The sequence below is a fragment of the Lemur catta genome, chromosome 7 (assembly GCF_020740605.2).
Source record: "Lemur catta isolate mLemCat1 chromosome 7, mLemCat1.pri, whole genome shotgun sequence".
In the NCBI taxonomy this organism is placed as follows: Eukaryota; Metazoa; Chordata; class Mammalia; order Primates; family Lemuridae; genus Lemur; species Lemur catta.
In genome coordinates, this window is record NC_059134.1 from 107,436,775 (window position 1) to 107,543,733 (window position 106,959).

Here is a 106,959-nt window from a genome sequence, read left to right on the forward strand (position 1 = left end):
TCGCCCAGCTCAGAGGCTGCAGGGGCCTTTGGCCGGCGCTTAAGGCCTGGGGCGGGGGTGGTCCGGCAGTACCGGGTCCTGGCTGGGGGAGGATTTCCTCACTGGAGCCAGGGACAGCCCAAAGGTCGCCCCGGCTTCCTCCCGGCGCGCCCTGCGCGTGGCTGGGTGGCCTGGGCCGCCTCCAGGACGCGAACCTGCGGCCTCGGCGCGACCCAGGCGCGGCCCCGCCTTCGCGCCCGCGCCGCCGCCAGGGGGCGCCCGCGCCCTGCCCTCGACGTGCTCGCCCCCGCGCGGCCGCCCCAGCCGCCGGCGGTCGCCGCGCGCGAGCGTGCGCGTGCCCGCCGGTGCGGGCGTCGTGCGTGCGCGCGCGCGGCGGCGCAGAAAGCGGCGCTCGGAGGCTGAGGCGGCTGCGCGGCGGCGTCTTGGCGGCTCCGGCTCCGGCTCCCCGCGCTCCTCCGCCCGGGCCCGCCAGCCGGGCCGCTCCCGGAGCCCGGAGATGCCGGCCGTGTCCAAGGGGGACGGGATGCGGGGCCTGGCGGTCTTCATCTCGGACATCCGCAACTGTGAGTGGCCCGCGCCGCTCGGGCCTGCGGGCGGGGGGCGGCCCGGCGGGGCGGGCGCGGGGCTGCGGGGTCTGGGGCTGGGTGCGGGTTTGGCGCGCGGGGGTGCGGAGCGCGGGGTCTGGGGCGGGGGGCGGGTTTGGCGCGCGGGGGTGCGGAGCGCGGGGTCTAGGGCGGGGGTGCGGAGCGCGGGTGCGGGGTCTAGGGCGGGGGACGCGGAGAGCGGGGTCCAGGGTGCGGCGCGCGGGTGCGTGTCTAGGGCGCGGGGCGCGGGCGGGCGCGGGGCCTGCGGAGCGGGCGGGCGGCGTCGACCCCCCGCGCCCCACCCTGGTCGCTGGCCCGCGCGGGTGCGGGGTACTGTGGCCCCGCCGAGGGGGTTCCAGCCAAGACGCCCCTCCCCAGCATGATGTCATCCCGGTCTTTCTAGTAGCGGAGCATTTAACCCCGCGTCTTCCAAAACAGCGTGGCTTTGCGCTGCGGGAGCGGAAATCCGCAAATCCGCATCTTCCTGGGGAACATCTATCCCCGACCTGGGTCGGTGGCTTATTGCGCCCTGATTAGATCTCACCCGCTGCGATTAGAATGACTCATCCCCCCGGGGGGCCGGACCGGAGCGGGCCGCTGTGGGTGGCCTCGGACTGCGTGGCCCGCGGCTCCGGGCAGCCCTCTCGGCCGCACGCGTGTCCCGGGGCAGGAGTCCGCGCGGGGACCGAAGCCGGCGCCTGGCCTGTTAGAGGGACGTGCAGGGTGGGTGCACGGCCCACCGATTATTTTGGCTTTGGTGTGCGGAGACGATCCCCTTATCCAATTTAAGGGGGGGAAAAAAGTCAGTTTCCTGTCTGGTATGTTTATTTTTTCCTTGTTATCCAGCCAATAGTTAGTTGACTTGGTGATTTTTGTTACCTTAGGTTTAATGTATGTTTTTGTGACCTCATCTAGTGATCACCTTCCCTTTGCACTCTCAGCTCCTTACCCGGGCGGAGGATCAGGAGGACAGTCTGGTTCTGCCACAGACTCTGTGGAAGGGTAGAAGACTTCCTGTCCCTTCCCTACTCTGCAAGAAAAGGCTAGAAACACACTCCCAGATCAGCACCTTTCCTTTTCCTTTGCTACATAATGAAATTTCCAAGACTACAGTGTTCGTAATCGAAATGCCTTTTGTAAAACTAAGTGTGCATATTACTTGCTAACGGACCTCTTGGGCAAAGGCTTAGCAGCCTTAAATTAGGCATAGCGTCTGTTCTTCCATTTTTGAAGAAAATTGCATTGGGCAGGACATTGGGATTGAAAACCATTTTCTCAGATAGTCACCCACTTATTGGATGCACATTCTGTGCCGGGTCCTCCATTTGACAAGACAGTGCCTGCCACAGAGTACAGCAGTCCTCCCTTTTTTCAGGTTTCAGTTACCCACGGTCAACTGGGGTCTGAAAATAGGTGAGTATAGTACAGTATGATATTCTGAGAGAGAGAGAGACCACATTCACGTAACTTATTTATAGGTTTTTTTTGTTTTGTTTTGTTTTTGTTTTTTTGAGACAGGGTCTCACTCTGTCACCCCAGGCTAGAGTGTCGTGGCATCAGCCTAGCTCACAGCAATTGCAAACACCTGGGCTCAAGCGGTTCTCCTGCCTCAGCCTCCCCGGTAGCTGGGACTACAGGCATGCACTACCTTGCCCGGCTAATGTTTTCTATTTTTAGTATAGACAGAGTCTCGCTCTTGCTCAGGCTGGTCTCGAATTCCTGAGCTCAGGTGATCCTCCTGCCTCAGCCTCCGAGAGTGCTGGGATTACAGGTGCGAGCGAGCCCCTGCGTCCGACCTTACAGTATATTGTTACAGTTGTTTTGTTGTTAGTTATTGTTAATCTGTTACTGAGAGATTTTTTTAAATAAAGCCTAGTTTGTAAATTTAACTTCATGATCGGTATGCATGGGTAGGGAAAAACATAGTTCGTATAGGGTTTGGTACTATCTGAGGTTTCAGGCATCCGCTGGGGGTCTTGGAACATACCCTCTGTGGAAAAGGGGGAACCACTATACTCTGTAAGTACCTATTGACTGTCTGTGTAGACCAGACTTTTCCCACCTTGGCACAGCTGACATTTGGGGCTGGATCATCCTTTGTTGTGGGGGACTGTCCTGTGCCTTGTAGGGTGTTCAGCAGCACTAGATGCCTCAGTTGTGACAACCCAAAATGTCTCCAGACATTGACCAATGTCCTCTGAGGGTCAAAGTTGTCCCTCTTGAGAACCACTGGTGTAGACCAATGAATAAGACCATTCTTCCTGTGAAGGAGCTGTTAGAAGAAGAGGGCACCTAGTCCTTCCTGGGGGAGCGGGGTTTCTGTCTAATGTGGCCGTTCCTCAGAAACAGCCTTCCAGCCTTGTTGTCGCGGTAGCTCTCGTCAGCCACGGCGCTGTTCCTCCAAGCAGTGTCTTCAGTCTGTGGTGCCGTTCCTCAGCGTGGCTCGGTGTCCCCTGCAGCACCGTAGGCTCCACGAGGTGGGGACCGTGTCTTGCTCGTCACATCACGTTCCACCCACAGCATCTGGCACGTGATGTGTACCCAGTGAGCGGACAGAAGAGTGAGCCGGGGAAGACCTCCCCCAGGATGTGATTCTTGGGCCGGTTTTGTCCAAAGGGCACATCGGGCAGAAGACTGCGGTGTTGGAGCAGCAGCAGGGAATTAATGTTGTAGAGTGTGGGCTGGTGCCCGGAGATGGGATTGGAGAGCCGGCCGGCCCGAGCTGGTCTGAGCCGGGCCCCTGTGTTGCAGGGACAGGAGTCACTGCTCCCCCCTCCCCCGGCCGGCTGGCCGGCTCTGGTTTTGGTGCTTGTGGTGTTGCCATTGGCGAGTGGCAGGAGCAGCCAGGCTTGTGGGGAGGTCACTGGGCAGGCGGCCAAGGCACTTGACCCTGCTCCGTCTCTTACCAGCTCCGTGGCTGGAAACCAACTGCCAGATGAAGGGGTAGATTTTGAGCTCAAGTATCGTTGAAGTCTGTTTCAACTCTACATTGCAGCTCCCTTTTACTTCTCTGACCAGTTTCTTAAGTTTCCCGTCTGAGACCCTGTGGTGAGAATCCGAGGGCGGTGGTGAGGGGCATGTGGAAGCCGGCTGAGCGGCCCTGCGTCTGTGTGCGGCCAGGGTGGCCTTCTGCTCCTGCCCGGCTGGCAGCCTGGCTTCTCCTGGGCAGGAATGAATAGGCTCCGAGATGTGGAAAGGTTTCCTGTGTCATGCCCTGCCACTCAAAGCTGTGGCTTTTGTGGCTCAGGTAGTGAACTAATTAGTGTCTCAGGAAATTCACCCTTTCTGAGGAACTTTAACCCAGGTGCCACTGAATTTGGCTAATATGAATTCAGCGTATGGGAGTTAATAAACTGTTTCTCTCTTTTTAATTGTCATTAAAAACAATTTTAGACTTTTTATTTAGTCTCAGTGTTTTAAATAATTATTTTGAAATAATTACAGATTTACAGGAGGTTGCAAAGAAATGGACAGGGGCGGGGAGTTCCCTGGCATTCTCCTCCCCGCCTTTCCGAATGCGGACGTCTGGCGTAACTGCAGGACGTTTTCAACATTAGGAAGCTGACGTTGGTACAACTCCTCGGGCATATTCAGATGTCATTAGTTTTGCATGTGCCCACGTGTGTGTGTGTTTGTGTGTGGGTGTTCTGTGTGGTTTTAGCACCCACAGCTTTGTGTAGCCTCCACCTCAGTCGAGATGTAGAACTGTCCTGTCATCACAGGGCACCTCCATGCTGCCCCGTGTAGCCATGCCACTGCTCCCTTCTGAAGCCACTGGTCTATTCTCTGTCTCTGTGATTTTGTGATCTCGGGGGTGCAGTTTCGGTGGACTGGTACACTGTGTGACCTTCTGAGATTTTTCACTCAGTACAATCCCGGCGAGGTCTGTCCGGGCTGTTGCGTTGATTGGTGTTACAGTGAAGGAAAAGATTCCAAGAAAACAAAAGAACTGCTGAGATTGGGGAAACGAGAAAAGTATTATTTGCTGTTTGCTCAGTTATTTTGGAACTTTCATGTGCTTTTCCGTAAGTGAAACGTCCTTGAAGAGGAAGGAGTCCTGTCTGAGGTAATCATCACATCTGTATGCGTTGCTGTTGACGTGCCAAAGCCAGGCTCTGAGAATTGCCTGCAGGATCATCAGGAGAGGTGACAGGTTCTTGTGAGACCGGTCATGTTGCCAGGAACGTGACTTGGGGCAGGAAATGGCCACTTATTCCCTGCCTGTGGTGCTGGGCTGTGCAGATGCATCTGTTACACACACTTCCATCCGTGGCGTTTGTTTAACCCTCCAGGTACTCCCAGGAAGGGAAGCAGTGTCAGCCAGTTGGCAGTGATGAATCTCCGTGTTTTTGAAGACGGGTGCAGTTTCTGTGCAGGTGCGGTGTTAAACTGGAGAATAATTATCAGCGCTCTGCTCACTGAGGTTGGCGTAAAACTTGGTCTCTTCCATTTCTGTTAACTTTATTGGTATGTGACTAAATTAAAAAAATTTGTTCATAAAATTCCCTTGCTATGGAGTCATACATTAGACATGGAGAAACTGAACATAAAAGTTTAAATTCTGCTTTAAACTTCAGTGTAAAAATTGGACATAAAGTTGTACTTGATTTTCCTGCATAGTAATAAAGATCGGAATCCGAGTTGGTCAGTCTGCTTTTAAATTTTTTAAAGAACCTTAAAAGTTAGAAGTTCGTTTTGTCTTTTTGACTGTACATTTAAAAAATGCTGACTTTTAGAAAAAGAATGCTCTTCTTGCATATCTTCTTTTGCACTGTTATGCATAATTTATATTCCTTAGAAACCAATTCAGGAAGTGTGGTGGGAGGGTTAGCGGAGGGTTGGGCCGCTGGGCCAGAGGGGGAAGCAGGTCTTTGCTGCAGGTTGAATTTTTCTGCCAAGTGGTAGTTGCTGCGTCTAGAAATACGTGGGTGGTCTCCACAGTCTTTCCCTCTGGCTCCTCTGAAGGGCAGGGTCACTGCTGCTTGTATGGCAAGTTGACCTGTCCCAGCGATAAGCGTATTCTGTGCCAGATACTTAGCATTACTTCTCTTTCCTCTTAAAATGATTTTCACTCTATTGCTTTTGGCAATAGTCTGTGTCAGGATTTTGTAGTCGAGGAGTTATTGGAAAGGCTGTCTTTGTGGGATTAGATGGCATTTCCTTGGCTCTTAAAAAAATCAAACAGGGTCAGGTCAGAGGGGAAAACTGGGTTCTGATGTAGAAAGTGATATTCCAGGCTGGGCGCGGTGGCTCACGCCTGTAATCCTAGCAGTCTGGGAGGCCGAGGCAGGAGGATTGCTCGAAGTCAGGAGTTCGAGACCAGCCTGAGCAAGAGCGAGACCCTGTCTCTACTAAAAATAGAAAGAAATTATCTGGACAGCTAAAAATATATATACAAAAAAATTAGCCGGGCATGGTGGCGCATGCCTGTAGTCCCAGCTACTCGGGAGGCTGAGGCAGGAGGATCGCTTGAGCCCAGGAGTTTGAGGTTGCTGTGAGCTAGGCTGACGCCACGGTACTCACTCTAGCCCGGGCAACAGACTGAGAATCTGTCTCAAAAAAAAAAAAAAAGAAAGAAAGTGATATTCCAGGGAGATTTTGCACTGATGCGAATGCAGAGTTTGGATGCGTGGCTTGGCTCCTGGGCAGGAGAGGCGGGGAGCCCCTCCATGAGCCCCTCCGAGCCTCCCGTCTGCTTTGCGTCACCTTCAGCCTGGGGCCACCCTCCCTTAGCTCAAATCTCAAAAAACATTATATGGTTCTAAAAACCAGAAGTCTTTCTGTAAGTCTGTAGTAAACTTGTTTGGGAAAAGCGCGGGACCCTTGCTGCCAGGAGGCTGTGTGTGGCCTCCTTCCCGCGGGGGGGTTCTGGAGTCTCCCACTCTGGTGCTTGCAGGCCCCGCCCCTCTGTGACGGCCCGTGTGATGTGCACGTGGGACACACCGTGCTCCCCAGCGTCTGAGCAGTGCTGAATTCTGGAACAAATTTGGCCTCAGAGTTTGGATAAGAGATGAGGACCTGCTGAGTTGAGACGATGTGGGGTTCAGAGAAGCAGAACCCATCCCTGCTGCCCGGAGGAGCTCGCAGACAAATGGGAGCCGAGTTCTCAGAGCGTGTTGCTGCATTCAGGACTGTCTGTGTAGGACCAGGAGGACATCGGATGGACAGGCGGGTCCTGGCCCTGCAGGCGCTCTCCGTGTGGCGGCAGGGAGGTCACAGAGGGAGGCCGAGGGACGTGATGGGGCACACAGGTGCTTGGGCATCTGCAGAGGCCAATTCCAAGCTGGACTTTGGAACACTTCACGTGTGTGGCCTTGTCAAGCAAGTGTTCTTTTTTCTGTCAAATATGACTGGTCCAGTCTCGCTTCTCCCCATCCAGTGTCACAAGGTGACAACGTGAGTGTAGCATGAATGGGAGTGTCCCCTCCCAGGCCACCCTCTCACATCGTTGGTCTGCACAGAGTCTGGCCTGATTTAAGCAGCGCTGAGGTTTGATACTGAAACTGCAAGTTTGGGAGTTAGAAAGTTGGATGGCTTCAGGTGGCTTCCAATGCTGTTTGGAGTAAGTTTTACCCCAGCTAAGAAAAAATTGAATGACACTCACTTAAACAGAAGTGAACAGTTTCCACCAGGCCACGTGTCTCAAGACTTAGGTTATAAAACCATATTTGCTGACTGTGGCAGCGTGTTGCTTCTCAGAGTCTTCCTGACTTTGGTGCCAAAGCTGAGAAGGTTGAAATGTCTTAGAGAGTCGTATGTGCGGGTTTATCTTGGGGAAATGTCAGGGTGGGTAGGACGGGCTCCAGTGGGCCTTCTGAGGCCGTGTGGTGAGGACAGGGCTGCGAGGGTCTGGCTGGGGGGCAGCCTGCTTTGCACTGGTACCCTGGGCACTAGAGTTGGGAAGACCCCCAAGAAGAGCGGGGGCAGCGAGGCACACGGTGCCAGGCGAGAGAGGCGGGTTGGATGGTGTGTCTGTGCTGCGGGCGCTGGACGGCCTGTAAGATACGCTGTGAGCTTGTGACCACGCTCTGGCCCCTGCCTGCATTTCGGACGTGACTTCCTGCCAGCTGCTCACACTTCTTCCTTCCACATCGTTGGCAGAGAGGAGCAGGACGGGCCCAGGCTCAGCTGGTGATCGGCCTGTGGGCAGTGGGGTTGTACAGACTTCTGGGGGGTGGCGAGGTGGGAGGAGCCCAGGGTGAGGGGGGCCCGGGGTGCTGGGCAGTGATGTGCCTGCCTCTGCCCCGGCCCCGAGGGAGGGGTCCTTCTGTCCTGCCCTGCTGAGGTCTCACTCAGCTTCTGAAACTGAGCTGTGGCTCAGGAGGACGGGTTTGTTCGTTTAGGAAAAAACCAGCCAGGGTTGGGGTCAGGTCCTGTCCTGCTTGCCTTCCCGCCTTTGCAGAGTGTGGTCCTGTTGAGAGCCTGGACTCTTAATTTTTGCCTGCAATTTAGATTCAGGGTTGTGGTGGTCCTGCATTCACACTTGTCCTTGTATTTAAGGTATTTCTCATTTACCTTTCTTCCTGCCCACCCGAAGATTGGTATTTGTCTACAGGATTGCTTACACATGGAGAGGCCACATCCGAGTTGGATTGCCTGGTTTTGTCCTGCATTGTGGGGTTTTTCTTACCTTTAAAATCCCTTCCCAGCCTGAGCAAGAGTGAGACCCCACCTCTACTAAAAACAGAAAAAAGTAACTGGGCATGGTGGCCTGTGTCTGTAGTCCCAGCTACTCGGGAGGCCGAGGCAGGAGGATCGCTTGAGCCCAGGAGTTTGAGGTTGCTGTGAGCGAGGCTGACGCTACTGCACTCCAGCCTGGGCAACAGAGTGAGACTCTGTCAAAAAAAAAAAAAAAAAAAAAAAAACCCTTCCAATGGCAATGCAGAGTGCAGTGAGGATCAGTGTACCTGAAGCGCTCTGAGCTCCTTAGGGCGGCGGTGCTGTCTTAGGGTCTCCGGATTTGTGTTTTGCTTTTTCTGTGGATAACCTGCCTTCGTGTGGTGTAGCCGAGATGGCAAGTGTGTGTTTCTGTTGCAGTTGAGAAATGTAGAAAAAAGGGCACTAAAGTGACGTTGAATATTGAATAGTCTTTTAAAATGGTCAAAGAAAATGTATCAGCATTTCAGAATACTTTTGGATTGCATTTATTGCTATTGAAAAATACGGTTTTGTAGCCGTTTTTTGGTCACGTATAGTACAGCCAAACCAGAGCCTTATCTTGAACCCCATTTGCCGGTCAGAATTAGAAAGTCTGGTGACGGGGTCTGTGCTGGTCGTTCGGGGCAGGGGCGGGACACCCACCCCCGGTAATCTTCCTCTTCCTTCCCTGGGTAGAGTCCTCACAGTCTGTTACTTTTAATTAACTTGTATCTTCTCAGTTAATTCTTTAAACTTTTGTTGCCTTATGATTTGTGATCTGAGTTGTTCTTGCATAGAGTAGCACACGTAGCTGAGAATGTGGAGGAGGAGGAGTGAGGTGAGGTCTGTGGGTCAGTCGGTGCTAAGCGGTTCCGTCCCTGAGGTTCTGCCTCCTTGCGATTGTCCACAGAACGTGGCTGTGGGTCCCTGAGCGTGGACGCTGGGTGCTCCTGAGTGTGGAGGTTTGTTGATGTGCACTGTTTTTTTCTTAATCAGTCTACGTTGGGCTTTGATTGATGTGTATTTTTTTTTTTTGAGACAGAGTCTCACTTTGTTGCCTGGGCTAGAGTGAGTACCGTGGTGTCAGCCTAGCTCACAGCAACCTCAAACTCCTGGGCTTAAGCAATCCTCCGGCCTCAGCCTCCTGAGTAGCTGGGACTACAGGCATGCGCCACCATGCCCGGGTAATTTTTTCTATATATATTTTTAGTTGTCCAGATAATTTATTTCTATTTTTAGTAGAGACGGGGTCTCGCTCAGGCTGGTCTCGAACTCCTGACCTCGAGCGATCCACCCGCCTCGGCCTCCCAGAGTGCTAGGATTACAGGCGTGAGCCACCACGCCCAGCCTGATGTGTATTCTTTGAGACGGAGTCTGGCTCTGTCGCCCGGGCTAGAGTGCCGTGGCGTCAGCTTAGCTCACAGCAACCTCAAACTCCTGGGCTCAAGCGATCCTCCTGCCTCAGCCTCCCAAGTAGCTGGGACTACAGGCATGCGCCACCACATCTGGCTAATTTTTTTCTATATATATTTTTAGCTGTCCAAATCATTTCTTTCTATTTTTAGTAGAGACAAGGTCTCTCTCTTGCTCAGGCTGGCCTCGAACTCCTGACCTTGAGCGATCCTCCTGCCTCAGCCTCCCAGAATGCTGGGATTACACGCGTGAGCCACCACGCCTGGCCTCAATCTGTTTTTTTTTAAGTACCCAAGGAAATACAATTCCTCATCTGACGTTCTCATTGGTTTGCTGTGATTTTGCCGCACCTGGAGAGTGTGCACGGTGTTTTGAAGGTGACGCGTTTCAAAGGTGGTTCTTCACTTCTCCAGGCTCTGTCTCCTGACACAGTTGTGCCGTTCGCTCGTCCGTGCGGCAGGCCTGCCGGTGCCAGTCACTCCTGTGGGCGCTCGGGTTGCTTCCGTGCTCAGCCACGTGGGCAGAGTCGTGTGTGTCTGTTTACGTCTGTCTGTATGTCTGTCCCTCATGCAGAAAGGTACAGTGGGCAGGGGGCTTGCAGTTTTGAGGAAGTGGTCAGGTTGGCCAGAGAAGGTGGGTTTCAGGAAGCGTGCAGGCGTTACGGAAGGGGGCCGTGGCGTGGGCCGCAGAGGCCGCAGGTGGGAGTGCGGGCGTGTGAGGCAGAGGCCGTCCGTGAGCGTGGCGAGTAGCAGTGAGGGCAGGTCACGTGTGGCCTGTGGGAATTCCTTCAGCGCAGGAGTGGTCTGATCCCAGTTACTGTTTTTAACAAGCTCATTCTGGCTTCTCTCTTGCGAATGAACAGTAGGGGCGCCGTGGCCGGTTGTTGCCACGAGCAGTTGGAGGGAGATGAGGGGTCTGGCCTCCGGCGCCTCCCTGGACCTCGACCCTGTCTCCTCCACGCGGGGAGACCTCCAGGCTGTCCGGGTCCCTCTCCCCGGCAGTGGGCTGGAGTGGTTGTGAGGCTCCGTGACCACTGTTCTCCGTGGTCTGTTGTCCAGTGTCTAAAAACTAGTGTTTCGTATGTTTTTGCTCAGATTTTTAGTTGTTTCAGGTGAGAGGGTGAATCTGGTCCCTGTTTGTGGCCAGCAGGTTTTGAGGAGAGATGGTGAGTTTGGAGCTGGACAGGTAGGACGGGTTCAGAGAGGAGGTCTGGGCTGGAGGGAGCGCGATGGGGCAGAGGGTGGGTGGTGGCTGAGGCCTCACGGCAGCCACTGAGGGGGAGGGAAGCCATCAGAACGCACGCGGCACTCCCTTCCCCTCGGTCGCTGGCTGCCCTGGGGCTGTCTGGTCTTCACAGCAGTCCTTTACATAGGTGCTGTGATGCTCCGTATGTTACAGGTGAGGAAACTGAGGCACAGCTGCCAGGAGCACACGCCTGCCTGTGGAGAGGTCGGGCGGGCTGTGCAGCCCCAGGCTGCTGAAGCGCAGGCCACGGGTCGGTGAGTGGGCAGGCGGGGAGGAGTGCTGGATTCTTTTCTCAACAACACCGTTGTCATCTCACAGGTCCCCAGTATTGGGTCTCACGGGCCCCTTTCTGGAGCCTCTGGGGCTGAATTCAGCTCCTGCACCAGTGACTGGGGTCCCCACTCCTCGCTGGCAGTCGGCTCTGGGCAGTCCTTGGTCCTGGACCCTGATTCCTGCTCCCTTCTCCCACCTCCAGGCAGAGACAGCTTTCTGCCTATCAGGGCTGCTGTGATGCCAGCAGCGTCCCCTGCCTCCTTCTGGCCGCAGCGTCCGGTGCCTGCAGGACCCTGGAGCTGGCTGTGGGCATTCTGCCCACCACGGTGGGGTCAGGACAGTTCCTGTTTTTTTAAGGTTAATTTGTTTGTTCAACAAATTGAACACCTATTTTGTGTGGTAAATAAGAGGTGAGGGTACCTGCTCTCCGGGCTTGCTTTATAGCCAGATGACGTGAGGCCTAGTACGTTACTACTGTGCTAACGGAAGAATAAAGCAGGAAAGGAGTAAGACGTGTTGGTGGGGGTTGCAGTCTGGAAAGTATGGCTGGGGTCACCGGGAGGCCAGCGTGGCTGGAGTGGAAGGAGGTGGGCAGAGAGTTGGGGACATCAGAGCTGTGGGGGGCGAGGCAGGCGGGGGGCTCGCAGGCCGTTATGAGAACTCTGCTCCTGCCCTGTGGGCACGGGAGCCAGGGGAGGGCTAGCAGAGAAGGGCCTCACGTTTTGACAGGGGTGGGGAAGTGGCCAGGCCAGGTGAGCAGTGAGGACGAGGCCTGGGAGGTGGAGGAGTGGGAGCATGTTGTCTCCTGGCAGGAAGACCAAGAAGGGCCAGGAGGTTGGGGCTCAGAGAGGCAGAACCCAGGGCAGAGGTGCAGGTGGCTGGTGACTGTCCCCGTGGTCTCCGGAGGCGAGGTGGGGCTGGGGGTCCACGAGGCTGGGCAGTAAAGCTGCAGGGCTGGGCGTGTGGGCTCACTGCACAGGCCGCTCTGCGGGCTCAGCTGCCAGTTGGTCAAGAATTGGATCTCAGCGGGGAGGGTTTTGCCCAGTGAGCAGTGCCCCAGTGGGGGGTGGGGCTCGAGGATGTGCGTGACGGGCATCGTGGGGATGGTTTAGGTGACGGCTGAAGCTGGCTTGCGGGGATGGCCTGGAGTGGGAGGGGGCCGTGGTCCTGCGGGGCCAAAGGCTGTTGAGTGTTTGCTTTCTCCTGCCTGGAGCTGAGGTTGGGGCAGGGGGCGGCTGCAGCAGAGTGCAAGGAGGTCGTCGCACCACCAGGGTGTCACCAAGAGCTGGACGCTTCACGGGTGAGGAGTGTCGCAGGGAGGAGCGAGGGACGGGGAAGGACAACACGGGGAAGTGGCAGTGGGGAGCGGCAAGGACCTCTTCCCCGCTCCAGACTGAAGACGGGCTTTGCCGAAGCCTGGCAGGACCTTTCGGAGACCATGCTGGAGGGGAAGGCTGTCATCACGATCACGGCCACTACCGTCCGCCGTCCATGGTACAGCGGTGGGATCGTGGCTCCCCGTGGCTGTGGAGCTGGGGTAGAGTTTAAGGTGCAGCCCCTTTCTTCAGGAAGTAGGGGTAGCTGGAGTGAGGAGGCTGCCAGGCATGGAAAAATGGAATATTTAAGTTCACGATGGGACCTGGAAGGCCTCGAAGTCAGGGCGCAGAGTAGCAGGGCTTGGAGGGCTCATTCAGGGGGCGGGGGCCTGCTGGGGTCGCGGAGTGCATGCTGGGAGTGGGGTGGGGGCCTGCTGGGGTCGCGGAGTGCATGCTGGGAGTGGGGTGGGGGCCTGCTGGGGTCGCGGAGTGCATGCAGGGAGTGGGGTGGGGGCCTGCTGGGGTCGCGGAGTGCATGCGGGGAGTGGGTGGGGGCCTGCTGGGGTCATGGAGTGCATGCGGGGAGTGGGGTGGGGGCCTGCTGGGGTCGCGGGGTGCATGCGGGGAGTGGGGCCTAAGCTCTGCACCACCCCACACACACCCATGACCTACACCACCCACCAACACCTGCCCCCAAGCCCCGTTCGTCTGTGGAAAACCGGTCCCTGGGGCCAGAAAGGTTGAGGACTGCTGCTGCACTGCATTCTTCAGGTTTTGTGTTTTACAGACTGTTTCTGTGCTTTCTAGTCTGTTCCATGAAACTGTTGATTTATTTTTAGTTTTATAGTGAGTAATTGGTGAGGTCTTCCCAGTAGCATTCTGTTTTCTTTTTGCAGACAGTCTTGCTGTCACCTGGGCTAGAGCACAGTGTCGTCATCATAGCCACAGCAACCTCACGCTCCCGGGCTCAGGCGATCCTCCTGCCTCAGCCTCCCTAGGAGCTGGGAGTACAGGTGTGTGACACCATGCCCGGATAATTGTTTCTATTTTTAGTAGAGAGGGGGTCTCGCTCTTGCTCAGGCTGGTCTCGAACTCCTGAGCTCAAGAGAGCCTCCCGCCTCGGCCTCCCAGAGTGCTGGGATCACAGGCGTGAGCCACCGAGCCCGGCCAGCATTCACTTTTGTTTGCTTGTTTAGTCTTGTCCTTCCTTAAATGTTCTTAAAAAATTTACAAAAAAATCAAAGAATGTAGTTTGAAAAGTTAATTCTAAGACACTGGCCACTGCCTTCCTCCCATTCCTAAACCTGAGTCAGTTATTTTCATTTTATAGCTGTTTCTTCTCATATTTACGTAAACAAGGTTACTTATTAAGTCTAAATTACACGTGTATACTTACTGGTGTTTCCCCACAGTTAGTCATTACTTACTGACTTCTTATCGTGCAAGGTGAAGATTAACCCCTGCCCAAGTTCCTCTTCTCTCATTCTCTACCATGTCTAATATTTTATCAGATAATGTCTGAAAATATTGTTCTCAGCTGAGAATAATGGTTCAACTTTTAGTTCAACTTTTAATTTCTGGCCGGGCGCAGTGGCTCACGCCTGTAATCCCAGCACTCTGGGAGGCCGAGGCGGGCGGATCATTTGAGCTCAGGAGTTCGAGACCAGCCTGAGCAAGAGCGAGACCCCGTCTCTACTAAGCATAGAAAGAAATTATACACACAGCTAAAAATATATATAGAAAAATTAGCTGGGCGTGGTGGCGCATGCCTGTAGTCCCAGCTACTCAGGAGGCTGAGGCAGGAGGATTGCCTGAGCCCAGGAGTTTGAGGTTGCTGTGAGCGAGGCTGACGCCACGGCACTCTAGCCCGGGCAACAGAGTAAGACTCTGTCTCAAAAAAAAAAAAAAAAATTTTTTTTTTAAATTTCTTTGGAGTTAATATTGCCCTTTTGCTTACTTTCTGATGTGTCTGTTGCTCTTTAGCCACAGACTTTTGGACCTTGCTGTGAAACCCCTTGGATGTGGTCATACCCCCGTGGCCTCTCAGCCCCTTCCCTATTGGAGATGCCCTCTGTGGAGAGTCTGCCCGGCTCCCACCCTGGCAGGCGCCCCCCGCCCTGGGGCCTTGCCTTCGCCAGGGTCCTCCTCGCAGATCAGCGCCAGCCCTCGCTGCTCACCCTGCTCTGGGGCCACAAGTCCGTCCTCCCTGTGCCCGTCTGCACCCGGTTAGCTGGCGCATTGCGGCACACCTGAGAAAGGGTAGACAGGAGATAAAAATGTCTTGGGATTTTGCATTCTTAAAAAATTGTATTTTTTACATTCATATTGATTTAGAATTTAGCTCAGGTAAAACTCTAGACTGGAAGTGATTTTTTCGTCAAGTTTGCAGGCAGGGTTTTCCTCTCAGTTTCCAGTGGTCTGAAATTTTAAGGCGGTATGCCCACGTGTGGTATTTGGTGGCCTGATTCAGTCTCGAAACTTGTGTCTTTCGGATTTGGGGAAAATGTTGTTATTTTATTTCTTTGATAGTTTTCTTTGTTTCATTTCATTTTCTCTTTTCTCAGTGTTCTTTCTTTCTTTTTATTTTTATTTTCTTTCTTTTTTTTCTTTTTTCTTTTTTCTTTTTTTCTTCTCATATTTAGAGGGACCAAAAGAGAAGTATTCTTCTAATAATAGTTGAAATTTCTACCTCCTGGCTTAAATTTTCTTACCTTTGTGTCTCCACTTGCATTTCCTTGTTTCTGCGGTGTTCTGTTTTCTCAGGCTCTGAAGTTTGTCCTCTAGCCCTTTTGTTGAGTTTTTGGTCTCCGCTGTCACTCATAATTTGAGAGCTTTCTGACGACCTGCCTGTTCCTTTTCGGTGGCATCTGTTTCTTCAAGCTGTATCTCGTCTGTGTAAAAATGTTTATTGTTTTGGAGTTGCCTTCTCTGCATGGTCTCTCTGCTTTGTCTCTCTGTGGGTCAGTTTTGGTCTCTGGCTTGTGCTGTGAGACCTCCCGCCATGCCTGGCCTGGTGACTGTCCTGACAGCCTGGGGCAGGGCTTCGGCAGGGGACTCGTTGCAGGGTGGCGGGTGAGGGAACCTGCGTGCTGGTCATCGTCCCGGAGCCGTTCAGTTCTGGGAACTCCAGTCTCTTCTCTTGCTCTGTGGGCGGGCGGCTGTTGTAAACCTGGCCTTCATCATGCTGGGCTGGAATGTCTCCCGTTCTTTGAGTCTGTCTCACCGTGGCCTCTTGCCCCCGACTTGGTGGCGCTTAGAGGTCCTACATTCCCACGTTCAGAGAGGAGCTCTTGTCTTCCGCTGGGTGAGGGGAGAGGGGCTGCCTGGCTGCAGGGTCACGTGGAGAGTCTGCTGTGCCTTCGTACAGACTCCAGCCCGTCCTCCTGACATCCGTCTCCACGGCTCCCGGCACCTGTCATTCCTGAGCCTTTGCAGGTTCTCTATTTTGAGAAGGTGTTTTTCTTTTTGGTCTCCTTCTATTGCTTGGAGTAGAGTGCAGTGGTGTCATTGCAGCTCACTGAAACCTCAAACTCCTGGGCTCAAGCAATGCTCGTGCCTCAGCCTCCCAAAGTGCTGGGACTGCAGGCGCTGCCCCCATACCCAGCCTTGGCCTGTTTTCCCTGTCCCCCCTCCTGCACGCAGTCGGGCCCAGCTTGCTCTTCTAGGCTGGGCCAGTCACCCTGTGACCATTGCTTTGGGCTGCCCACAGCTGGCTGTCAGTCGTTCTGTGATTATTTGTGTGCACAGAGACACGCCCGCGGTGACTGCTGTTTGTGCTTCTGACGGGTCCCTCCTTGAGAGGAGGCCTCAGGAAGAGCACACCCCCTTCAGCACTTCCAGCTTCTCGTTCTTAAATGAAGTAGTAACATCAGTCCTTTCATTGCGCAACGAGGCTCTCGCCAGCAAGCTTGTCTGGTGTTGTAAGTGGAACGTGGACCTCTGTGGCATTTGTCTCTCGCTGGAGTCAGCTGGGAGGACCTGGTTCTGCCTTAAACAGCGTGGCACGTCCTTCGCCTTGGACTTCTCAGGGCTTTCGGCTGCCGTGCTCCGAACCCAGAACCCAGGAGTCGGCGCGGGGGAGGCTGGAGGCCGGCAGGCCTTTGTGTCAGAGCCACGGTCCGGGCAGCGGAGGCCGTTTCTTGCCAGTAACGGAACACAGCAAGTGGAAGTTTCTCTTTGTAGTTCAGTCAGTAGGTTCTGTTATCGGTTACGATGAATCAATCCAGAAGATGTGAATACCTGAGTTTTCCAGACATTTATTTAAGCCCTGAACTCAAACTTTTAAACATAGGAATATTTTTTAGAATATCCTTTACCGTGGGGGAAGATACGAGGGAGACTCCCTTAGGTCAAGTGTTCATAAAAGACGTCTCTGAGGAGGTTTGGCGTTTAGGTGGGTCCTGAAGCTGCCTGGGGCCTGGAGGAGGGAAGGGCTGAGGGCCAGAGCGCTGGCGGCTGCCTGCGGGGCCTAAAGGCGGCGTGGCTGGGGCCAAGCCGGGCACAGCCAGTCACTGGGTGGGGCCAGAGCGAGCTGGGCTGGGAAGGGCTGGCAGTGGGTCCGAGTCCATCCTCGGAGCCGGGGGAGCTGCTGGAGAGCCGCGCGTGGCGACAGGTCTGGCTGTGTGGGAGATCGCCTGGCTCCCACGGAGGGCGTGCTGGGGAGGCCGGGAGTGGGCCGTGGGGGTCCAGACGAGGGATGATGGTGCCAGTGGACACGTGAGGACAGAGCATTCGTTTAGGGGAGAAGTGGGCAGAGTCACGGATAGGATGAGTTCTGTCGGAGGTAAAAACACGGCTTCACCTGCATTGGAGGGGATTCCACTGCCCAGTAAAAGCGTTTCTCAGCTCTGTCACCAGAAGCTCTTGGAACAGTTTTTAGCACACTATAAGCACTCAGGCATATGCCGTTGTTATTGAGCACCCACTGTATGCCGGGCATTCACCCTCACCAAACACTGGTGGAGGCGGAGCCTCCTGTCGTGCCCGGCACTGCTCTGGCTCTGGGACCGTAGCAGTGAATAAAACAGACAGAACTGCGTGCACCCATGAAGCTTGCATTCTAGTGGGCGGAAATAGAAAATACAAGGAAAATTTTGTGGTAGGTTAAAAGATAAGCACAACAGAGAAAATTTTTATTTTTTATTTTTTTAGAGACAGGATCTTGCTCTGTTGCCCAGGCTGGAGTGCAGTGGTGCCATCATAGCTCACTGCAGCCTCGGACTCCTGGGCTCAGGCGATTCTCCTGCCTCAGCCTCCCGAGTAGCTGGGATTATAGGCGCCACCACTCCCGGCCCACAGAGAAATACTGAGGAGGGAAGGTGACTGGGTCAGTGAGGATGCGGGTGTTCAATGTTCAGTGGAGGGACCAGGGTTGGCCCTGCTGTGAAGGTGGCCGTCGGGCAAAGACGTGAAGTGAGCGTAGCTGTGGGCCCCAGAGAGGTGGGGGGTGTCTCGGACACAGGGAACAGCAAGTGCGGTGAGTGGAGAGGCCTTGAGGGGCACGTGGGAGAAACAGCAGGAGGCCCGGGCGGCTGTCACAGAAGGTGGCAGGGGATTAGGTCAGGGGGGTAACAGAGCAGGGGGACAGGTGGCATAGGGCCACCTATAGAGCATCATGAAGATGGTGACTTTTTCCTCGAGTGCTGAACACTGCCTGAGTGTCCTCGAGCAGCTCAAGCCTGTGTACGGCTGAGTGCAAATGGTGCGAGATGAGTCGTGGGGTGTGTGATGACAGCTTTGGGGAGGTAGAGTGGCAGCAGGACACGCCCCAGGAGTTGGAGTGACTCCTACTGTGCGTAGGGCCCAGGAGTGCTGGAGGGCAAGGTAGGGGCGGCCAGGGCCAGACCAGGGAGCCGCCCCTCTGAGGCAGGTGGGCCACCTGGGAATTCCCAGCAGGGGGATGCCACTGGGCGGTTTCCTTTGTGCTAGTAGAATCGTCATTACGGGTTTGTAGAGGGGGCTCAAGCCTAGGCTGGGAGGCGGGAGAGCCAGTCAGGAGAAGCTCGATCTCTGTGATCCAGAGGACAGGGTCTGAACCAAGGCGGCAGGAAGGGAGTGGCAGGAGTGAATTTTAGGGGTTTAGAAAATGGGATCAGCGAGAGGTGTGATGCCGAAATACTCTCAGTGGCTGTGCGTCTACGCCAGAAATGCCGTTTGGCTGGAATGGTGGGGTGAGGGCCTCTGTAAACCCAGGCCTCCATGAGAACAGTGAAACACTGGTGTAAAAATGGTCAAAGTCAACTTTGCCAGAACTCTGGACATTAACCAAAGATTGCAGCAATCACAGGAGCGTTTATCTGTGAAAAACTGCTGAACCTCTGAGTTGGCCTCCTCCCATTGTCCTCTCGCCAGCTGCGAGGGAACCTTGGAAACCAGCGGCCTTGACTCCACTGGAGGGGACAGATCCAGCGTGGAGCCCCTCAGAGCATCCCGTCTGCAGAGCATCGTCACTGTCCTTGTTGCTCATTTGGAGACAGGGTCCCACCCGGCCTCCCAGGCTGGAGTGCAGTGGCTCAGTCGTACCTCACTGCAGCCTTGATTCCTGGGCTCAAGTCATCCTCCTGCTTTGGCCTCCCAAGTAGCTGGGACTACAGATATGTGTCACCAGGCCTGGCTAATTTTTAAATTTTTTTTGTAAAGGCAGGGTGTTGCTATGTTACCTAGGCTGGTCTCAAACTCCTGGCCTGAAACAGTCCTCCTGCCTCATCCTCCCAAAGTGCTGGGATTACTGGTGTGAGCCAGCCCTGTTACTGTCGACCTGTCTTGTGGCTCTCTGGAAAAGCCCCACGTACCGAGCTTGTCATCGTTTGATTGTACCCAGAGCCAGCTCAGTGGGAAAAGCCCTGTCCTTAGGGCATTTGTGGAGAACAACCAGTGGCAGTTGCTTAATATGACAGCTGCTTGAGTCTGTGATACCAGCTGGGGCAGTCAGGAGTCTGGCCAGAGCTCAAAAGGAAGTTGTGAAGGATGAGATGCCATTAGAGGGCTCTGGAAAGCTCTGGCAGATTTCCCGGGGATCTGGAGGGCTGTACACGTGCACTACTGTACGTGCGTAAGAATGGCTTGAGCGGGCCCCATTTCTCACCTCCGGCCCACCTGGAGACCCTGTGCCCATCAGAAGCGAAGGCCAAGGCAGAGTTGTGACGGCCTGAGTGCTGAAGCTGCCTTCAGTACTCTCTTGGCAAAGTCTGAGAGAATTATGGGTTCACGGTGTTTAAGGAAATCCCGGACCAGTCGTTAGTTGACCACTCAGCTAATTGAGCAAAGACTTTTGTGGCTGAATCCTACAGGGAGTACGGAATTTACAGAACTAGTCCAGGAAAGTCACGGAACAACCACCAGCAGCAGCAGCATCCTTGGGGAGGGACAGGCTGATTTCCAGAGTGGCCGTGTCATATGATCTGAAATATCCAGGCTCCAACAGGCAGTCGGGACACACAAACATGAAAATGTGCTCCGTACACAGGGAAGGGTTCAGACTTCTGGCTTACTAGACCAGGCCTTTAAATTGGCTGTTACAAATACGCTCCAAGAACTAAAGGAAACCGTATCTAAACAATTAAAGGAAAGCATGAGAATGATGTCTCGTCAAATAGAGAATACTAAAAGAGGTAGAAATTATAAAAAGGATCCAAATGGAAATTGTAGAGTTGAAAAATACAATAACTGAAATGAAACATTCACTAGACAGGCTCACAGCATATTTGAACTGGCAGAAGAAAGAATCAGTGAGAATAATTGACCTCAGTTAAAAGTATCCAGGCTGAGGAACAGAAAGAAGAAGAATGAAGAAAAGTGAACAGACCCGAGAGACCTGTGTGAGTCCGTCAAGGATACAGATACGTGTATAACTGGCATTCTGTAAGCAGAGGAGGGAAAGAGGCAGCAAGAATATTTGAAGACATAAACTTCCCAGATCTGGTGACAAACATCAGTCTACACATCCAAGCTCGGTGACCTCCAAGTAGGATCAAATTCAAGATCGACACCCAGACCATCGAGGTCAGACTGTCAGAGGGCAGGGACAGAGGGAGCATCTTCAGAGCACCCGGAGGAAAACGACTCATCCAGAACCACAGGGGCCTGAAAGCGGTGGCCTGACGCACACGGTGCTGAAAGACTGTCAGTTGAGAATTCTGTGTCCAGCACACTGTCCTTCAAAATGGAGAAATTAAGACGCTGCCAGATAAACAGAAACGGAGGGAATTTGTTGCTGTGGCAGACCTGCTTGCTGTCTAAGGCAGTGCTCGGGCCGGGTGAGGGGACTCCAGGTGGGGGGTGCAGGAGGAGGGGAGAGCAGTGGTGGGGACAGTCACACAGGTCAGTATGGGGACTCCAGGTGGGGGTGCAGGAGGAGGGGAGAGCAGTGGTGGGGACAGTCACACAGGTCAGTAGGGGGGACTCCAGGTGGGGGTGCAGGACGAGGGGAGAGCAGTGGTGGGGACAGTCACACAGGTCAGTATGGGGACTCCAGGTGGGGGTGCAGGAGGAGGGGAGAGCAGTGGTGGGGACAGTCACACAGGTCAGTAGGGGGACTCCAGGTGGGGGTGCAGGAGGAGGGGAGAGCAGTGGTGGGGACAGTCACACAGGTCAGTACGGGGGACTCCAGGTGGGGGGTGCAGGAGGAGGGGAGAGCAGTGGTGGGGACAGTCGCACAGGTCAGTATGGGGACTCCAGGTGGGGGTGCAGGAGGAGGGGAGAGCAGTGGTGGGGACAGTCACACAGGTCAGTATGGGGACTCCAGGTGGGGGGTGCAGGAGGAGGGGAGAGCAGTGGTGGGGACAGTCACACAGGTCAGTACGGGGGACTCCAGGTGGGGGGTGCAGGAGGAGGGGAGAGCAGTGGTGGGGACAGTCACACAAGTCAGTACGGGGGACTCCAGGTGGGGGTGCAGGAGGAGGGGAGAGCAGTGGTGGGGACAGTCACACAGGTCAGTAGGGGGGACTCCAGGTGGCGGTGCTGGAGGAGGGGAGAGCAGTGGTGGGGACAGTCACACAGGTCAGTACGGGGGACTCCAGGTGGGGGTGCAGGAGGAGGGGAGAGCAGTGGTGGGGACAGTCAACACAGGTCAGTACGGGGGACTCCAGGTGGGGGTGCAGGAGGAGGGGAGAGCAGTGGTGGGGACAGTCACACAGGTCAGTAGGGGGACTCCAGGTGGGGGGTGCAGGAGGAGGGGAGAGCAGTGGTGGGGACAGTCACACAGGTCAGTACGGGGGACTCCAGGTGGGGGTGCAGGAGGAGGGGAGAGCAGTGGTGGGGACAGTCACACAAGTCAGTACGGGGGACTCCAGGTGGGGGTGCAGGAGGAGGGGAGAGCAGTGGTGGGGACAGTCACACAGGTCAGTAGGGGGGACTCCAGGTGGCGGTGCTGGAGGAGGGGAGAGCAGTGGTGGGGACAGTCACACAGGTCAGTACGGGGGACTCCAGGTGGGGGTGCAGGAGGAGGGGAGAGCAGTGGTGGGGACAGTCAACACAGGTCAGTACGGGGGACTCCAGGTGGGGGTGCAGGAGGAGGGGAGAGCAGTGGTGGGGACAGTCACACAGGTCAGTAGGGGGACTCCAGGTGGGGGGTGCAGGAGGAGGGGAGAGCAGTGGTGGGGACAGTCACACAGGTCAGTACGGGGGACTCCAGGTGGGGGTGCAGGAGGAGGGGGAGAGCAGTGGTGGGGACAGTCACACAAGTCAGTAGGGGGACTCCAGGTGGGGGGTGCAGGAGGAGGGGAGAGCAGTGGTGGGGACAGTCACACAGGTCAGTAGGGGGACTCCAGGTGGGGGGTGCAGGAGGAGGGGAGAGCAGTGGTGGGGACAGTCACACAGGTCAGTACGGGGGACTCCAGGTGGGGGTGCAGGAGGAGGGGAGAGCAGTGGTGGGGACAGTCACACAGGTCAGTAGGGGGACTCCAGGTGGGGGGTGCAGGAGGAGGGGAGAGCAGTGGTGGGGACAGTCACACAGGTCAGTAGGGGGACTCCAGGTGGGGGGTGCAGGAGGAGGGGAGAGCAGTGGTGGGGACAGTCACACAGGTCAGTACGGGGGACTCCAGGTGGGGGTGCAGGAGGAGGGGAGAGCAGTGGTGGGGACAGTCACACAGGTCAGTAGGGGGACACCAAGTGGGGGGTGCAGGAGGAGGGGAGAGCAGTGGTGGGGACAGTCACACAGGTCAGTACAGGGGACTCCAGGTGGGGGGTGCAGGAGGAGGGGGAGAGCAGTGGTGGGGACAGTCACACAGGTCAGTACGGGGGACTCCAGGTGGGGGGTGCAGGAGGAGGGGAGAGCAGTGGTGGGGACAGTCACACAGGTCAGTAGGGGGACTCCAGGTGGGGGGTGCAGGAGGAGGGGAGAGCAGTGGTGGGGACAGTCACACAGGTCAGTAGGGGGACTCCAGGTGGGGGGTGCAGGAGGAGGGGAGAGCAGTGGTGGGGACAGTCACCCAGGTCAGTAGGGGGGACTCCAGGTGGGGGTGCAGGAGGAGGGGAGAGCAGTGGTGGGGACAGTCACACAGGTCAGTACGGGAGGACTCATGGGACTTCATGGGGCCGTTACCTGTCTGTGCCCGTCACCAGTGCGGAGATGCCACAGTGATGATGCACCGTGGAAGACACCTCCCACCAGAGCACTTCTGGTAAATTTATTTTTTGTGGGGGCAGGGTTTCGCTCTGTTGCCCAGGCTAGCATCCAGTGGTGTCGTTGTCATAGCTCACTGCAGCCTCGAAGTCCTGGCCTCCGGCCATCCTCCTGTCAGCCTCCCCAGTAGCAGGGACTACAGGTGTGCACCACCACGCCTGCCTAATTTTTAAATTTTTTGTAGGGACGGGGTCTCACTATGTTGCCCAGTATTGCTTAATTCCTGGCCTTAAGCAATACTTCGTCGGTCTCCCAAAGTGCTGGGATTACAGGAGTGAGCCACTGCGTCTGGCCCATTTTTGGTAAATTTAGGACATAGTTGTCGATTTGAATATGTCAGCCTGCATGTAGGTCATCTGTCATCCATGCTGATGCCTCTGAAGCCTTACCTTGGACAGGTGTGTCTGCACCCGGTACAGCAGTTTGCTCCAGGGGAATTTCCTCTTTGGCGGGTCTAGGGCCACCACTCAGTGACGGCCTTGCTCCGCTGAATAAGAACAATTGAGGCTGGTATTCGTGGCATATGTGTCGGGCGCTGTGATGAGTGCCTGCACGTTCCGCTCCTCGTGCCCGCGGAGTTGGCGTTGGGTCTCCGTCATCAGACCAGGCTGGAGGTCACCACGGAGCCAGGAGTGTCGTCAGTTGCCACACGAGTCCCTGTCTCCCTCGGAGCTATGGCGCCATGTGCTCCGGGTGTGTGTCTGCCCTCTGGGGTCTGTGTGTGTGTGCCTGGTCTCGTGATGTCCCTTCAGGCCAGGGTCCCAGACGGGCAAGCCTGCTTCTCAGCGTGGGGCCCCTGGTCATCCCGTCCTGTCTCCTGCAGCTCGCCAGCCTTTGGGCCGTGCTGGCTGGCAGCAGACCGGGCGTGGGTAAAGCAGTGACTTCTAGAAGGCTGGCGGCCTTGCTGGTAGTTGAGGGGGGTGGAGGAGAAGGCTCCATGCAGAGGCGGTAAATGCCTGAGGACGAGGGGTGGGGTGAAGCTGGGCTTGTTTGGGGGCTCCGATTAATCTCTTGGAGCTCGCCCGTTAAGGGAGCGCCCAGACAGGCAGGGCCTTGTAGGCAGCCACAGCAGCAGTGTGGTGTCACCCTCCCGCACTCGGAGGAGACTTGGGTTCCATGCAGGGGAAGGTTCATGAAGGACCCGGCTGCGGACGGGGGAGGGTCCAGCCTCACCCTGGACATTTTTGGAGCCGGGAACCCACTGCCTCTCAAGGCAGCCTGCGCCTGGTTTTCCTTCTTACCGTAAAGTAAATCACACAAAACACGTTTTAATGATGGATGAGTTGTTACAAGGTGGACAGCCGGGTCACTGCCCAGGGAGCTCTTTCCTGAGCCCCGTCCTGCCCCGGTGACACCATTGCTGGGTTCCTCGCGCCCTTGGCAGGTTCCACCCAAGGGCATCTCCCGGACACTAGGGTGTGGTCTCGCCCGTTGCAGTCTGTGCTCGTTCCTTTTCCCCACACTGTAGGTCACGGAGGTCAGGTCTCGGCTGTCTGGCAGTGGGGTCCCGCGGCCAGTGCCTGGCGGAGCTTCGCCCTTTCGTGTGGGGCTCGTGGGAGCGTCTTCGTTTGGCTCCTAAGTCCGTTTGCTGTGGTCTTGGTGGCGTGTGGTCTCGGGCAGCTCCCCGGCTCCTGGTTAGACGTGTCCAGGCTCTTGGCTGCAGTTCCCTCAAAAGGAAATGCCACAGAAAGCCACAAACCCTCCTGTGACCGCATCTGTGCAAGAGAAGAGCAGCATATGGGCCAGCCCTGAGGCAGGAGAGCCTCCAGCAGACCAGGTGTGCACAGGGCTGCGCCCGACGTCTCTGCTCAGCGGGGCCTGGGGCCAGGCCGCTCCATCCCTGTCCTCCTTGCATCACACGCAGCCCTCCGTGGGCACCTGGGTCCCGGGGCTCTCCTGGCCTCAGGTCTGGCCCGTGTGCTGTTCTCTCCCCCTGCTCTCGGGCAGGCTCCGTACCATGGGCTTCTTCGTGGCTTTGCTTTTGAGGGAACCGCAGCTCGCGGGCGTTGCAGCGCGATGGGAGGCTGCTCTGGGCCTCCCAGCTCCTGCCTGCCCCGGTTTAAAAAAGTGTTTATATGTTTGTGTGTGTATGTCTCTGTGTATGTGTCATGTGTGTATGTGAGTGTATGTGTATGTGTGTGTGTGTTGTGTGTATATGTTGTAAATCAGCCAATTAAAAAAAAGTTCTGGATGAGAAGCTGTAGCTTTTTGTCTCGTCTTTGCTCCACAGCGGGAGTGTGGTTTAAGTCTTTGTTTCTCCCGGTGGTTACCTCTACAGCTCTAAACTGTGTGCACTTTTAGTTTTATTTTCTGTCTGAACAATCAGATAAAATCTGTGGATGCCGCTCAGGAAGGCTGATGTAGCTCATTTAGTGTCACCTCTCTCTCCGCCCAGGTGTTTTATTTTCTCTGCTCCAGGGCTGACCGGTACCGACCCGCATGTTCCTGGGCTCGGTGGGCAGACGAGTGCGCACCACATGCCGGAGAACGGGCACAGGGACCCCTGGACGGCTGGTCAGCTCAGACCCGTGCCCCATGCGGGGAGCATGCGTGTGCCATGCACACACCTGGTGCTGCACACACGGCCTCCTGTGCAGAGCGTCGTCCTCGCCCCGGCCAGGCCGTGTGTGGCAGACGTTGTTTTTGTGGCACTGTCGGCCAGGTCCCGAAACCCTGCTTTTTAGCAGAGATACTATTTCCTAAGAAGAATTTCAGAAAAAAATGTTTGCTCTTAACCTGTTTCCCGGGGGCCTCGGGCTGCCAGTGCCACCCAGCGGGCACGTAGGCCCTGAGCCAGCTGCCCTGCTTCCTGGCGGAGCCTTCGCTGGCCCGCGTCACGCGGGGCGCTGCCCAGGGTTATGCTGCGGACGGCTTCCGGGCACACTCGCAGGCTGGGCAGAGAGCGACTGGTGCGGCAGCTTGGCTACGTCTGTGTGTCCCGAGGGCGGCAGCTGCTGTTTCAGCACCTGGACAGAGCGTGGAGAGGGGCCTCTGCACCGGCCTTTGGTTTCCTGCCCTGATCACCTGTTCCATCCGGAGTTTTCTAGGGTAGGGTTGCCTCAGAGGAGTGCTCCTTTAATTCAGTAAAAATTAAGCCCTATTTATTAGCAGATGCGTGGTGCAAGGTAAGTGCTGTTCTGGGAGTGTTCTAGGGGAGGCAGTTGTCTCGCTGGGGAAGGCGAGGTCAGCTTTGGACGTGGCGATGGTCCAGCAAGGCCCGTGAGGCCCCGTGGGCAGGGTGAGCTCGTGTCCTCGGCATCTGCAGCTGCCAGCCTGGCAGGGCTTGTGTGCCATGGTCCGGTGCGGGCAGGTTGCTGCAGAGGCCTTTGACCCCACTCCTTAAACTAAGATCCGCGTGAGAGGCTGCCTTCAGTAGCCAGCTTTATCGGTACAGACCTGTTTTACACACACCTCACCTCATCCTGTGTGATGAACAATTGTATTTTTTCAGTACTTAAAGACGGGTAGCCCCAGTACAGTCACCTGTGCTTTCCAGGCCTCAGTTTCCCCACTTAGGCCGGGGAGTTAAACTGCATGTGGCCTCCTCCCCTGTCCCACGCCTGACTGTCCCACACATGCCCATGTTTGTTGAATGAAGGCCACTTGGGCAATAAACTAGCATGTGTCGAATGTTTGCATCGTTCTAGTGCACCTTCTCTGTGTTGTACACTGGAGAATTCCCAGACGTCGTCGGTGTGAGGCAGAGACAGACTCCAGCTGTTGCTCCTCAGACCGCAGTTGCTGCGGGGACTTCTGTAGCTCCACACCGCGGGGCCTTCTCCCCACCAGCGAGCAGCGGCAGTTCTGCGGTGTGCACCGGTGCGCCGGCTGGGTGTCCTCGAACCCAACCCTGACGCTGTGCACCTGGCGATTGCTCACATCCCGTAGGCCGGGGCCTCGGTCCGCAAGACAGCCCCCGTCCAGCGGCAGCTGCGAGCTCCAGGTCACTGTACCTGTGCTTCTGACCGACCGGCTATGAACAGAGGAGCCCCCACCCTCCTTCAGTGGCATTGATTTGCTTGGGCAGCTCAGAGAAGTCAGGGAAACTGTGTGCCAGTTGACCATGAAGGATGTCACCAAGGATGTGGATGAAGAGATGCCTACGGGGAAGGGGTGTGGAGCCTCTGTCCCTCCTGGGGTGCTCAGCTCTGAACCCGTCCTCTCGGGCCCGTTGTGGGGACTTCCCTGGACAGGGTGGTAGACAACTGCAGAAACGTGACCGGACAAGAGGGTGGAGCCGGTGCTGACAGCCCGGGTGGGGGCCCCGCGAGGCCTGTCTGTCCAGATTCTTCTAGTCCTCCCTACGCAGCATTCCTTCCCCTGGGGCTGTAGGGCCGGCCCCCTGCTGAAGTGGGGGTCTTGTGACCTGTGGTCAGAGGAGGCAGGGCGGAGAATTTCTTTATGGCCAAGACAGAAAGGGGGAGATTAGAGCACAGTTTTGGTTCCGTGGCCTGCCCTGGGGAGAAGTGACAGTGGCTGTGGAAATGACGAGTCAGGAGCCGTGGACCAGTGCATGCATATAAATCAGAACTGGGCATTATAAAAGTGGACTTACCAGATTTTGTAGGGCCGGTGAATTCCATAAGAAAAGAAAATTGGAAGTCTACAGTGGTTAAAACTGTGTGCTTTTATTCTCTTTGGCTGTGAAAGTCAGTTTTGGGAGTGAACCACTATTGGTGGATAACGAGTTACTGTGGAAACCGTTCCGTGGGTGTTTCCAGCACCTTCCAGTTCCAGAACTGTGGCTAAAATGTAGAATTAAAAAGCCTCCCCTGGTAGAACGTCAGTGGACTGGTTCCGACCCTCCGTCCTGACCTGGGTTCTCCCCGCTGGCTGCGCCGAGTGCGGTTTGCGGCACGTCAGGGCCCTGGTTCCGCCGCGGCCTCTCCCGGCCGACTCTGGTTGGAGGCGGATTTCTCTCCTCCTTTCGCTGGTGCTTCTCCTGTCTGGAGACGTGGGCTGAACCGGGGGCTCCGGGCCCACTCCACAAAGAGGCGCAGCTGCCCCTGGCTGCGCATGGGGTCTGGGCAGGGACGGGCGGCCTTGGAAAGCAGCTGAGTAAGGTGCCTTTGTGTCCTCCTTCCCCAGGCAAAAGTAAAGAAGCAGAAATAAAGAGGATAAACAAGGAACTGGCGAATATTAGATCAAAATTTAAAGGTAAGTGTGTTTAACCTTTTCCATGAAATATTGTGTTGTAAATTTTATATAGTAAGGACCTAGACTTTTAATGCTGTCTTTTCTCACCCCTAAACCGAAGTTAAGTTCTCGGTTTGCACAACGACTGTCGTGCTCTGTCAGAAGTAAAAGCTGTTTAACATGGAGCCCGGCTGCTCTCGAGCTGTTCGAGTGGCGCGTGTTGGGGCCGCCCCTCCCGGGCATCCGGCTTTTCTTGAGCTGGGATGTCACCGTCTAGCGTCCAGCGAGTGCCGCTCAGCACCGTGCGGACTGGGCAGGGCCTGATGCGCGGGAGGCCCAAGGCATGAACGTTCAATGCAAGACATGCTCTGCGTGAGGCTGCTGCTACTTCCGAGGTATTGCAGAGTCATCTAAGCACTCCCGTGTGGAAGCGTGTTTTGCTGTGTCGATGAGTAACTTAGCATGTGACGCTGGACACAGACCTGCACTCGGTTTGTGGTGTGACCTTCCCCGAACGTCCTCGTTTTGGAGAATTGCGTGGCAGAGGTTCACTTTTCAGTGCCCAGGACATTTGTGAATGCCCCGCTAGCCCACTAAGCCTCGGTTTTTCAGTTAGTTTGACATGTTTGAGACCTGGCCCAGCTCTCTGAGCACACTGTAGCCACAGACTGGCTGAAACCGCCCAGAAACAGGAGAGGAGAGGGCTGGGACTGAACCCTGGGGACCTGGAGGGACAGGCAGAAGACAGCCCTGGGGGCTCCCTAGAATTTCTTGGGGAGGGTGCTTGGTGGGGGCTTGAGAATGGACATCTTTTATTTTCAGTTGATGCAAAAACTGGTAGAACTTGAATTGTCACTAGTTAGTGTATCCCACAGCCCCGTGCTCACTCCGGGGTCACAGAGAGGAGGAGGACACTGTCGTCACAGACCTCAGATGATTCATACAGTTAACTTTTCAAATACGACGTCCAGGACGTGAGGGCGACTTGGCTGCGACCCTGTCACCCCACTGAGGGTCAGGGTGGATTCAGCTGAGCTGGCGCCAGGTGGGCGTCCCCATCCTCCCCCACGGCCGCAGGTGTGTCCCTGCTGAAGTCGCATGCTCGGTCGGAGAGGACGACCTTCCCCAATGGAGGAGCACCGTTCTTCCCTCCAGGGTGTGTGAGTAGCTGCACCCCCGACAGAGCCTCCAGACCAGCTCTCAGGGTCAGGTACAACATCCGCTTTGTTAAAGCGCACGCGGCCTTCTTGATCCTTGAGTGCAGCCTTTTGACTGAATCCAAATTTTACAGAACAAATAATTTTAACAAAGGGATTTGTTCTGTGAGGTTTGGTTTTGGCCGGCTGTACTTGGGGACCCAGAGGGCCACATGTGGCCCCGAGGCCGCAGGTTCCCAGCCCTGGATGGTCAGAGATAATCGGGGACGCAGAAGTAAGACGCCATGAGCCAGAGCCAGCCGTGGCAACAGGAGCAGGGTTGCAGAGGCCTGTGGTGCAGACCCAGGTTCCGTGAAGAACTCGGCTTAGCGTGTTCAAAGAAATTAATTTGAGAACCTCAGCAGGAAACTTGGGAGGTATAAAAAGTGATATAGCAGATTTTGAATAAGGCCGGATGGAAATTCTAGAACTGAAACACGCAGTAACCAAAATGAAGAACTCATGGATGGCCGTAATGACAAGCGTAGCTGAAGAGAGACTTAGTGTTCTGGAAGAGAGGTCGGGAAACACCATCTTGGATGCAGCGTGGCGCAGGAAAAGACGGAGAGCAGAGGGCGGGTAGCTGTGACGGGTAAGAAGGTCTGAAAGGTTGACTGGTGCCCCAGCAGGAAGGGGGCATGTGACAAAGGCTCTGCTGGGAGAGGACTTGTGAGAACTCATGGAGCAAGCTGGGTGCAGCTGCAGGCCCAGCTGCTCGGGAGGCTGAGGCAGCAGGGCCACTGGAGCCCAGGAGTTCCAGTTCCCACTTGGGCACCAGAGCAAGACCCCGTCTCTTAAAAAAAGAAATTCATGGAATGCAGAGTAAATACAGATTCAACAAACAGATTCAGGAGCGGGCATGTGGGCTGACAGCTCAGTCCCTGGCAGGAAACCCCACTCCTCGGTACGGAGACAGGAGCAACCAAGCACAAAGTCTATACCCAGCAAAAATATCTTTTAAGAATGAAGCTAAAAAAGACCTTTTTAAGACAAAAATGGAGAGGATTTTCCACCACGAGGCCTGTGCTGCAGGAAACTGCAAAGGAAAAGTCGCAGATGAAAGTGTGGAGACGCAGGGGACAGGAAGGAGAGGGGGCCTGCGGGTGGGTCCACAGGTCACAGTGCGCAGCGGTGCTGTCCTGCGGGGCTCGGAACGTACCTGCAAATGAAATGCCTGACAGCAAACGAGAGATGGTAGAACTTGAGCAGGCACGTGGACTCAGAGCGTTGACTCTGTAGTTTAAAAATCTGCCATCAAGAAAGCTGTGGGTCCAGTGGTGTCACTGATTTTTCATCCTTTAAGATGGTGGCCCCGGCCTTTCTGGCAGCAGGGTCTGGTTTCACGGAAGACAATTTTTCCACGGGGGTGGGGGTGGGGGCTCACGCGGTGACGCAAGTGATGAAGCTTTGCCCACCCGCTGCTCGCGTTCTGCTGTGCTGCCCCACCCCCGTTCCTAAGTTCCACGGAAGACAAGTTTTCCATGGATGGGGGGGGCGGTGACGGAGCTCTGTGGCCGGGTCCCTAACAGGCTGCGCACTGGTACCCATCTGCGGCTGGGGGTTGGGGACCGCAGCTTTAAGGGATGATGTCAGGCTTTGCCACGTGGCGTGTCCTGCTGTGTTGGGCGGAGGTGTTTGTGTGCCTGTCCTAAAGCTAAGCGTCAAGGGGCATCACCCGCTGTGGTCTCTACCTCCGTCATGAGCAGAACGTGGGTCATGGGGCCCAGGAGCGAGGCACGGGGCAGCCCGGCCAGGCCGGCTGGGTGTCGGCAGTAGCCCCGCCGACCTGCAGACTCGCCAGCAAGGAGTGGCGCAGGGCTTGTTTTGGGGTGGCCTGGGGCCGCCACCCCACATGCTGGCTGGAGTATCTTAATCTTGAAACCCGCAGGCAATGACTGCTGTGTTACCACGTGTGCGGAGACATGATTCTGATTATCTGTCATCTTCAGGAGCTGGCCAGACAGACAGCACACGCTAATGTGCTGAGTAACCACGGGTGTGTACTGGGTTCTTGGCACTAGGGGAGCAAAGACAAATAGAAACACTCGCAGCCCCTGCCGTAAAGAACTCGTGTTAGTGTAGAGGCAGAACCACTTAGGAAGTGACTTCTGGCCGAGGCGCGAGAGCCCACACAGGCCGGGCAGCCTGTCTGTGGAGCTGCCTGGCCGGCTTCCCAGTTCCCTCCTTGCCACTCTTCTTTCATCTTGTGCTCCTTGTTTCCCCTGGAGTAATTGGACAGTAATGTTTTAAAAATCAGCTTTATGATGTGTAATTTATTCACAATAAAATTCATCCATTTTAAGTATGCAGTTTAAATTTTGACAAATGCTGGTTAGACAAGTGACCACCACCACAATCACAACAGAGACTGTTTCCCTTGTGCCCTTTGCACCTAGCCCCTAACCCCTGGCCCCTGCCCCAGCCCCCGGCCCCTGCCCTCAGCCCAGCCATTGCCCCCAGCCCGGCTGCCCCGGGCAGCCACTGATCTGCTCTCTACCCCTCTAGTGTTGCTATTTCTAGAAGTTTCACATGAAAGGAGTCCTGAAGGGGTCAGAATTTCTTCAGCTCAGTGCGTTGGAGGTTCAGGCGTGTCTTGCTTATCAGTTGAGGGGTGTTGGCTCCGTGCTGGAGCTGCGGCTGTGTGTGCACAGTGGGGCGCCTCCTCACCAGCGTGGGGACGTTGGAGCTGTTTCCAGCTCTTGGCTGCCGGGGACGTCTGGGCACAGATCTTTGTGTGGACACTTGCACTCTGCCCGGGTAGACAGCTAGCGAGGAGCGGGACGGCCAGGGCTGTGGAGAGTGTGTAACTGACTTTCTGAGGAACCAACAAGCTGGTTTCCAGAGTGGCTGTGCCGTGTTGCACCCCCAGCGATGCGCAAGCGTCCCCCTCCCCCACATCCTGCCCGCGCTGGCACGGTCCATCTTGGGTTGTTTTTTTTAAGATTGAAAAATTGCTATTTATTTGACAAAAAATTTTTGAATTTAATAAAGAAATGGTAATAACTGGTACATACATTAGTTCAAAAATACCTTCACTAAGCACCAAATACTGGAATAGTTCCCAGTCTTTTCACCGAGAACTCCTTTGAAAGAATGCCTGTAACCCAATCAGTTTATTTAGGTTTTTAATCAGGAAACCTAAAGCTGCCAATCAGAGCTTCTAGTTACCATGAGTTGACCAGTTTAACAGCCTTGAGGTCATATAATGTGAGCTTCTAAAAGCTTTCTTTGGCTGGGCACTGTGGTCCCAGCTCCTGGGAGGCCGAGGCAGGAGGATCACTTGAGCCCAGGAGATGGAGGCTGCAGTGAGCCGTGGTGACGCGACACCAGTCTCGCTCTCGTGCTGGGCTGGAATGCAGTGACCGTGAGGGGGTGTCAGCGTGTGTGAGCGGGGCCTTCAGGGCTGGAGAAAGTGAAGGGACCCCAGACACTGAGCCACGGCAGTGCTGCCTGTTCAGAAGACAGTGAGGGCTTTGTTTTGGGTACAGGAGGATCGTTATAAGAGACTGTATGAAATTCGGGAACCTCACCCAACTAGAGCCAGAAACACCAGTGCTCTTTGTGGGAAGTTAAGGAGCCAAGCATCACCCCACAGCCCCCTCTGCACCCCGGAACCCCCCGTCCCCTGGAATCACATCCATTAGGAACCATCATCCTTCATGGGAAATGTCTCCCCTCCCCAAATGTAAACAAAAGTGACAAAAGCAAAGACTGAGGCTGAGAGGGCAGCTGGGCAGGCATCCACGCCTCACGCATCTGCTGAGCTTGCTGTCTGCCCCGCCACGCACACCGCCCCTTACCGCGGGACAGCGAGAATCAGCGTGTCACTGTGCCCACCACGTCCCCTGCCTGTCAGAAACAGTTAAGTAGACACAACATAAAACTGAGGACTTACCCCAGACAGGACACCAGCGCTAGCCTGGACCTGTGCAGCATTCCTGCTCTGACCCAGGACCGTCCGTCCGCTTCCCGCCCACTCGCAGAACACCCTCGTTCCGGGAGCCACTGGAGACACCGCAAACGTCGTTGCTGGACTCCGCTTCCCAGGTGGTTCCACGTGGACACGGCAGATTTACCTGTTGTGCACTGCTGTGGCGGGGCGTCGCCAGGAAGGCCCCGCAAGCAAGATCCTCACCCCCGTTCTCGGGCCTTTTAGCGTTTCTCCCTCGGGTCTCACAGCCGGGCCCACACGGGAAACTCCCAGCTCATACGGAAGTTAAAAGAGCAAAAAGAACATAAAAAGAGAATGTGATAGGTATCATCACACTAACAGTCTAACTTTGCTAAAGCCATAAAAATGTACTTGGTTTATCCAAGCTACAGGCATTTTATAAAGCATTCAAGAAATTAGCGTACAAAAATAGTGGAAGAATGTTAGGGGCGAGCATAGAATAAAACGAACTTACTGTCTGGCAAAGGGTCCTCCAGATGCCGCGTCACGAGAGCCGTGTGGTGAGACGGTCAGGCCGCCTCCTGCCCAGCCCACCCTCCCTCAGGGGTGGCATCTACGGTGCGGGGTCGGTGGCTGGCACTGTGCCGGGCAGGCGAGGAGCCCTGCGGGTGTCGCGGGCTGTTTGTGCCGCAGGCGATGTCCCCGCACCCTGCCACCAGGGCCTCAGCCTCGTCACATGCTTCAGGGCCCGAGCGTCCTTCCGCGGGAACTTGTTCCTTAGCTCCAAGACAGCCTCCGCGATAGCTTGCTCTGGTTTCTGCACAGATAATTGTGGTCGTTTTTGTAGGAAAGAACATTCTGTCTGTCTTGCAGTATCTAGAAGTTTCTGGATACGCTGGTCAACACCAGTTCTAATGTCGTCCTGATGGGTGCCGTTGACGTAGTCCTGACTCACCAGAGAAGCAAAGCAGGTACCAGAGGACTGTCAGAAGGTCCCGGCCGGAAGAAGCGAAGCCTGGCCCGCGCGTCCCCGTGGGCGCTGGAGGCCCCGGTGGCCGCCCAGCAAACACCGTCCGGCGGAGCTGCCCTGTCCGGAACGGCCTCATCTTTGCAATGCAGCCACTCCAGTAGGTGTGTGGCGTGTGCTGCCACCTCTTCCTGGTGACCAGACAAGACAGAACATTTTAACAGCTAAGCCCGGTGAGGTGCCGTAGCCAGCCAGGGAAGTGGCCTGGCCCGCAGCCCCCGGGGGGACGGTCACACTCGTGGCGCCGCTGCCCTGACGCTGCCGAGCGGGGCGTGTGCGGGTGGGAGGGTGTCGCTGGCCAGGCGTGCTGTGAGCGTGAGAAGCAGGACGTGTCCTCGTCCTCCCTGGGACGTCGTAACACGCGGGGAGAGAGGGCAGAAGGGGGTCACGACCCAACTGTCCTCTGGGAGAATTTGGCCACCGGCGCTCTGACCCCTTCCCCAGTAAGCGGCGTCTGCGGTCATGCAGGCCGGAGTGACGCCTGCCACCTCAGTTGTAAGAGAGGCTCTGCCAGGGCTTACTCAGATCTCCTATGGGGGGACCCCTCACCCCACCCTCTCGTGGACTCCCACCCTGTGGGAGAGGCCTGCGTATCCCTGCCACGTGGGCAGCACTGTCTGTGTGACGGGCTCCCGCCCGAAGGCACACCTGTCCCGTGGCCCGCACACCCGGCAGGGCCGCTCCCTGGCAGACGGTCCGTGTGTGGCAGCCTGTCGCCCATGGGGGCCGTGGGCAAGGCATGCAGGTGCGCTGGCTGCGTCCCCCGGCCCCGCACAGCAGCTGCCTTGTGCCGAGGTGGCCTAGCCACCGTCCACAGGGCCAGGACGGGGCAGCCCAGAGCATGAATGGGGGGTTATTAGGTAAAAAGGGTGGGGAGCATGAGACCAACATGACTTCTCTTTTATATTTAGTTGTTAAGGATGAGAATATAAAATATTTAAAACTTTGTCTTCAGAGCTTAAAACTTGAAGTGGTTTTACAATTGTGAGAAGGATGAGATTTGAAAATTAATTTGCTTTAGTTTACTTTTGAATATCGTGTGTTTCTTTAGCTTTATACAAACAGAAGACTAGAACCGAGTGTTTAAATGAGCAAGACTTTGGCCCTTTTGAAAATCCATGAGGCTGGAGTGTTGTTCTTGTGTGTGAGATATTTAGGAACAAGACGAGCATATAAACGTGCTCACTGGCGCTCCACGCTGGGGGCTTGTTGGTTGATCACTGGGGCTGTGTGTGCCAGGAACCGGGCCACCGCTAGGTTAGGAGGTTGATGTTTTCATTCTATTTAAAGATGCTGGGGCTGGGCATGTTGGCTCACACCTGTAATCCCAGCATTTTGGGAGGCTGAGGTCGGAGGATCGCTTAAGCCCAGGAGTTTGAGACCAGCCTGGGCAACACAGCAAGACCCTGTCTCTACAGAAAATGAAAACAAAAAATAATAATGAGATATTTAGGAATAATTTTATTAGTGTACTTTAAATTTTTTTTTTTTTTTTTTTTTTTTAAGAGACAGGGTCTTCTGTTGCCCAGGCTGGAGTACAATGGCACAATCATAGCTCACTGCAGCCTCCAACTCCTGGGCTCCAGTGGTCCTCCTGCCTGAGCCTCCCAAAGTGCTGGGACTGCAGGTGTGAGCCAGGGGCCTGCGTCTGGCGCTCTGTTTGCTGGCTGAGGCCCTGTGGTAGTGCGAGGTGTGGCTTGACGTGCGTTTCCCTGACGATGAGTGACGTCGGGTCCCTTTTCCATGTGACACTGGCCACTTGCGTGTCTTTGTTGGAGAAACGTTTATGGAAGCCCTTTGCCCATTTTTGAATTCGGTTTTTGCTGTTGAGTTTTAGGAGTTCTGTATTTATTCTGGATACTAACCACTTATCAGATATATGATTTGCACATTTTTCCCTGTCCTGTGGGTTGTCTTTTCGCTGTTGATGGTGTCCTTTGTTGCGTAACAGTTTTAAATTTTAAGTCCAGTTTATTTTTTCTTTGCTGCCTGCGCTTTTGGTGGCATGTCCAAGAAACCACCGAAGGCACCTTATTTTGTGTCTGTGTCTACTCAGACCTCGCTTGAGAACCAGCGGTGGGTTAGTTAACTTCATGTTCCTCGGATTCTAAGTAGAGAAGCCAATGAATACAAAAAGCTTTGTGTTTTTTTTGCCTCTTTTTAAAAATTCTGTTCCACGCACTGTATACAAAAAATGTTAAAAGGACGGTTTATATAGGCAAGAAACATATGAAGTCAGTCTTGTTAAAGCAGCCAGTGTGAGCCTTAAACTGTGTTAACATGTAAGGTGCAGACAGAAATTGATTAAAAACATGTTTCAGGCCTTCAGAAGGTGCTGCCAGTCATGGCGGCTGACGGCCACGCTCCAGAGCATTCTGCCCGAGGCCTGTGACTCCGCAGGGCCACCGTGGGTGTGAGGACGCCGTGCTTAGGTGCCCAGCGCGGGCAGTGGACCCACTGCGGTTTATACCGTGAGTGCCGGTCAGACCCTGGCCCTGGCTAGGGTGGCCTGCCGGGGACCGTCTTTGTCTCTGGAGCCTTTGCGTGAGCCTGTGGCCACCCTGCCGCAGGGCTGTGAGGCCTGAGTCCTGGACATGCTGAGCCGCCCCCAGGCCTTTGTGCCGACCCCAGACCACATGCACTCAGGTATTGCCTTTGCTCTGGGACATGTTCTCTTTTAGGAAGGTTGGCTGACAGGGTGGAAGCCCCAGCTTTATTTTCTGTTAAATCGCGTGGAGCATTGCCCGTGTTCTCTTCCCAGGCCCTGTCCATTTAGGCCACACGCACCCCTCATGTGGTGGCAGCAGTGTCTCGGTGAGACCCAGCCCGTCCCCAGGCCGCCTTTCGTCCTGGCATGCTGGCGCACACCTGTGATCCCAGCGCTTTGGGAGCCCGAGGTGGGAGGATCACCTGAGGCCAGGAGTTTGAGACCAGCCTGGGCAACACAGTGAGACCCTGTCTCTACAAAAAAAATAGAAAAATGAGCCAGGTGTGGTGGAGCACACCTGTAGTCCCAGCTACTGCGGGGGCTGAGGTGGGAGGATCACTCAAGCCCAGGAGTTGGAGGGTGTGTGAGCTATGATCGTGCCGCTGAACTCCAGCCTGGGAGACCCTGTCGTTTTAACAAAAAAACCAAAACCTCTTTTCCCGTCTTCACCGATAGTCTGCCTGTCCTTCTTGAGTGAAAAAAGAACTTTTGATATTTAAAACGGCAATGCTGAATGGTCCTTTTTTTTAAAACAGTACTTTGAGTTGCTGTTTTACGAGTGATCCTTTTATTTAGTGGAATCTTACTCTGCTGGTTACATATTTTAAATCTACCTTGCCGTGATCGCTGGGGAGGTGTCCGCACGTGCTGTGATCAGGTAAAGGAAAGAAGTCCTTTCCGGGCATGTGTGAGATCTCATTTTCACGACTAGGTGATTTGTCCTAAACCATTGTGAAATGGAAGGTAATTTAGAGCATGTTCATCTGCCTAAATTAATAAACTTACTTAAAAGATTGAGGTGGTGGTTTGGGGCACGGCTTGCAAATTCCGTTGCTGCGGGTCCTTTGGGGGGTTGTGGCCAGAGCAAGGCCTGAGGGGGGCCGAGCGATCCGAGCCTCCCCACGGCTGTTCTGGAAGGGCCGAACTCTCGCTGCCGGGTATTCTGGGTGCTGTTTTTAAAAGGGAAGCCAAAAATGTGGGTTCTGACGTGCACCATCAGTTTAGGAACGTCACTCACGCCCAGCACAGCATCCACCTGCCCCGCGGCCGCAGCCTCTGCTGAAGGTTCCTTCACACGCTCCGGTTTTCTGCTGCTGAGTTCTCAGTTCCCCTCGCCTCACCCACCTGAAATAAAACCTTTTCCCCGCCTTTTCTTTAGGTGACAAGGCTCTTGATGGCTATAGCAAAAAGAAATATGTCTGCAAGCTGCTCTTCATCTTCCTCCTTGGTCACGACATTGACTTTGGACACATGGAGGCTGTGAACCTGCTGAGCTCAAACAGATACACGGAGAAGCAGATCGTGAGTATCTCGGAGGCATGTGGGATGCCGGCGTGAGCCCGCGGTGTCGGACACGTGCTGGCCTAGACGCTGCCTCTCCTGCCACGTCTGGCACAAGCCCTGTGGGTCTGGTGCTGCTGGCGACGTGTGTCAGCCCCAAGTTGGCGCCGGGGCAGACACCTGGGGCTGGTGGCGGGGGTGACATGGGGACCCGGCAGACTCAGGAGGGGCAGCAGTCGGCAGGGCTCTGGAGGTCAGTGCCGTTCAAACCAGCCTTTCAGCGAAGTTTTTCCTCCCCACCCCGAGTGAGGGCAGTGTGACGTCCAGGACACTCAGCCGCGGGGCTTGCAGACGAGGGAGCGGGACTCAGGGGAGGCCCGAGGGGTCTGGTTCCCGCTGGTGTCTGGCTAGTGGCACCCTGGGCAGGTTCTCCCCATGGGAAAGCTGTCCCCCGGCAGGATCGGGGCCCCCGTCCTGCAGTGCTGCAGCGGAACTTGCTCTGCTCGAGGTGAAGACGGCCCTCCGCACCCCACGCCTCTCCGCAGTGCGTGGGGCGGGGGTGCCCGAGGCTCAGCGTCTGGCGGCGTTCTGTGCCAGGTTTCTAGGCCACGGCCACGCTCAGGTTGTCTTGTCTCTGGGACGCAGGGCTACCTCTTCATCTCTGTGCTGGTGAACTCCAACAGCGAGCTGATCCGCCTGATCAACAACGCCATCAAGAACGACCTGGCCAGCCGCAACCCCACCTTCATGGGCCTGGCCCTGCACTGCATCGCCAACGTGGGCAGCCGGGAGATGGCCGAGGCCTTTGCCGGGGAGGTCCCCAAAATCCTCGTAGCTGGGTATGTATCCGGCCTTTCGTGTTAGGGACATGGAACGTGTGCCCCTTAATCTGTGCAGTGTTGTGCTCTCTCCCCGCCGTCCCTAGTGGAGCCACGATGCAGCCTGAGGCTGCACCAAGAGGTACAAGTTTAGGTTTTAGGTGAAGTCCAGTCGGACTTGTCCTCCCCAGCACCGCGGAGATTGAAAAAGAGGTCAAGGAAGAAAGCCCAGCGCCGCCCAGACCCTGCCAACCGCAACCAAGCCGAGAAAGGGCTCCAGCCTCACTGGGTGCTGAGGGAACGGCGCTCTGCATCTTGCTCTGTCACAAAAGCGTCACCAAGGAAGAGGCCAAACAGCTGACTCCAAAGAATTCCTGGCTGCCTGACCCCCCATTTGGAGGGGGGCCGGGTGGGGCTGAGCCGCCAGCTCTGGAAGAGTTTAGAGCACCCTGGGCCGGCCCGGGGCCCCACCGCCTGCCCTCCGGGGACACTCGGCCGAGTCGGACAACAGCCCGTGTGCAGCCCACGTGGCCATGTCAGAAACGTGGCAGTGTGTGGTGGAGCCGCATGCAGTGCTCTGGCCCGGCCGAGCGGGGCTGGTGGCCCGTCCTGCTCCCCTTGTGTTCCTGCCTGCAAGTGTCTCCGTGGACATCGGTGGGGCGGTCGGCCGGCAGCCCTCCCTCGTGAGTCGACAGTGGTGGCTGCGAGTGTGGAACCAGACTGGCCACTCTGAGCCAGAGCGTGTGTTGAAGGACCACCAGGTGTCGCATGGTCCCGGGAGCCCCAGGAGTCGTCCGGCGATGACGACCCAGCCGTGCCCTGCACAGACCCTCTACGTGGCCTCGACCACCCAGCAGCGTGGACGCCCGGTTCCTGCCGTGGGCTGATCTGAGGATGGGGGCGACTGGCAGACGGACACCCTCTTCCCCAGGGGTGTTTGCGTCCAAAAGACGGTTCCACTCAAAGTAATTTTTCTTTGCAGTAGTGTAGGGGAGGTTGAGGGGATTCCCAGATTGGTTTGGCCTCACTGAGGAATGAGGAGACTAAAAGCCGAGGGGTAAATGGAAAGAGGCCCCCAAACCCTCCTTCCTTCCCGTGGAGCAGCTGTCCCGTGACTGTGAAGTGCGGGTTCTTCTCAGGTGTGTTCCGACGGCTGCTGAGAGTTTCTGGCCGGCTTGTCACCGTCCCGGCTGCCTCGCAGGCTCTGGCTGGGGCAGGGAGGGGAGGAAACACACGCGCGTCTGTGCCCCCCTCAGGCCTCCCCGCAGCCTCGGCTCCGCCCTGCCCTGGTGCTCGCGGGAGAGCAGGGAACCTCCGGCCCCTGGGTGCTGGACCCCTGGCCCAGAAGTTGTCCCTTTTGAGAGCGACCGGGCAGGGCTGCTACGCAGTGTGGTTGAGGGGCTGAGTGACACTTGGGAGGTGTCTGTGGCCGCTGGGGGTTCACGTAATGGGTTTTTCGCACGACTCCCTGTTTGTTACTCTTGGGAACGCGTCGGGCTTAGTGTGGCGCCCTCCATGCCGGGCTGCTCCCGGGCCTCCCACCTCTGCTAGCTCCGCGCGAGGGGAAGCGGGGTGGGGCAGGGAGGGGCCTGCCGGTCATGTCGGAGGCAAGAGAGGGAGCAGAGGGACGAGAAGTTCATGTACCGAGGCCCTGTGACGCCTCCCTGCTGTGGCTGTGGATTAGCACGTAAATTGTAAGAAAAACGCTGTAGTTCAAACAGTTAACGAGGCACGTTAGTGGCACGTGGCCAGCCTACGTAGCCAGTGTTGTGGGAGACATGTCACAGTTGCTGTCCTTGGCGGGGGCACTGCTGACGGCAAAGCCTTCTGCACAGGACCCTGCCGTGAGCTGCGGTGTTGCCCTTCAGAGCAGACCCTTGGCGGGATGAGGGGCAGGGATGCTGTCCCGGCTTCCTGACCGCCACGCCAGACCCCCCGGGCCCTGGACTCCGGATGGCTGTGCCACGTCTGTGCCGCTGTCCTGCACCTGGCTCGTCGGGGCCACGGGGCCCCCTGTCCTGAGCGAGGCCGTCCTGTGTTTCAGAGACACCATGGACAGTGTGAAGCAGAGCGCGGCCCTGTGCCTGCTGCGGCTGTACAGGACGTCCCCCGATCTCGTTCCCATGGGCGACTGGACGTCCCGGGTGGTTCACCTGCTCAACGACCAGCACCTGGTGAGTGTCCTTGAACTCGACTCCGCCCTCTCCCCCAAACAGCCCTTTTGAAACAGCCACTGTGACAGCGGCCTGGTGTGAGTTCACGGTGCCAGGGACAGACCTGCACAGGCGCTGTCTCTTGTAGCTGCACGTTGGGACGTCAGTGTGTCAGGCCTGCGGGCGCCTCTGCAGAGGGGAGCAGCCTCCCTCCCTGGGGTGGGTGAGGGAGATGCCCACTCCGGCTCGTCCCGTGACGAGGCGCTTGCCCAGCCCCGTGTGCTGGCCGGGTCAGGGCAGAGGCGTGGCACATGTGCGGACCGGGGCTCGGGTCTCCTGGGGACAGCATGACAGGCGAGCGGCTCCCACCCGTGTCCCTGTCTCTGCCTGGTTCAGGGCAGTGGTGGGGAGTCCACGGTCCCCACCCAGGCTCCAGCCTGCAGCCTCCGTGACTGCTGCACGGGCCGGGCCTGGCGGCCGACCCGGCTCAAAGATGAGGGATGGGAGGTGCAGGTGAGTCACTGCAGGGACCGCGTGGGGCATGGGGCGTAGTCGCTCCCCGTGCCTGGCAGGGGCAGATGTGGGGCCGAGTGGCTGCGTCCTGCCTGGTTCTGTCATGTCGGGGAGAGAATCAAGTGGCACAGACAGTACTTTCCTATGGAGTGGACAGGCGTGAGCGTGTTAGCCAGCCACTGCGTGTTTCCCAGAGGAGAAAGCCACCGCACAGAGGAAAGTGAAAGTGGACAGTCGTCACGTGTGGTTTCAGGGGAGGGTGTAGGTGGTGGTGTCAGGGGTTTGCTGTGAACCCCTGGCTGCCTGAGCTCCCCCATGTCCTTGCCCCTTACTGGAGACCTGCAGGTCGTGTGCAGGGTGAGGCACAGGGGCCCGAGGAGGAGGAGGAGCTGAGGATGTTCTTTCACCCGGGGGCTGTCCAGGCTCAGGCCCCTCCCAGTGAGGCCGGAAGGCGTCGCGCCACGCGGCCCTGGAAGGCAGTTGGCTTTTCCCGTCTTGCAGACGGGGGTATCGAGGCTCAGAAAGATCAAAGAGCTTCGCACAGACCCGGGCTCCAACCAGGAGTTCCCGGAGGGCTGTCGCAGACCCAGTGCCGTGGGGAGTGCAGGGGGAGCCGGCGGCCTGGTCGGCGAGGCCGTCATCCGCTGGGCTGCCGCAGGGTCAGAACTTCCCGCTTCCCTCAGTGCTTTCTGCGGACGGCACCTGGGAACGTCCTGTGGGATTCCGGCAGCTGCAGGGGAGCTGCCTTGGCCACGGGCTGCACCTTAGGGCCACAAGGCGCCCTGCGTGGACACGGTGATCCCGTGACCCCAGCTGCTTGGTTTGGTTTTGCATTTTCGTGTGCAGCTTTGTTTTTCCAGGTGCCTTGGTTGGCATGTTCTGGGTCGTAGGTGACAGAAACACAGGCTAAAGCCCTCTGGGGTGAGGGTGCCAGCGCCGGACCCAGGAAGGCCCCTCCGCTGCGGGCACTGCCTGCTCTCGAGTCTCAGGCTGCCGAGCTCCACGTGGCCGTGGCTTTGGAGAACTTCTGGCTTTGACGCTGGGGAAGGCCCGAGACTTGGCTTCTCTGGTCTCAAGGCAGGAACCCGGGAAGGGTGTCAGCGGCCCACGCGAGCCGCTCAGGGGGTGGGGCAGGGCCAGGTGGAGGAGGCCCGAAGTCCGGTGTGTCACGTGCGGGTGCTGGGCTGGTGGGCCGGGGGAGGGGGGGGGTGACGCGGCCTGAGCTCCACACGGTGCTGTGCTGGGCCGGGTGGTCCTGGGCCCTCCGTGCTGAGACAGGGCCGTGTGGCTCTGAGCAGGGGGTAAGGCCAGCCTCAGTGCCTGCAGGTCGGCTGTCAGCATGCTGCCCGGTCGACTCCACGGCGCGTCTTCCTGGCGGAGCAGACCTCTGTCCACGCGCTTGGGAGCCCAGGTTCCACGTGCCCTGCCGGAATCTACGTATTGTAAACATGTGGTTTCTTCAGAGTTCGTGGGACGTGGGAAGACTGTCAGCACTCACTGTGCCAGCTGGGAAACGTACAGGGTGACCAGCCAGACCCGTTTCTGCAGCGTGGCTTTCACAGCTGCACCGGGAAGCCCGGGAGGCAGCGCACGCGGCCCTCTGGGAGAGCACTGTGGCGCCTGGCTCATGCCTTGCCCACGCATACCGCGGAGGCCCTGCGCCCGCTCCCGGCAGGCCCAGTTAAATAAGTGGTTTGAGTAGACGATTCCTGAGCTAACTGCTCACAGCTTCAGAGTCAATAAGTGTTGCTCATTTTGTCTTTTTTTTTTCTTTTTGAGACAGTCTCGCTCTGTTGCCTGGGCTAGAGTGAGTGCCGTGGCATCAGCCTCGCTCACAGCAACCTCAAACTCCTGGGCTCAAGCGATCCTCCTGCCTCAGCCTCCTGAGTAGCTGGGACTACAGGCATGCGCCACCATGCCCAGCTAATTTTTTGTTTCCAGTTTTAGTTGCCTGGCTGATTTTTTCTATTTTTAGTACAGACAGGTCTCGCTCTTGCTCAAGCTGGTCTCGAACTCCTGACCTCAGGTGATCCTCCTGCCTCGGCCTCCCAGAGTGCTAGGATTACAGGCTTGAGCCACCGTGCCCAGCCTATGTTTTTGTTAATATTTGTGAGAGAACTTTTTAAAATTCATTTTTACCTGAATGAGGAAGCGAGGCCAAAGCTTCTTCACTTAACTCAGGTCTTCCAAGGGGCACGAGTGACTGTGAAGGACGAGTTTGCCCCGGGACCCCGCAGCCTCCCCCGAGCTTCGTGGAAGGGGACGGGGCCCTGGGGTCTGAATCTGTTCCCGCGAGGCCAGGCGGAGTGCTGGGGCAGGACAGGGACTGCAGTGCCCATGTCCCTCGTCCAGCCTGTGGTGGGCCAGGGCCGGGGTGGTGGGGACACGGCCGGGGCCTTTGCAAAAGAAGAACAGAGATTCCAGCAGCGTTTCCTTGGCTGCCGCTGGTGGAGAGTCGGCTGGGTCTGGGGTGTCACCACCAGTCGCCTCCCTTCACGGTCAGCTGGGGGGATTCAGGTCACAGGTGCAGGTGCGGAGGGGGCAGAGGCTGCGCAGGTGACTGGCCCTGAGGGGCAGCAGGGCAGGTGGAGGCTGCCCCCCGCCCCCGCCCTCGCCGTGGCAGGGCTCGGCCAAGCACGGCTTTTTCAGAGAGGCGCTGTCTTGGTTTTGAAAACAGCGTGGAGCCGTCGCGTGGGGTTGACGGCTGAGGGCCGCGGTGGCCTGTGGGGCTGCCAGTTTGTTGCTCTTAACGTTTTGTTTGGAAAACGAGTTTAAGATGAGCGGTCGGCTCCGAGTGCTGTACCTGGAATCCAAGTGTCTGCTGTACGCGTGTGTTCTCCCCTCAGGGCGTGGTAACTGCCGCCACCAGTCTGATCACCACTCTGGCACAGAAGAACCCGGAAGAGTTCAAAACGTCCGTCTCCCTGGCCGTCTCGAGGTTAAGCAGGGTAAGTGCCTGTGGGGGCAGGAGTCAGGGCGGTGTTTGGTCTTAGTAATTTAATTTGCATATTAGTTTGCTTTTGGAGTACTTGGCCCGGTTCGAAATCCAAGAATGAAAACTGCCTTGGTTAGTGCCTGGCTTTTCTTTCTACCTTTTTGGTCGTCGAGGACACTGTGGGCAGGACAGGGCGCAGGGCTGTTGCGTGGGCGCGTGCTCAGCCTGTGCACGTGGGCGGCCGCTGCCCGAGCCCTGTGCTCCCCGCTGGGGGGACCCCGGCCCTGACTCCGTGTGGTGCCCACTGCTGGCTCTCCTTCCCGGTTTTAGCACCTGAGCAGGCGTCCGAAACCCTGTCGTTGAGCTTTGCGTTTTGAATTCGTGTAAATGGATCCTTCAGCATCTATTCTTTTGTATCTGACTTGTTCTGCTCAACATTGTTTGTGAAGATCTCGTGTTTGTTTTATGTGTCTGTTGGTCAGTTATTTTTGATGCTGCGTAGACTTCAGCTGTGTGCGTATATACTTTATTCACTGTCCCGCTGATTGTTCAGCTCCCTGCCACTCGGAAGCGGTTGTGACTGATCTGGCAGTCACAGTGCAGCCGGGGGCGTCTCCTGGTGTCCACGCACGTGACGTGCTGGTGGGTGTCCACGTGGGCGTGGCCCAGCTGGGCCGTGGTGGCCGTTCGTCAGCCTGAGGAGCTTGCGCGTGTTCTCTGGGGTTTTAACCACTCTGGCTCTGTGGTGTTGGGATTTGTTTTCGGAGCTAGGGTCTCTCTGTCTCTGTTGCCCAGGCTGGAGAGCAGGGGCATCATCACAGCTCACTGCAGCCTCCAACTCCTGGGCTCCGGCCATCCTCCTGCCTCGGCCTCCCGAGTAGCTGGGACCGCAGGGGGCACCTTGCCTGGCCCACTCGAACCATTTCTAAGTTATAGTTCAGTGCTGTGCAGCCGTCCTCACCATCCGTCTGCGTTACTCTTTCAGTTTGTGAGACTAAAACTGTTCCCGTTCCACACCAGCTCCCACCCCTCCCCAGCCCCGGCAGACACCGTTCTACCTTCTGTCTCCGTGAGTTTGGCAGCACTCGGTGCCTTGCATGGGGTCGCACGGGGACGGCTTGTTCTCTCAGGTGATGTCCTCCAGCGTCACCCGTGTTGCTAGCGTGTTGCAGAATTTCCTTCCTTTCTGAGGCTGAAGAACTTTCCGCTGTGTGCGCACCAGGTTTTGCTCGCCCGCGTGTCTCTGGGTGCCCACCGGGTTGAGTCCGTGCTGCAGCCGCCGTGCACGGTGCTGCCGTGAACACGCGTGGGCGGCTGTTCTTGGCGGTGCGGAGTCTGTGCAGAAGTGGGATCGCCGGGCCAAGCGCTCGTCGCATTTGCAGTTTTTTGAGGAACCACCGTGGTTTCCCAAGTGGCTGCTCCGTTCTGCGTTCCCACCACCGGGGCACGAGGTTTCGGTTTCTCCACGTCCTTGTCAGCACCTGGTGTTTCCCGCTGCCGGCAGCAGCCATTGCGACTGGCGTGAGGCGCCGTCGCCTGCTGGTTTTGGTTGCGTTTCTGTAGCGGTTGGTGACATCGAGCATCTCTCCTGTGCTGACTGGCCGTCTGTGTGTCGTCTTTGGAGAATGTCTGTTCAGATCCTTTGCCCATTTTTGAATCGGGTGCTTGTGTTTTTTGTTGTTGAATTTTAGGAGTTTGTGTATATTCTGGATATCACTCCCCAGGTTTGAGATTTGCAAGTGAGCTTCCCGTTCTGTGGCTGCCCGTTACTCTGCTGTGTGTGTGGACGTGCGGAATGTTCATGAAGTCCCGTTGGTTTGTTTTTTTTTCTGTTGCCTGTGCCTTTTGTGTCATATCTAAGAAGTCACCCCACATCCAGTCTGTGAAGCTTCTGCCCTGTGTTTGCTCCTAAGGGCTGTGTTGTTTTAGGTCTCACATTCAGGTCTCTGATCCATTTGAGCTGCTTTTGTGCACGGTGTCATGTAAGGGCGAGCGTCAGTCCTCTGCATGTGGACATCCAGTGTTCCCAGCGTCCTTTGCTAAAAAGGCTGTCTTTTCCCCACTGATGATGGTCTTGACAAGCTTGTCAGAAATCATTTGAACCCTGCATTACGCAGTTGGCTGTTGTGCATTGACCTCGGGGTTGACAGTTTTCCCTCAGTGATTAAACTCACTTAATAATTTTAGTAACTTGTGTGTAGATTTCTGTGGATGTTCCTTGTGCTCCACACACCACCTGGGGACAGTGGCAGCTTTTCCGCAGTCCGCATTTGCATTGTGTGTGTTTCCCGCTTTCTCGCCTCAACTCAGACCTCTGCTGTGGCGTCGAGGGTGACAGGTGACGGGTGACGGGTCTCCTTTCTTGTCTGGGGCGGGGGGAACTTTCAGGGTTTCACCCTGAGCTGGTGTTTGCTGTGATGTCGTTGTGGGGTGTCCTCGTCACATGGGAGAGGTTCCTGTCTCTCCCTGGTTTGCTAAACGTTTTTACCGCAAACTGGTGAAGCCATTTGAACTCGGGGTTTTCTTTGTGGGAAAACTTCTAATTGTGGACTCTATTTATTTAATAAGGTATGAAACTGTTCATATTCTCTATTTCTTCTTTCATCACTTTTGGTTAAGTTGCATTTTCTTGACTTTTGCTAATTCATCTAAACATTGAGGTGCATTGACAGAAAGTTTCTCCGCACGGTCCGCAGCCGGCCTCCTTTTCAGTTTCAGCGTTGGATGTTCACACCTTTTCTTTTTCTCTCGAGTAGTTTCATCAAGTGTGTACTAACTTCTTTTCAAAGAATTAACGTTTGACTTTGTTGGTTCTCTCTGTTGTATTTTTTTCACTTTATTACTTTCTGCTTGTATCTTTATTATTTCTGTTGCTCTGCTTTCTTTGGGTTAATTTGCTAGTCTCGCTTTAAACCCTTCAGGTGAATTTTCTTTGCTTTTCTCTGTATTTGTTCCAAATGTGGATTTTTTTTTTTTTTTGAGACAGAGTCTCACTCTGTTGCCCAGGATAGAGTGCCGTGGCGTCAGCCTAGCTCACAGCAACCTCAACCTCCTGGGCTCAAGCGATCCTCCTGCCTCAGCCTCCCGAGTAGCTGGGACTACAGGCATGCGCCACCATGCCCGGCTAATTTTTTCTATATATTTTTAGTTGGCCAGATAATTTCTTTCTATTTTTTTTAGTAGAGACGGGGTCTTGCTCTTGCTCTTGCTCATGCTGGTCTCGAACTCCTGAGCTCAAACGACCCTCCCGCCTCAGCCTCCCAAGTGCTAGGATTACAGGCGTGAGCCACCGCGCCCAGCCCCAAATATGCCCATTTAAACCCATAAATTTCTGAGCATGGCTTTAGCGGCATGGCACGTTTCAGAGACAGCGTGTATTGGCTGTGTCTCTGTGTTGCTCAGACGTGGCGTGGTTCAGACGTGGCGTTCCTGTCTCTCCTGCTTGGTGTGTGTGTGTTCACTCCGCTCCTTGGCAGACAGCTTTGTGCTCACCCCACTGCAGGAAGGTACCCCTGACCTGTGTCTAGGTTGGTGTCTTGCAGCTGAGGGCGGGGTCAGGGTTCACTTTGGGCCTGCAGGTGTCACACAGGTGAGCTTTGTAGGGAGGGAGGCGCTCCTTTGCCCTCCCTGAAGCAGCAGGGGAAGGGGCTGGCCTGGGTGTTGGTGGATCGTGGCTGTGGCAGTGGTCTCCTGTTCAGAAGCTCGGTCAGGGTCTGCCACGCCAGTGCCACGTGCAGGCACCGTGGTGCTTGGTACCGAGTGTGTGATGGCTGCTGTTTGGCCACGTTGTGTGCTTGGAGCCCAGGAATGGCGCTCGAAGCTGCCTGCGGAAGGTGCCGGCGCGGTCCCTCCCAGTGGCCCGAAAGATAGAAAGGCAGCATTGGGTACTCCAGCACGTTGGGCAGAGCCGTCCCCAGCGTGTCTCGTTGCCCCTGCTGCCTTGCAGATCGTGACGTCGGCCTCCACGGACCTCCAGGACTACACCTACTACTTCGTCCCGGCGCCCTGGCTGTCGGTCAAGCTGCTGCGGCTGCTGCAGTGCTACCCACCCCCAGGTAACCGCCGCGGCGCGGCTGCCCGGCCACCCCCCCAGGGGTGATTCTGTGTCTGGGACGTCAGCCTTTTGTTTACCCGTCACACGAAGTCTGTCACTGGCCCTGGTGCTGGTTCCGTGGCTCCTCCTGCTGCCGCCCCTGCGTCTCGGCTTTCGTGGAGCAGGTACTGGGGGACTCACGGCTGCGTCGAGGCGTGGGCTTGTCTGTGCATTTCTGTGGTATCCGGGCTGCGCAGCTTTTGTGAGAATCTTTTTCAATGAAATGAATCCATTAGGAACTTTGGATCCTAAAATTTTAATGATCTCTATAACCTTCATATACATATCAAAGGTATTTTTATGTTCATCTTTCATCCTAAAACATTACATGTGGCTCCTAAGGTTTGTGTCTAGAAACAGAACTTCTTGATGGAACGATGTGCATTCGAGTTTTGGTCACAGATTCCAAGTTGCCCTCTGCAAAGTTGCTCTGTTGTTCTGACCTTTATGTTTTACTCTAACTTACTTTCATGTAGGATATTTCTTTGTAACTTTCTATGCTGAACATGTTTTTATCCTGAGGGAGAAACTCTGACCGTGTGGCAGGTGCCCCTGCACGAGCTGGGTGGCCGGGGCTTCCTGCCGCGCCCAGGCAGCGCCCAGCTGGCCTGCTGACGGCCCTGCCCCCGCCCCTGCTCTTCTGTCCGGCTGCGTCTGCGGCGTGAGAACAGCTGGCCTTGCTTGTTCTGAGCTCTGGGGCGACGCAGACTGAGGCCCCTCGCGCTTGCCCACCGTGTGCGTTTCCTCGTTCCTTCATCCCCTCTCAGGCAGAGTTTCTGATTCCCTGCAGCCGTTTTTGCTGTGATGTGGTTGGCAGAATCTCCGTCCTCCTAAGTTACCCCGTCCGAGCACTACCCAGGCCCAGCCCGGCTTCGCTTCCGAGATCAGACGCGGTCGGCTGCGTTCAGGGCGGCGTGGCTTTTAGACAACCCTTCTGCGTTCTTGCCGTGTGGCTCCCAGGGGTTCAGCAGGACACTGTCCCCGTCCTCTACGGCTGGGTGGGGTGTTATTTTTTTAGTAGGCATATAAGTTATGTGAGTTATTTCTGATGTTCTGGTGTTTCTGTTGGTTTCTCATTATTTTTTGATTCATTATTTTCTTCTGGTTCTACTAGAACCTTAAAATTTTTTTTTTTGAGACAGTCTCACTCTTGTCACCTTGGGTAGAGTGCAGTGGCGTCATTGTAGCTCACAGCAACCCCAAACTCCTGGGCACAAGTGATCCTCCCACCTCAGCCCCCCGGAGTGCTGGGAATACGGCTGAGCCACCACGCCCGGCCCCAAATTTTTTCTTTTTTTATTGCTGTTTACGTGTTCTCTCTTTCTCTTAGAGTATCAGAGAGAGAAACTTCGTCCCCTTTCCCTCAAACTCTTTGATCATGTGTCTCGTCTGTGTCTCTCAGATTTTATTTTCTCTAGACGTACGTGTCCATGTCTTAGCAAGAGTATTCCGTGTCACTTGCTTTGAAATGTGTGTGCAGTTACCGTGGCTGTTCAGTCCTCTTCTTTTTAACGTTTACACCATCCTCGCAGTTCTGTAAATGCTCTCACCTGTGCCCACCAGTGTGCATGAACCATTGAAAACACAAGACGGGCCGCGTGTGGGGAGAGCCCGTCCCCGAGTGGGCGGCAGGAGGGGCGCGGGGTGGGGCGGCCGCGGGCCCTGGAGCCTGCTGGCATCTCCCCGTTTCGCCCGGAAGACCCCGCAGTGCGAGGCCGCTTGACCGAGTGCCTGGAGACCATCCTGAACAAGGCCCAGGAGCCGCCGAAGTCGAAGAAGGTCCAGCACTCGAACGCCAGGAACGCGGTGCTCTTTGAGGCTATCAGCTTGATCATCCACCACGACAGGTGAGGAAGGGCGACGCTCCTCCTCGCCGACGCCGGCGGGGCGGGTCCCGCTCCCTGGTCATCCGTTTTGCAGCGCTGCAGTGCGCCACGGCCGCCCCTCCTTCCCCGCGGCTCGCGCTCCCCGTGAGCCGCCTTCTCTCCTCCGGCCCGGCCTGTCCTCTCTGGTCCCGGCGTCCCCACCCGCTGCTTTGCTGGCCGAGGTCTCTCCGAGGCCTCCTGCCGCTCCCCGAGCACCGGCTCCTGCCCGGCTTCCCCTGTGGTCGCACGGAGGGAAATGGGCCGTGCGCATGTGCCCCGGCGGCTTCCCCGCGGCATGAGCTGCACTCAGTCGGCCCAGGGTCATTCTGGGCAGGGGTGGTGGTGGCGGCTGTGTCCCCCACGCTGCCCAGAGACGCGGCTCAACCCGGTGCCCGGGCTGCTCAGCCCCACGCTGCCCTCCCCCGTGCTCTTGCATGTGGTGGGGTGTGGGAAGGCGGGTTCCGTGAGAGCGTCGGCACGGCGCACGGGCAGGGTGGTGGGAGACGCCCACCAGGCCCCTGGTGACGGAGGACACGCCAGACCGTGGGCAGACGTTCCCTACGAGCAGCTAAAACCAACCATTTTCTACAGCAGCGTTGTTCACAGGGGTAGTTTCCCAGGACAGTCTGAGAGACTTCAGCAGGGTTGGGAACCGTTAAAGTAAAACTTGAAGTGTTGGAGGAAACCTTGTCCTTGTTACTCGCACGGGAGGAGAAACCAGTCACCAGGAGGCAGCACCGAGCAGGCGGAGCCGTCCCCGAGTTCTCTGGCGACTGGACGGCCCCCTGCCTGGCCCTCCCTCAGCCCCTCCTGGGGCTCCCACACGGCCGTCCCCGAGGGCTGCTGAGGGCACAGCTCTGGTCACCGCGTGACCGGCCGCGTGGAGCCCGGGGGGTGCAGGGTGGAGCTCAGGGGCTGCTGGTCTGCGGAGGCTCCTCCCATCCTCAGGCTGAGGAGTTGGCGGAATTCTGCAGAAAAGTGCAGAGAAGCCCCGGCCAGTACGTGAGCTGCTGGTGTTCGTGGTGGTTTATGGGCAGAGCTGATGAGAAGCTGCCTTCGGGGCTTGGGGCTTCCTGGTCTCGGGCAGCGTGGTGGTGCTTAGCGTGGTGTGGCTTTGCCATGCGGTCCGAGCCGGGCTCGGCACTCGGCCCCGCCCCATCCGTGTGGCGCGTGAAGGAAACCCGCACCCCTCTGCCCCCCGCGCAGTGAGCCCAACCTGCTCGTCCGCGCCTGCAACCAGCTGGGCCAGTTCCTGCAGCACCGCGAGACCAACCTGCGCTACCTGGCGCTGGAGAGCATGTGCACGCTGGCCAGCTCCGAGTTCTCCCACGAGGCCGTCAAGACGCACATCGACACCGTCATCAACGCGCTCAAGGCAAGTGCTCGGCCCCGGGCGGCTGCCGCGGGCAGGCCTGTGACGGTGGGGGGCGTGGTGCTTCCTGTCGACACAGACCCTGGCCTCGGCACAGAGTCCGTGTGGCCTGGCGCCGTCACCTCTTGGCCCTGAGGTCCTGCCGCGGCTCAAGGCCACGCTGCCCAGGACGGGTGGAGCGGCCCGGCTGGCCCCGTTCGGCTGACCACCGAGAGTCTGTGGCGGCTCCGTGGCTGCCGTGGGAAGGTCATGGTGGGTGGCGTCTCGCACACAGAGTCCCGGCAGATGGGTCAGTAACAGAAGTGACTCTTCCTGGCAGGAGGAATATTTTGTCCTTTTCATGTTCAAGAAAACGCCCCCTTTGTGAAGGAAATTCGCTCTTTCAACGAGTAAGGTCCCAGAGTTGGGAGAGCCCAGTCCAGGTTCTTGTTCCCATCGTCTGTCCCTGGAGTCCCTGAGCCGCCCTGAGGGCTGTCACCCGTGACCCAGCACACACCGTCTGCTGCTGCCTGGCGGTCGGCGTGGTGGGGACACCGGGGGCAGAGGGGCTTCTCGCCCCGGCACTAGCCCAGCCTCACAGCTGTGGCAGAGCAGGCCCCACTCCGCCCCTTGGTGCCTACGTGCAGCTCACGGACATTTTGGGGGGTTATTTTGGGTTTTTGGTTTGTTTACTTATTTTTGTAGAGACGGGTCTCACTGTGTTACCAAGGCCTGTGTTGAACACCTGGGCTCAGGAGAGCCTCCCGCCTCCGTGCCTGAGGTGCTGGGGTGCAGGCCTGAGCCCCGGCGCCCAGCCTGGCTGCCTGTTTGGGACGGGAGGCTGCTGGAGGGCTTTGGCGCCTTGAGGCTCCGTCGACGCTGGTCTGCGCGTGGGCGTCGCCCGGTGCCCACGGCGCCCACTCTGTCTTTCCCTGGCGAGTGTCCGGGGACAGTGGTAGCAGCTGGCAGGAGCCCTCCCCAGACCTGACTGGTGCTTCTCGGGCACAGCGGTGCTGCGTGGGCCCTGCAGGGCACTCCTGGGAGAGGCGGAGACCTGCCTCGGGACCAGCTCCCTGGCAACTTGGGAGGTGCTGGTCTGTGACCACACAATGGAGGGGCCTGATGACCACAGCAGGCCCCGCGCTGGGCTGCAGAGCCGCTGGCCACGCGGAGGGAGGAGGGGGCAGATGCAGTTCTGTTCTGGGCCGTCCAGAGACTGAGGGGGCGAGTGAGTCGGGTGAGGGGCCCAGTGGGACCGGGGCCTGTTGGCCTCCTGGACACAGACGTGGGTGAGGGAGGTCGGAGTGGGCGTGGGGACAGGCTGCCCTGCCTGTGCGGGTTGGAGCGTGTGGACGCTCGTGCTGCAGGCCACGTGTGTTGCCGTGGACGTGACTGCCGTGCCGTCTCTCACTCTGCACCTCGTTCCGCAGACGGAGCGGGACGTGAGCGTGCGGCAGCGGGCCGTGGACCTCCTCTACGCCATGTGCGACCGCAGCAATGCCCAGCAGATCGTGGCCGAGATGCTGAGCTACCTGGAGACGGCTGACTACTCCATCCGAGAAGAGATTGTGAGTCCCGACGGCCTCGTCCGAGTCCCCTCCTGCCACAGCTGACGGCAGCCGTGGGCTCCTCGGTGTGTCGTGGTTGTGTCCCCAGGCTGGGCTGGGCCTCCAGGTACCAGGCACAGGTCCCTTGGCCTCGGCTTTGCCGTCACACAGTAATGCAAGTGCCCGCTGTTAGTGGCCATCCTGGCTGCTGTCTGATGACCCTGTGTGTGCCAGGGCTGAACTGGGCTGCAGTGGGCTGTGCTGGGTTGTTTGTTGAGCGTGTTTTTTCTGTGTTTCTCGACATTTCTAGGAAGGAAACACTCTGAGCCGTAGCTTGGCTCTGGCGTTAGTCTTGTTGTCTGCAATAAGTGCACACACCTGCCAGGTGTTGAACCTCAGCAGGCCCCTGTGTGCAGGACGGAGCGTAACCCGCAGTCTGAGGGAAGAATTCTCAGTGGCCTCGTGGCCAGCAGAGCAGAGGCCAGCGCTGTCTTTGTTGCACACCCAGGTCTGGGTGGCCTCTCAGTAACCACCCCTGTGCTGTGGACGGTGGGGTGTAAGTGGGGAGGCCGCCGGCCAGGGGGTCTGCAGGGCCGATGGGCTGCTGTCCTGTCACCAGCCGGGCCACAGCCTCTCCGTCATAGGAAAACCATTTTCTTCCCTTCCCCTTCCCTTTCCTTGGCGGGGGCAGCCCATTTTCTTTTCTGGGGAGACAGGGTCTTGCTCTGTCCCCAGGCTGGAGTGCAGTGGGGTGATCACCGTTCACTGTAGCCTCGAACTCCTGGGCTCAAATGATCCTCCTGCCTCAGCCTCCTGAGTAGCTGGGACTACAGGCCACTGTGCCCAGCTAATTTTTAGAATTTTTTTATAGAGACACAGACTCACTATGTTGCCCAGGCTGGTCTCAAACTTCGGGCCTCAAACAATCCTCCTGCCTCTGCCTACCAAGGTGCTGGGGTAACCGGCCTGAGCCACTGTGCCCGCCCTGAAGAGCATTTTCTTTCTTGTTTGTCTTTTTGGGGAGCAAAGGCACCCAGGGCCTCCTCAGGAGCTTTGCAGAGTGCTGGCGTCGGAGCTGGCCGCGGGTGACGGGCCAGCCCTGTGCAGGTGGGCGTGGTCGTGCCCGGTGGGACTCGTGGGTTTCCGGTGGTCTTTTACTTTACTCAGCCCTTCTGCGCCGAGGGGTGTGGGTGTCACCGCCCATACTTCAGCGAGGCCCTGCCGCCTGCCCCAGCAGAGGAGGGGCTTCTCGGAGGGGGCTGCTGACCCTGGAGGGCGGCTGGTGGGGAGAGGGCGGCTTCAAGGGCAGGCCACGGCGGTTCAGTGTAGGGCAGGGCGTGGGCAGGCGGCCTGTCCACTTCGGCCGGTCGTCTGATTCTGGCCTGGCCGGGGCAGCGTGGCCCGGTCTCGGCACCTGTGGTGGGTGGGGCTGGCGCTGGGGACGCCCGTCACGAGAACCTGGGCCTTGTTCTGGGTGTTTCCAGTGCCGTCTTGTGCGTTGGTCAGCTCAGTGTCTGCTCAGGTTCCCTCTGACAAGCGTCTGTCCCCGTCCCCTCCACCCACGTGAAGAGTGCGACACACGCCGTCTCATCCCAGGGTGTGAGCCCACCTGTCCGCCCGGCCAGGCGTGTCGTCTGTGGTTGTGCTGGGTGCTGGGCCTCTAGACCTGGAGCAGACTTGCTCCCTGCCCACAGGGCGGGCGTGTCGTTCTCCACAGAGGGCGGGTTGGGAGCAGGACTGCAGGTCTCCGTGGGCCGAGGCTGGGGATGGCTGGAGGGAGCGCCCCATACCTGGGGGCCTCCGGGCCTGGAGGACTTCCTGCAGGAGGCGGCAGTGGATGCCCAAGGGAGGATGGTGGTGCCGAGGCCATGGGGAGGGCAGGTGGGGTGGTGGGGACAAGGCTGGTGTGGCTCTAAGGGCTCCCGAGTGCATAGCCATAGGCTGGGGACGGGGCTTGAAGGCAGCGTCTTTTGGAATGATGCTCTGGCAGCATCACGAGGTCAGTTTGGGGGCCCAGGGCTCCAGGCTTTAGGCAGGGGACCTGGGGGCACAGTCGAGGGCACGGGAGGGGCTGGCTGGAGGGTGTGGGTGGGACGGCGGGGTGGGGGACGAAGGAGTGGAGGGTCTCCCTGGAGAGTGAAGGGAGATGTGCAAGGCCTGGGGGTCCAGCATTTGAGAGGACGGAGGAAAAAGGCCCCAGGCAAGGTCTTTGAGAAAAGCCAGCCAGAGCAGGACGACTCGCCAGAGCCGGGCGGACAGGGCAGTGGCTGCCCCGAGGGCTGGGGCATGGGAGGAGGAGGCCTGAGGTGGGAGGTGGCCTCCACTGCGGCCTGGGGACGGCTTCTGTGGGGGGCTCGCCGCTGCCTGCACGAGGCTCTCGTGTGCTTCTGCGCACTCGGCTTGGCCTTTCTGCGCCTCTTCCGGGCAGTCGTGTGGCCCACCTTGGCAAAGTCCCCGACTGGAACATTCCGGGCTCATGGGCTCTGTTGGAAGCCTGAGGAGAGCTTCCTGTGTCTGAGCTTCTGTAGAGACGGTCGGTCCTTCCAGAGCCCTCGGCCCGAGGCTGGTGACAGTGCGAGCTGGGGCACCCCTGACCGGCCGCCCCCGCAGGTGCTGAAGGTCGCCATCCTGGCCGAGAAGTACGCGGTGGACTACGCCTGGTACGTGGACACCATCCTGAACCTGATCCGGATCGCCGGTGACTACGTGAGCGAGGAGGTGTGGTACCGCGTCATTCAGATCGTCATCAACCGGGACGACGTGCAGGGCTACGCCGCCAAGACCGTGTTCGAGGTGCGGCCCGGCGGGGGTGGGCGGGGAGCCCGGCTGGACGGGGGTGCGGTTTCCAGGGCCGTCCTGAGCCTGCTCGCCACGCTTGGAGGTCCCGGCTCTGCTGCTGGCGCCTCGCGGGGCTCCCAGCCGGGCGTCCCTGCTGTCACAGGTGCTGGGGGAAGCCGGGCGGGGGCTTGGACCTGGGGTCTCCAGGAAGGTCTGGGGGGCTCACGCTGACGCACAGCACACCCCGCGCGGCCCTGTGCGCCGGTCACCACATCCCTGGTCTCACAGGCCCTCCAGGCTCCGGCGTGCCACGAGAACCTGGTCAAAGTGGGCGGTTACATCCTCGGGGAGTTTGGAAACCTGATAGCCGGGGACCCAAGGTCCAGGTAAGAGACTGGGGAGGGGTCCCAGCTGGGCCTGCCGGGTGGGTCCGGTGAGGCCCCTTCTGTTCTGGATTGAGTCTCGTTTTCCTGCAAGTGACACAGAAGCAGGTTGTAGTTGCTGGGGGGAGGTGTGGCGAGTGGCCAGCACTGTCAGAGGGGATGTTCCCGTCAGATCTGGGACTGGCAGTGGGGCCTTCCGCGTCTGGGCCGGGGAGCGTTCCTCGCCACGCCCCTCCCCTGCCCGGGCGTGCGGGCGAGCGGAGCCAGGTGACAGTCTCGTCCCCATCGTGCCCCGCCCCCAGCCCTCTGGTCCAGTTCAACCTGCTGCACTCCAAGTTCCACCTGTGCAGCGTGCCCACCCGGGCGCTGCTGCTGTCCACCTACATCAAGTTCGTGAACCTCTTCCCGGAGGTGAAGCCCACCATCCAGGACGTGCTGCGCGGTGACAGCCAGCTGCGGAACGCGGACGTGGAGCTGCAGCAGCGGGCCGTGGAGTACCTGAGGCTCAGCACCGTGGCCAGCACCGACATCCTGGTGGGCAGCGCGCGGGGGTCATGCGTGTGCGCCCGGCCCACCTCACGGTGGGGCCTCGTCGGCGTCTGGGCATGGGGGGCCGGGGGGCTCTGGGCCAACCTGCCCCTTTGTTCTTCCCGACCAGGCAACCGTCCTGGAGGAGATGCCGCCGTTCCCGGAGCGCGAGTCCTCCATCCTGGCGAAGCTCAAGAAGAAGAAGGGCCCTAGCACGGTCACAGACCTGGAGGACACCAAGCGGGAGAGGAGCGTGGACGTGAACGGGGGCCCCGAGCCCGCGCCGGCCAGCACCAGCGCTGCGGTGGGTCCCTCGCCTGCTGTGCGCCCAGGCCCCTCGGGCCCCCCCGGGCCTGCAGAGCCGCTCACGCACGGCCGCCAGGCTCAGGCGCTGTCTCCGCACGCAGCTCTGCACACCCTGTCCAATCCGGCTGCCGCGGGCGGGCCAGCGTCTGCCTGCCAGGCGTGTCTCTAGGCGTCCTGCTCTGCGTCTCGGCGTGTTCTGGGGGAAGCGGTCACCGCCTGTGCCGCGGGCCGGCCTGGCGTGGGAGGCCTGTCCACGCGCTTTGTTGGTGCAGAGCGCGCTCGCCTTGCCCTGTCCCAGAGGTTTTCTCCAGCAAGTCAGGTCACGGCTAATTCTCTGTGTGTGGCACGATGGGAGTTCGCGTCACTGAAAATGTCCTTTGTTACTTGCTGGGTGAGAAGTGTCGTCTTGAGAGTTGCAGTTTTGTTCCTTTTCCTCCCTAACCGGGGCGGGAACTGGGCGTGCGCATGTGTCTGGCTGTCCTGTCAGAGCCGTGTCTCCGAGACCCCTCCCCAGGGGCCCATGTGGCCATTCTGCTGTCCTGTTACAGGGGACCCTGGAGGCACTTGCTTGCTCCCCAGGATGCCGGCCCAGGGAGGGTGGCGCTTGGCCAGGGCAGGGCCCCATGGCAACGTGTGCCACGCGCAGAGAGGCCACAGCCCGGGCAGTTCGCACGTCAACAGGGCGTTTCCATCTGAGCCTGGAGCTCCTTGCCAGGGCTGGGGGCGGCCTGTGCCCCTGCCGACCGTGGCCCGGCCCTGACAAGGCCTGTGTGCCCAGAGCGTAACTTCTCGCGTCCGTCCTCCCCTTCCCAGCTCAGGGCCCTGGCGCAGCGCCCAGCCCGATGCCGTCCCCCCGCGCTGCCCTGGTCTGTCCTGTGGGGCTGTCGCGTCTGCCTTCTGGCGCCTGCTTGGCTGCCGGCAGCTTGAATTCCGTGATGGGTCGGTTTTGGCGTGAACCATAAATGCACGTTTTCTGCCCGGTCGCCTCCCCTGTGTCTGACAGTCGAGTGGGGGCCAGCTCTGCAGACGCTGTTAGTTTTCCTCGCGTGCTCCTCGGGGCTGGCGGCCTGCCTGGAGCCCGTCCCGTGGGACGTCAGCAACCAGGCGCCGCTCGGAGCAGCCTCCGCCCGTCCTAGTCCATCTCTCTCTCTCTTCTGGGCACCGTGACGCTCCGGTTTTGAGGAGGCCATGAAGGTGTTTCTGGCTTCAGAGGTTTTGTTGATGGATTGGGTCGGCAGAGCGGCACGGATTGCTGGAGGCAGATGGTGGGTCGGAGGTTTGCCCACGCTGTGCCAGGCAGGGACCTTCCCAGGGACACGGGGTGGCAGCTCCTCTGCGGGCTCCAGGCCAGGGAGGCCACGCCCAGGGGAAGACGCAGACCCTGCAGGGCTGCCCGTGGCTTTCAGCAGGGCCACCCCGAAGCCGCCCAGTGACCTGCCTGCCTGTGCTGGCCTGGGAAGGGTGCTGGGTGCTCTCGTCCCTCTCAGGGGCTCGGACTTCACGAGCAACACAAAGGGCTCTGGCACCTGTTTGATAGTCGTCGTCAGCCTCCCTTCGTCGGGTCCTTATTTGACTTGTCTTTCTATGTGGCCCTGAGCTGTGAAGTGTGCGAGGGCCTCAGGCCTCGGCCGCACGCGGGCTTGCCTGGTGAGGCCCAGGTGGACGTAGCGGTGGGCCCAGGGCTCAGCTGTGGCACTCGCGTGTGGCTTGGGGGAGTCACTTGGGAGTCCCCACGGGTGTGGGGGCTGCGCCTGGAGCAGGCGGTGCGGGTCGGTGAGACTGGACGTGGCAGGAAGGCCTGTCTGCAGGGGCTTCTTCCGGGTGAGTCCATTCGGGTTTCTGGCTGCTGCCGGCCCCTCCTGACCTCCCTGCACTGTCGCCAGTTTAAGATGCAGCGTAGCACCCTGCTGGCACCCTGCTGGCACCCTACTGGCACCCTACGGGCACCCTGCTGGCACCCTAGCTGGCACCCTAGCTGGCACCCTACTGGCACCCTAGCTGGCACCCTGCTGGCACCCTAGCTGGCACCCTAACTGGCACCCTAGCTGGCACCCTAACTGGTACCCTAGCTGGCACCCTAATGGCACCCTAGCTGGGACCCTGCTGGCACCCTAATGGCACCCTAATGGCACCCTAACTGGCACCCTAGGTGGCACCCTAGCTGGCACCCTAGCTGGGACCCTGCTGGCACCCTAATGGCACCCTAGCTGGGACCCTGCTGGCACCCTACCTGGCACCCTAGCTGGCACCCTAGCTGGCACCCTGCTGGCACCCTAGCTGGGACCCTAGCTGGGACCCTAGCTGGGACCCTACTGGCACCCCAACGGCACCCTAGCTGGCACCCTAACTGGCACCCTACCTGGCACCCTAGCTGGCACCCTAGCTGGCACCCTACTGGCACCCTACTGGCACCCTCACTGCATTTATGGGAACTAGCCTGAGGGTCTACACGCGGGTACTCATAAACCGGTGTTTTACCATGTGGGCGTCCAGCGGGACACTGAAGTCACTCCAGTGAGTCCTCAAGGCAGGCGTCACGTCTCTGGTGGTAGCATCCCATGGTCCCGGTGACAGTCGACCCCACACATCTCGGCGAGCCTGTGGCTGGGTGGGGCCCCTCGCACGGCGTCGGATGTGCCGTGCCGTGCCGTGCCGTGCCGTGCGGTGGGTCCGTGTGTGCACAGGCCGGGCGGGCAGGGCACGGAGCGGAGCTGAGGTCTGTGGGCAGCGGCGGCCGTGCTGCTGCGTGTGGAGCGTGAGCCGGCGGCGGGCAAGCCGGACGTCGCTGTGGCGCTCGCCTGGCGCCTCTGCCCAGAACCGGAGAGCAGGTAGTCTTTAAAAAGCACCTGTGCTGCAGACTGACCGAGTTTCTATCCGTGACCGAATAAAACCTAATGATTAAACTAAGAATTATGCTAATAAGTTAGTTGCTTACTTTTTCATCTTTTAAAACCTGTTCTCATGACAGAGACATACATGGCCTTGTTTCTGAAACCGTGTGTTTCTTTTTGGTCTCTTTCATGGCAAAAATTGTTTCATAACTTTTTTTCCATTCAAATAACATTTGGGAAAAAATGTAGGCTGTTTTTCCAGTTGTGTGAAATTGTGACTCATCTTTTACGTGCAGTTGTCTTCAGGCTCGACTCCGGGGTCAAGCACTCGCTTCCAGGAAATGGCCGTCAGCGCTCACCTGCCCGCCCGTCACTGACCCGGCGTGGCCGCCGTGGGGGAGGCCGTGGTGCGTGAGCTGCCTGGGGTCAGCCAGGCCCGGCTGCTCCATGCCGACACTCCCCTTCCTTCCTTTCCAGTCCACGCCATCTCCGTCGGCGGACCTGCTGGGTCTGGGGGCCGCCCCCGCCGCCCCCGCGGGCCCCCCACCCTCGTCTGGCGGCGGGCTGCTCGTGGACGTGTTCTCAGACTCTGCCTCTGCGGCCGCCCCTCTCGCTCCCGGCTCTGAAGACAACTTTGCCAGGTAGCTGGGTTTCCTGAGTCCTGGAGGTGGGACTGTGCCCCGAGCTCCCTGACTTGCGCGGGGCCCACGGCCAGCTGGACAGAGCTGGGCAGCGCTGCTCCCTCCCGGTTACTGTGCTTGGGGGAGACCATGGGAGCCGCTGCTGTGTGGGTGGGTTTGCTCTGTGACGCCCCACCCCGCCCCTGCTCATGGCCTGCCGCTGTTCATCATGACGTGACCATTTCAGGAACGCAAAATAAGGTAAAAGAAGCCACACGGAGGCAGATTTGGTGGCACACGCCTGTAGTCCCAGCCCTTTGGAGGCTGAGGCAGGAGGATCGCTTGAGCCCAGGAGTTGGAGGCTGCAGTGAGCTATGGTGACGCCACGGCACTGTAGCCTGGGCAACAGAGCGAGACTCTGTCTCAACCACAAACGTAGCAGCCCCGTGGGCGGGTCGTGGGCAGTGCCTGTCCGCGTGGTGGCCTTGGAGTCTGCCCTTCGCCTGTTCTCGGGCGTTTGCAGCTGCTGCTTCTACCCTGCAGCCCTTTCCAGCCTGACTTGGATCTTCTGGGTTCCCACCTTTGTCTTCTGGGTTCCCGTCGTTTTGGTTTTTTTAAAAGAAACATTCTTTAGTTGGTTAATCGAGGACCCCCATAGAGCCCCTGCCCTGCGCACGGCCTGGGCCTTCCTGCTGGGGCGTCTCTCCTTCTGCCCGACTCCGCGGGTGTCTGAGCTCCTCTGGGTCTGCCCTGGCCTCTTTGTCCCTGTGTCCCACGTTTTCAAAACACGAGCGTCAGACTGTCCTTCCCTCTGTGTTGGCTGATCCTGGGTGTTTCTCCCCCTGCTGTCTGCCCTCGCCTGTCTGCTTGTTTCTGAGTCAGGCCCAAGGCGTGAGGGGTCCCTGAGCCCCTCTGTCCCCGTCCTGCCGGGAGCTCGGGGGCGACGGCCCTCTGTCCCCAGTTGTGAGGACCACAGTAGAGTTCTTGTGGTTTTAAATTTTTTCCAGTTTCCTTGTATTTGTTTTGACCATAAGTCATTTCCTGCTGTTGAGAATGATGTGGGAAGGACAGGTTAGGTGCAGGTTGCGTCTCTGGCTGAAAACAGTCCCGTGATGTGTCCTAGAATGGCTGCGTGTGGGATTTAGAAGCACCACACAGAGCCCAGGTTCCACGGCCTGGCTGTGGCCGCTGCCTGCTGTTCTGCCGGGGACACGTAGGGGCTGTCAGAGGCGCCGGGAGTTTTTCCCGTGCAGGACACACCCCCCCCCTCCCGGCGCCTGCCCGTCTCTGTGAGGCTGCGCCAGAAGCCACACTCGGCCCTTGCGCTCTCCGCACGCCAGCGGAGCTTCTCCCAGGTGGCCACCCTGGTGCCCCAGCGTCCAGCAGGTGCTGGAGTGTGGCCATCCTGGCTTTGGTCTGGCTGCGGGTCAGCAGGGCCAGCCGGGGTCTGACGCGCACTGGACGTGGTGGAGTGTGGGTGCCCTGGACGGGCACAGCGGCCGCTGTTGCAGGGCGAGGAGGCGGCGTCCCTGCAGGGCTCCCGCAGTGGGTTCGTTTCCCCGACTTCCTCCGGGTCAGGCTGCATTTGAAAACCACCAGCACAGACACTGATGGCCAGGGCTTCGCAGCCACGCAGCGGGCGATCAGCAAAGCCCTTCGTGTGTCCCCAACAGATCTCAGTTGAAAGGGGCTTGGCCCACACCAGCATGTAAACTGGCCCCCGGATGGGGCCCAAGCCAGTGGGGGGGGCAGCTGAGCCCCCGGCACCTCTCCGCAGCTCTGCTCCCCGCCGCTCCTCCTCCTGCGTGACAGTGGCTGCTGTGAGAGGGTCCGGGGGGACGTGGCAGCACATGTCCTTAGATGCTCTGTGGAAGATCGTTCTGTGTGCTGGACAGTCTGCATTTCATTTCATGAATCTTCACGCGTGGCTACGGCTGGATGGAGGCCTGGCCAGCTGTCGGGGGGCACTGTGGCCTTCAGAGGGGCTCAAGGGGGACAGGGTGGGGTGGGGTGGAGCGGGCAGCACCCCGTTGAGCCCGTGAGTGTGCCTAGGCCCCCACGGCGTCTGCCGCCGTTGCTCTGCGCTGTCTCTGTTGCTGCTTCTGCTGTCGTCTCCTGAGCCCTCGAGGCCGCCCTGCCCTGACTTCGTCCGTAAGCCCACAGTGCGGAAGTCAGGGTGGGTGCACGGTGGCGGGAAGCTTGGCAGAGATGGAACAAGGGCACATGGACGCGGAAGCTTCCAGGTGTGGGCCGCTGCCTGGAGCCGTGTCCCCGAAGCGGGGACGGGACCAGCGCTGTGCCCTTCGCACGCTGCCGCCCCCACCCCTGGCCCCCCACCCGGCCTCGCCTAGTCCTGGCCATGGCACTTGCGTCCGCTCTGCGCTGGCTCCCGGTACCCAGGGTGCATGGGGGGCGTAGGCTGCCTGCCCCCTCATCTCCTTGGGACCCAGGTCACCGTGTAGTTGTCCCGTATGTCAGAGGGGTCAGACAACTTTCAAGTTCTTCTGAGGTAAACAAGCGAAAACCGACAAATGTTATTTTATTTTTCCTTAATTCTGTGTAGTGTAGACAGATGCCCTTGTAGTGCGCGAGGTCTGGGTTCCCTGAGCAGCGTCGAGACCGTGCATGGAGGAGGCCAGGGGAGGGCCCAGCTCGGGGCAGGCGCTGGCCACGTGTGGCCTGTCACGTCCCGCCGGAGGGGAGCGTGGAGCCTGGTCCGTGCAGAGCGTGCGTCACGCCCCGTCCCATCTGCGTCCCTGAGGGGCGTTGACTGTGGACCAGCACTTCCAGGAAAAGCCGCTGGACCCATGGACCACCCGGGTCCCTCCCGGGCCACCTGTGTCCCCGCCTGTGTCCCCGCCTGTGTCCCCAGCTGCACTCAGGTTCTGGCGCTGGTGGCTGCCTGCTGTGATAGTCTTGGGAACAACCTTCTGCTTTTTCGCTCCCTCATGTCCCATAGGGCCTCAGCGCGCTTTTCCCAAACAACCCTCGTATTTCAGCCGGCGGCTCTGAGTGACGCACATACTATCCCTTCTCCCCTAGGTTTGTTTGTAAAAATAATGGTGTGTTGTTTGAAAACCAGCTGCTTCAAATTGGACTTAAGTCTGAATTTCGGCAGAATTTAGGTATGTGTTTTAATTGCTTAATTAAAACTTCTCTTAGAAGTTAGAGGAAATTATGAGAAAATATTTGCAGATCTTACACTGCAAGGGGCCTGGTATCCAGAGTAGGTAAAGAACTCCTCCAACTCCACAGCAAGACACCAACCCAGCTAACAGCGGCAAAGGATTGGAGAAGACATTTCTCCAAAGACATACAAATGATCCATAAGCCCATGACAGGGTCCTCAAAGTCATCCGTCAGCAGGAAATGCAAACCAAACCCACGGGAGGTGCCACCTCGGGCGTCAGGAAGGCCACGGAGGAGCGAGGGTGGGAGGGGGTGGGGGAGCTGGAGCCCTGTGCGCTGGGCGTGTGACCGAGAGCCGCTCTGCACACAGCGTGGCAGCTCCTCACAAAACCAAAACAGAATCACCACGTGGCCCAGCAGCCCTGCTCTGGGTGTGTCCGCAAAAGAGCTAAGAGCAGAGTCCCAAAGAGGAGTCTGCACCCCCCTCCCCACCCCGTTCACAGTGGCCGAGGGTGGCGGCAGCCCGGGTGTCCGTGGGCACACGAGTGGTCAGCGACACACGGGCTGTCCGTGCAGTGGGACGTTATCCAGCCTTAAAGAGAAGGAGCTCCCGGCTGGGCAGTCGGTGGCTCACGCCTGGGAATTGCTCCTCTGGAGGCCGGAGCAGGGACATTGCTTGAGGCCAGGAGTTCAGACCTGAGTCTCTTAAAAGAGGACAAGGAAGGGGGGCAGGAGGTTCTGACACAGCTGCACGGGGACGAGTCTTGAGGACACTGCCAGACGCAGAGGGACAAGTGCTGTGAGGTGCGTCCCTGAGGTCCCCAGAGCAGGCAGACCCGTAGAGACAGGGTGGATGGGGCGGCGGGGTCGGGGTGGGGGCAGACAGGGAGTCAGTGTTTGATCGGAGCAGAGCTTCAGTTTGGGAAAACGAGAACGTTCCGGAGATGGGTGGTGGTGATACTCTCACTGTGTGAATTTGCCTAATGCCACTGAACTATGTGCTTAAAAATGGCTAAAATGGTAAATTTTAGGCTATGTGTATTTTGCCACAATTTTAAAAAAGAAAGGAAAAAACCTTTGAGGGGAACAAAGCCCACCGAACCCCGGGGGCTGCTCTGGGCCCCTCTGGGCCGCGGCCCCCCTCCCCCAGGCACGAGGGCCCCTTTCTCTCTGCTGTGGAAACCAGCCCGAGTGTGGGAAGGGGAGTAGGCACCTGCCTCCGGGCCGTCCTGGGAACGTCGGGAAGGCTGGCAGGGTAATTCCCAGCCGGTGTTCTGTTCCTCATGTGATAAGGGTTCGAGCTCTCCGCCATGACGACGTCACCCAGGTTTTTGTTCTTGTTTTTTAAATCGTGGGAGGAGTGATGACAAACTGTCCCTTTCAGAATATTTGAAGTTTACTTTCATTTCTGAATTCAAAGGCTATGAAAATATTCACAAAGACTTTTGTGAAGGTTTCTACGGTGACATAAGTCATCGAACCTGGCAGTGCGTCCTCAGTGTGGGCCTGTGCAGGGCTGCTGACCCGGCTGCGGTGAGGCTCAGGTGCCCTGGTTCTGGAGGTGGTCCCCGCTGGGTGACACCAGTGCCCGGCTGGGTAGACACCAGCCCGCGGGGCCTGCCTGGGAGGCGGCAGCTGGAGCAGGTGTGGGTGTCCTTGTGCTGCAGTCACGGTCCCCAGAGACTGCCCCGCCAGGCCCCGCCAGGTGCAGCCGAGCCTCCCAGCCTGGCGTCTGCTGGCTCTGCCCTGGGGGCACCGTCCTCCAGTAGCTGCGTAGGAGGAAGCCGCAGGAGAAGGGTGCCCAGGGCAGTCCCTGTGCCCAGCTCTGGCGTGCTTTTTTTGAAACCACAAAAAATTTGTTCTTAATTTTAACAGCAATCATAGATCACAATAATTAAATTCAGCTGGGCTTGTAGGGGCTCTTTTGTTTCTAATATTAATATTACTCAGGATGACATTGTCCAGGATAAATCCTTCAGGATAAGTATGAAATGACGTCTGTGAAATAAATTGTTTTTGTTTTCTCCTAGGTCGGATGTTTATATTTTATGGTAATAAGACCTCCACGCAGTTCCTGAATTTCACTCCAACGCTGATCTGTCCAGACGACCTTCAGTCTCATATCCTTGGTCCCGGCCCCCACACCCAGACACGGAATAATTTGGGGTTTAGAGGAGGCTTTTGAGGAAGGTTTTTGTTCTTGTTTTTGTTTTTGCTTTGGTCAAAATAGCAGAATAGTTCCAGAAGCTGTAGTGACGGTCGTATTTGAGAGCTAATTTTTGACAGTACGTCTGGAAACGAGACGCAGGCGTGTGTCCCCTTTCCGTTGGCTGCTTAGAGGGACTTTCTTTTTCATCTCGTGTCAGTTCTCCTGTGACTTTATCTTAGGTCCCTGGGGCACTTAGGTTTCCTTCTCTGCCAGGTCTCGCAGGCGGGCCGAGGGCCCAGAGCGTGTGACGGTGCCGCCAGGGTGGAGCCCCCACACCCGGCGAGCTCGTGTCTGCGCCCAGCAGCTCCTTGTTCAGACTCAGACTTGTCTCTCGGTAAACGCCTGGGATGTTGTTAGATGTTCCCAGCCAGACGATGGGAACGCTGGTGCCGGTGGTGCTGTCCAGGTGTCTCTTCCTTCGAGGACAGGTCCCCCGAGAGAAATGGGCACGAAGACCCCAGCTTGGCCAGAGAAGGCAGCTGCTCCCCTTGGGAGCTATGGTCAGAGCCGAGTGTGGAGCGGTGACCTCCTTACCAGGGGCTGGTCCACGTTCGTTTTAAGGGGAACGTGTTTAAATGCAGACTGCTAAAGCCGAGTGTTTCAAAACCATTATTAAAAATACCTGTACGTGGCATCAGCTGTGTTGAAGGCTTTGCCCAAGGTCAGGAGCGGAAGCCCCGACTCTGCAGAGCCCCACCTGGCATCTCTCCTCGGGGTCCGCAGGGCTCCCCGGAGCGGGGGAGGCACCCAGCCCAGCGGCTGCGTGGCCGCTCCCTGCTGGCCGCCTGGGTCCAGCCTGGCGGGAACGGTCGTTTCTCCGTGGCGTGGGGGTTTGCAGACAAGCCCTTTGTTTGCCAAAGTGGGGCAGATTCTCTTCTGATTTCCATAGTGCTCAGAAGCCTGTTCTAGAATCCCTGAAGTTGTCTTGCTGTAATACTGAGTGTGTTTCTGCTAACAGCAGCAAAAATCTACACGCAAGTTGCATAGCTGAGATTTGTAAAATGGAAGCAAATAAGTAAAATAGCCAACATACGAATCTAAGCTAGTCTTTAGAAGGGCCGTTTTGGTAGTAATGAGGCGCAGACGGTATTTCATGGCTCATCTGGTGTTGGGCTGTGGCGGGGTGGAGGGTGGGGCCGGGTGGCGCTCGTGGCTGCCCCCCCCACGTGGCCATGGACCTGCAGCGGGCACTGCCAGCCCCCCAGCTGCGCTCAGCCCGGCCCCGTGCCCTGCTGTGGCCTGGACTCCTTGACACGCACACACCTGAACCTGCAGACCAAGCCCGTGGACCCGACCGTGGACGGGGGTGCCCAGGTGCAGCAGGTGGTCAACATTGAGTGCGTGTCCGACTTCACGGAGGCTCCGGTCCTCAACATTCAGTTCAGGTGAGCGCTGCGTGGGGCTGCAGGTCCTCACGGAGCCTCGGTGTCTCCTCCCGACATACTGTGCAGGTGCCGAGGATGTGGGGAGGGACAAGAGCCAGGATGCTGGGTGGCAGCACAGCAGTGCCACGGCGGGGCCTCGGGTGCTGCCCTTGGCCGGGCAGCGCAGGGGTCTGAGCCCAGGCGCTTCCTGCTGAGACACGGGGCCGCCCCACGGTGTGGCAGACAGCCGGGCCCCGCACCCCCGCTGGGCTCGGCCCGGACGGACGCCGCGGGGAGACAGCGGCAGCTGGCCTCCTGCAGATCCTGGTCCCCAGCGTGGGTCTGTGTGGTCGTACTCGGTTGTGCGCTCCAGTGTGCTTGCGTTTCAAAGACACAAGTGTTTTGTGTTGTGGCTGTTCATTGCTCTCAGATGACGACAGCACAGTGCGCACAGCCAGCCGGCTCCGAGCTGGGTGTTCGCAGGGCTAGAAATGTTTGGAAAAGCACATTTTCAAACATTAAGAGTATGGAAAATTTAAGACTGTGTACTTTGCAGAATTTGGGGAAATAAACCTGCAAATTTTTGTTTCATTTTGTAGACAAATGATTTTTTTAATCTTTTTATGGGAAAAATCCCACATGATTGACACAGACTTGGGGTTCCAGGAAGCGGATTACTGGGAGAGGCAAAGTCACACTGGTGCCTGCAGGGCATCTGTGGCCGCCCGCGGGGAGGAGATTCTGGGCTGCACGTGGCAGTGTGGGGGCTCGAGGCTTGGCCCCCTGCAGGTGGCTCTTGGTGGATGGGGACACCTTCCACCTGTGGCCTTTGCCTGGCACCTGGGGATGTGCCCTCTGCCCTCCGCGATGCGCCCCTGCTGCCCGCAGGTATGGGGGAACCTTCCAGAATGTGTCCGTTCAGCTGCCCATCACCCTCAACAAGTTTTTCCAGCCCACGGAGATGTCGTCTCAGGATTTCTTCCAGCGCTGGAAGCAGTTAAGCAAGTACGAGGCCGGGGTCCCCAGGGGCCGGGTGGGAGGGGCTCACCGCACAGGGTGGTCTCGCCTCCGGCCCAGAATGCTCAGCGTTGTCGCTGCTGCCCCCAGTCCACAGCAGGAAGTGCAGAACATCTTCAAGGCAAAGCACCCGATGGACACAGAGATCACTAAAGCGAAGGTGAGGGCCGTGTGGCGTCCTCAGGGGGCTGCGCTGCCTGCGACCCCGCGCGACGTTGGCCTCCTGCTTCTTTTGGGCAGATTATTGGATTTGGTTCTGCGCTGCTTGAAGAAGTGGACCCTAACCCTGCCAATTTCGTGGGGGCTGGCATCATCCACACCAAGACCACCCAGACCGGGTGTCTGCTGCGCTTGGAGCCCAACCTGCAGGCCCAGGTCAGGCCCCTCGGGGACGCGGCTGCACTTGGCTGCGGTCTCTGCTCTGCCGCCCCCGCGCGGCCAGGCGCGGATCTCAGCGTGGCCCGCTCGGTCTCCCCACCACCCCGACAACCGCGTGGCGTTCCCATCGCCCAGAAAGCCCCCTCGCATCCAGCCTCCCCCAGCGGGACGGCACAGAGCGGGCTGGGACCCTGTGCTCGCGGCTGTGGACGCTCTCTTGTGCCGCCACCTCCCTCCTCCTCCCGGAGGTGCCGGCGTGTGTCCTGCTCTCCTGCCGGACGCCTGTTCTCGTGTCACTTGGGTGATGTCCAGGAGAGCAGCTGCCGGCTCCCGGCAGGCGTGTGGTTAGCGGGGCGAGGAGCTGCCAGGCTGCCCCCAGGGCCGCTTTGCCATTCGCGGCCGCGTGAAGTTCCAGTCGCTGTCGCCAGACTTCCCCGTTTCCTCTGCTGAGAGCGCGTGTGGAGCTCAGGCCTCCGGCGGCCGAGCCGCGTCCCGGGGGCCCTGGCCACGCTGACCCTCTTGCCTCTTGCAGATGTACCGGCTCACGCTGCGGACCAGCAAGGAGACCGTGTCCCAGAGGCTGTGCGAGCTGCTGTCGCAGCAGTTCTGATCGGCGAGGAGGGAAGCCGGGCCGTGCGCGCCTTCGTCATCTCCGCCTGTCTCGGTGACCCTCCTGCACACACGCACCCTGTCTGCGCCCTGCAGCGCACGGCCCCCGGCTGCTCTTCCAGGCCCTTCCCCCGTGGGCCGCCCGGGAGGAGGGGCTTAGCCCTGCAGGGGCCGAGTGCGGAGGACAGAGTGTGGACCCTGGGATCAGTTTTTATAGAAATCAAGACAGTTCCGTGGTTAAATCTACAAATTAAAGGGAGGTTAGAAGTTTGAACGGACGTGGAAGTTTTGTTGAGGTTTTACTGAAATGCCGCTGCTGGGTTGCTCGTCTCCTCTCTGATTTTCTGAGCCTGGCAGCACCACCGCGCCGTCGTGAGGCTGACCCTCGGCTGCCTGGCCGTCCCTGCGGGGGGCTCCCTGGGCCAGGCAGCGCGTCCGCGCACGGCGGGGCCCTGGGAGGCGGGCGCGGCTGTCCGTGTGGGTTTGCTGCTGCACCAGCTGCACAGTCTTTCTGGGGCAGGATTTTAACCCAGAACCTGGAAACATCTGTTTTTAACGAAGCTGTGGGTGGGAGCGCAATTCCTGGCTGGGTTTAAGTCTGTTCTCTTTTCCCGGCACCAGCGTTTCTGGGGCTGTTTGTCATGTTCTCGCTGTCGGAGACCTTAACTTTGCAGTTCTGGGGCAGGAGCATGCCAAGGGGCTCTGGAGGGGGCACACATTGTTCCCCTTTTGGTTTCAAGTGAGTGTGCTGTCCCCCTGCTGTGCCCGAGGACCTGGAGGTGCCTGCCCTGTGGAGGCAGGTCCACCAGGGCCACAGGGTGTGGAGGAGGGGAACCTCTGTTTGGTCGGGAAGCAAGAGGCCGCGTGCAGGGACGGTGGCCCTGGACGCGAGCCATGCGGAGCACGCTGCCCACCAGTGGCCCAGCTCTCCCCTGTCGTCCTGGCCCTGGGCACCCGGGCTGCCCGTCTGGCGCCTGGAGACAGGAGAGCGGAGCGGGAGTGAGGCCAGTGCCCGGGGTTGGCGCGGACACAGGTAGGGCTGGTTTGTCCTGAACAGACGCGGCTGTCCCCAGCAGCTCAGGGCGCTGAGGAGGCACGTGGGCACCGAGGTCAGAGCAGCTTCCGTCTGCCTGACCCGCCGCGGGGGAGCCCGCAGTTGTGCAGCCTCAAGGGACGCGGAGGGTGAGCGGCCACATGCGCCTGGTCCTTTGCCCCGGCCGTCAGCCTGCTGCGGGGGCCTGGGCAGCTGTGGGGGCTGCAGCCACTCAAGGTCCCAGTGGCCCCCTGTGCCGTGGGACCCGCGTACTCTGTGTGGCTCATGGTCCAGCGTGTCGGACTCGGCTCAGAGGGTGACGGCAGCAAGGAACCAGCACCGGCTGTGGTGGCCCTTCTGCGTCCCGTGGAGGCTGTGGTCAGTGGCTGTGCCGGGTACCGTGGCTCACAGCCCTGGGCTGGGCCGTGCAGCCAGAGTGACGTCCCAAACTGCCAGACAGTGCTCTGTCCCCAGCGTGCACTCACACACCACCGTGTGGGCCGAGGGACAGCCAGGCCCGTGTGGTGTTTGCCCCCAGGTCACGAGCAGCTCATGCACGTTGTCACCCCTCCCTCGGGCGGAGGAGAGGCCTTCCCCGTGCGCCACTCCCGAGGTGCCCGCCAGTACCGTGTGCTCCTTGTCAAAGAAAAATAAACTCTACCACAGTGACCTGGGTCGTGTGTGTTGTCTTTGGGGGAGAAAACATCCTGTAGGAACCTCACGGACCCGGGGCGGTGTGGGGCGCTGGGTCCTGACGACCCGGTGGCCCTGCCTTCGGCACCTGGGCTCACGGGTGGCAGCACGGTGACCCGATGTTGCTCTGCCAGTCCGATTCTGGGCGTGTGGCTGGGGTTTCCGGGCCGTGGCCCCTGCTCTGCAGCGTGTGCTGGACGCGGCACCCTGGGCTCCCTTCGCGGGAAGGGACCTGCCACGTCGCACGTGGCCCTGCCCCCACAGGGTGCAGAAAGGGCTCCAAGGGGCAGGCCGGGGAGGGTGGCCCCAGAGGATGGTGGGCTGCCGTGGAGACTCTCGGGACAGACGGAAGGGAGGGGAGGGGCCCAGGGCCAGAGGTGGTGTCCCTTCCCAGCCCGGCCCCACCTGGGACACAGCCCCGCCCAGGTCCTGGTGGCCGAGGGGTGCAGATGTGAGTTGAGGTCACTCCTGAGGGGCTTGGGAGGTGGCGAAAGCAGCACTCAGAGACCAGCCTCTCTGCCTTGACGAGAACCCGTTTATTTGCAGTCTTTGTGGGCGGCACTGGCCTCCTGGGTGCAGGCGGCAGCCCCCGCCTGGCGCTGAGCAGCCCTGTTCTCTGTGGCTCGGGCCTGAGCCCCTTGCCCCTCCCGCGCCTGCCTGACGTGCCCCGGCATCTGCTCGGGGGGCTGGGAGGGTTGGACGACGGGCAGGTGTGGCCGGGAGTGCCCTGTGCGCCCGGCCTGCCCTTGCTGGGTGGTGGCTGACGGGCGCCTCTGCCTAGGACCCCCTGCGAAGGTGCGCTGTGTCCCGGGGCCCTTCCAAGGCTGTGCCTTGTGATCAGGAAGGGGCTGCCAGCACAAGCCCGGAGGTGGCGGTGGGGGTGTGTGTCCCTGTTTTCAACCTGCAGCCCTGCACACCCAGGAGAGCGAGCGGTGTCCCTACTAATCCCTGCACTCCTGGGGGCTGCACCCGCAGCTGCTGAACACCTGCAGGGTGAGCACGAGCCGCCGGCCGGGTGCGCTCGGGTCCAGGCAAGGCAGCTCGAGCTGCCGCTCGTAGGAGCTGAGGGGCTGGCAGCAGCTGCAGCGGACGTCCACCTGCTGGGTGTCCACGCGGAAGCTGCCGAGAAGCCGGGGTGGGGCAGGGGGCGGGGTCAGGGCTGCCCCGGGGGTGCCCGCCCACAGGGCGCTCCCTCCCCAGGCCAGCTCTGGGGCTGTGGATGCCAAGTGCCCGGGTGAGAACCTCCCCAGGCTGCAGGTGCCAGGACAGGGGTGTGGCAGACAGTGTGTGGCGTGGCCGACCTGACCGGGCAGCATGTGCCTGGGCTGGGAGTGGGGCTGGGCGCGGCGGGTCTGCCCCGACCTCTGCCATGGCTCCACTACTGGGTACCTTGGGGACCCGCTTCCCGTGGTGGCTCTAGCTTGGGCCCAGCCTAGATGCAGGCAGGCCCCCTGCCGACGGGCTTACCTGGCAGAGGAAGCACAGACGCCCTCGCAGCGGGTCATGGTCACGTTCGCTGTGCACCCCTTGAACGTGATCTGCTCCTGATGTTCGTGCACGCTGCAGGCCCCTGGGAGCCGAGAGGCTGGTCAGAGGTGCCGGGGCACACAGTTGAGCTGGCGACCGGGGTCCCCACCTGCCTCTGGACACTCCTGCCCCGACTTCTGCCCTTTTGGCTTCCCACAGAGCTCAGCCCTCAGCTCTGCACAGGAGCAAAGCCTGACAGTCTCTCAGGTTGTGTTTTTTCCCTCAGAGTTGCTGCATGGAGTCCCTTGAGGCTGAGGATTTCTCAGAGGACACCAGGTGCTGAGCTCTGGGCCTGCTGAGCTGCCCTGGTCCCCCGCCCCCCTTCCCGGGCCTGGACTCTGCCCCGTGGGCACCGGAGTCTCCAGTCTGCTGGACCCAGTACCTACGGCAGGTGAGGACAGGGTGTCAATGTCCCCACAGGGGGCAGGCGGTACCCCAGGAGCTCCCTGTACCCCAACCAGGGGCAGACAGAAGCCGACCATGTCCCTTGGTCTAGGTTCAGGGAGAGGGTGGGGGCCCCAGGCCAACGCAGAAGGTGGGCCCCAATGCAGAAGGACCATGATAGGCAGCGTTGGTGAGACACCTGGGCATGTGGGCAGCACGTAGCAGGGGAGACGGATGCAGACAGTGGCAGTGCTGGCATTAGGAACTGCCGGTGTGGCCGGGCGCGGTGGCTCACGCCCGTAATCCCAGCACTCTGGGAGGCCGAGTCAGGAGGATCACTTGAGCCCAGCAGTTCAAGACCAGCCTGGGCAACAAAGCGAGACCCCATCTTTACAAAAAATAGAAAAATTAGCTGGGTGTGGTGGCACACGCCTGCAGTGCCAGCTACCCTGGAGGCTGAGGCAGGAGGATGGCTTTAGCCCAGGAGTTGGAGTTGCTGTGAGCTGTGACGACACCACTGCACTCCAGCCTGGGCAACAGAGTCAGACTTTGTTTCAATAAAAAACAAAAACAAAAGCAAAAAAACTGCTAATGTAGAACTTGGGTTAAAAAGTTAAGAAAGATGCCCGGACAGAGAGATTCTGCCCGTATGCCCTCCCCTGGCTGCACCGGGTTCACTGCTTGGCAGCAGAGAACAGAGGCCTCTTGCAGCCCTGCCTGCCCCACTCCTCTGCGAGGGCTCTCTCCCGAAGGGGGGGCCCTGATCCCTAGAGGTCCTCCCCCCACCCCCGGCCACCCCTGTGCCCTCCCCTCTGCTTCCTGGGGCTACCTCCCCAGAAACAGCCTACATCCAAGTTCTTGTCTCGGGAGGACCCAAGCTAAGTCTCGTCAACCTGCACAGGTGAGCTGTCAACCTGCAGGAGACACTGTGAAGCTGACAGTTGCGTTGCTGGCACATCCTGCCTGGGTGAGGCCTAGGCATGCGAGGGGAGCCGGTCCCTGGGTAGATGCCGTGGCAGGAACACAGGGTGGGTTTGAGCAGCTGGTGCCACTGAGGCAAGGCCTGAGAGTATGCTGTGTCTCCTGGGAGCCCATGATCTGGGGGCAGTGGACTTGCTCACGGGCAGGAGGGCACGAGGATGCCGGGAGGAGCTGCAGCCACGACACCTGGGGAGAGCCCTTACCCAGAGAGCAAGCCCTGCTCCCCAGGCCCAGCGCTGCCTGCAGCAGGTCAGTGGGGACAGGCACAAGGTGCACTCAGCTCCTTCCCTCTCTGCACCCGGGGGGTTGCTCTGCTGGAGCCCCAGGGCCCCGCCAGCCCTAACAACCTCTGAGTGCTAAAAGGGGTGGCTGTGAAAGGTTCTTGGGGCTGATTCCCAGCAGGGGGGGCCAGGACTGCATCAGGGATGGGGGCACAAGTGAGGCAGCGCAGCAAACAAACCATCAAGTCCCAAAGGGGAGGAGCCCAGCTGGGAGGCCTGGTGCCTGTTTGCAGGGGGCCTTGAAGATGAGAGGAGAAGGGACCTGAAGCCATGTCAAGGAGGCCTGAGACGGGCCTGGAGACGTAGGAAGCGTGGCATCTTGGGGGCACGCCGAGGCGGCCCTACACTGCAGTTGAGGCGTGCAGAGCCCAGGCCAGAAGGAAGCCAGGCACCAAGCACCTGGGATGGGCGGCAGAGATGACATGACACTTACCAGATGTGCTGGGTGGAGGAGTGACCGGAGAAGAGGAGGAGGCAGGGCCAGATGCGCTTCCATGCGGAGGGAAGGAGCTGGTTGTGAGTGTGGAGATGGGCACCTGGGTGGGGCCAGGGTGCCTGGTGGGGAAGGATGTGGCTGGAGGACTGGGGGTTGGGGTCAGGCCCAAGGTGGAAGACAAGGATCCTGCTGTAGGGACCTCGGTGGACAGAGAGGTGAAGTGCCAGGTCGTGGCCTGAGAGGAGGGTGTGGATGAAGTGGAGGTGCGGGCTGTGGTTCTGGGCGTGGAAGGAAAAGCAGTGATGCTGGGGGCCGGGCGGGGGGACTCCGTGGGAGACAGAGGCAGGGTGGGCATGAAGGATGGAGCAGAGGGGGTGAAAGCAAGGGTGGTAGCAGGCGAGGGGGAGGACCTTACAGGAGTGGAGGCAGAACGAGAGGAAGTAGATGTAGATTTAGATGTAGTAAGGGACACAGTGGAGAATGCGATGTGGGAGCTGGAACTCACAGTGAGTGTGTGCACGGGAGCAGAAATGGCAGAGGAGGATATGCCACCAGAGATGAAAGATGTCCAGGTGGCAGGGTGGGGGGAGGAAACGTGCGGAGACACAGAAGATGGGGTCGGGACCCTTGTTGGCAGACGGGTCAGGGTGCTGGTCCGGGGAGACGAAGGAGACGAGTGGAAAGAATTTGGTGGAGAAACAACCGTGGTAGCACCACTGGAGAGCGGGGAAGCAGAGGAAGGAGAAGATGAAAAAGGAGAGTGCCAGCTCGAGTTCTGGGGCAGGGAAGGGGAAGGAAATGAGATGAGGGATGGGGAAGTAGAGGTTTTGGCTGTGCTGAAGGAGGTCTGCGCTTGCGTGGTCCCTGTGAATGGTGTGGCTGTGTGGGTGGTCCCCGTGGACTTGACAGATGTTGTGGGAAGCGTGGTGGTGGTTGACGCTTGGGAGGAGGTGGAGGTGGGTATGTGTGAGTGGGCTGAGGTGCTGCCTTGGTGAGTCGTTGGAGTGACCGAGGAGGTGGACAGAAGTAGAGTGTGAGTGGGGAGTGTGGTCTGGGGGTGTGTAGGCGTCGGATAGGTGCTGGTGGTCTTAAAGGAGGTCTCAGTGGGAGGCCCCGTGGAGTGTGGAGTGGAGGAGATTGGGGAGGTGGGTCGGGAGTGTGTGGTGTTGGTCGTATGTGGACCAGTGTTGGTGACCGAGGTGGTGTGGACCACGGGGGTCCCAGTTCTGAGGCTGGTGAGCCTGGGCGTGATTGTGGTGGCGGAAGACGAGCTGGCTTCAGGGTGGGATGTAGAGAAGGGCTTTGAGTGCTGGGAGCTAGAGGTTTTGGCAGTGCTGAAGGAGCTCTTGGGTTGCGTGGTGCCTGTGAATGGTGTGGCCATGTGGGTGGTCCCTGTGGCCTTCAGAGATGTTGTGGGAAGCATGGTGGTCGTTGATGGTGTTGTGGAGGTGGAAGTGGGTATGTGTGAGTGGGCTGAGGTGCTGCCTTGGTGAGACGTTGGAGTGACCAAGGAGGTGGACAGAGGTGTAGTGTGAGAGGGGAGTGTGGTCTGGGGGTGTGTAGCTGTGGAATAGATGCTAGTGGTCTTGAAGGAAGTCCCAGTGGGAGGCCCCGTGGAGCGTGGAGTGGAGGAGACTGTGGCATTGGGAGGGGAGTGTGTGTTGCTTGTTGTGTGTGTACCAGTGTTGGTGGCCGTGGTGGTGTGGACCACGGTGGTCCCAGTTCTGAGGCTGGTGAGTGTGGGGGTGATGGTGGTTAGCCTGGGCATGATCGTGGTGGTAGAAGATGAAGTGGCTTGTTGATGGGATGTGGAGAAGGGTTTTGAGTGATGGGAGCTGGAGGTTTTGGCTGTGCTGAAGGAGGTCTTGGGTTGCGTAGTCCCTGTGTATGGTGTTGCCGTGTGGGTGCTCCCCGTGGACTTGACAGATGATGTGGGAAGCGTGGTGGTGGTTGACGCTTGGGTGGAGGTGGAAGTGGGTATGTGTGAGTGGGCTGAGGTGCTGCTTTGGAGAGACGTTGGAGTGACCGAGGAGGTGGACAGAGATGGAGTGTGAGTGGGGAGTGTGGTCTGGGGGTATGTAGGCGTCGGATAGGCTATGGTGGTCTTGAAGGAGGTCCCAGTGGGAGGCCCCGTGGAGTGTGGAGTGGAGGAGATTGGGGAAGTGGGTCGGGAGTGTGTGGTGCTGGTCGTGTGGGGACTGGTGTTGGTGGCCGAGGTGGTGTGGACCACGGGGGTTTTAGTTTCGTGGCTGGTGATTCTGGGCGTGATAGTGGTGAGTCTAGGGGTGATGGTGGTGAATCTGGGGGTTACGGTGGTGAGCCTGGGCGTGATGGTGGAGGCGGAAGATGAGCTGGCTTCGGGGTGGGATGTGGAGGAGGGTTTTGAGTGATGGGAGCTAGAGGTCTTGGCTGTGCTGAAGGAGATCTTGGGTTGCGTGGTCCCTGTGAATGGTGTGGCCGTGTGGGTGGTCCCCGTGGCCTTCAGAGATGTTGTGGGAATCGTGGTGGTGGTTGACGCTAGGGTGGAGGTCGAGGTGGGTATGGGTGAGTGGGCTGAGGTGCTGCCTTGGTGAGAGGTTGCAGTGACCGAGGAGGTGGACAGAGGTGTAGTGTGAGAGGGCAGTGTGGTCTCTGGGTGTGTAGGTGTCGGATAGGCGCTGGTGGTCTTGAAGGAGGTCCCAGTGGGAGGCCCCGTGGAGTGTGGAGTGGAGGATATTGGGGAGGTGGGTCGGAAGTGTGTGGTGTTGGTCGTATGTGGACCAGTGTTGGTGACCGAGGTGGTGTGGACCACGGGGGTCCCAGTACTGAGGCTAGTGAGCCTGGGAGTGACGGTGGTGGCGGAAGGTGAGCTGACTTCAGGGTGAGATGTGGAGAAGGGCTTTGAGTGCTGGGCGCTAGACGTTTTGGCTGTGCTGAAGGAGGTCTTGAGTTGCGTGGACCCTGTGAATGGTGTGGCCGTGTGGGTGGTCCCCGTGGACTTGACAGATGATGTGGGAAGTGTGGTGGTGGTTGACGCTTGGGTGGAGGTGGAGGTGGGTATGTGTGAGTGGGCTGAGGTGCTGCTTTGGAGAGACGTTGGAGTGACCGAGGAGGTGGACAGAGGTGGAGTGTGAGTGAGAAGTGTGGTCTGGGGGTATGTAGGCGTCGGATAGGTGCTGGTGGTCTTGAAGGAGGTCCCCGTGGGAGGCCCCGTGGAGTGTGGAGTGGAGGAGATTGGGGAAGTGGGTCGGGAGTGTGTCGTGCTGGTCGTGTGGGGAATGGTGTTGGTGGCCGAGGTGGTGTGGACCACGGGGGTTTTAGTTTCGTGGCTGGTGATTCTGGGCGTGATAGTGGTGAGTCTAGGGGTGATGGTGGTGAATCTGGGGGTTACGGTGGTGAGCTTGGGCGTGATGGTGGAGGCGAAAGATGAGCTGGCTTCGGGGAGGGATGTTGAGGGGGTTTTTGAGTGATGGGAGCTAGAGGTCTTGGCTGTGCTGAAGGGGGTCTTGGGTTGCGTGGTCCCTGTGAATGGTGTGGCCGTGTGGGTGGTCCCCGTGGCCTTCAGAGATGTTGTGGGAATCGTGGTGGTGGTTGACGCTAGGGTGGAGGTCGAGGTGGGTATGGGTGAGTGGGCTGAGGTGCTGCCTTGGTGAGAGGTTGCAGTGACCGAGGAGGTGGACAGAGGTGTAGTGTGAGAGGGCAGTGTGGTCTCTGGGTGTGTAGGTGTCGGATAGGCGCTGGTGGTCTTGAAGGAGGTCCCAGTGGGAGGCCCCGTGGAGTGTGGAGTGGAGGATATTGGGGAGGTGGGTCGGAAGTGTGTGGTGTTGGTCGTATGTGGACCAGTGTTGGTGACCGAGGTGGTGTGGACCACGGGGGTCCCAGTACTGAGGCTAGTGAGCCTGGGAGTGACGGTGGTGGCGGAAGGTGAGCTGACTTCAGGGTGAGATGTGGAGAAGGGCTTTGAGTGCTGGGCGCTAGACGTTTTGGCTGTGCTGAAGGAGGTCTTGAGTTGCGTGGACCCTGTGAATGGTGTGGCCGTGTGGGTGGTCCCCGTGGACTTGACAGATGATGTGGGAAGCGTGGTGGTGGTTGACGCTTGGGTGGAGGTGGAGGTGGGTATGTGTGAGTGGGCTGAGGTGCTGCTTTGGAGAGACGTTGGAGTGACCGAGGAGGTGGACAGAGGTGGAGTGTGAGTGAGAAGTGTGGTCTGGGGGTATGTAGGCGTCGGATAGGTGCTGGTGGTCTTGAAGGAGGTCCCCGTGGGAGGCCCTGTGGAGTGTGGAGTGGAGGAGATTGGGGAAGTGGGTCGGGAGTGTGTCGTGCTGGTCGTGTGGGGAATGGTGTTGGTGGCCGAGGTGGTGTGGACCACGGGGGTTTTAGTTTCGTGGCTGGTGATTCTGGGCGTGATAGTGGTGAGTCTAGGGGTGATGGTGGTGAATCTGGGGGTTACGGTGGTGAGCTTGGGCGTGATGGTGGAGGCGAAAGATGAGCTGGCTTCGGGGAGGGATGTTGAGGGGGGTTTTGAGTGATGGGAGCTAGAGGTCTTGGCTGTGCTGAAGGGGGTCTTGGGTTGCGTGGTCCCTGTGAATGGTGTGGCCGTGTGGGTGGTCCTCGTGGCCTTCAGAGATGTTGTGGGAAGCGTGGTGGTGGTTGACGCTTGGGTGGAGGTGGAGGTGGGTATGTGTGAGTGGGCTGAGGTGCTGCCTTGGTGAGACGTTGGAGTGACCGAGGAGGTGGCCAGAGGTGTAGTGTGAGAGGGGAGTGTGGTCTCTGGGTGTGTAGGTGTCAGATAGGTGCTGGTGGTCTTGAACGAGGTCCCAGTAGGAGGGCCCGTGGAGTGTGGAGTGGAGGAGATTGGAGAGGTGGGTCGGGAGTGTGTGGTGCTGGTCGTGTAGGGACTGGTGTTGGTGGCCGAGGTGGTGTGGACCACGGGGGTTTTAGTTTCGTGGCTGGTGATTCTGGGCGTGATAGTGGTGAGTCTACGGGTGATGGTGGTGAATCTGGGGGTTACGGTGGTGAGCCTGGGCGTGATGGTGGAGGCGGAAGATGAGCTGGCTTCGGGGTGGGATGTGGAGGAGGGTTTTGAGTGATGGGAGCTAGAGGTCTTGGGTGTGCTGAAGAGGGTCTTGGGTTGCGTGGTCCCTGTGAATGGTGTGGCCGTGTGGGTGGTCCCGGTGGCCTTCAGAGATGTTGTGGGAATCGTGGTGGTGGTTGACACTAGGGTGGAGGTGGAGGTGGGTATGGGTGAGTGGGCTGAGGTGCTGCCTTGGTGAGAGGTTGCAGTGACCGAGGAGGTGGACAGAGGTGTAGTGTGAGAGGGCAGTGTGGTCTCTGGGTGTGTAGGTGTCGGATAGGCGCTGGTGGTCTTGAAGGAGGTCCCAGTGGGAGGGCCCGTGGAGTGTGGAGTGGAGGAGATTGGGGAGGTCGGTCGGAAGTGTGTGGTGTTGGTCGTATGTGGACCGGTGTTGGTGACCGAGGTGGTGTGGACCACGGGGGTCCCAGTCCTGAGGCTAGTGAGCCTGGGAGTGACGGTGGTGGCGGAAGGTGAGCTGACTTCAGGGTGGGATGTGGAGAAGGGCTTTGAGTGCTGGGAGCTAGAGGTTTTGGCTGTGCTGAAGGAGGTCTTGAGTTGCGTGGTCCCTGTGAATGGTGTGGCCGTGTGGGTGGTCCCCGTGGCCTTCAGAGATGATGTGGGAAGCGTGGTGGTGGTTGACGCTTGGGTGGAGGTGGAGGTGGGTATGTGTGAGTGGGCTGAGGTGCTGCCTTGGTGAGACGTTGGAGTGACCGAGGAGGTGGACAGAGGTGTAGTGTGAGTGGGAAGTGTGGTCTGGGGGTGTGTAGGCGTCAGATAGGCGCTGGTGGTCTTGAAGGAGGTCCCAGTGGGAGGCCCCGTGGAGTGTGGAGTGGAGGAGATTGGGGAAGTGGGTCGGGAGTGTGTGGTGCTGGTCGTGTGGGGACTGGTGTTGGTGGCCGAGGTGGTGTGGACCATGGGGGTTTTAGTTTCGTGGCTGGTGATTCTGGGCGTGATAGTGGTGAGTCTAGGGGTGATGGTGGTGAATCTGGGGGTTACGGTGGTGAGCCTGGGCGTGATGGTGGAGGCGGAAGATGAGCTGGCTTCGGGGTGGGATGTTGAGGGGGGTTTTGAGTGATGGGAGCTAGAGGTCTTGGCTGTGCTGAAGGAGGTCTTGGGTTGCGTGGTCCCTGTGAATGGTGTGGCCGTGTGGGTGGTCCCCGTCACCTTCAGAGATGTTGTGGGAAGTGTGGTGATGGTTGACGCTAGTGTGGAGGTGGATGTGGGTATGTGGGAGTGGCCTGAGGTGCTGCCTTGGTGAGAGGTTGCAGTGACCGAGGAGGTGGACAGAGGTGGAGTGTGAGTGGGGAGTGTGGACTGGGGGTGTGGAGGTGTCAGATAAGCGCTCGAGGTCTTGAAGGAGGTCCCAGTGGGAGGGCCTGTGGAGTGTGGAGTGGAGGATATTGGGGAGGTGGGTCGGGAGTGTGTGGTGCTGGTCGTGTGGGGACTGGTGTTGGTGGCCGAGGTGGTGTGGACCACGGGGGTTTTAGTTTCGTGGCTGGTGATTCTGGGCGTGATAGTGGTGAGTCTAGGGGTGATGGTGGTGAATCTGGGGGTTACGGTGGTGAGCCTGGGCGTGATGGTGGAGGCGGAAGATGAGCTGGCTTCGGGGTGGGATGTGGAGGAGGGTTTTGAGTGCTGGGAGCTAGAGGTCTTGGCTGTGCTGAAGGAGGTCTTGGGTTGCGTGGTCCCTGTGAATGGTGTGGCCGTGTGGGTGGTCCCCGTGGCCTTCAGAGATGTTGTGGGAAGCGTGGTGGTGGTTGACGCTAGGGTGGAGGTGGAGGTGGGTATGGGTGAGTGGGCTGAGGTGCTGCCTTGGTGAGAGGTTGCAGTGACCGAGGAGGTGGACAGAGGTGTACTGTGAGAGGGCAGTGTGGTCTCTGGGTGTGTAGGTGTCGGATAGGCGCTGGTGGTCTTGAAGGAGGTCCCAGTGGGAGGCACCGTGGAGTGTGGAGTGGAGGAGATTGTGGAGGTGGGTCGGAAGTGTGTGGTGTTGGTCGTATGTGGACCAGTGTTGGTGACCGAGGTGGTGTGGACCACGGGGGTCCCAGTCCTGAGGCTAGTGAGCCTGGGAATGATGGTGGTGGCGGAAGGTGAGCTGGCTTCAGGGTGGGATGTGGAGAAGGGCTTTGAGTGCTGGGAGCTAGAGGTTTTGGCTGTGCTGAAGGAGGTCTTGGGTTGCGTGGTCCCTGTGAATGGTGTGGCCATGTGGGTGGTCCCCGTGGCCTTCAGAGATGATGTGGGAAGCGTGGTGGTGGTTGACGCTTGGGTGGAGGTGGAGGTGGGTATGTGTGAGTGGGCTGAGGTGCTGCCTTGGTGAGACGTTGGAGTGAGCGAGGAGGTGGACAGTGCTGTAGTGTGAGTGGGAAGTGTGGTCTGGGGGAGTGTAGGCGTCGGATAGGCGCTGGTGGTCTTGAAGGAGGTCCCAGTGGGAGGCCCCGTGGAGTGTGGAGTGGAGGAGATTGGGGAAGTGGGTCGGGAGTGTGTGGTGCTGGTCGTGTGGGGACTGGTGTTGGTGGCCGAGGTGGTGTGGACCACGGGGGTTTTAGTTTCGTGGCTGGTGATTCTGGGCGTGATAGTGGTGAGTCTAGGGGTGATGGTGGTGAATCTGGGGGTTACGGTGGTGAGCCTGGGCGTGATGGTGGAGGCGGAAGATGAGCTGGCTTCGGGGTGGGATGTTGAGGGGGTTTTTGAGTGATGGGAGCTAGAGGTCTTGGCTGTGCTGAAGGAGGTCTTGGGTTGCGTGGTCCCTGTGAATGGTGTGGCCGTGTGGGTGGTCCCCGTGGCCTTCAGAGATGTTGTGGGAAGCGTGGTGGTGGTTGACACTAGGGTGGAGGTGGAGGTGGGTATGGGTGAGTGGGCTGAGGTGCTGCCTTGGTGAGAGGTTGCAGTGACCGAGGAGGTGGACAGAGGTGGAGTGTGAGAGGGCAGTGTGGTCTCTGGGTGTGTAGGTGTCGGATAGGCGCTGGTGGTCTTGAAGGAGGTCCCAGTGGGAGGCACCGTGGAGTGTGGAGTGGAGGATATTGGGGAGGTGGGTCGGAAGTGTGTGGTGTTGGTCGTATGTGGACCGGTCTTGGTGACCGAGGTGGTGTGGACCACGGGGGTCCCAGTCCTGAGGCTAGTGAGCCTCGGAGTGACGGTGGTGGCGGAAGGTGAGCTGACTTCAGGGTGGGATGTGGAGAAGGGCTTTGAGTGCTGGGAGCTAGAGGTTTTGGCTGTGCTGAAGGAGGTCTTGGGTTGCGTGGTCCCTGTGAATGGTGTGGCCGTGTGGGTGGTCCCCGTGGCCTTCAGAGATGATGTGGGAAGCGTGGTGGTGGTTGACGCTTGGGTGGAGGTGGAGGTGGGTATGTGTGAGTGGGCTGAGGTGCTGCCTTGGTGAGACGTTGGAGTGAGCGAAGAGGTGGACAGTGCTGTAGTGTGAGTGGGAAGTGTGGTCTGGGGGAGTGTAGGCGTCGGATAGGCGCTGGTGGTCTTGAAGGAGGTCCCAGTGGGAGGCCCCGTGGAGTGTGGAGTGGAGGAGATTGGGGAAGTGGGTCGGGAGTGTGTGGTGCTGGTCGTGTGGGGACTGGTGTTGGTGGCCGAGGTGGTGTGGACCACGGGGGTTTTAGTTTCGTGGCTGGTGATTCTGGGCGTGATAGTGGTGAGTCTAGGGGTGATGGTGGTGAATCTGGGGGTTACGGTGGTGAGCCTGGGCGTGATGGTGGAGGCGGAAGATGAGCTGGCTTCGGGGTGGGATGTTGAGGGGGTTTTTGAGTGATGGGAGCTAGAGGTCTTGGCTGTGCTGAAGGAGGTCTTGGGTTGCGTGGTCCCTGTGAATGGTGTGGCCGTGTGGGTGGTCCCCGTGGCCTTCAGAGATGTTGTGGGAAGCGTGGTGGTGGTTGACGCTAGGGTGGAGGTGGAGGTGGGTATGGGTGAGTGGGCTGAGGTGCTGCCTTGGTGAGAGGTTGCAGTGACCGAGGAGGTGGACAGAGGTGTACTGTGAGAGGGCAGTGTGGTCTCTGGGTGTGTAGGTGTCGGATAGGCGCTGGTGGTCTTGAAGGAGGTCCCAGTGGGAGGCACCGTGGAGTGTGGAGTGGAGGAGATTGTGGAGGTGGGTCGGAAGTGTGTGGTGTTGGTCGTATGTGGACCAGTGTTGGTGACCGAGGTGGTGTGGACCACGGGCGTCCCAGTCCTGAGGCTAGTGAGCCTGGGAGTGACGGTGGTGGCGGAAGGTGAGCTGACTTCAGGGTGGGATGTGGAGAAGGGCTTTGAGTGCTGGGAGCTAGAGGTTTTGGCTGTGCTGAAGGAGGTCTTGGGTTGCGTGGTCCCTGTGAATGGTGTGGCCGTGTGGGTGGTCCCCGTGGACTTGACAGATGATGTGGGAAGCGTGGTGGTGGTTGACGCTTGGGTGGAGGTGGAGGTGGGTAGGTGTGAGTGGGCTGAGGTGCTGCCTTGGTGAGACGTTGGAGTGACCGAGGAGGTGGACAGACGTGGAGTGTGAGTGGGGAGTGTGGTCTCGGGGTTTGTAGGTGTCCGATACGCACTGGTGGTCTTGAAGGAGGTCCCAGTGGGAGGCCCCGTGGAGTGTGGAGTGGAGGAGATTGGGGAAGTGGGTCGGGAGTGTGTGGTGCTGGTCGTGTGGGGACTGGTGTTGGTGGCCGAGGTGGTGTGGACCTCGGGGGTTTTAGTTTTGTGGCTGGTGAGTCTGGGCGTGATAGTGGTGAGTCTAGGGGTGATGGTGGTGAATCTGGGGGTTACGGTGGTGAGCCTGGGCGTGATGGTGGAGGCGGAAGATGAGCTGGCTTCGGGGTGGGATGTTGAGGGGGGTTTTGAGTGATGGGAGCTAGAGGTCTTGGCTGTGCTGAAGGGGGTCTTGGGTTGCGTGGTCCCTGTGAATGGTGTGGCCGTGTGGGTGGTTCCCGTGGCCTTGACAGATGTTGTGGGAAGCGTGGTGGTGGTTGACACTAGGGTGGAGGTCGAGGTGGGTATGGGTGAGTGGGCTGAGGTGCTGCCTTTGTGAGAGGTTGCAGTGACCGAGGAGGTGGCCAGAGGTGTAGTGTGAGAGGGGAGTGTGGTCTCTGGGTGTGTAGGTGTCGGATAGGCGCTGGTGGTCTTGAAGGAGGTCCCAGTGGGAGACACCGTGGAGTGTGAAGTGGAGGATATTGGGGAGGTGGGTCGGAAGTGTGTGGTGTTGGTCGTATGTGGACCGGTGTTGGTGACCGAGGTGGTGTGGACCACGGGGGTCCCAGTCCTGAGGCTAGTGAGCCTGGGAGTGACGGTGGTGGCGGAAGGTGAGCTGACTTCAGGGTGGGATGTGGAGAAGGGCTTTGAGTGCTGGGAGCTAGAGGTTTTGGCTGTGCTGAAGGAGGTCTTGGGTTGCGTGGTCCCTGTGAATGGTGTGGCCGTGTGGGTGGTCCCCGTGGCCTTCAGAGATGATGTGGGAAGCGTGGTGGTGGTTGACGCTTGGGTGGAGGTGGAGGTGGGTATGTGTGAGTGGGCTGAGGTGCTGCCTTGGTGAGACGTTGGAGTGAGCGAGGAGGTGGACAGTGCTGTAGTGTGAGTGGGAAGTGTGGTCTCGGGGAGTGTAGGCGTCGGATAGGCGCTGGTGGTCTTGAAGGAGGTCCCAGTGGGAGGCCCCGTGGAGTGTGGAGTGGAGGAGATTGGGGAAGTGGGTCGGGAGTGTGTGGTGCTGGTCGTGTGGGGACTGGTGTTGGTGGCCGAGGTGGTGTGGACCACGGGGGTTTTAGTTTCGTGGCTGGTGATTCTGGGCGTGATAGTGGTGAGTCTAGGGGTGATGGTGGTGAATCTGGGGGTTACGGTGGTGAGCCTGGGCGTGATGGTGGAGGCGGAAGATGAGCTGGCTTCGGGGTGGGATGTTGAGGGGGTTTTTGAGTGATGGGAGCTAGAGGTCTTGGCTGTGCTGAAGGAGGTCTTGGGTTGCGTGGTCCCTGTGAATGGTGTGGCCGTGTGGGTGGTCCCCGTGGCCTTCAGAGATGTTGTGGGAAGCGTGGTGGTGGTTGACGCTAGGGTGGAGGTGGAGGTGGGTATGGGTGAGTGGGCTGAGGTGCTGCCTTGGTGAGAGGTTGCAGTGATCGAGGAGGTGGCCAGAGGTGTAGTGTGAGAGGGGAGTGTGGTCTCTGGGTGTGTAGGTGTCGGATAGGCGCTGATGGTCTTGAAGGAGGTCCCAGTGGGAGGCACCGTGGAGTGTGGAGTGGAGGATATTGGGGAGGTGGGTCGGGAGTGTGTGGTGTTGGTCGTATGTGGACCAGTGTTGGTGACCGAGGTGGTGTGGACCACGGGGGTCCCAGTCCTGAGGCTAGTGAGCCTGGGCGTGATGGTGGTGACTGAAGGTGAGCTGACTTCAGGGTGGGATGTGGAGAAGGGCTTTGAGTGCTGGGAGCTAGAGGTTTTGGCTGTGCTGAAGGAGGTCTTGGGTTGCGTGGTCCCTGTGAATGGTGTGGCCGTGTGGGTGGTCCTCGTGTCCTTCAGAGATGTTGTGGGAAGCGTGGTGGTGGTTGACGCTTGGGTGGAGGTGGAGGTGGGTATGTGTGAGTGGGCTGAGGTGCTGCCTTGGTGAGACGTTGGAGTGACCGAGGAGGTGGCCAGAGGTGTAGTGTGAGAGGGGAGTGTGGTCTCTGGGTGTGTAGGTGTCGGATAGGCGCTGGTGGTCTTGAAGGAGGCCTCAGTGGGAGGCCCCGTGGAGTGTGGAGTGGAAGAGATTGGGGAGGTGGGTCGGGAGTGTGTGGTGCTGGTTGTGTGGGGACCAGTGTTGGTGACCGAGGTGGTGTGGACCACGGGGCTCCCTGTTCTGAGGCTGGTGAGTGTGGGGGTGATGGTCGTGAGTGTGGGGGTGATGGTGGTGAGGCTCGGCGTGATCGTGGTGGTGGCGGAAGACGAACTGGCTTGCTGATGGGATGTGGAGAAGGGCTTTGAGTGATGGGAGCTGGAGGTCTTGGCTGTGCTGAAGGAGGTCTTGGGTTGCGTGGTCCCTGTGAATGGTGTGGCCGTGTGGGTGGTCCCCGTGGACTTGACAGATGATGTGGGAAGCGTGGTGGTGGTTGACGTTTGGGTGGAGGTGGAAGTGGGTATGTGTGAGTGGGCTGAGGTGCTGCCTTGGTGAGAGGTTGGAGTGACCGAGGAGGTGGACAGTGGTGAAGTGTGAGTGGGGAGTGTGGTCTCGGGATTTGTAGGTGTCTGATAGGCACTGGTGGTCTTGAAGGAGGTCCCAGTGGGAGGGCCCGTGGAGTGTGGAGTGGAGGAGATTGGGGAGGTGGGTCGGGAGTGTGTGGTGCTGGTCGTGTGGGGACTGGTGTTGGTGGCCGAGGTGGTGTGGACCACGGGGGTTTTAGTTTCGTGGCTGGTGAGTCTGGGCGTGATAGTGGTGATTCTAGGGGTGATGGTGGTGAATCTGGGGGTTACGGTGGTGAGCCTGGGCGTGATGGTGGAGGCGGAAGATGAGCTGGCTTCGGGGTGGGATGTGGAGGAGGGTTTTGAGTGCTGGGAGCTAGAGGTCTTGGCTGTGCTGAAGGAGGTCTTGGGTTGCGTGGTCCCTGTGAATGGTGTGGCCGTGTGGGTGGTCCCCGTGGCCTTGAGAGATGTTGTGGGAAGCGTGGTGGTGGTTGACACTTGGGTGGAGGTGGAAGTGGGTATGTGTGAGTGGGCTGAGGTGCTGCCTTGGTGAGAGGTTGGAGTGACTGAGGAGGTGGACAGTGGTGGAGTGTGAGTGGGGAGTTTGGTCTCGGGGTTTGTAGGTGTCCGATAGGCGCTGGTGGTCTTGAAGGAGGTCCCAGTGGGAGAGCCCGTGGAGTGTGGAGTGGAGGAGATTGGGGAGGTGGGTCGGGAGTGTGTGGTGCTGGTCGTGTGGGGCCTGGTGTTGGTGGCCGAGGTGGTGTGGACCACGGGGGTTATAATTTCGTGGCTGGTGAGTCTGGGCGTGATAGTGGTGAGTCTAGGGGTGATGGTGGTGAATCTCGGGGTTATGGTGGTGAGCCTGGGCGTGATGGTGGAGGCGGAAGATGAGCTGGATTCGGGGTGGGATGTGGAGAAGGGCTTTGAGTGCTGGGAGCTAGAGGTTTTGGCTGTGCTGAAGGAGGTCTTGGGTTGCGTGGTCCCTGTGAATGGTGTGGCCGTGTGGGTGGTCCCCGTGGGCTTCAGAGATGTTGTGGGAAGCGTGGTGGTGGTTGATGCTTGGGTGGAGGTGGAAGTGGGTATGTGTGAGTGGGCTGAGGTGCTGCCTTGGTGAGACGTTGGAATGACCGAGGAGGTGGACAGAGGAGGTGTGTGAGAGGGGAGTGTGGTCTGGGGGTGTGTAGCGGTGGAGTAGAAGCTGGTGGTCTTGAAGGAAGTCCCAGTGGGAGGCCCCGTGGAGTGTGGAGTGGAGGAGACTGTGACATTGGGTGGGGAGTGTGTGTTGCGTGTTGTGTGTGTACCGGTGTTGGTGGCCGTGGTGGTGTGGACCACGGCAGTCTCAGTTCTGAGGCTGGTGAGTGTGGGGGTGATGGTTGTGAGTGTGGGGGTGATTGTGGTGAGCCTGGGCGTGATCGTAGTGGCAGAAGGTGAGCTGGCTTCAGGGTGGGATGTGGAGAAGGGCTTTGAGTGGTGGGAGCTGGAGGTTTTGGCTGTGCTGAAGGAGGTCTTGGGTTGCGTAGTCCCTGTGTATGGTGTTGCCGTGTGGGTGGTCCCCGTGGACTTGACAGATGATGTGGGAAGCGTGGTGGTGGTTGACGCTTGGGTGGAGGTGGAGGTGGGTATGTGTGAGTGGGCTGAGGTGCTGCCTTGGTGAGGTGTTGGAGTGACCGAGGAGGTGGACAGAGGTGGAGTGTGAGTGGGGAGTGTGGTCAGGGGGTTTGTAGGTGTCGGATAGGCACTGGTGGTCTTGAAGGAGGTCCCAGTGAGAGGCCCCGTGGAGAGTGGAGTGGAGGAGAGTGCAGCGGTGGCGGGGGCGTGTGTTGAGGATTTCCAGGTTGGTGTCCGCGGTGTGGTTGTCCGTGTCGTGCGGGTCGTTTCTAGGCCATTGTGCGGTGTGCTCGGGCGGGCGACGCCAGCTGGGGTTGGAGGTGTCCATGTGTTTTGTGTTGTCCGTGTGGCGGTTGTGCTTCCTGATGCCTTGTGGGTAGAGTCTGTGTCGGGTGGATAACTGTCAATCTCACGTTCCCCTTCCTGTCCCCAGCTGGTCTCCGAACACGTTCGTGCCTTAGCTTGCCCTGAGCCCTTACCATTTGTCCTTTTTCCCATTGGGACCTATGGCGGCCATTCTAGATCCCTTCTGCCTGTCCTCAGTCCCCCTGGACCTCCTGCCCGTTCAGCCCCGACTTCCCTCCTTGCCCCTGTGGCTGGTGCCTGTGCTTGCCCACCCCTTCCCTCTGGGCCATGCAGCGCTGCCCTGCCTCGTGCTCCCCTGCACAGCGTGCGCGTGTGCGTGCGTGTGTGTGTCTGCGTGTGTGTGCGTGTGTCTGCGTGTGTGTGCGTGTGTCTGCGTGTGTGTGCGTGTGTCTGCGTGTGTGTGCGTGCCAGCCCTCTCCTCCCCCTCGTGCTGCTGCTGCTGCATGGTGTGCAAGTTACAGACTCTGCACTCGGGCTCCTCCTCTGGGCAAAGCTATCGGTCACCCTGTGCCTGGGGAGCCCCGACACCCTGTGACCCCGACTCACGTGGACTCGGGCTGGTTTCCGAGATTGCTGACGTTTCCGGTGCCACTGTCATGTGAGCTGTGGGCTGATCTGTGGACTTCGTAGCTGGACTTGGGGAGGATGCTGTGGGCTGGGTCGTGGCCCGAGTCACTGTGGGCCTTGTGGCTGTGGTGGCTGGCGCTGGTGTGATGTGTGTGGTGACAGCCGTGGTGGTTCTAGGAGACTCTGCAGAGGACAACCCCCCGAACTGCCTTTGTGGCCCTGTCTGCACTTTCCCAGCCTGTGTCTGGGGTTCCTGCACTGCAGTGTCTGGGGACCCTTTTCTGGCTGTCCAGGACTCACCATCCTTGGGGGACAACTGCTTCTTGCCTCTCCCATGGCCTCCCAGTGTGCCTGGCTGTGGTGGCTACTTTCCTGGGCCAGTGGGCACATGCTCGTGTGGGCTGCCAGCCACCCTCTGCCCACCCTTGTTCTGCTGGGTTCCCTCTCGGGCCCCTGGCAGCAGGGGCGGCGCTGCTGGACGGGGAGACCCGGCTGGCTCTGCGTGTCTTCCATGCCAGTTTCAGATGACGAGGAGTGGCCACACTGGTGGCCAGTTGTCTTTAAATAACCTTTTCTGACAAGTCCCCAGCTTGGCTCCGGCTCGAGGAGTTTGGGTTCCCCGCAGAGGCCGCCCCCTCCCACCGGGCCCCTGCATGGAGGCTGGGCTGCAGGTGCGTTACCTTCTGGGGAGGCCGAGGAGGTGCTGGGCGTGGTGGGAGGGGCCGAGGGCCCGCTCGTGAGAGTGGCTGGAATGTAGGGTGTCCGGGTGGGGCCGGGCAAGGGCGTGGGCGTGCTGAGGAGCCCACTGGTGCCTCGGGTTCCCGTCGTGGGCTGGACTTCCGTGGGTGACTTGCCTGCATGGGGCAGATGTGCCCTTGGGGGGGCAGTGGTGCCCAGCACACCCCCTGGGAGGGTCCCCTGTCCTGCACTCCACGCCCTTGGCAGGTCCCTGGGCTGGTGGGCGGGGGCTGCGCATGAGGGGCCGGCTGGCCTGTGGCCCTAGAGGGCAGCGTGGGCTCCGTGTGGGGCCCCTGCACGGCGGCCTCTCTGCTTGAGGCCTGGCTTTGTGCTCAGTGGCAGGTCCAGGAAGGCCCGTGGGCCATGTGGGCCAGGCCGGGCATCGGCCGGGGCCAAGCTGCGCCTGTCCTTGCCTCTGACTTCTGGGTCAGACGCGGGGACAGCACAGGGCTCCTGACCCCTCCCCCCACCACCCAGCAGACGCTGAGGCTGGGCTGCTCCGGGCTGTCCCGTGGAGCAGGGACGAGCGTGGAAAAGGGGCCCGTGTCACTGTGGCACCTAGTGTGCGTTAATCACCTGTGGTGGGCGGCTGCGGCGTGGTGGGCGTTGCTGCAAAAGGAGGGTGGTCGGTCAGCCGCCGGCCGACCACGCAGCCCCCCCACCCCGGGGCCCGGGCCGGAGAGGCTCCCTCAGGCAGGGCTGGGTGTGCAGCCTGCAGCAGAGGGGTGCCCGGCCCCTGCCCCTCTAGGAAGGTTCCCACGGTGTGCCCCGTGCTGCCCGGCAGGCCTGGGGGGGGGTAGAGGCTGGGGCAGGGCGGTTGAGGCGGCAGTGGGGAGGCCCCGAGGGGCTTCAGTGCCGTTTTCTCTGTCTCTGCCGTTTCGGGCTCTGGAGCCTCGGCACCCCAGCGGGGGAGCCCGGGTGGTGGGGGTGCCGGGCTATCCAGAGGCTCACGCAGGGGCGCGGAGCACCCGTCTGTCGGGGGCAGACGAGCTTCCTGTCTGTGTGAGGGCAGCCCAGGCTGCCTTGGGGGCCCTGGCAGTGCCAGCTGACGGGACTTACTGCAGGGCACACACGCCCCCTCCTTGTGGTCGAAGTACTCGTCCTGGGAGCAGTTGTAGCAGCCTGGGGTGGGGGGGACAGCCAGGCTCAGAGCGCTGGAGCCCTCAGGCCCCGTGTCACCCATGGCACCTTGTGCCAGGCTGCTTGGCCACAGCAGCCATCACAGCCCCCTTTCCCAGCCAAGCCCCCCTCCGGCCTCGGCCCCCATTCTTGTCTGTCTGCTCCTCTCCCTGAGCAGGACGCGGGACCCTCCTCTGTGTCCCCTGCGGGCCGGCTCAGACACACCCCGACCCCAGGCACATGCGTCATCCTCTGCAAACGCTGCTGGCTGCGACGCCGGCCCTCCTGGCCTCTCCCCTGGCCCTCTGCAGGCCACTGCGTGGCCACCTCACAGCTCCCTGCACCCGTCCTGGCCCCCCCCACTGCCACCCCGCCTGGTAAACCGGGGCACCTGCCTCAGAGCGGGGCCCCACTGTGGACCTCAGGAGGGTCCCGCCGCCCAACCGTCCCTTCCATCCCTTCACCCCCCAACTCCCCACACCCCACGCGTCTGCAGCCGTGGGCCCGGCGTCCCGAAGTTCTACTGCAGCCTTGGCCCGGCTGCTCCTTCCTGGACGCCTCCTGCCTCCCCCCACGAGACCTTGCCCAAGCGCCTGCCCCGCGTGCACAGAAGCCCCTCACTGCCCGCACGCCCGCCGCCCCGCTTTCCTCCGGCATGCACGTCGCCTGGCGCCGCTTCCTGCTCCCCCGTTTTCTTCTCTAGCCTCTGTCCCTGTTTGTTTTTTGTGAGCCCATGTCCCCGGCCCGGCACCAGGCTCGGAGCACAGAGGTGCTCAGGACACATCTGCCGAGTGCATGAATGCGTGCGTATGAGTGTTGGATGAACATGTGTGTGCGTGTGTGAATACGTGTGCATGAGTATCGGATGAATGCGTGTGTGTGTGCATGGATGCATGTGCATGAGTGTCGGATGAATGCGTGTGTGTGTGCATGGATGCATGTGCATGAGTGTCGGATGAATGCGTGTGTGTGTGCATGGATGCGTGTGCATGAGTGTCAGATGAATGCGTGTGTGTGTGCATGGATGCGTGTGCATGAGTATCGGATGAATGCGTGTGTGTGTGCATGGATGCGTGTGCATGAGTGTCGGATGAATGCGTGTGTGTGTGCATGGATGCATGTGCATGAGTGTCGGATGAATGTGTGTGTGTGTGCATGGATGCGTGTGCATGAGTATCGGATGAATGTGTGTGTGTGTGCATGGATGCGTGTGCATGAGTGTCAGATGAATGTGCATGTGTGTGCATGAATGCGTGTGTATGCATGTCGGATGATTGTGCGTGTGTGTGCATGAATGCACGTGATGCACGTGCATGAGTGTCGGATGAATGTGCCAGTGAATGAATGTGTGTGGGTGGTTGTTGGATGAACGAATGCGTGCGTGATGACGCGTGTGTATGAGTGTCGAATGCACGGATGTGCGCGTGCGTGCGTGTGGGTGGTTGTTGAACAAACGTGTGCGTGATGAATGAGCCCCCCTCGTGCTCCCGCGCCTGGTACCTTCGATGTTGGTGACTGTGAGCCTGTCTGGCCGGCCGGGGCAGAGGCAGGGCTGGTAGTGCCACGTGCAGTTGGCTTTCTGCGTGTACTGGTACTGGCCGCTGCCGCCCGCCTGCGTGTGCGTGTTGTAGTAGTCGCAGTAGATAGCTGGGAGGAAGGGCGGCTGTCGTGAGTGGGGGCCTGGCATGACCCAGGGCTCCGTGAGGCCGCTGGGCCGTGCGCAGGGCGGCCTGTGTCCTGTTGGCGGGGCTCCCCAGGGGCCGAGCGCAGGGGCACGGTTGGTGCCCCCGGGGAGAGGGCCGGGGTGGGGCGGGGGGGCCGTCACTCACGGCAGAACGTGGGGGTCCTCCAGTCCACGCAGACACCCTTGTCCAGGCAGGCTTTGGCGTAGGCGGCCACGGCATCACACAGACACTCGCAGTCCCCGCCCGTGTCGCACCCACACGCGTCGCGCACACAGGCCTCGTAGTAGGGCATGTGGTACACCTGTGGGCGTGGGCGCCTGTCAGTGCTTGGCTGCCATGTGACAGCTGGGTGCCAGGCTCTGTGGCCCTGGGGCCTGGACGTGTGGTGAGGCCCACACGGAGCCGGCGTGTGGTGGCTCGGCCCGGCCGGCCCTGTGTGCGTGTGCGTGTGTGCACGCGGAGTCCCTCCCCCGGCTGCGGCTGCGGCCTCAAGGCCCCACGGGGGCAGGGCCTACTAACCCCACCTCGCTCCCCGGCTGCTCACCGGCCCTGCGCAGCCCTGTGTTCGCCGCGTAGCCTCTGTGGGCGCAAGCCACGCGGCCCCCTCTCACTGGCTGCTCCGCTCGGGGCGCCCTCTCCCTCCGCCCGGGCCTCACTGAGCCCAGGGCCGGGGCCATGCGCTGGCGTCACAGCCTGCAGTGTCTCCTCCCCAGCCACCCGCTCCGGAGCAGGGTCCCCGCCCGGCCATGCGGCCTCCCCAGGGACCCGCAGCTGCTGCTGTCTAGAGCATCTCGTGGCGGGGCCGGGGCCGCGACCCACCCCTCAGTGTGCAAGGCGGCCGCGTCACACCACGCTGGGGGACCCTGCCCTCCAGCAGCAGGTCTGACCTCTCCACCCGCTGGTGCCCGGCCCGTTTGTGACCCTGCGGTGGGAGACCCTCGTCTGGCCTCCCCGCTTGGGCTGGGGCAGGGCTGGCCCCGCGGACATCGATGCAGGGCTGCCGGGGCCCACCTGGCCGTGGCAGGCGGCGAAGGTCTGGCTGCTGATGAGGCTGCACTTGCGCTTGGCCCAGGCGCGGCGGAAGGGGTTGAAGATACAGGGCTCCACCAGGAAGCTCGCATCCCCGCACAGGGGACTCTCCTTCCACGAGTTCACGAACTCCAGCTCGCTGGAGGCCACGTACTGGCTGCGCGTCTCAAAGTCGTCCTTCATGTTCCCGTTGTAGTTGCCGCACAAGCCACAGAGCGCGTCCTGCGAGTGCTGGCACCGTCAGGCAGGGAGCCGATGGCTCCGGGCATCTGTCCCCACTCCCCGAGACCAGCCTGGGGCGGGTGCCAGCGGGTCCCCGGCGGTACCTGGGAGGCGCGGTGGATCGTGATGAAGACGGTCATGTGCTTGTTCCAGACGACCGTCAGATTGTACTTTCCCGGGACAGCCATGTCCAGCACAAGGTGCAGGGCACTGGGCCGCACGCGGAGGTGCACGTGGGGGTCCTCCCCGGTGACCGTGCAGTTGCTGTCCGCCAGCACCACGGACAGGCCCTGTGGAGTGGGGCAGTCACAGGCTGCCTGCCTGTCACCCCTGTCCCCTGAGCCACAGGCTGAGCTCCCAGGGCGGGGCTGCCGGGCCCATGTAGGACAGGTGCAGGCCACCTGCTGAGAGCCGGCTCTGAACAGGGCTGAGGGCTTCGCAGGCCCCGCCCCCCGGCCGGGAGACCTGGGGCAGGTGCAGCAGCTGCGGTCCTGGGCCCCCAGCCAGGGAGGGGCTGTGTCCCTGCCCCCTGCTCCATCGTGTGGCGGGGGGCCGGTGAGGGGGGTGCGGGTCCAGCGCGTGGCAGGGGCCCCTCCACCCTCCCACCCGAGGGGCTTGGCCCCACCGCTCACCCCCAGGAAGATCTTGATGGCCCGGGAGCAGGTGACCCCCGACCTCCCGCAGACGACGTTCTCCGTCAGGATCCTGAATGTCGGCCGCGAGTCGTTGGTGCCGCATCCGTCCTGCAGGGAGGGGCACTGAGCACGAGCCCCGGGGCCGCCCCTGGGTCCTGGCTCCCCGCACCCCGACGGTTACCGTGGCCAGGATGTACTCGCAGCTGCCGTCGAACACGAAGCGCTGGCCGTCGAAGGTGACCACATGGCCCTCCCCGTACAGGGCACAGGTGGCTGGGCAGTGGCTGCTGTTCTGGCACGACCACTTGCCCCTTGAGCAGATGCTGGGGGGACGGTGGGTGTGTTGGGGGGCTTGCAGCCCTGCCCCCACACTGGGTGTTGTCCCTGGGGCTCCCTGAGGCCAGGCTCTTGCTCCAGGGCAGCCCCACCTCCAGGGCACCCCCAGCTCCAGGGCACCCCACCTCCAGGGCACCCCCAGCTCCAGGGCACCCCCACCTCCAGGGCACTCCACCTCCAGGGCACCCTACCTCCAGGGCACCCCCACCTCCAGGGCACCCCACCTCCAGGGCACCCCTAGCTCCAGGGCACCCCACTTCCAGGGCACCCCCACCTCCAGGGCACCCCCACCTCCAGGGCACCCGCAGCTCCAGGACACCCCAGCTCCAGGGCACCCCCACCTCCAGGGTGCCCCACCTCCAGGGCACCCCCAGCTCCAGGGCACCCCCAGCTCCAGGGTACCCCAGCTCCAGGGCACACCCAGCTCCAGGGCACCCCACCTCCAGGGCACCCGCAGCTCCAGGGCACACCCAGCTCCAGGGCACCCCAGCTCCAGGGAACCCCCACCTCCAGGCACCCCCAGCTCCAGGGCACACCCAGCTCCAGGGCACCCCAATCTCCAGGGCACCCCCAGTTCCAGGGCACCCCCACCTGCAGGGCACCCCAATCTCCAGGGCACCCCCAGCTCCAGGCACCCCCAGCTCCAGGGCACCCCCACCTCCAGGGCACCCCCACCTCCAGGCACCCCAGCTCCAGGATACCCCCACCTCCAGGGAACCCCCACCTCCAGGCACCCCCACTACAGGGTACACCCACCTCCAGGGCACACCCAGCTCCAGGGCACCCCCAGCTCCAGGCACCCCCAGCTCCAGGGCACCCCAATCTCCAGGGCACCCCAGCTCCAGGGCACCCCCAGCTCCAGGGCATCCCAATCTCCAGGGCACCCCAGCTCCAGGGCACCCCCAGCTCCAGGGCACCGCCAGCTCCAGGCACCCCAATCTCCAGGGCACCCCCACCTTCATGGCACCCCCACCTCCAGGGCACCCCCATCTCCAGGGCACCCCAATCTCCAGGGCACCCCCGCTCCAGGGCACCCCCACCTCCAGGGCACCCCCAGCTCCAGGGCACCCCCACCTCCAGGCTCTGAGGTGCCCGCCTGCCCAGACGGCCCCCGGCTGGCTCATGGGCTCTGGGCTGAGGCTTCGCTCACCAGGTCCTGCAGTCAGCGTGGAGCTCGGCGCCCCCAGGGTAGGAGACCCCCGCGAACTCGCACGGGCACTCCTCGGGGGGCACGCACTGCCCGTCCGCGTTCTCATACAGCCCCTTGGCACAGACGCAGCCGGGCTCGCACTTGGTGGGCACCTGGGGGGAGGGCGGCCTCAGCTGCCGCTGCCCCCAGTCCTGGGCCCCCCGAGACCCCCGGCATGTCCCTCAGGCCCTCCCCCTCCCCCAGCCCTGCGGGTCCCTGTGGCAGCCGGGCCTCCCCCTCACCAGAGCCCCCCCAGCCCTGGTCCTCAGGGAGCCCTGCGGATGACACGCAGCTGCCAGCTGCCCGGCACAGGACAGCTCCTGACCCCCCCCAGGCACAGCCCAGGGGCAGAGCTGGCTCCGCCATAGCTCCCAGAGGGACGTGTGGCCGTGAGGGGGCCTGGTGTCCCCGCTCCTCACGCCCTCTTACGCAGGCGACGCCGGTGGCCAGCATCTGGCACGTGGGGGCACACGCCGCTCCGAACTCGTTCTCCGAGGACTGGCCGCAGGACTCGAACGTCTTGGGGGCCGAGCAGGCGGCTGCGGGAAGCGGGGCTGCAAGTCAGGACGGCTGCGGGAGGCCACGGGCCCTCCATGGTCCAGGGTCTGCCGGCCGGTGCCGCCGCCGTACCTACCCGCGAACAGCTGTGACCGTCCAGGGCAGCTCAGCCGCCCGCTGACGCAGTGGCTGCAAGAGAGAGTCGCGTGAGCCCCGGCCCGCACGGGCCCCGCCCGCCGCCTCGCCCGGCCCTCACCAGGTGGCGCCGTTGACCACGACAGACTGCCCGGCCGGGACCAGCCTGCCACTCTCCAGGCAGGGGCACTGGGCCCTGCGCACACACTCGCCCCTGTGGTCCAGGTAGGTGCCCTCGGGGCAGTTGCAGCCGTCCACGGGCACTGCGCTGGGGTGGCACTCAGCCGCGTGGTCCGACAGTGACAGGCAGGTGCGGCCGCAGGCCCGGCTGTCGTAGCTGAAGGTGCGGTTGCCGGAGCAAGGGACAGCTGTGGGGGACCCGGGCGTCAGGCCACCGGTGTGGGCAGCCAGGGAAGGGCTGCGCTGCCCACCAGGGAGGGGGACAGCCGCTGAGCCCTCCTGGGCCCGGTGACCCTGGCAGCCCCACCCATGACCCTGCCTGTGCCCCGCGGCACTCACTGCAGTTGTCCACGCTGCCTCTCCAGCCCCAGAGCAGGACACCCTGCGAGGCGCACGTGTGGGCGTAGCTGCCCAGCGTGGCGCAGATGTGGGGGAAAGTCTCCTCGTAGTTGCAGGCCTGGTACACGCACCGCTGCGGCAGAGCACGGGCTGTGGGCTGGCCGAGGGGCACCCGCCTCCCTGGGGCGTGGGAGCCCCGGACCTTCCACCCGGGGCAGGGTGTCCTCGGGTGCCCGAGATGCGTCGGCTTCCCCGGCTCCACCGCAGCCCTCCCCAGACCCCCCGGGCCCCACCTTGTAGAAGGGCGTGGGGTTCACTGTGGCATGGCACCTCTCGAACACCGTGTCCTTCCTCAGCAGCACCGAGCAGTGGGTCTCCGCACACACCTCTGGGGACGAGAGTCCCGGCTGTCGCTGTCCCTTCCCACGCCAGCCACACCCCCCAGGGCCCCCGCCCCGCGCTGGGGCCCGGCGCTCACTGTTGAGCTGGCTCATGGAGCAGGGGTCTGTCTCGCGCTCCAGCGCGGCCGGGCAGTTCCCCGCCCGCCAGGAGTCCACGAAGAGAGAGGCGGTGCCCTCGGCGATGCCCACGCTGGTCATGAAGTCGTCAGTCGTGTCCCCGTTGAAGTTGCCGCAGAGCCCTGGGCCAGCAGGGCTGTGAGGGTGGCCCGAGCACCACCTGCCCCCGGTGCCCCGAGCTGCTGTCCTCTCTCGGCCACACGGCCATATCTTATGCCTGGGGGCTCCCCGGACACAGAGGGTCCACACGAGCCTCCCCTGGGCCCTTTCTCCTGCCCCGCTCGTGGCTGGGCCCAGTGGGGACGAGGCAGCCAGGCCCACCTCGGGGCTGACAGGCGGGGCCGGGCTCACCTCTGGTCTGGCCTCTGAACTGGGGCCCGACGGTCACGTACACCTGGAAGATGGGCTGCAGCTGGACCACGAGCTCCAGCCCGAAGCTGGTGGCCACCTGGAGGTGGCTGGACGTCTGCCTGAAGACCGTGATGTTGCCTGCGTGGACAGAGTGCTCAGCCGCCGCCCGCCCCGCGGCCTGCCGCCCCCGCCCCCCCGCCGAGGGCCGGCTGGGGACGTACGGGTCTTGTATGGCAGCCACTTGGCGTCTCCGTTGTTGGTGACCAGCTCGTCCTGAGAGATCACGATTTTGTCCTGGAAGAGGGTGGCTTGAGTCAGGGGCCAGGAGAGGAGGAGGCAGGGCCCTGCGGGCGGGAACCTTACCTGCCCAGACAGGTAGACGAGAGCCACCAGCGAGGTCTCCGAGTGCGAGTACCCGGACCTGTCGTACACGGCCAGGAGGGTGCCCTCGTCGGGCAGCTGGGGGCTCTGGGGAGGGAGGGCGGCTCAGGCGCTGAGGGGTGGGGAGCCCCCTCCCCGCCGACCTCGGGGCTCGGCCCACCTGGAGGAGGATGTAGGTGCAGGTGCCGTGGAAGCGGTAGGGCCTGGCGTCGAACGTGGTGACGAAGGAGCCGCCTTCCAGGGAGCAGTGGCCGGGGCACGGCCGCTCCGTGCACGCCCAGCGGCCCGAGGTGCACCGGCTGCAGGGGACGGGGTGACCCGGGGGTGGGTGGGGCTGCCGGGGCCGGAGCATCCCTCCCGCCACGGCACCCCTGCCTGCAGGGCTGGGCCCTCACTCACCAGGTTCGGCAGGCGGAGGTGGTGACGTCCCCGGGGGCATATAGGGCCCCGTTGAACACGCAGGGGCACTGAGCGACGGGCACGCAGGTGTGGTTTGTGGAGAGGTCGTTGAGGACCGTACCTGTGGGAGAGGGGCTTCCTGGAACTTGGGGGGACTGGGCTCCCCCAGGCGCCGGCTGGGCAGCCCCCTCGCTCTGGGGAGATGCCCCCCTTGGGCCTGGCGTGACTCCTCACTGCGGCCCCCGCTTGTGTCTGCAGCTGCTGTGACGTTCTCTGTATGGTCACCTCCACACGCCGAGTGCCTGGGGCCGGCTGCCATCCGGTGAGCGGCAGCCCCCGCAGGTGTCGTGGGCACTTCTGTCCCTCGGGCCCAGCTCAAAACCTGCCTCTTTCGGGCAGCTCTGGGACCCCATGGGCACCGCCTCACTCTGCCGTGGGGTCCCGTGCTCGGCCGCGGGCCGGGGGGCCTGAGCACTGGGGTAGGGCTGGGCGGCAGAGTCGGGGCGAGCCGGTTGGGGTGGGGGTGCTGGCGCTGCCTCACCTTCCGGGCAGAAGCAGCCAAAGGCGCAGAAGCCGGAGCAGCGGTGCTGTGGGTTGGAGCAGGTCCTGGCGCAGGCCGCGCCGCACTCCTGTACTCCTGCTGGCCGGGCACGGGCCCAGGGCTGTGGGCACAGGCGGCTCCAGTGAGAGGGGCCCGCGGTGGCTGAACACCCAGCCCAGCCCCTGTGCCACCCGCAGGCGCCAGTCTCCTGCCTCGTGTGGGCGCTGCTTCTGGGGGAGGCCTGGGTCTGGGGCCCCCAGCTTCCCGACACCCTGCCCGTCCAGTCCCGGCACTCACAGCAGAGGCCGGGGCCCCGCCAGCGGCTGACGGGCTGGCCGGCCATGCTGCAGCGGCGCGAGTACTCAGACAGCGTGGCGCAGCTGCTGTCCTGGCCCGGCTGCGCGGCCCGCGGCCATGTCCGCCTGGCAGCTCCGCACGAACGGCTCCTTGGTCACGTTGCACGCAGGGGACACCAGGGCCAGCAGTCGGCTGCAGATCCGGGCCTGGCAGAGGACCAGTCGGGGTGGTGGGGGTCAGGGCCACACGCGTGACTTGACAGGGCGTCTGCGGTTGTGGGGCCCCGTCGGCCTTTCCAGTCAGCCCACCCCGTGGCCCCGGCAGCCCGGCCACCTCACGTACGTGCTCGGCCTGCAGGGCAGGGGGCCTGGGCACGGCCTCGTGGGCACAAATCTCGTCGGGGTCGTCCAGCTTCTGCAGGGCGGCGTACGCGTGGGGCTCCAGGAGTTTGCCTGGGGGCACAGGACGGGGGCTGGGCAGAGCCGGGGGCCTGCCCACAAAGGGCCCTGCGCCCCCGCCCGCCCCACCTACCCTCCTCGCTCAGGAACTCGTTGGTGGCGTTGCCGTCGAAGTTCCCACACAGCCCGCACAGCCCGGCCGCTGTGCCTTCTCTCCACCAGGACCTGTGCGGAGCAGGCTGCTGGGGGTCCGGCGGGCTCCCCGTGCCCCCCCCAGGGTGCTGCTCCGGCTGCAGGGCCCGGGCGCCCGCCGCCCACACCCTGCTCTGCAGGTGCAGAGACTGAGTCCCTGGCAGGGCACGGTCGGGCCTGGCCCGGCGCTGAGGTCCGGCTGCACCGAGAGTGAGGCTGGCCGGAACCCCCGAGGAGGGCAGCCCCTCTGCAGCCTGCTGGCCCTGCAGGGGGCCGTCCTCACCATGAGGTGGGCGTCGGGGCCCCACAGGACCTCCAGCTCCAGCTCCAGCTGCTTGGCCACCAGCCGCACGCTCCGGCCGAAGGGCGTGATCCGCAGCCCGTTGCTGGTGTGGGGCAGGCTGACGGCTCTGCGGGCAGAGCAGTGAGCAGCGGCCCCCGGCCCCACCCCGCTGTCCTCGCCCCCACCCTCACTGTCCTCGCCCCCAGCCTACCCGATGTCCTTGACTGAGATGGCCGCCTCGCTCACGGTGACGACGGAGGCCCCCAGCTCCACGATGATCCGGAGATGTTGCCGTCCGGCCCTCGCCGCAGCTGGACGCTGAAGCTGGGGAGGTGTCCTCGCAGGCGGCCGCGAGGACGTAGTTGCACGTCCCCGAGAAGTCGTACGTGCGCTGGTCGAAGGTGGAGAAGTGGCTGGCGCCCCCACGTGGAGCACGCGCCCTTGTCCGGGTCTGTGGAGAGCGGCACAGGCTCAAGGCCGCGTCCCCGGTGACCGGCAGGCTGGCTGGGACCCCGGAGCTGCTGCTGGGAGAGGCCCGGCCTCACGACCTCCCGCCGCTGGCTGGGGCCCACCCACTGCCTGGCGCTGTAGGGCAGCGCGGTGGCCTCCCCGTCGGGGCCTGCGGCATCGGGGCTGCGGGACGGGAAGCTCTGGCCCAGCCTCCCCCACCCAGCAGGGGTCCTGCCACCCTCCTGCGGGGCTGGGCCAGACCGGAGGTCACTCGTCTCCCTGGGCAGCGGCCCTTCCCTGGCAGGACCCCTCTCGTGGAAATGCCAGAGCACGGACACCCAAACACCACGGCAGCTGTGCACACGTGTGTGCGTGTGTGTGCGTGTGCACGTGCGTGCCGGGCACCTGGACCCCTCCCTCGTGCACACTGGGCCCAGGTACTTGGGGCAGGTGGCTGGTGGTGGCCCTCACCTATCTGTGCAGAGTCCTCCAGCCTCCAGGGGCCCGGGCTGGTGGAGGAGGCGTTGTCCAGACCTGAGGGTGGGACCGTGGTCAGTCTCCCTGGTGGCTCCACCTGCCCTGGGAGCCTCCCGGGGTCGCAGCGCTCAGCCCGGGAAGCGTGCGAGGGCAGGAAGCATGGGAGGCCCAGGAACATGCGAGGGGCGGGAGCGTGGGAGGCCCGGGAGCGTGCGAGGCCCGGGAGTGTGCGAGGGCTGGGAGTGTGCGAGGCCCGGGAAGCGTGCGAGGGCCGGGAGCGTGCGAGGGCTGGGAGTGTGCGAGGCCCGGGAGCGTGCGAGGGCCGTGAGTGTGCGAGGCCCGGGAGCGTGCAAGGGCCGGGAGCGTGCGAGGGCTGGGAGTGTGCGAGGCCCGGGAAGCGTGCAAGGGCCGGGAGCATGCGAGGCCCGGGAGCGTGCGAGGCCCGGGAGTGTGCGAGGGCTGGGAGTGTGCGAGGCCTGTGGGATGCCCAGCTCTGAGCCAGGGCTCAGGGCGTTAGTGGTGGGCAGAGTGGCCGGGCCTCTAGTGTCGCTTTTCATGAGCTCTGGTGTCTTTCTCTGTTCTCATTCAGGTCCTCGTTTATTCAAGCACAGCCCGTGTGTCCGCGTGGCGCTCCCGGGCCCGTCGCCCAGCAGGTGCCGGAGGCACACGGGAAAAACCTGCTCCCAGGGCCCACGCCAGCGGAGGGCAGGCCACCACCTCGCACGAGTGGGGCTGGGCCGAGGGACGGGGGCCCTTTGAGCGGGGCCTGGGGGAGGGGCGTGGGGGGCTCTCCGGCTACTGCCCAGGCAGGCAGGAGGGGGCCCAGCTGAGGGACCCCGGGAGGCAGAGGCTGGGGTGTGGCAGGGGCTGGGCAGAGGGACGGATGGCCCCCTGGGCCCCTGGCCTGCTTACCCATTGCCGGGCTCTGGTCACCCCTCCGCTCTGGACGTGCCAGGCCCCCCGGGTTCAACAAAGGGAACCCCAAGTATGGGACACTCAGCCCCTGGGCCAGATGGGGTGTGGGGCGCTGGGTGGTGCAGGTGCGAGAGGGTCGGGCTGAGCCCACAGGTCTGGGCTGCCCTCTGTCCCCGGCTGGGCCACCCTGTCTCCCTGTGGGGTCTGCTCCCCGCGGCCACTGTGGCCACTGTCCTGCTCTTTCCTGCCTGGCAGCCTCGAGAGAGCCCTGTGGTCAGCCTGGGACCGTGGTGACCGTTCCAGGGACGTGCTGGGTGGCCTGGGTCACGGTGACTGTCGGGCGGTGCCCTTTCCTCACCCCACTTCTCCCATCCCCCCACCCCGCCCCCTGCCCCCCGCAGCACCCCTGGGCCACGGTGCTGGGCGCTGGGGGGCCGGTGAGCAGGACCTGTGGTCTCTCCAGACCCCTCTCGGGCCTTGACCCTCTTGCCGGCTGTGCATGGTGGGCCCCTCACGTCACACTGGGAGGGGCTCATTCCTGCCCACATCCCACTGGCGTGGGCCTGCTGGCTGGGGTCCACACTGCTGCCGGCGAGGGAAGGAGCCCAGTTGTCCACCCCGTCCACGGGGGCGAGTCTCTCCGGCACCGGGCAGGAGCTCCTGGTGTTCGAGTGACTGGGATTACAAAGCCTGGTGGCCATGGCCATGTGAGGACACATTTGGCTGTGGTCCCCTTTGACCTTGAGATCACTTTCTGCTCAGCTGCACCCGGCTTATACCCATCCCCCTCCTCAGGGTCCCAGCAGGTGGCTGGTCCAGTGGGTTCAGGTGGCCCTAGGGGCGTGCCCGGCACACAGAGCTCTCAGTGGGGCCCCCTGGCTCCTGTGTCAGGGTGCCATGCCTGGGCTCTGGCCAGTCTCCCTCAGGGCAGACCCTCGGTGACTCAGTTTCCCCCCTTTCAGATGGGTGGTGTGGACACCGCCGGCCGTGCTGCGTCTCTGATCCAGGGCTTCGTGTCCGGCTCCACTGTCCCCCAGGAGCTGTTGCCAGTCCACAGCGCCCCAGCAGGGCCCCCGTCCCCTGAGTCCCTCCTCATCCTCTTGGGCCAGACTCACGAGTCCGGCTGTGTCTGAACAAGGACCCCAAGCGGGAGGCCGATCATGCTGCTCCCCCTCCTGCCCGGGACCGGCCATGCTTGCTATTGGCTGACCCTTGCCCCGGCCCATGGCGGGGCTTGTCCACGCCTGAGCCACTGTCAGCCACGGGGCGGCCACGGGGCGGCTGGTGCACTTGCTGTCCCTGCTGCACACTGGGCGACCCCCCCACCCCTGCCTGCCCTTCTCGTGAGCCCTGCTCGGGCTCCTCCCTGCCCACCGCGGCCCAGGCCTGAACTCCAGCTCTGCCTGTCCCCGCCGGGCCCTACCCTGCCTGGCTGCGGTCTGGGGACCCTGCCCTTCCCCCGCCACTCATGTCCCGTGTGGGAGGCAGGGCTGGGGGCCACGCAGGGAGGGGCTCACGGGGGGGGCTCCTGGCTGCTGAAGAGGGGCGGGGGCCTGGGGCACGGGCTCCACCCTGCGGGACCCCCTCGGGGGTCGGGGAGACCAGTGCCTGGGACGGTGGGCGGCAGCCAGCAGGGGCACTGGGCCCTCCCAGTCCTGGACGGACGGAGACCGGGCCTTGGCCGTGCGAGCGGGTCACAGAGCCGAGGACCGGCCTCCCGCCGCCCATGCCTCAGTGCCTGCGTGGGCCGGCCGAGGCGGCCAGGCGAGAAGGCCTGGGGACTCTCCCACGCACAGGGGCCCTCGCAGGGCACTGCGGTCCAGCCGCCCTGGGTGTGGCCTGGCGGGCCCACTCACCGGCGCTGAGCAGGGCGCCCCCGCAGGTCAGCAGCAGCAGCAGCCCTGGTGCGAGCATGGCCACCGGCGAGAAGAGGGCAGGCGTGGGGACACGGCGGGACACGGCCCCTCCCGCTGCTGGCCCGGGCGGTCCTGCCGCGGCCACCAGTGCAGCGCGAGGGGCCGGCCCGGCACACCTTAAATAGGGGCGGCAGGCCCTGCCCCTGCCACACCCGCCGCGCCCCACGCGCCCGTAATCGCCGCGGCCGCGGTGGCCAAACAGGATCTCGGGCTCCGCGTTATCAGGACGCGGCTTCTGTGAAAAGCTCTGCAGCGGCCGCGGCCCCGTTATCGCCTGCTCCTGGGGGGGCCGACACGCCCTCGAGGGTCCTGCAAACACCTCCTGAATCTGGTCTGTCCTCCCGGCCCCCCCCCCCCGCGGGCCAGCCGCACGCCGTGGCGGCTCAACCGGCCTGTCCCGGGCAGGTGGGGGCTGGACCCCCCACCCCTCCACTGCGGAGCTGACGTGCGGGGACGACGCCGGGTGCCAGGGCCCCCGGAAGTGCCAGCAGGCTGGGCCCCACCCTCTCCGCCCTGAGTTCTCTGCCAGGGAGGAGGGACCCCCCAGGACGGACCCCGGCAGGTACCCGCTGGCCCCGCAGGCCTGAGCAGGGATGAGCCATGTCTCTGCAGTCCCAGGTCCCCAGCTGGGCAGCTCCTTCCCGCAGACCCCTCAGCCTGGCCGCCTGGGAGAGGCGGGGGTGGGAGGATGCCCCCCCCCACCCCTGCTCTCCACCACCCAGCTCCGCGTGGCCCTGCCGGCCGCCTGCCTCCTAGAGCATCTCTGGGGGGACGTGGGGGCCTCCGTTCTTGTCCCCCCTTCAGGCTGAGGAGCAGGGTGGCTGTCCACAGCCGCTGGCGCATGGAGCTCCTGTGGGCACCATCGGTGGCAGGTGGGCCTCGACTGTGGGGGGCCGTGCCAGTGCCTCGAGGGCCCAGGGTGGGGGTGCAGGCAGCTGGGGTCCTTTGTGGGACCCTCTCACGGTGGGGGGGGGTGGAGGCTTGGGCACGGAGGCCCCCTCTCCCCGGGGGTCTGGCACAGCCCTCGGGAGCCCTGGGCCAGCCTCCAGGCTGCTGCCACTGCAGGTGTGGCCCCGGGCCCTGCCGCTGGAGCTCAGACCCCAGCTGCCTGGTCTCCCCGGTGTGATGAGCCCGCCGGCCTGTGCCCAGGGGCTGCCCCCACCTGCTCCCGGGAGGGGACCTCGCAGGCACGTGTGACAAATGCAGTTGGTGTCGTGTGTTTTGCCTTCAATAAACTCAGTTCTAATACGAAACTGTTTTGAATTAAGAGACTTGGGCCGCTTCTGTGCTCAGAGGGCCCTGCCGTGCGGGTGAGAAACCGAGGCGCGGGAGGGAAGCCCCTCGCCCAGTCACGCCAGGGGCTGGAGCGGGCGTGTGGTGTGCGCTTGAGGGGCAGGGATCTTGGGGCCCCTCCCTGGGAAGCAGCCTGGCCGGTACCCCGTCCCGGGTGGGGCCCCTGCGCCAGGCAGCCCCTGTGCAGGGGGGCCCAGACCCCGGGGGCACGGCCAGGCCCCGGCAGCCGGGCTCGTCCGACTGTCCGTCCAGCCTTTGCTGGGGCAGCGGGGGCCCTTCCTGTGCTCAGAGCTCGGGTCCTCGCGAGGGGCCCTGTGACCTCGAGTGCGGGGCGGGGGTGGGGCCAGCCCGTCGGCTTTGGGGTCTGGGCCCCCGGCTTCCATCTCCCGGCTGGGAGTGGTGGAGACTGCCCGAGAGCAGCCGTGGCTGTGGTGCCCGGCGTCACCCCAGGGGTGGGGGGGACCCCCGCAGCTTGAGGGGTGCAGGTGTGGTCCCGGTGAGGGCTGGATGCCCCCTGGCCCGCCGTGGAGAAGACGTTGTGTGAGCACACGTGTGTGCAATCCGTGCATAGGCGTGCGTGTGCTCACGTGTGCGTGTGAGATCCGGTTTGAATTTCCTGAGAAAAGCTGTGCGTTCCAGGACCTGTCGCCCCGG

The 106,959-nt window shown here is 60.6% G+C and overlaps 2 protein-coding genes across 2 annotated transcripts; one reads left to right on the forward strand and one right to left on the reverse strand.

Annotated features, from left to right (window-relative positions):
* The first annotated feature begins 340 nt into the window (after positions 1-340).
* On the forward strand, positions 341-70,030 carry AP2A2 (adaptor related protein complex 2 subunit alpha 2). Its single transcript, XM_045558557.1, has 22 exons — positions 341-563; positions 28,179-28,247; positions 38,208-38,350; positions 38,975-39,168; positions 41,192-41,321; positions 44,660-44,761; positions 48,695-48,803; positions 50,541-50,688; positions 51,913-52,081; positions 53,488-53,625; positions 56,215-56,397; positions 56,671-56,768; positions 57,068-57,299; positions 57,424-57,597; positions 60,908-61,071; positions 64,093-64,175; positions 66,210-66,299; positions 67,650-67,773; positions 68,641-68,757; positions 68,860-68,929; positions 69,010-69,144; positions 69,680-70,030. The coding sequence occupies exons 1-22, from the start codon at positions 497-499 to the stop codon at positions 69,755-69,757; spliced, it is 2,817 nt and encodes a 938-aa protein (XP_045414513.1). The 5' UTR covers positions 341-496; the 3' UTR covers positions 69,758-70,030.
* A 1,967-nt stretch (positions 70,031-71,997) lies between these two features.
* Positions 71,998-105,094, reverse strand: MUC6 (mucin 6, oligomeric mucus/gel-forming). The gene is given in 39 exon segments (XM_045558558.1): positions 71,998-72,601; positions 72,950-73,052; positions 75,089-89,239; positions 89,769-89,972; positions 90,470-90,643; positions 91,104-91,136; positions 91,587-91,649; positions 93,147-93,293; positions 93,476-93,632; positions 94,343-94,582; positions 94,687-94,872; positions 95,215-95,325; positions 95,399-95,540; positions 96,704-96,855; positions 97,172-97,281; positions 97,377-97,429; positions 97,497-97,743; positions 97,895-98,027; positions 98,188-98,282; positions 98,373-98,534; positions 98,764-98,901; positions 98,985-99,057; positions 99,127-99,231; positions 99,305-99,443; positions 99,544-99,664; positions 100,085-100,179; positions 100,181-100,205; positions 100,382-100,490; positions 100,492-100,587; positions 100,724-100,833; positions 100,913-100,973; positions 100,975-101,004; positions 101,255-101,381; positions 101,466-101,538; positions 101,541-101,588; positions 101,591-101,675; positions 101,677-101,705; positions 102,176-102,238; positions 104,953-105,094. Coding segments are annotated over 39 exon segments (18,426 nt in total). The 5' UTR covers positions 105,011-105,094; the 3' UTR covers positions 71,998-72,423.
* Positions 105,095-106,959: the final 1,865 nt, after the last annotated feature.

Excerpts from the sequence above, each read along its gene's own strand:
- AP2A2 (XM_045558557.1), top strand. The coding sequence starts at position 497 with ATGCCGGCCGTGTCCAAGGGGGACGGGATGCGGGGCCTGGCGGTCTTC. Across the intron at positions 564-28,178 it reads CATCTCGGACATCCGCAACT|GCAAAAGTAAAGAAGCAGAA; the intron begins GTGAGTGGCCCG and ends CTCCTTCCCCAG. Across the intron at positions 64,176-66,209 it reads TGAATTTCGGCAGAATTTAG|GTCGGATGTTTATATTTTAT; the intron begins GTATGTGTTTTA and ends GTTTTCTCCTAG.